At 47.6% G+C, this 125,361-nt stretch overlaps 2 protein-coding genes across 3 annotated transcripts in view; both read left to right on the forward strand.

Annotated features, from left to right (window-relative positions):
* The window catches only part of CLDN1 (claudin 1), an 11,792-nt gene extending 7,152 nt beyond the window's left edge, over positions 1-4,640 (forward strand). The window contains exons 2-4 of the mRNA XM_074912522.1: positions 1,328-1,492; positions 1,992-2,076; positions 2,563-4,640. Coding sequence (XP_074768623.1) covers positions 1,328-1,492; positions 1,992-2,076; positions 2,563-2,725 — 413 coding nt within the window. The 3' untranslated portion in view covers positions 2,726-4,640. The remainder of the gene's footprint in view (positions 1-1,327; positions 1,493-1,991; positions 2,077-2,562) is intronic.
* Positions 4,641-45,313: 40,673 nt separating this feature from the next.
* Positions 45,314-119,535, forward strand: P3H2 (prolyl 3-hydroxylase 2). 2 transcript variants are annotated; one of them, XM_074912200.1, is made up of 15 exons: positions 45,314-46,068; positions 102,787-102,933; positions 103,875-104,064; positions 106,859-106,990; positions 108,141-108,283; positions 109,323-109,412; positions 109,904-109,944; positions 110,442-110,536; positions 113,422-113,549; positions 114,150-114,245; positions 114,333-114,483; positions 115,003-115,120; positions 115,641-115,716; positions 116,622-116,762; positions 117,760-119,535. In XM_074912200.1, the coding sequence occupies exons 1-15, from the start codon at positions 45,613-45,615 to the stop codon at positions 117,850-117,852; spliced, it is 2,097 nt and encodes a 698-aa protein (XP_074768301.1). In that variant the 5' UTR covers positions 45,314-45,612; the 3' UTR covers positions 117,853-119,535. The 2 variants fall into 2 exon arrangements, with proteins under 2 accessions (XP_074768301.1, XP_074768303.1); XM_074912202.1 differs by lacking the exons at positions 115,003-115,120; positions 115,641-115,716; positions 116,622-116,762; positions 117,760-119,535 and adding an exon at positions 114,782-114,994.
* The last annotated feature ends 5,826 nt before the right edge of the window (positions 119,536-125,361 follow it).

Genomic DNA, 125,361 nt, shown 5'->3' on the forward strand with positions numbered 1-125,361 from the left:
CCTGTCTGTGTTTCAGGTTGGGCCAAAGAGCCTGTTGTTGTAGCACAGTCCCTGATGGGTTTGCCATACCAGTGCTGACTGATGGGTTTGCAGGTGCTCTGTTGTAGACTTAAATCTTGCAGCTGCAGTTGTCCAAGCTTCAGGTGCTTTGCAGAGCTCTAGCAGAATGCAGTCAGGGTGCTTTGAGGGGTGAGCCTCAGACTTGGGAACAGATTCTGGTGGTACTTTGTTAAAACTCTGCATGTGTTACTGCTACACCTTCTGTATGAAGGGACACTTACGGCTTGGTTACGACTCCTGGGAGCTTGTTCCTTTGATTAACCAGCCCTGTTTGTTCCAGGATATTAACAGGACTGTATATTAAAATCAATGCTGTTCAAACAAACCTGATTTGCTAGGCAATAAAGCTTAGGCTCTTGTTTCACTGCTATTCAGATGTTTTGTCACCAGAGATTTTTTTCAGTAATTACTTAATTTATATAATTTTCTTTCTCCTTTCATATCAAGAAAATCTGAATCAGTAGTTCATGTATGTAAGGTTAGTGTGCTTGTACCTTCAGATGAATCAAAATAAAACCAAATCTCATATAAAGTACATTGAGTCTGTCTGCTCTGAAGGCAAATACAACCCTTGCCTATGGGAGGCATTACCCCATGCTCTAATTCTTCAAAAGCACAAGAGGCTCTTAAAACTTTTGAATATTTTTGAGTCTAATAATCTAAATATTTTAGGTTGGGGAAAAAAAATCCTATTTTTCACTTGGCTGGGAAAATCCTGTTTCTGTTGCAGTTGTATTTTGTACCCTCTGGGACTCAAACTGAGAATTTAGCACAAAAAAACCCGCTTAAATTTTCACTGAGGTATTTGTATAAAAGAAGACAGGTTTTGGATGTGTTGAGCAATAAAGGGGCCTTGCTGTCTGCTGTGGGATTACTCATATGTATGGCACTATTCATATTAAAACATGTGCCTAAATGCTTTGTCAAGGTAGAGCCTAAATCTGAATACTTCTTTTGATAAACAGATATGTCCTTCCAATTGGGATTCAAATGATCAAGGAACAAAAGATGTCTGGGGGCAATTCCCAGGTCATTTCCTGCAAAAGGCTGCATGCCCTTGTTTGCCATGCATTTTAGAAGAGGCTGAGCGTCTCTGATCCTGATGCATGACAGTCTCTGGGAGCTTAAAGCTAAAAAGAAATCTCTTGCTTAGTTGTATCCTGTGTAACAGGGAGCAAAGTGTCTTGACACATGATTACTGAGCCCAGTAATTTGAATTTCTATCTTGAGCTTTCTTTGTGGTAACTCGAATCCTAATGTCTTTTAGGCAGTCTGCAGGCCACTCGGGCTTTGATGGTGGCTGCAATACTACTGGGCCTTGTTGGTGTATTTGTTGCTGTGACTGGCATGAAATGCATGAAGTGCATGGAAGATGACCAGGTGAAGAAGATGCGGATGGCTGTCTTTGGTGGGGTGATCTTCATCATTGCAGGTTGGTAACATACAGATACGTTTAGTGCTAAATGTACCATTTTCTAAACGGTATTTACCCCGTATAGGATATGACAGGACAGGGGAGGGCTTGCTGTCACTGCTTCAAGAGCGTTTTGGGCTGGGAGTTGCCCAGTGGACTTCAGCACAGTAGCTGCTGGCTGTTTGAGGCACTTGGGTCTCTTAGCACTAGCACTATACTTTCTGTAGGGACTGCATATGCCTTCTACCTCTATTAGCAGAGTTGAGTTTGACCTGTATGCCCTGCTTCAGTGAAGGGCTGTCAGTAGTCCTGCTTCTGGTGCAGTATAACTCTGTGTGACCTCAAATCCTTTCTTTAATTTTTTTTTTTCGTAACCAGCACTAAGTTAACAGCTCAAAACTTACAGGGTAGCAGCAGCTCAGCATCACTTTAGTTGCTGGTTCTGCTACACACTTGTTTTTGCAGTGATTTTGTTGATTGTTTTTTCTTAAAGTCATTGTGTTCCCTTCATATGCAGGTTTGGCAGCACTGGTGGCCACATCGTGGTATGGCAACAGAGTGGCTCGGGCCTTTTATGACCCTTTCACCCCTGTCAACACCAGGTACTGACTCATTTGATATGACACTATAGTATAGCATGACAAATGCTCCCAGGGCTTAGTTTTGAGTAGCAGTGGCTCAAAACAAAGAAGGAAATTTCCTGAGTTAGTTGGGTTGGCTTCAGACTGTGCAGAAAGAGCATTAGAACTGGATCTCATTATCCATGTGGCTTGTAAGTCCTGGCTTTGTTTTAAGGCAGCATCATTGCCAGAGACCTAACTGCTGTGACTCCGGTGTTCTTCACTAACTGCTTAAGGCCTGGTTTACACATGCTCGGCCCTGCTGCCCTTGTGTGAGATGTGCTGGCAGAGTGATTAACCCAGTGTACAAAGTGCTGGGCTTTGAGTCTCAGGCTGCTCCAAACTGCTGCCTTGTAGGAAGCCCGTCCATCTCAATTTCAGTTCCCTTCTGCTTTGTGTGAGCATGCTAACACTGTAATCCAGAGGCATTACTTGTAGTACTCACTTTCTTCCTTCTTTCTCCCCCAGGTTTGAGTTTGGATCAGCTCTCTTCATAGGCTGGGCAGCTGCTTCTCTGGCCATACTGGGGGGAGCCTTCCTCTGCTGCTCCTGTCCACGGAGAGAAACTTCATATCCACCTACCCGAGGCTATCCAAAAAATGCCCCCTCCACAGGGAAGGATTATGTATAATGAAACAAAGGAGAGGAGCCACCAGCACTGGTAGTGAAAGCATTTTGGAGAGGACACTACAATGCCACTGTCCTGAGCAGAGTTCAGACTCTAGGTTCTGCCTTCCTCTTCTCCCAAAAATGTGTATAATTTTGTAATCCTCTTTGCTACTGGACATAACTTCTCCTTTCTCTCCCAAAACGTGGAGGAAGGCTAACCTAGGTTCATAGGTATTGCCACTGGAAAGATGAAACCTCCAAACTTGGGTTAAGCTTAGTATTTGGGAGTAAAAGGGAAAAATGATACTGTTTTTTTAGATGGATGTTGGTGCTTTTTTTAGTTGTTTTTTAAAGAAAAATAGGTGGTAACAATTCAGTCCCATATCCCATTAAGTTAGAGCCCAGAGTGGTGTGTGTAGAAATTAAAGGAACATATATACAAAGTGATGAAACCAATAGCTTAAGGGGAAACATAATTTTAGGGAAAAGACTTTACATGTAGGAATGTTTGAGGAGATCTAAAATGCTCTTGTACTGTCTTACTGGTGTCATCTTCAGCACCCTTGTTTCTGTGCAGATTGGCATGACAAAGGGTCAGACACAATTCAATTGCTGTGACTTAACAAATTGAAACCTCTAACTGTCCATGCACATGCTGTTGGCCAACAGAAAATGCAGCGTAAGGTGGCTTGGCTTAACTGTATGTCATCACTCTTTTGACAAGATCTTGTATGTTGATCATGTCTGAGCAAAAGGCTGCAAAATTGTGACTAGAGGTTAGCAGACTCCCAAAGCAGCTCCAGGTTTCCCAGGTGCTGGGGAAAAGCTAAGAAGAAATGATTGCCTTCTGTTTTCACTGGGTGTCTCTGGTAGGGTGCTGCTGTTCCTTAGACACTGAGTGCTGCCAGTGATTGTCTGTGTTCCCACCCTAACACCTAACTGAGCTTGAAATTTTATCCCCTTGTGTGTGTTACAGGCCACCTTTTTTAAAAAAAAAAAACACTCTCCTCTTTCCTTGAGTCTTTCTCATTTGGGCTTTAGTTACTGATCTCACTTTGCCTTATGCAGCTAAATGTGTTAGACCAAACTGAATGCACTGCTGCTCCCTGATGTTTCCCCAAGAATACCTCACATGCTGCCATTTGATCCTGTCTTTTCTCTTGTAAACACTTTCAGTGACGATATGAAGGCAAATTCCAAGGAAACTGATCCAAAGGTTATGTATGGCATTTTCTTTCAATCCAAGCTTGCCAAAGAGGAAGAAACTAGCATTTTAAAGATAAAGCCATCCTTGCATATTAAGTCATATCTAAAAAGAATAAAATGCAGCTCAAAGGTTCCCACCCTTTCTGAAACACCCAGTCAGTCACTTGGTGTTTTGACTAACACTGGCTGAGGTTGGCTGGAGTTAAGTCTCATAATTCCTAGAAGTATGGTACCAGTTCTCCAAAGCTCAGCCTTGCTTTTCCTACAGAAGGAATCTCCTTGCTTCTGACTAGGCTTTATAATTGTATATGTGTTCAGAGGCATCAGATTTGTTGATTTCCTTCTGTAGACAGGGAGAGCCTCTGGGGCTGGGCTTATGTACAACGATGGTTGGTGGTCTGTATAAGCCTTGTACCTCTGTTTGACCTGACTCTGCAACATAAATCAAAGTTACTAAAAGAAACCAACCAGAGCATTTGCTTCAGGCTTGAGTTGATGTTGGCCTGTGCTTGGGGCTGGGTCATGTGGCTTCCACTTCTCCGTGGGGAATTGCCTGTGCACAGCAGCTGCCTCATGAGACCTCATCTTAGGAGGTGGCAGCTCAGGTCACATTAAAGAGCTGCTGAAGTTTGTGCTTTTGTATTTGCATTAACCCTGAGCCAGGGAGCAGATGCTTGTATTGGGAACTTGTATAAAGTGTTTAAACAATTTCAATAAATGGACTTTTTTAAGGAAAATCAGACTGCATTACCTCATTTCTTTGTTTTAATCAGAACTTTGACAGTGTGCATGGAAGAAAAGAGGGGCGCTTGGGCTTTTGGATGTTGCTTGCCAGTATGGAGCTTGTTTAGCTGTGTGTATCTCTAGCTGACATAGGTGGGGACAGATCTTTTGCAGTGAGTCAGACAGTTGTGGCCTCTGGCAGAAACTCACCCAGTAATCTGCTACGATTGCAGCCCTGGAACCAGAAGGTCTGCTCCTCAGCAAGGCAGGCTGCACCCTGGGTGGGGCAGGATGGGGCAGGGGGAAGGCAGATGGCTCCCTGGCAGGGGAGTGGGAGCTGCAGGAATGGGGAAGGGATGGGGTGTGGAGCCAAGGTGGTCCTGGGAGAGATGCTCTGTTTCAGCAGTGCTTTGTCTCTCTAGCTTGGTAGGGTATGTGCAGGCTGTGGCTGTCAGCATGAGATTCTCTGCCTCCAGAGCAGGAAGAGACCTGCTGATCTATGTGTCTCTTCAACTCTTATGTGTGTTTTCTTGATGCTTCTGGGTTAACAGGATTATGAAAAGATGGACCCTGGGAGGATCCATCTCACTAAAGCCCCTTTGGGGAGGGTATTGTGCTTCTCCCAGCTGTGATAGCACAACCAGTTAGGTCTATATTTTGCAGGCCAGGTAGACAATGGCTTCAGCTGAGGATGGCATCTTCTAACCTGTTTTGTCTCCCTGGGGTAGCAAGGCTTTATTCCCCCTTGTTTCTGCTTGGCCTGGAAACCTTTTTCCATTCACCAGGGATTCTGTGTTCATCCTTTTCATATTTTCAAGTACATCTGATGAGAAGCAATCTTTGCAAAACATTTTTCTTAAGATCAGTCAAGAAGCTGCCTCCTCTAGTCCTTCTCTCTTCAAGGGCTGTTTGCTTTTGTAATTACAAACAAAGGAATAGAGCTAATTAGGCCTTGTAAAGCTGGCAGAGCAAAACAGCCAGGCATGTGGCTGGCTGAGTGAGCCTGCAGTGCCTGGAGCAGACTGGTTGCCTGGCATAGTTTGGGTTCTATGGTCATTCTTATTCCAACCTGTCAATTAGTCAAGGATTTCCATTGAGATTAATTTTTTCCCATGTTTTTATGCTCTCTCCTTCTCCAAGGACTTTTACAATTTCCCCTCTGGAGTTTCCTAGGCAGAAGAACAGGGAAGGAAAGCAATCCTACCTATGAAATAGGACTTCTCACCTGCTGTCTACTGCAGGAGACACAGATCTCTGTGTGACTGGCACAGAGGAAACAGCAGAGCCTAGCTTGTTTGTTTTCTATACTTTTATTCTGGCAAAATTCACAGCCAAATTTTAATTTGGATAGGCCTTGTGCATTGCCAGCAGGCTGACTGGAAACCCAAGGGTGAAGTCTGGTGTAAAATGCCATATGACTTATGATTACAATTCCAGTCCAGTGGTGACAAGAGGCATCTCCTCTTACTATTCAGGGATGGGAATTTGGAGGGCTGATGTCCCAAGAGATAACCCTGGCCCAGTTAGGACAACTCTCCCTTCACCCTGCTTGGGAGGGAGCTTTCTAAGCCTTTTCTCCTGCCTTTTATGTGCAATCATGCAATTCCTCTTGGCTATGTTTTCTACAGCCCTTTTCCCATCTCTGCAGTAGGTTTCACAGACAAGGAGTAACATGGGTTGAAAGTTGGGGGAGAGTTTCCCACTGGATTTCAATCCTTACATGTGACTGACATTCCTGCTGTTAAAGCCATCTTGCAATGAAATGATGGCATTTGTCTGTACAGACAATGGGAACTTTGACTGCTTCTTGGCATCTTCTTCCACACCACATTTATTATTCACATGGTGCCAGAGCTGTGTATACTATGCAGGGAACTTCACTGTCAGTGGGAATTACATGCTCGTTTATATTGCTTAGATATTTCAAAAGAAATAAGAGAGCTCAAGATGTTTTTGGAATAGCATCAGCCTGTTAGATTTCTTGGCTTCTCCAACTTGATAATTTTAAGAAACTGTCTGTGCTAATGCCTTTATCAGATTCAGCTTCTGATTTATACATGAGCTTCTTATAATAAAACTGCCTTTGTTTTCTGTACTGTTCTGAGCACATATATATAGTGAAAGCTCTCTGACAATGGAGATCCTAGAAATAACCAATAGAGCTGGTGACAGCTGGTGATAAGAAATGTTTGTGAAATATTCATATAAGCTCAGAATCTTTTTAATAAAAGGCAGAATTGGAAATCATTGCATTACTGAGGGAAAGAAGTTAATGCAGTATTTCTGCTTAAAAGAAAACCCCAGAAATGTCAGTAGCTTCCTGAAGATGATCAAATGTAGCAGATTTATAAATCTAGATGAGTAACCAGACTGAAAGAACTTGAGCCTTTGTCCTAAGCATGGAGGTATATGGAGTAACTCTGAGGCAGCCAGTGAATTGACAATGATGTAAAATTGTCTCAGTGTTTTCACAAAGAACATCTAAAAAATGCCAACAGTAGCAGCATTTTCTTCCAGAGTCTTAGATCTGTGTCTACCTGAAGAGGCGTCCTGCAGAGTCAGCTCCTGACACAGTGGCAGGGTTGCAGTCAAATCTTGCCATGTAAGACCTTTCATGTGGCCAAGCAGTCCTGCCAGCAAGTAGCACCCAGGTGTACATGTATGCTACCAGGATTTCTCCTGTGACATTGTTTGCCCACCAACTGGCAGAGGAGATGGTTGACAGCAGAGCAGATGTTTGATCCACAGAGAATATGTTTGATCCACAAGAGAATAGATGGGATTGCTCATCACAGACCTGGTCCTGGTGCACTCATTTTTCAGAGAGTACTGTGGTTCAGCCCAACAACCACAGACTTGCAACAACCACGTGTTTCAGCTGAGGCTTTGCATTCAACTGGGCAACTGACCTGGACTTTCCAAACTGGCCCTTTGATTGCAACATGAACAGCATTGCAAGGATTTCCTCATTATCCCCGTTTATTAGACTTCATTCCTCCAATCCCACTGGCGCCTTAATTTGCCTTCTAGAAGCCCAGCCTGTGACAAGGAGCTTGCTCTCCTATGGCACATCACTTCTGGTCCTGTCTGCAGTTCCTGCAGAAGCCCTGCATGCTATGGCATCTGCATCTGAGCAGAAAGGGAAAAACAGTCCTTTGTTGAACCTCATGTGCTCGGCTGGAAAACATCCCAACTCCTACAGCTTTTCCAGAAAAGCCCTGCCTGGATTCCTAGCATACTGCATCAGGGACTTGGTGTTCCTAGGGTCTGCATGTCCTACAGAGACCTGCCAGAGGCACCAGGAGCCCCCAATCATGGGAACCTGTGGGGGCTTCTGCTTGGCTGCCAACAGCAGCCAGCCAGTGGCTCCTGCCTGGGCTGGGGGCTGAGCATCAGGCAAACCGTCTGGGCAACGCATCCACCGGGTTTGCCTCCAAGGCATATAATCTGCCCTCCCCTCCTGTCTGGTTCATCAGCCAGGCCTAGGAGCAAGTTTCGTGTGAGGAACCTGAATTTTGATGTTAAATTTCTCATATTCAGGTATTTTTTGTGCAGGTTTTGCCTTACTCTGAAACTGGGCTCTGCTCCCCTCCTGCCCTTCTTCTCTACAGCTGTCCAGGCTCTCCTCCTTGAGGAAGGACTTTTTCCAAAGTTCTTGCATCACCAGGTCCATCTGACCATACCAGACTGTTCCAGACTGGCGCAGCCTGGCTGGGTTAGATGAACTGGTGGTATTCTGTCTGGGACATTGCACAAGTCTCACAAAATACCATACCTGTGAAAGGTACATCACTGACTGGGGCAGGAAGGTGAAGGATGTGACTGACATCAGAATGTTTTCACATGAGGTCTGAGAACAAACCATCTCATCACTGTTGAGGGCCTCCATCTGCATTCCCAACAAGGATCCCTAGGACTGAGGGGTACAAAGACAGCCTTTGGCAATGCCCTATAGTTTGCATGTGGCTTTTAATTAAAAAAAAAAAGAGGTGAGAAGACTCTATCATGCAGGAGGTAGGGAAGGAAGGACATGGACTAGTTAGTGACAAACTTTCCTACTTCTCTGTCTCCTAGGACAGACCTAGCTATGTGAGAGCTGCCCAGTGCTAGTACTAGTGCTCTCTCCTGCCACAGATTTGCCTCCTGCTGCAGGCAAGGGCTTTGAATTTTAATTTGGAACTACACAGCAACGTTCAGCAGGCGGGAGGGGTGGGATGCTGGTACTCTCAGCCCGGCACTCCTGGCTGCCTTCAGAGCCAACTCCCACAGCAGGACAGGAGCAGGGGAGCCGTGAAAACAACCTCAGCCAAGGGGAAAAAAACAAGAAATAGCATTCTTATTACAAGGTAAACAGCATTAACTTCGTCTTGGGGGAGTAGAAACACCACGGCAGTGATAGGCTTTTCTGCCCACAAGCCATGGAAGGGCGGTGGAACGCACTCCACCCTCCCCTTGTGTAACGCTCCCCACGCAGCAGCTGTAAATAATCATTTACCTCCATGCGCTCCTGTTTTGCTGCTTTTTTTAGGGCCTTTCTTCTTAAATGCAGCTCCTGGAGGGGTGGCTACACTGAGGTGTGCATGGCACAGCCTGGGTGCCAGAGCTGGCAGAGCTCTGCCACATGCGACTGGAGCTGGAGCTGGTGCCCCAGGTTACTCCTGCAAGCAAAGCTGCCAGCTGCGCTAAGGGGGATGGGAGAGTGTGGGCTGCATTTGTTGTTTTTCCAGTGAAAAGAGCTCAATGGTTGAATTTAATTATTGTTTTTCCCAGACCTGCAATAGCATTTCTCCACACTTTGCAGTTCTCTAGAAAATGTCTGGTAAAAACACTGGCCAAAACACATCTGTCAGCGAGCCTGGTCTGCTTGTTTACCTGACTCCAAGGTTTCAAAGCAGGTGCTCTGGGGTGTCATAGGAACCTTTCCTGACTTCAGGTGCTCAGAAACTGAGGACAGAAATGGGAAGGCAGTCCTATTTTACATGCTTTTTTTTTTTTTTTTAAAATGAGTAAAAGTACCCTACCGCTGACCCAAGCCTATGGGTTGTCTCTTTTGTGAAGGTTTACTGGTGACTAGCATAGTGTATGCATGAGATGGATGCACTGGGAGAATGAGCAGAAATGTGACCATGCCCAAGCACAGTGCAAGGAGAAGTCCAAGAGGTAACAAAACCCTCTGCCACTGCTTTCCTTAAGGGAGGGCTGTGGACTTGGCCCAGCAAGCAGAGTCTGCACAAGAGGGAGTCTAATTTACAGTGCCCTGTAATTTGCTGATGCTGTAATATGTTTAGCTTGGGGAAAAGGCTGTGTTGATGTTAACGTGTTCGCTCACATTGGAGCTGTGGTATGTTCCGTCGACATGAAAAACAACACCACGCTGGGATGTGGCTGGACCATCCTTGTGAAAATAACGGGGCAGTAGCTTAGCTGGGGCTGAGATGTCAGGGCTTCAGTGAAGTGGGAGCAGCCCCCTGAACCCTCCAGACCCAGGTAGGATGTGACAGTCTGGTATCTGCTGCAGGAGTACTTGTTCTGTGTTAAGAACTACTGCTCAGGTTAATTAGACTCAAAGTGTCAGTGCTGGATCAAGCAGTATTTCCCTAAAGCTTTTGAACTGGCCCAAATCACAGATGACAGTGTCAAAAAACAAAGCTCCATCCCCCATCTACAACCTTTCGCCTAATTGATGCCTTTTGAGTCCAGACAATGATGGTGAGAATATCGTTGTTAGTAACAACAATGACAGCAGAAATAACATGAATGATCTCAAGATACAGACTGGGGCACTAGGGTGATAACCTGGCACTCCACGGACACTGGACAGACAAACTTTCACTGAGAGCAAGTAATTACTGCTCTATGATCTGGTTCTGCTTTGAGATACAACGTTGTCATAGCTCAAACGTCCCTCCCTGTTTGCCTGTAGATTTGTTATCAATAATTGCTTACACCTATGCAGCACTTCAGCTCATGGGACTGCTCCAGGCTGTCTGGTTTGGTAAGTCTGCAGGACTAATCCCCTATGCACTAGGGGAGCTCACTCTGTGCTGGCTTGGCCAGCTGTGATGGGTTATTTGGCTCTGGGTGCAGGCACAGGATAAAGATGGACTGCTTTGTCTTCAAGCTGCCCTGGAATAGGGGAGGTTTCCCTTGCTCCATCCTCACTGCTCTTGCATCCTCCTTTTTGCCATCTCTGGAGCACACTGAGCTGAGCAAATAGGTCTCTGCCAGGTTTGTCATGTGGGTGATCAGATCAGCAGAAGACAGGGAGTGGGGCTGGAACCCTTGGCTCAGAGGCAGGGCAGAAAAGCAGAGCAGTGGGGTAGGACCAGGCTTTTGGCACCAGCTAGCCCTGGGGTCTGGCAGGCCAGCAAAGGCTTTTCGCAGAATTCCTCAGAAACAGGAACATAAAATAATAAGACTCTGGTGTTCTGTGCTGCAGAGAAATGACAAAGCTTTCCTTGCACACACACCTAATTCTGCTGAACCCATGAACTAGTCCTGACGCAGAGCAGCTCTTATCACCACAAGACCATACTTTAATAGGAATTTCCTTACAATTTTTCCCCAGAACCAGGTTCAGGCCAGCTTTGAAAAATGATGACATCATGACCCAAGCTAGGAGCAGATGAAAACTGCCTTTGTAGAATCACACTTTGCACAAACATTTTTCCAAAGAAGATAGATCAGGTGTTTCAGATTGAGTTAAAAATATGAATTACAGCAATAGCAGTAGTTCAGAATGTGACCCGGCCTTTTATAACTTGTTTGTTACCGTAGATCACAATGTCAAAATCAAAAAAGTGTATTTTGTTTCCATCATAATCAAGCTGTCTAGCACTGAATAATGGACTAGTGGAGACTGCCTCTTCTTATCTTGGCATACATGGAGCTCAGCAGTGTGCGTCAACACTGAGAACACTTGAAGGATTGCATTGCTTTGTCTGCTTGGACCCAAAAACACAAGGGCTTTGGAGGGGATTCAAGCTGATTTGTAAAGTACCTGCTCTAAGCCTACCCCCTCCTAACACTGGCAAACTTGCTTATCTATGTCCTGCCTTTCAGAAGCCCTCCCTTTCCTCCTATTATTCACCTGGATAATGAAATCTGTGCTATGTGAAAGGGGTGGTGATGCACTGCACATGAACTGGCAGAGGTTTTCATCAGGGCTCTGCTAACCCCAGTTCTTTCAGTATTATATAAATGTTATCCTTCCCCAGCCCCTCTGAGCAGTGGCTTCAGTTTAGCTGTGCCAGGTGCTGTGCAAACAGTTCAGAGCTTGAAAAAATAAATAATGTACTAAGGATGGGACAGAACCAAATATATGCAGTTAAATAAATGCCCAGGCATGACCAAAGTGCAGTAAAAGCTCTGGTGAAGCAGGCAGTATTGCAGTCAGTGTCCCTGAGCCTGCACTGGGAATTGCAGCACCTGGACTCCCCTTTGGGATGCACCTTGGCTGTTCTTACTTCTTTTAAAGAAGGGATACCTATGGAAATGATAGGACAAAGAAAGCACATGGGCTCCCAAGGCTGACCACAGTCCCACCCCCGTTTTGGTCAGGCAAGCATTTCTTACAGAATAGCTGCAGATGACAGGTGAAGTGCAGGGCACACCCTGCTCCCTTCCTGCAGGAGGGGAGATGTACAAGTAAAGCAGTACCAGTATTCTCATTAAGAGATTTAGAGAAGGGCTTGTTTGGGGCTCCCCTGTGACATGGGCAATTTTGATTCACATCTCCTGGTCAAATGGGAACTAAAAGCAGTGATTACAACGTCCCTGACATCCCACGGGAGATTCTTGCAGGACATTTGTTCTTTCACTTTCCGCAGAACTGAAAGAAATTCAGAAGAAATGGTAGTAAAAGTTAAACACTCTTCCTTCTCCTCCTGGAATTAATCTGCAAAACAACTCACAATGCAGCTAATTGAGACCAGAAAGGTTCCTCTCAGAGTTACTCCTTTTCCTCTTAAGAACAGATGTTTTCCTATGAAAGGCTGTTTCCGTCAGTGTCTGTAGCAGTGTTTTTCTTCTCAGGATAGGTAGTCATACATATCTGTGGAGACCACCACTTGCTGATGGATGTTCCATAACGCCCAGCCTGGGCTGGGACAAGGTGTCCCTTGCCACAAGCACGGCACACAGGTCTGCTCCTAACACCACTAACTCAGCACCGGCTCCCTTCCTTCCCGTGCTCCTTGGAGACTGCTCAGCAGTGCAATCTACTCCATGTCACAGATCTCTCTTCTCCTGGTGGATGTTTCTCACGTGGATTTAATTATGGCAAAAGGCAGCAAACTCAATCTTGTGGAGGCTGCTGTATGCTCAGGCCAGAGGAACGGGGTGGGGGTAGTGTCAGCTTCCCACATATTATCTCTGGTTGACCAGGGCAGGTGGGGAAGGGAGGCTCTGGACTCCATCCAGCCTAAAACCTATGGGATGGCTAAGGATGGTTACTATAATGATGATATCTACTTCCAGAGAAGACCAGAAGAATGTGGTGGGTGCAATCTGGGACATATTCCCACACCCGCCTCTGTATACTTACACTCATTCAGCTTGAACATCCAATTAAGTTTGATGGTAGCAATTAAAAAAAGCAGCAGTATCTGTTCTTACTCATCTGTGAAAACCAGTTAGTGAGATTCTGTTACAGATGATCAGTCAAATTTTAAGCTGACTGGTGAAGTTAGACTCTCAGGATAATTCTGCCTTTTGGAAACGCTGCGCGTGTGTGTCAGTGTAACATAGCACAGCCCAACACAGGCAGCCTTCCAGCAGGGTGAAGTTTAACTATTTGGTACAGTGGAGAATGGGTATCCACTAGGACCTGCAGGAGTAAAAGTGTGTTTGTGCAGGTGTGCACATGTGTAGGTGATGTAAACACACACGTGTAGGTGACCTATGTATGCTGGACTAACTTTGTAAGGTCAAATGCCAGAATGTTAAAGATCCCAGCATCTGCTTGAAAAAAGCTTCTAGTGGCATCATAAGAGTAATGAAAGCTTGGGAGTGCTGCCATTCATGGGGCAATTTCTGTTATTTTTATATGGGATTCCTCCTGGGAAAAAGGCTAAGTCCGTTTGTTTGCTGTAACAACACAGGAAGGGAAGAGGTTTTCCTTTTATCCTGCTATTACAGCTACCTTTGTCATCATATCCCTTTTCTCATCTGGTTGAATTCTGTATTCAAACTAGCAAAGATCTTGTCCATAGCCTACCATTCAGTAAACAGTAACAAGTTACAGACAGCTTTTCTTTAGAGTGAATTAAACAAGCAGCAGATAAAAGATGTAACGTTTACCTTTCCTTATGCTAGTGCAGGAAGGGGTATATTGGACCCCATTAGAAAAAGGTTCTGATGATAGAAACTCATGGCTGCAGCTGATTGAATAGAAACCTCTCGAGTTCTGGGCTAAAATGTCCTAACTGTGATTGATGAGCTTCTGACAACACTAGTGGTGAGCCCCTGCTGCATTTGGGTGCTCACATCAGTTCAAATCTAGAAATGATCCCAATCTCTCCAGACTGTTACTATTTGAAAATGCCATCAGATTTTCAGATCTGGAAGTGCCCCGAGGCAATCCTCCATTACTGACTCTGTACTCTCATTAGCCACCAAAACTTCGACTAAGCTCTTTCTCCTTTCGGATAAACAAACCACCCTTTGCCTCCCTGATCCCCATCCAGCAGAACAGTCACTCCCGAAAATGAAAGCAAGCTAATTTACTGATCTAAACTGCTCATTTCCCAACATAATATTCAATGCTGTGAGTCATCCAGAAAGACTCTCCCCTTTTCCGTTAAGGTCAGAAGCAGTTTCAGCAGGGAGCAGGCAGGGCACACTGCCTGGTCACAGCGCGTGGCTGAGCTGGCACCACCGGCAGTGGAGCCCAGGTGGAGGAAGGCTTCACACATCTGCCTCTGACACAGCTCCTTGCTGGTACTGCTGGGGGAAGTATATTCTTTGCATTGCTAAATGCTTGTGAGCTCAGTTACACTGTGGCAAGGCAAGAATAACTCCACTGGAATCAAATACCAGAGGACCATAAATAAAATCCAGAATTGACCGTAATCTTAAAGGAGGTCAGGTGAACAAGATCAGTAGCATCACCTGAACCTTCTTTTTCAACTACTCTTTTCAGATGCAAATAACTCAGTTTAATAAAGGTTGGTGCTGCTGCCCCAGGACTCAACATAATTTGGGTGACAAATGAGGGATGGTTGGGAGGCAGGGAGCTTTGCCTAACTTTAGAAACAGTTTCATCTTTCTCTTAGAGCTGCAACAAAGAGAACTTTTCTTTGTGTTTCTGTCCTCAGACAAACTTCCTTTGTTCTGGTGCAGTTTCTCCTCCCCTGGAATTTGCTGTCCCAACTGCCTCTCTCAGTCATGCTCAGGCTTGCTTCAACACCAGCGACTCAGAAGTCTGATGAAACCTTAATGATCCCCGCTCCCCTCGTCGGCCTGTACCCAGCCACCCAAAAAGGAGCTGTGGAGACTTTTCCTGCAACAACATTGGCCCAGCAGCACTGCACAGGACGGGGATGGAAGGATAACACCTGCTGGAGCTGGGCCTTTGGGTACAAGTATTGAGTGACTCAGATGTCCGCAGTAGTGGTTGGCTCACCAGGAGCATGGGAGTCTTGTCTGAGTCCTGTCTTTCCAGACGAGTGTTTTCACACCCAGGTACACCTTGACCGGGGAACCACCCAGAAAAGCCACCAGCCCAAGGTTAGGGCACTCCCTTGGGAGGATGTTTGCAGCCTCAAAACTGACCAGAGCAGGAACATGAATGAAATCTTCCACCTCTTATGTGGATACCCCAACTGCCAGGACCTGCACAAGCTGCCTTTGCTCAAGCTCACCCTGTTTTCAGCTTTGAGCACTGCTGGGACAGAGGCGGGGGAAATGCCTGTGACTTGTCCTTTAGAGCGTCCAGCTTGAGCTGCTCCTTTGCAGGAACACAGCTCTTGAGTACCTTGGCACAGCTTGGTGAAAGCTTGGGATCCTGATGGGTACATGGACACCCTTAGGCAAGGAACTATGGCCTAGGAGTCCAGCCCATTCCCATCAGCTGAGACCAGTCAATCCGCAGTCTCGGTGGCTGACTCAGCCCAAGTCTCCCATTCGACTTTACTGAGGAACACCTCTTCAATCAGTGTGTGACTTCAGACTCAGGTGAATCAGACATTCTGTGAAGGAGTCACTCTAGGATTTATGGATTTGAGTGCAAGCTTAACTGCTGCCTTAGCAGGGGTCACTGTCTAAAGGACAACACCAAAATACAATGTCTAAGGCAGCAAGATGCCTGCTGCAAGAACCCTCCTTCATTTCATTGCTGCTTGAGCCGTGCAGCCATTTTTTCACATAGAATTAGAGCAGTCTGAAATTTCCTGCATCATTCTTAACCTTTAGCATGTTCATCTACACGTAGAAAGTCCTTCTGCAACACGTAGGATCGAGCCTGAAGTCAAAAAGCAGCCCTGTGGTCAGCGAGGGAATTCTCACTGCTAGTGTCAGAGCTATGTTGCTCAAAGGGCCAGTGTGAGGCCAAGTTTCACATGATACAGGAGCTGGCATTATTGGTGAGAGCAAAGTTTCACCCGGAGAGCTGGTTTCCATCAATGCTGCCTGCACCTGCCTGTGCGATACCCACTTTGAAGTCACAAGGAGGGGGGGCAGGAAGGGACTGGGCTCTGTCTCTCATCAATTCTGTATCTACACCCTTACCTTAGCTTCTTGCTTTATTCTGGTTTGCATTTGCTTCATTCTGGTTTGAATTTGCTTCTGTGCTTTGTGGGAGCAAAACTCAGGTTTCAGGAAGCGTCTCATTAAATTTTCCGTATTTTGAAACAGAGTGACTCACTCTTACCGAGCCAGCCGCTGTTTTGTCCTTGCTCTGTGTGCTGAACCGAGCACACGACTAGCCCCTGCCCCATGACTGGCCCCAGGAGTCCAGGGAGCTGGGGGTCTGGTCAGCAGCCTATGCTCATCACCTCCCCCCTCAAAAAATGTCCCTTTGTGGCTTTTAGACACAAACATGAATGTACATGAAAGGGCAGCAGGTGGGGGTTTGTGCTGAATAATAAACAGCAGCCAAACAAGTCGAGCAGGTCTGTGGGAGCAATTCAAGGCAGGCAAGCCAAAAAGATCGGTAAGGTGAGATGTAATTATAATCCCTCTAAGCTGGGGATCCACGACACAAACATCAGCCATGCAGCCCTCTTACACCAAGGGGAATTAGGCCTCAAGTAACAACATGTTTACAACTTCACGTTTGTCCCAGCCGAGCCAACCCCGTGATGACGTAACTGTGAGCGCATCGTACCTTGGCCAGGCCAAAATCTTTTAGGGTGTAAGAGAAGATGGGGAAGAAGGACACAAGGCAATTTTTATTTTACTTTCCTTTCTTGTGTCCTATCCTAAAAATATTTAACTGGAGAGCAATTTATTCAGGATTTTTCCCCTGTTTTCCATTGTGTCATGTGCTTTGCTGGTGTATCCATGATGAAGGGACTGCAGAGCAACAGCTCACATCCAGCAAAAGTTAAATGAAGGTTCAGAGCCCAAACAAATGGTCCCCAAACATCTACTGCCATGTTAGATAGCAAAGAGGCCAAAAGGTACCTTGGTTTTCACCAGAAAATAGCCTATGGAAGCATCCTACTCATTAAGCTATCCCTCACTCTCTTTCTTTAGCTGTATAAAGTTTTCAGTCTTGGCTGCCAGTGGCACAACCTGAAAAGGATGAAAGGGGACCACCATGAGCCAAGTGCCCATCCAAAAACTAAAGAAAAACCTACACTATAGCCAAAGACAAAGCTTAACCTAAATGAGCATCATCATCAGGGTAAAATAGCAAAAGCAGGACAGTTTCAAATTGTCTAGTCACTTCAGATAAGATCTGTTTCAACAGCTAAAAAAGGAAATAAAATCAAAGGGAAATAAAAAGAAGCTGGGGAAAGGCTGAAAGCTTTCAGTCTTTGTTCTTTCGTCACAAGGAAGAAAAAAAGAGGGGCATGTTTGCCCCTTTGTAAGTTGTATTTAAATAAAACTCTTAAGAGCTAGATCCTTCTTCATATCGAGCCAAGGGAATTTTTGCTTCTGAGTTTGAAAAAAGCAGAATCAGGGTCATGATTTTAAAAAAGCTTAAATCCCAGGCGTGTTTTAGAAACAGATTCAGAAGCACATGCTCACTGCAATTATCTACGCCTGCGGTGTTTTCGGACATGTGGACTTCAGGAAAACAATAGCCAGCCCTGTTATCAGCACAAAGGAGGATCAGTTTGGAATTACCGTACCTGTAACATCGGCAGCCCTCAGCTCTGAGGGTTTCCATTCCCACTGTTATTCAGCTGTGCATTTACTTACAACATTCCTGAAATGAAAAAAAAAAAAAAAAGAGAAAAAAAGCAGGGCATTCCTGACTGAACTGTGGAGCGACTGAGAGAGCTGGCACCCTCTAATCAATATTTCTTAGCACAGGTCTTGCCTAGAACCAGGGGGATATTCTGCCAGTGGAAACTGACGGCTTTTGAAGCAGAAAAAAAATCAGATGGGGTGGTATCTGGGCACTGGGGTGCTCCAGCTCGAATGCAGGCACTGCACAGGTGTAAAGAGGTGATGGATGTGTCCTGGCCGCAACATTCCCTTCTACTGGAGCCAACACTGTTTCCATCCATTTAAAACACAGGACCATGGTGAACCACTGCAGCCCCAGAAAGATGGTTTAATAGAAAGGTTTGGAGATGATGGCAAATTTCCTGATGTTACCCAGTGTGATCACTCAGAGGTGCACACATCTTGGGTAGCTGGGTTGGGCTCTTGGAAGCCCTCAGCTTGTTATTTAGGTTAACTACATGTAGACTTACGTGTTTAACGCTCCCAAGGAAAATATTGTTGAATCTCAGAAAGTTGGGTGGGACTCAGCTAGGCATGGGCAGTCAAGTCTTAAGGACTGACATGGAAAAAAAGAGGTGATGGTGGAACTTTGGTGAGTTTTAGCAGGTTCTGGGTCCCCGGAGCAGGAGCTCCAGAGGAAGCGGTCCCTCTGCACTGTCTGCACTGCAAACTACACTGGGCAGGTAGCAACACTGCTTAACTGAAGTGCCAGAAACCTCTTAAAAAACATCTTTGAGATCTTGAGTCTCTACCCCAGGGGCTGCCAATCCTCAGTGGCCTAGGCCTCTATGGTGCATCACTGTAGGGTGAAGGGTCACCCTTTGGGTGGCAGCTGCGGCAGAGCGGAGCCCACAGGAGCCAGCAGAGGGGACACACACCCCCCAGTATCTGCAGCAGCCATCTCGGCTCCTTTCATAATCGATGGGGAGAAACTGGGAGAAAGGCATGATTCACCAGACCTGTCTGACACTCCGCCCGAGCACTGCATGGGTCACAGCCCTTCTGCCCGGAAGCTGCCCTGCCAGATTCTGCCACCAGTCCCCTGCCTGCGTGGTGTCACCCGCACCGCCACGAGTGTCCCCTGCTGATGGCCCCTGAAACCCCAACCCTGGGCAGGATGCTGCAGCCTTCCTGCTGGCAGCTTGTGCTGTGAGTGCCAGGACAGGGCAGAAGCCACGATTCAGGGCAGCACCCCCAAAGCATCACCCTGCCTCTTGCATGGGTGATCCCTTGGCACCTTGAAGCAGTAACAAGTTTGTGTCACCCTTATCCTCCTGATCTCAGCTGTGCATTTCATTTCTCCATCTGCCAGAGGAGGAGCTAAGACTGACACCAGGTGTGATTCATGTGCCATTACTATGGGTAAGCCCCGTAGTGACAATTAGCAATCACTTATATAAAACACCAGGTTTCCAGGGTATTGGGTACCTGGGAACTATGATAAATTGCAGGCAGAGTGCCTGGGAGCTTCTGGATACCCCTAGTCTCTGGCAGAGGCACCCATGGGATCCCTCTGCCCTGGGCTAACCAGAACTGTGATGTTGTGTGGCAGGGGGCCAAGGTGACAGCCCTGCCAGAGGGCTTTCCCTGTGTGGGGAGTGGATGGATACTTGTACCTCCCTGGCAGGGTTATCTTGAGAGAGAACCAAACCAGTAAGAAAGGACTTGGGAGGGGGAGGAGATGGAGGGGGTGATCCTGGAAGGGAAGAGGCAGGGCAGGCTGCACTGAAGCGGGGATTTGGAGAGGGAGGAGTGCTTGGAGGCTTGGCTGGAGAGGAGAGGCTGGTGAAGGTGTAGGGTGAGAAGGTGACCACAGAATATGGGGACACTGTGAGAAACCTTGCTGGGTGATGGGACAGAGCTGGGGAAGAGCCAGTGGAGGAAGGGAAATGTGGTAAATTGTTTCCCAGCTTTCTACTACAACTGCACAGAGGTGGAAGAGGCTTTGAGGACAGATAAGGAAATTCAGCTAATCCCTATCTAACCCTTCTCTAAAGACTTGCTGAGCAGGTATCCCATCCAGGGGGTATGCAGGAACTAGCCCTGAGACCCCGTCCTTCTGGACCTGGTGGAAATGCACCGCAAACTCAGCACGCGTGAAGAGACTGAGTGAATCCAGGCTGATGGCAGTGGGCTGAGTGCCTGGTGTCAGGGCTGCTGGCAGGGACCACACTGAGCCTTGATGAAGCCCGATAACAGGCTCTGGGTGAACCGGTCCTGCAGGGAACCCGGCAGAGCCAAACAGCCATCTTATGCTCAGCTCTGCTACGCACTAGTTAAACTCAGCTCTGTTTTCAGCCAGAAAAACCCTCTGATAAATAAGTGAGCCAGCTGCATATTTACCTTCCAATGCTGGCCAGCACTGACATGCTTTGCAGAGCCAGGCCCAGCTCCAGTGAGAGGGGGAGAGCCGGGGAATGCTGCAGGGGGGAAGTGGGAGGATTTATAGCTGTTTGCAATGGGGGTCGGGTGGGTCACCTGAGCTGAGGGGGCCTCCCAGGTCCTTTTTCTCCCTTGCTAAGAAAGGCTTTCCTTGTTTGGCCTCCCGGATAGTTGGATCCTGCAACCCCCTCCCGGGGAGTGGGGTCACTTCAGAGCAGCTGATCCTGGGAAATGAACCCACGGGTAGGGCTCACATCTCATGGGGAGCAGGATCTCGCTGCTGCTGGTGAGGAAATGGGCTTGGGGGGCTGCATGGAGCTCGGCAGAGAAATGAGTCAGGCCGTGAATACGCACTATCACTGAGCATTTCTCTCTCACCAGCTATCTGTACACCCCTACCCTTCCTGGCTGCTCTCACACTAAACAACAGCAAGAAAAAGTCATTTTTCAGGTGAAATGGGGCTGATGTCTGACCCGGGAAGGGTGCATAGGGATGGGCTGTTTTCTGAGTGCAATGGCTTAGAGAGACTAAATGTTTTATTAGCCAGCAGAGCATTCTGCAGGGACTGTAGCACCCTGATGTTACCCCCCCTGGACTGACACACACGTAGCTAAAGCTGAACATTCCCCACCTCTGCTCATACCACCGTCGCCTCTGCTCACTTGCTTATTTTTTTTCTTCCCTTTGCCAAGAATGCAGGAACCTGCTGCTCCTGGACGGCTCTCAGATGAGTTTCCGCTTCAGGCGCTCCCGCTTCCAAAGTAGAGCTGAGACTGCAGCCAGCTGAGCCGCCGGAGAACTGCCCTCTGCCAGGGAGGCGCTTGGCAGGGGCTGCTGGAGCACCCCAAAGTGCCTGGGGCAGCCGGCCTTGCATCGGGAAGGGACGTGGGGCTGGGAGATGTGTGGGAAACCCTGCATCTTCCTGCCCCGGCCACTGCTCCAGGGGAGGATGTGTGGGAGGAGGGCTCATGATAACAGTTTTCCACAAAACTGGAAAACTTTGCAGTGTTTCATGGCAATAGGTGGCATTTAGGTTTTTCCCTGGAGAGAATTTCTGTGCTTTGGGAAGGATATTTTGCAGGAAAAGACAGAAATCTGAGGAGGGTCTAGCAGGGTCTCCTGCAGCCAGACCCTATGGACAGGGTCAGTCCTTCTGGGTCAGTGAATAATGAATATTTATACCAATTGAAAAGCCTGGCAAGGCAAAGGCTGCCTGTACAGGTCTGTGTGGTGGAAGTCCCACTCCCGGTTTTAAACTGCACAGAACATGAATTTCAGCCTGTTTCCTAAGCAAATGCCCCTTGGGTTAGTGGCTGTTGGTTTGGGTACTTCTGCTGTTAGCAGCGCTTTTTTTGACCCAGTCTCTGGGATTTCTTGCCCTAGCTAGGAAACCGGTTGCAGAGCATCACCAGGTTCTTCCCAACACAACTGTTACCCAGCCTGGTGAGCCCCGACCTTCCTGTGCCAAAATCTGTGGCCAGGTGAGGGTCAGTGGGCTCCCCTCCACCCCTGCCTTGCCGCCTGCCTCACGCACCCCCCACCCGGCCTTTGCAGGCAGGGGGTGCTGCCTGCAGGCAGGGGGTGCTGCCTGCAGCCTCCTGCCCGCTGCTGCTCGGGAGCCGCTCCCGCAGCTCCATCTGCAGGTGCTCAGCCCAGGCTGTGCCTGCACACCGCTCAGCTCTCCGCAGCCTGTCGGTCACGCTGGGCTTGCACAGCCCGTTGCTGCCTGGTCCTTTTTGTTGGGTTCTTGGCCTCGGCTGCGGCACCGGGGTGCCGCTCTGCCCGGCTGTCCCGCTCTCTGCCCCACCACGCTGTGCTTTCTCACGCTTTGCCCTCCAAACTCTTTGAACCAGTCTGTAATATCCTCCTTATCCTCCTTCAGATCTTTCCTGATACAGCATTTCACTGGGACACTGAGAAGAAGTTCATCATCTAGCTATGAGGAGAGGAAGAGTGCGTGGTGGTATCTTTAGTCCCCATCCCTGCTGGGACCTGGGGTCCTATTGTGATGTGAACCATTTTCTGACGTCCACTTTCTTAAACTCTCCAGTCGTTCTGCACGCTGCTGGGTTTTTCTGGAGAACAGGACCTCAAAGACATGGGAAGCAAGTCCTGAGTGGTCTGTCCCCATGACCCTCTGCTGCGTGTGACTGTCCCTGGAGAAGGCAGGAAGGTGTATTTGGCCTCAGTGCTAAGTCTAGCAACAGTTAAGCCAGAGCCTATAACAACATTTCATCACCCTGGTGTCCCTCTTCACTCAGTCCTCCAGAGGACACGCAGTCCCCAGGGGACTGTGGCAGCCTGCTCCTAGCTTCATGCAGGGCTGTGGCTGGTCATTCTGACACTGGCAGTTTCTCTTGGAGAGCTCACAGCACCCACAGACTGGAGCAGCTCTCACAGCTCCTTTGGTGGCTGCAACAGTTGTGATGGTGGCTCTTTGTATACCTTTGAAACCACAGGGTTACTGCATTGACCCAGATGGTGGACATTCAGATTAACACTCTACAAGGAAGACCTTAAACCCCCTCATCTGCAAATAAAACTGATACTCCAGGAGCAGCCATGACTGAGGAGGGGCCTTCTGGTCTTGCATTACCAATAACAGCAATGCAAAGCTCATTAACAGCAATCCTACCAAACCTAGTGTGGGGCTTACATATGTGATTTGTGTCCTGTTTGCTGTACTTTGTGAAAGGCACCTGCTCGGAGATGTCTGTGGGCAGAGCTCAGCAAACTCCACAGGTGAGAAAGTCAAGATACTGCAGCAGACTCTGGAAAAACTGCCCAGAAAGAAAGAGGCTCCTCAGCCCAGGGCTGACTCGCTGTCAAGTGGCTGCTGGCCTACAAGGCTTTTAACTTGACAATTTTCCTTGGTACATGAAAACAAAGCTGACAAAATGACCCAGAGATGGTCACCAGGCTTCTGAAGCAAAGCATTCAGGCTGGGCTGCTCATGGGATGTGTGTAGATGCCATTAACCTGAGAAAACAGGAGCATGGTCCCTCCTGTGAGCCAGGTGAGCACTTTGCACCCTGTCTCTTGTGCCTCTGTGCACAGCCCTTGCTCATCCATCCATCTGGAGAAGACAGCAGGATGGACGGTTAGACTGACCACCAGCCCAGAGTCTGAGAACTGTTGTCTGTGAAGATTAGACTTGGAGAAATTCCACCACCTGTGATATATAAAATGGGGGATAATGATGCCTCAGCAGAAGTTCCTTAGAGCTGTTATGGGGATTAACTAGTTAATCCCTGCAAAGTGCTGTAGTTATCTGAAATGTAGTATTAGTACTACTGTCTTCCATGCAGGCAAACAATGTTCACTTCGTTTAAAAACTTGAAGTAGACTACTCAGACTCTCAGATGAGTTTTTGCAACATTTTGTGTATATGACCTTGTCAGGGCTGATGTGACCAGTCCGTGTGAAATAAATGGTCGTGATTCTGTTCATTTTTTTTAGCAGTCAAGCGTGGTTCTTTTGTTGGCTCATTTTTCTGATGCAGAGACCAATGCGTGGGATCTCAGGCCCCTGGAGCAAGCCCAGTGCCTTTCCTGGCACGGCTGGGCTGCCGTTGGCCCGGCTTCACCTGCAGGTTTGCAAGCTCTCCATACTGCTGGGGAGAAGCACATAAATAGCATCAGTCCACTTACAGTTTCACACATGGTAAATCCAGGCAGTGCAGTCTGGAGCAGAGCGTGTCTTGACCGCTTCAAAACTAGGAGAGGCAATTAGGAGGAGAGCGTGTGATGGGGAAACGGCTGTTGCACGCCTCTGGGAAGGCCAGGGGAGTAAAGAGCGTTCCTGTCTCTGAGAAACCCCCGGGAAGTGGAGCTGCTCGCCAAGCCTGCGACAGCTTCGTGCGGTTGGTAGGGCGGCTCCCCTGGCATTTCCAGGGAGCCGGGAGGGTGCCTGGGCAGGGGGGCCGCTCGCCGGGCGGCTGCGCGGCGGGGAGATGCCGGTAGATGGGGGTATCGCCTCGGTGCCTCGGCCTGACGGCGCTGGTGCAGCGAGGGCGGGTCGTTACGAGGGGAGCAGAAGCTGCTGCCCGGCTCACCGGGCTCTCGGCCCCAAATCCTGCCCTGCAGAGCCCTGTGCCCCGCAGCTACCAGGAGCCCGGAGTCCCAAAAGCCCACCGTGTCCCAGAGAACCCTGGGCGTGCGCTTACAGCCCGTCTTTGTTTCGCTGGGTGCCCGGCGGTTGTTTCCCAGCCTCTAGCCGAGTGACCCTGCGGAGGAAGGAGGGAGGGATTCGCCCACGAGGCAGCTGGTTCTGAGCTCCCTCCCCTTGCCCCTTTCTGCCCCCCCTTGAGTGCAGGGGCGGCTGCTTACCCGCCTCGCAGGGAATGAAAGGCCGGCGAGTGAATCAGAAGGAGGCATTGTACCCTGCAAATCCCCTTGAGCCGACACTTGTCAATAAAAGGCGTGACTTTGTCCTCAAAGCGTGTTTTCTGCCTCCTCCGTACAGGCAGGCAGCTTTGTCCCCAGATGCTGGCTGGCCCTTCGAGAGGCTGCCAGCTATAACTTCAGACATCAAAATAGGACAATGGCTCAACCCCCCTCTGCCTCGCCTGTGCTATTGCTCCTCTTCTCCTTGGATTTTGTTTGCTTCATACAGCATCTAGCCCTGTTACGCAAGAATTACGCAAACTCAATCCTTATCCTTAGACCAAATTAATTTTCCTTTTTATATTTCCCTATTAAAGTGAGACACTTCCCAGGCGGCAAGGAGTCATCTTACTCCTCCGAGAGGGGATGGATTCAGTGCTGAGGCACCGCTGCGTTTCTGTGGGAGTGGATGAGATACCAGAGAGCAGGGGGATGCAAGGGGCAGCAGCATGTCTCCTGGACATGGTACCACTCTGGCAGGACCAGGCAGTGCTGGGTGGGACAAGTGCATGGGAAGGGAGAAGGAGGAACTTCCTTCCAGGGGCTAGTATTTTTTGATCTTGTATTTTAGAACCTTAAGTGCTCCCAGGATGGGAGCCTGGGCAAGCACCCCCAGACCTAGGAGTGGGGCGGTCTCCCTACTGCTCATCTCCTGCCTGTGACACCCTAGGTTTTCTGTGTCCCCATGGGTTTTCCTGCACCCAGCATAACTCTCACACCTTCCTCTTGGCAATCCTTGTCCCTGCTCTGCTCTGCCATCAGTTTTGAGCGATCCTCTCTTGCACTCCAGCCCCAGAGGAAGAGCTGGGAGGAGGGCATCAGGGTGGGGAGACAAGGAGTTGGGGCAGGAATTAGGGAAGAGAAAGACCAGGAAGACCATAACTTCTCTGCAGTGGTTTATTCTCCTGCCATGCCCACCACAATCGCTGCGTCTCATCTCACTGCATCCCAAATTACTTCTGAAATACAGACCTCTTGCTTGCTTGCTACCCTCCACATCCTCCAGCAATTCCCCAAATATTCTGTATATTCTCCTATACTCTCCATATAACACTCCTATACTCTCCTTACCCTACCTCCTGTAACAAGGAGAGAAGGGAAGCCATCCTCACAGCTCAGGTTTGCAGGGTATTGTATCCTCCTCCCCCCTGTACCCATTGTAGCCAAGCGGCTGAGGACACGGTGGGTGGGAAGCATTCAAACCCTCTGGGCAGCTATAGAAATTGTAACATTGAATAATACCCTCCCGTGCACCCCAAGCAAAGGGCTGATCTTTGCTCATGCAGCATGCTGAAGAACCTGGCCTTAGTTTTCAACACACTTGAGGCCAAATCCTGATTTATTTATGGCAGTTTTCCAATCAACTGGAGTAGACCAGGACTTAGACCAAGACACATAATCTTGCTAATGTTTCACATAGCTGTACTTACTCTTGCGACATGATGGTCTTGTTAATACTTGGAAGGCTTCAGAAATGTGCAGAACAGATGCAGGTAATTTGGGGTTTCCAGTCTTGGGAATATTTTGTGCCCACTGAAGTCAGTGGGAAAGCTACCACCACTTCCAGTGGGTGCTGGAATGCCTCTGAGCTATTTGGCAGAATAAATTTGACTGTCTTAATGAGTAAAGGGGGGGCTTAGGTTTTCCACCAGATAAAATAATCAGCAGCAGTGAGCTCTGGAAATGATTGTGTTACCACTTAGGTGTCTTCGTAAAAAAAAAAAAAAAAAAAAAAAAAAAAAGGAGTCCTTAATGCAAGAAAAAGAGAAAAAGGAAATTTTTTTCTTAAAAGCCCTGGGCATTCAGAGCACTGTGAATCACCTTAGAGCACTGACTGTTTTGGAAATCAGGGTGTTTCTTAACCCCAGTTTGTTATGGGAACACGCAGACTGGGTCAGACAAGGTGGTATTTCTGGTCTGAGCAAAGAGCTTATCTGGCAAATGAGCCCAGCTACCCAAAAGGCTCGTGTTTATCCCAATCCTATGGAACAACAAGGTTCAAGCCCCACTCTGCAGACACGCAGCTGTGTATGCAGCAGAGCTCATTTCAGGAGGACCTTTGAGAGGCAGATTTCCAGGAGCTCCACACTACTGCCCATGGGGTGCTTTTTTTCCCACATCATGGATGTTTCCATGGCCTCATTTCACATGTTAGACTCACATAGGCTCTGTCTCCTCCTCAACTACCTAGCGAAGGCTGGAACCTCAGAGTCAAAGGCTGAGATTCAAAACTTTGCTGAACCTTTTCTGCTTCTGGTCTGTTACACTATGCTTTCCCTTCCTCCAATAAGGAGATTACTTTTTTTCCCTCTGAATATGGGTTGGGAAGAGGGAAGAAGAGCCCTCCGTGCAAGAGCTAAACCTCTTGCATGGTGTGAGGCCAATTTGCTGCCTCCTATTACACTGATAGGTAACAAGGGTGTCACTTGTGTGATGGGGGGATGTTCCCAGGAGAGCTTAAGAATCTTGGACTAGATACAGAAGTATCTCAGTATGGAAATTTTGTTCATTCATGAGACATCAGGGGCTCTTTAAAGAAGTCATGAAAGAAACAGCCCTTTGAGCTTGCTGCTCAGAGAACTGCACATTTTCCTAATGTGGGAATAAGTGATGGAAAAGCTCCCTACCATTATCAAAACCCTATTAACTGCCCCTAGCCAGGGGGTGTTTTCCTTGTAGCATATTTTCCCTTTATATTGTGTTATTTCAACACTTTAATATCCCTTGCCTTTATTTCTTCAGTTCATAGCTACAGAAAGTAGCTTCAGCTGTAGCTATCCTGCAGCCAAACTGATGTGCTCCACGTAGGAGGCAGTATCCTGTGGGTGACCTTATGGTGACTTCACTTGGTGCCTCACAGTAACCTATAGATACTGATGCTGTAAAAATGGTTTTGAGAGAGGTATAAATACAAACACCATGAGATCACATATTCCAAACTATAACTGAATGCAGACTCTTGGAAGAAAATCGACTCAAAGCCCTCCTGGAAAAAGCTGTCAAGCACAGCACACTTCATAAATTTTTCCACAACCCCAAATGTACCATGCATCAAACAGACTTCTTTTAGAAAGTGGTGCCATGAACCCCATGATGCCTGGACATTGGCTAGATTACTTGTAATCCATCCAGGATGGGGAAGGGGAAGGGCTGTCTAAGTCCTCTGTGCTTATGGGGTCCTGAGATGTCCTTGGGGACCTCTATGGGCACTATTGTGCAAGACCATCAGGAACAAGTCAAGTGCTTGCTCTGTAAAATGAGCCTGATGGCTTCAATCTTGTGTCACATGGCAGCTCACCTTACCCAGGGAATAATAACCAACCTGGCTACTTGAGGACAGTCCCCACAGTAAAACCGGTGGCCCAACCAACCCATTGTTGACCCTGGGAAATTAAGATGCATACTGACAGGAAACTGCTGAACCTGTCTTTCTGGACTCAAATGCCATCAATGGATCTGAGATTTATACACATACTTACCCACTAGTTTACTTTTTGCTGCCTTTTCTCTATACTTCTAGGCAAGCCAGAGCAAGGACAGTCCAAGCAGGACTCCTAACAGCTTATTACCCTTGCTCTGGAGCCATCATCCTTCAGATTTCAGTGGAGAAGATTAACCGTCTTTGGCAGATGCACCTGCTTGTGTTCAGAATAGCCAACACCTGCTGTGCAAATGATTTAGTGACAGTTAACCTGGCTGTAAAAGGTACCACAGTAATGACAATTACATCATGGCCATGGGGATCTCAGAGCTCTTGACATCCCATCTCACACTTGTCTATTAGTGGCTGGTGATGTTGCACAAAAGCCTGGAGCGGGCAATCTAAAAGAATTATGTATTTAATTAAAAACCACTATGACCATTTAACTAGGCATAATGATGCTATCTGACCTGGAATTTGCCCAGCACTCAAACACTTGCTATTTCAAATGAGTTAAAAATGGCCAGAAGTTGTGTTACATTTCAGGGGAAAATGTCATGTCCAGTCCTACAGCCCCTCTAAATCCGTGCCAAGGCCTCGATCCAACACAATCTTTCGTGCATCTCCCATCATACAGTAGCTGGGCACCAGGCCACTCTGTCACAGCCCCTGCCAGGAGCAGTGGTCCTGGCTCAGCATGCTGTACACCAGCCTCTGCTACACTGCATTTTTTCTCCCTCTTTCTGGGTGTTGCTATTTCATTATTCACTGGAGCAGGAACTGGATTCTGTGACAAAAAAGTTTGTGCCACAATCCTGCAGAGTCCTTCCCACACCAGTAAATAGTTGTTGATATTGAAGATAATCCACTCGGGCTCCTGTTCAGCATCAGAGGAGGAGATTACAGACGCTGTGCAGGACCTCCACTGCCACCTCCTGCTCACGCTGCTTTTAATGAGGTTTAGGCGCCCTGGTCAAGGCTCTGTCTCAGCAAGGGGCAGCAATGTGGGAACATCTGGCTTGGGAGGAATACTGGAGTTTAGCCATGACACAGGACCCCATCCCTCAGCGGGGCGAGCCCCAGTGACTGCTGTGGCATTGCCCCTATGGGCACCGTAGGCACTGAGCACAGGCTGGGTGCCCACCTACGTTTATGGGCAGCACCTCTCAGCAGAAGACCGTCCTCTGTGACTCTGTCAAACACTCTGAGCTAAAGGTTTCCATGTGATCTGTCCGCTTCAGGTATTTCCGTGTTTTTGGAAAGCTTCAGCTATAATTGTCCTATTCTCTGTGGCTAAGATTTGGGACATGTATATAGTTTTGAGCATTCTTGCCTCTGGCTTATTGAAAAAACAAAATGCTGCCCAAGCCCAGAGGTTTGGCAGGAGGTGTCCGTCTTGAGTTGGAGGTTTGCTGCTTTCCCAAAATTGGCCAAGTTACAGGTGTTTGGAAACCTTCTGGTATCACTTCCTCAGGATGATGGTGCTTGTGGGTGCTCGCTGATGTGACTGATGTTAATAGAAATTGTGTCCTAGATATACAGATATGCTGTACCCTCAAAATTCAGCATGTTGATGCCTCAGAAGACACACTGAAATTTGGTTTATTGAATATATAGAATTGGTCTATTTCACCTTCATTTTGCATGGATTAATTTTATACAGCTAACAGGGAGCTAGTAATATTTCTTTCTTGTGCAAAGAAATTAATGAATGGCAAAGCAGCATTTAGGGACAGCATAAAACAGAGAAAAACTTGAAGTTGTGTCCTCAGAGCAATATTTAAACACTTGCACTGAATAAGACCTGAAGCTGCCTGCTCAAGAATGAAGAGAATACAAAACACAAAAATTATTTCATAAGACATGAATGTCTACTCTGCGGTCTGTGCAAACTACAATGCTGAGGGGGAAGAAGGCAGGGAGCATAAATAATGAACAATGTGCCCTGAAGGCCCCCTGTAGTGCATTCATCTCATGGGTACCACAGGAAGAAAAATAAAGCAGCCTTAGCTCTGATACCCCCTAATTTCAGAGTGTTTGGCATTTCAACCATCACATTCTCATAATACTTGCCTTTTTTTATTTAGTGAATATACAGAGTCAAAACTTTTTCTTATGCCTCCCAAAAATATTTGTTTGCTTGTCTAGAGATGTATAAAACCTGTTATTATTCCATTACTATATTCACCATAAAAATCCACTGTAGATGTGTGTCTGCAAAGTCTACATTCTGTTTCTCCTCTCCTTGTAAGATCCCTGACTAGGTCTCTCCCACAAAGAAGCCACCTTTGCACAACATTAAGCTTCTTTTCATAATAAACTACTCCCAGGCTTTTGGATTACTGTGGGATGGAGAAAAATTATCTTTCATTTTGCTGAGCCAATTTAGGAACAGGGAACTTCCTTGCATGACATGATAAAGCCATTTATTTGTGGTTTGCCTTCAATATCTCCAGCAATTCAGCCTCCCTCAGGCTTACATTAATCCCGTGGATCTCTGAGGTTCTATGCCTCTTTCAGAAAACTGTCCAGGTTCAACCTTGATGTCTCTTCAGCTTTCTGGTATACTAGATGGATGTCAAAACCACCTAATCTGTAACTTACTGTGAGGTTTGTTTCTCTCTCCTCTACCCTGAAGTGGCAGGGGAGGGAAGACAGCCGCAGGCTTCTCTAACTCAGGCCTGGGTGGGGTGATGGGAAGGGGGAGGTTTTCCTTGGTTTGTTTTTCATCATGAACCCACAACTCTGTATTGCAAACCTTTCACCCCCCTTCTCCAACGGCAGGCCAACTTTTGAGTAAATTCATATTAAGCTCCTGAAGAGCCTGAGCTGATTTATGGGTTAGTGTGGAAGTCATGCAAACCCCTATGCTTTTTGGCACAAATGCAAGCAATATTATACCTATTGGCTTCCAATTAGAAACAGCATTTAGCACATATGTAGCACCTGCAGCCTTCAAAGTGCTGCCTAAACATTACCAGAGTCCTGGGAATGTGACTCCAGAGAGGTAAGGGACTCATGCAGAGACCTGGCCCTGTGTCTGTGCTCTGTCTGCCAGCTCAGATGCACATAGCAGACTTTTCCATATAACCATGCTCTTCCTCTTCCCAGCTCTTGCTAGATTGCCTAATCACAGCAGGTGTGGCACAGAGAGCAGCAGCCTTCAGGTAGCAGCCACTAATCTAGCCAGCCCCATTGCAGCAGCTTTATTTGTCCTTAGAGAGTCTGGAAGAAATTTGTTTCCTTTTGTGGTAGAACCCTATAGAAAATCGTCTGATGACTGTACTAATAAGTTAGGTCTCATCCTAAAAACATTTTGCTCTCCACCTTTCAGTGTCCCTAGTCTGTGCATTTAAATAATGCCCAGAGGCCAGTCCCTAAACAGTGTTCTCAACCATAATACCTGCTTTCATCACCTAGCAGTCATCCTGTGAAACTAGACCTGACTGGGGACACAAGAAAATGGGTGCCAGTCAATGTGGTGACTAAATCAGATGAATGCTGGTGGGTTTTTTTAGGCATCATAAGTTTCTTTTTCATCTACTTTTCTCTGTTTAGCTGCTTTCTGCTCTTATGTTGTGAGATCCTGAGAAAGGGGACTGTTTTGTGGTTTTGTTGTTGTTTTTTTTTTTTTTAAAAATTATTCTGCATCTGTACAGCACTTTGCACAAGTCCTGAGTACTGCCACAACACATATATTCTAAAAATTCCTGTGTATATAATACATTATGTTGCTTCTTGGTCTCATAATAAGGTGCATGATTAAGCTATACATCTAATGTATATGGACCAGCTCCATAGCTGGTGTATACCAACATAGTTGCCTGGTTCTTGCCCTGTGGTAGAGGGATTACTATATTTAACCTGGCAGTCACTGAAATATTACATGTGGCTAGAGATTTCTCTCTCAGTTTTCTCACATGCACCTGTCACCGTGAGACATCATTTGGTACTACGCAGTGCTGGTTATCTCTCAACAACTCTCAGCCCTTCAGGAAGAAGTGGCTGCCCCAGGGACCCGATCTCAGCTCTGTGTTTCACTGACCTTACAGACTGTGCTGGAAATCAGTAGAAACCTCTACTGAAATAAATAGGTAGCACTGATATATGATAAAAACCTGGGTCAAAATATGTTTAGGGGAGGGATACCTTGATCTTTTCTCTCCTAGCTGTTTGGATAAAGGAGGAGAAAAAACATAGTGAAGATACATATAAGATGGACAGGATGATTGGAGTCATGGGGGTAGAAGAATGCATTCATGGGTACCTGCCCAGACACTTCCCTTTTGATACGAGGAGAGGTGGCAACTTAGTTCCCAGATGCATGAATTTATTGTCTCAGTATCAGATTGCTGAATGCCGCTGAAATGTCTCAGTCTCTAGCTTTCCTGTGTTAAATGCAGCAGAAATCTCCATGGCCAAACTACTGCAGAGATACGAAGATTTCCTGGCACCTGTAGCTGATTTCCCTTGTATTTGGGGCTGACTCTGCCCACTTCTGCATTGACCCTGCTCTGTGTCCAGGGCAGAAGGAACTCAGCCTTGACATAGCTTTTAGGCTGGACACACACAAACCTTAAATAGTGCTTTCTTGAGCACAGAAGCTCATTCTATTCACACAGAAATGTGTGTGTGTGCGTGCGCGCGACTGGGGGTGCAGCGTAGGGAAGAATGAGTTGATGCGATGTTTTGTGATGAAAAAGTGGACATGCAGTTAAAGAGGAAAGGTGCCATTTTCTCCTGGCCAAGCCTCACTGGGGAAACTCCAAAAAATCAGTGATGTTTGGCCCAGAATGTAAGCTTGTTGACATAAGCATAAAGTGAAGCATCCAAATGCTCACAGATGATTTATGAGAATTCCTAATGCCTTTACTGCCATTTCCTCCAGCTGCCCAAACTCCTTTCACACCATCCTCCTGTCTGAGAACAGGAATTGGCCTCCTTTTGGGGAAGACATGTGACTGAGAAGGCGCTCTCTGCAGATGCCCATGGGGATGGGTTCAAATATCGAAGGTTTTCTCTTAAAATAAACATGCTAGCTCAAGCCCCCTGGAAAACCAAACACCTCCCTTGGGCTCCTTTATTAGGCAGTGTTTCCCCTCATGGAAGCACAAAGTATGTGTGTAATGGATACAGCACCAATTAGGGAAAATCTAGCACCAGCAGATGGGCTCTGTGATTTGATATCTCCCCCGCTGTAATGTGGGCAGTGTTTTGCCTTGAGTTCTCTACTTGTTTGTTCATCTCTTCCTGGCAATCTGATGCTCAGTTTGTTGTGGAGCTGAAGTACGCTTTTACATAGGTCCTTCTTCAGTCTCCATCGACATCTTCTGTTCTTAGGGCAGGGAGCCTTGGGGGCCTCTGCAAAGCCATGGTTAATGCCCTGCAGAGACCTGCCACAATTTATGAGAGAGAAAGAAGGTCACAGGCCTTTGGTGTCAACCTGACCATCATGAGCTTGAAAAATCAGTGCAGCCTTTCATTTCAGGTGGGGCACTGGATTCCTGGTAGATCTTACTGACTCCTTATTCCTGGGGAGCAACATTCGAAACAGGCTTCACTCCCATGTAACCTCTGTCTGGAGATGTGCCATGCTGAGGACCGGAGCCAAAGGTGACGGCAGTTTTTAAGCAGGTGGGGAGTTGGCAGTGGCTCACTGAGGGCCACAGGCCTGGGGAGACCCTTGCTCACTGCTAGCTGGCACTGGCCCTGATGTCAATGGCAACCCTCAGCACCGTCATTGCAACTGGATTTTGCTGTCTTCTCTCCTCAGGTTCTGTCTCTACTTGCTGTGCTGTCCACGAGCCATCCCACCTGGCCTAGGGACTGACCCTTGCATCTCTACCAGGATGCCACTCTTTGGGGAGAGAGGGGCTGAAGAAAAAGCTGTGGGCACAGCCTTTCTGTGTGCCACTGATATGCAGGACTCTGATCGGCAAGCCGCTTTCATGGCGAGTCAGAGAAAATCCCCTGAAGCCCTACCTGGCAGTCACGCTCTGGCCAATGAAGCATGAGCTGTTCTGCTCAGATAGTTAGTGTAGAGGGAGAAAAGTTTTCCAGGGATGACTCATAAATTCCTGGTGATGAATGTGCTGAGGTTTGTCTGAGATGAGGTCAGCTTTCACAAAGCATGAATGCTGCAGAAGGGGTTTAGCTGTTGACTTGGTCACCATCCCATGTGTGTACAGAGGCACCAGCAACAGCCCAGAGTCCAGCACTGGCACACATCACTCTCCAAGGGCTGAGCAAACACAAGAAACTCTGCCAGCCTCTCCTTTGCCATTTCTCCCTACTGAATTAATATCTGCAGACTTGTCTGGAAGCAGAATATCAGCAATTCCTTGGGATTTGGTCAGCACTAAAACCAGCAATGTAGCGTGCTTATAGGCAGAGACAGAAGCAGAAAGAAAAACAAGGAAACACTGCAGGCAGTGCTAACATCAGACTTGCTTTTATTTTAGCTTTCAAGATGGTTTTCCAGATTTAATTGTGTTCAATAGCTAAAAAGCACATTCATTTCTTCGTTACCCACAGCATATTGGACGTCCCTGTTCTGAAGTTGTTTTGATTTCTAGGTATTTGAGAGTTTAATAAGGTTTTGTGTTTGTTTAAGGAATTATTGCCCACCCAATTGAAAGATAATGGGATGCTGTAGCCTTGCCAAGTGTTTTTATGCTTCAATAAAACAACAAGCAATTTACACAAGGCAATAAAACGGTACCCTGCATCCCCAATGAAGAAACACAAAGCAGGGTTTGAAATGATGTCTAGCTCAGAAAATAAATCCACCCTTACTCATTGCACTCCATAAAATTAACTAGGTACAAAATCCCCCATACGCTCTCCTTTTCCCAGAAGCTGAGAAAATTAGCACGAGATGCGCTTGAAAATCCTGTAACGTATCAGTATAATTTGTCCCAAGGTATGTTGCTGTCTGCAAACAGCAGACTGACTACTTAAGATTTCCAAAGAGGCATAGGTTTGATCACATACTCCATTATCCCTGATTTATTTTCTCTTTGGGCTCAGTCACTTTTAGAGCATTTCCCAATTGCGTGAAACGCTGAAGGACCCCACTCAATGTAATGATTTGCCTCTTTACCCACTCTGCTGTGGGGCTCAGGCATCTGATGGCATTTTCTACACTGGCATTCAGAAAATTTTGAAGGCTGTGCTGTCCCTCTGCCCTCTGAATGGCTCTTCTGCCACCTCTATCCAAAGGTGGAGATCATCCTTGGGCCTCAGAGTGGCCTCTCGTTGCCTTGCCTGATTCTTCCATAGTGGAAGAGGAGGATTTTCAAGTCTACCCATGTCACAGTGAGCACTTGCATCCCATGGAGACTGATGTTAGCAGGGAAGTAAGAGCCCTGTTCCCTCAGAAGCATGTTGTCATTTGTCTTTCCTCAAGTTGAGTCATGAGCTTCAAAAGCCTGCCTCTAGCTCCACCTGAAAGACCTCCTGGCCATAAGGATGATCTACCCTGCCCCTTCAGGGACATCCATAGAGAAGAGATTCCAAGTTCTGTCTTGCCTGAAGTGGCAAGAAGAGGTCTGAGTCCAACATGGGGTACAAATCCCCTCTTGTTCTCACATCCCGCTTACTCTTCACATAAAAGAGTTTCTGCTGGCTTCCTGTGGGAAATGCCACAATGAAGCCTGAACTTTATGTTTTGCACCAGATTTACACCAGAAGTGTTGCTGTTGGTAGTGTAGCAGGGGCACCATCAATGAATAAAGGCTTAGTTTTGCCATTGCAGATGTCAACTAAACTGAGGTCCTGAAGCACAGGATGGCAAAAAGTGTGGTAGAAAATCATAGCAACACTGCCCTTGATTACAGCTGTGAGCCAGGGGGACCCACACACTCTCCAAGGCTGTTTGTGCAGCCCCTTTGAAAAACCATCAAACCCAGCATTTCCAAGCATGTGTTGTTTCAAAAGCTTGTAGTCATTCATAACAGCACTAGGCCCTATTGGCACAAGGCACCCCCAGATCAGCATCCAGCTGTGGCCAAGGACCTTCTGAGATGCTTTTTAGGACTGTATCTCCACCCAACCAGCTGCTAATCCCTTGGAAATGCTCTGCTGACCTTTGCTTGGGGCGCCTGCCAGCCTCTTCAGCAGCTGCTGCTCAGAGTGACCCTCCTGGTTTATAACAACGGAGGCTGTTTAAAGAAATAAATACACAGTCCGGCCAGTTCCAAAGCCAGGTTCACAGCAATCTTTCATGACAAATAAGGTCAGAATCTCTTAAACAGAAACACACCTTGGCACAAAGATTAAAGCTTTCACATATCAATTTTGCCATTAAAATCCCACTTCTCATGAGAAATCTCCCTCCTCCTTCCGTAAAGGATACAGCCTGTTCGAGCCACCCGCTTGTCAGAGTATGATGGATTAATGCAGCTAAAGGTTGCTGAAGCTTTTAGCTCTCCTTCTCTGTGCTTATACTTCAAAAAGCACCCTTGGCCTGGCATACTGAGCAAATTTCACTCCTAGTCCCGAAGACTTGGCCAGGGGCATGCTTGTGAGACCAGATCACTGTTCTCTGCAGAAATTACAGGGGTCAAAGAAGTAACCACACTCTAATTTCTAACAGCTGAGATCTTCAATGCAAGGAGCAGATACAAAAGCAGCACTGTCTGTGGCTTACTTATTTTTCACTAGAAGCTATATTACAGAAACTAGAAAATTAAGGAAAACAGAGTCCTTGCTACCGTATTCAGAGATCTCCTCTTGGCTACCCTCCTAAATCTTTTTTTGGATAAGTCCCAAAGGTAATGCAATCTGGGAGAGAGGGAGCGAATGCACACTAGGGTCTATTTTTAGTGATTACAGTAAGGCTGAGATCTGCTCCCCCCCTCCCAATCCATCCTCAGCCAAAAAAGGCCCTGGAGAAACCACTGAAGCTGTAGAGAAGAGCCTAGGCCAGTGCCACCCTCCCTGCTGGGGTACTCGCCCTTGGTGCCTGACCTAGCAAAGGGTGTCCCCACGTGAGGTCTCAGGGAGGGGAGTCAGGAGAGCTGGTCCCATCCTGAGTGATTTCAGGCCATTCATTTCCCTGCCTGAGTGTGCAGCAGCTTGTGTGCTGGGGATCTGTTCCCTCCAAGGCCACCTTCTGCCCCCCTTGGAGAAACAGCCACTAATCACAGCAACATCAGCTTTCACAGAGCCCTACAGCACAGGGAACATAGAGGCAATTTCCCCTCCCATTCTTCAGCAGCGCTTCTGCAATTTCTCTAATTATAGAGAACACTTCAATGAGACAGGATATTTGCTCCTCTCCATTATCACCATCTGGATTTGCTGCTCTTGCCATATGTTCCCCAGCCGATGTTACAGTCACCCTCTGCAGTGCTGCTGCCGGCTGGTGTGCAGCTGGCATCCCTGGCGCTTGGCAGCCCTTGGAAGGGAAGAGGAGGGTGGCACAGGGGAGCTCAAGGCAGATACTGATCTCACAGGTTTCAGTGTTGAACTTGAGCAAACTGGAGTCACTCTGTTTCCTTACACCACTGCTCCACCATATCCCACGGTTTTGATCCCCAATTTTTCTGTAATTTAAACTGTGAAACCAGAGTAAATATGCTGCTGCAGGGGAGTTCATCCAGCTTTACTTCAGCTTTAACAAAGCCTAAAGATTAGCCATGGGGGAAGAGAAGGAAAGAGAAGAGGGAATGAGGGACCGTGTCATTGCTTGGAGTGGCAGAATTGTTCCCAAACTCAATGTTTTCCACTGGCCTGCAGCAGCTCTGCAAATAATGGTCTTATTCAGCCACCTATTACTGTCTCCTTCCTCCACTCACCCCTTCCAGCCCTCCCAGCCCTTCCTCCAGCAGGAAGGGCCATGGATAGTACCTGTGCAGCATCCAGCTTTTCCCAGTTATTGATACAGGTGCAAAGGACGGGGTGAGAGGAGGAATGATGGTGCAGTCTCCCGCCTGCCTCTGCTGGCCACAGTCTCCTGATTCCTTTTGGTTGGGCTTCTTGGTTGGGACTGATCAAGCGGTAGGAAGTTTCTCACAGGTTGAGGGCCAGGAAGTACCCCTGCTGCAGTGTGTTACCAAGCTGGTACCAACCAAAGCAGAGTAGCTATGGACCAAGTGAATCTGGGCTTGGTCTGTTGCACGCTTACAGCCCAGCTCTGAAATCTTGGCGTTTCCTCCCATTTTCACCAGGGCTACACAATTGGCTTCAGCACTCTGCCTCCAGAATTACACCTGTGAGGAGCGACCGGGACCCTCAGAGGTCTGCATATTACACAAAACGTTAAGAATTCAAGTTCTGCTTCCTTTCCTGGGGTAATTTCCCTTAAGACAGGATTTTGCTGAGATGTCTTGGGTTGGTTATTCCTTTCCCACATCTGGGTGGGAAGCAGTGTGCCAGCAACCTGTCTGCCTAGCAGCTGTAGTGAAGTGAGTTTTATGTGTATAGCATTAGCAGAGCATTTTAGGATTCTCTAGGATGAAAACTATTGCCATATAAACCTAGCACCTTGCAATAAAAATGATTCAGCCAAATGCACTTTGGAGTATAGTTTTAAGCACCTCTGGGCCTCTATCTTTGCATGCAGAGTATATCTGTGATCTGCCCTAACATCTCTTCACCCTCATGAAGATTTTTGTCTTTTAAACAGGGGTAGTCTTTGAGGAGATCAGGGAGCTACACCAATTTATACTTAACTGCACACCATTTCTTCCAGTTTCCCTTGTGTTGCAGCTGATTGGGCTGTAGATGTTGATTTATACTTCTTGGTCAGATTAGTCAAAACTGCATTAATGTACAAGAAAGATGGACTGTGAAAGGGGAGCCACAGGGAACCCGATACTTGTGAAAGAAGTGAGCTCAATGTCTTTTACAGTCTCTCAGGCCCCGCTTTTTCACTGAATCATAAAAAAATTGGGAAAGACTGGCAATATGAGAACGTCTCCCTCCGCCGTGCCGCTGGTGATGAGAGCCGCTGGTGTTTGCCGTGGCCGGGCTGGGGGATGGCAGCGCTCCCGGTTGTCAGCGCTGGCACTCAGCTGTGCCTCTTGCAAGGAGCTCCTCTCCGTGGCGTGTGTCCTACCATTGCCAAATTTGTTTTTTATTTCCTCAGTGGACTTTCTCTGCCTGTTGGGCTTCCCCTCCTCTGATTTCAGGGGCAGGATGTTGGGTTCCCCCCTGTGACAACTCTCTGTTCTCTCCCATCGGATTGCCCTCCTGGTGGGCCTCTTCCCCCTGCCTCGCGTTTCCTTCTTTCTTCCCACAATAAGTCGGGGTCTGGCTCACATGGAGAGCTCTGTGGGGAAAAGGAATATTTACTCTGGGAGGTCCAGTCTCTCACTGCTGGGCAACTCAAGGAGAAAGGTCTGTGGATAAAACCTTGTTGTTTGCTGGTTACATTTCAGAGCAGATGCAGTATCTACCTGAGCTGGCTCAGCAGCCATGTGGCTTTCACACGATCTTATTTTTAAATGTTTTCCAAATGCTGAATGATATTTTGAGGCTAGAGAAGAACTGACGAAGAGAATAACAAAACCAATAAATTCATCATGGTGACCAGATTATGAGTTAATGCATAGGAAAAATAAGCACAAGGTCATACAGAGGAAATTATGGCCATACTGGTTTTGTGGGTAGTTATATAGACTTAAATGGGGGTTCATCTGACATTTCCTAAAAGGTACAAACTGCTTCAGACAGCTCTTGAGTATTTTCCCTATTGTCCCACTTTGATTCCTACACCTCGCTTTCACAAACTGTGATTCTCCCATCGCTCAACAGCAGCTCAGTTCTCACACATTCAGCATGCCTAGAGCTGCCAGCACAAGGAAACCTGGGGATCAGATTCACCAGACCTTTACCCCAAAGGTTTTCATGGTCATGCTTTTATGGGGAGCTCTTCCCTGGAGAGGTGGTGAGTCCACAAATATCCACGCCAGCTGCATAGGAGCCTGGGCCACTCCGTCCACACACTCTCATCTCTACCAACAACCTCACTTTGGGCTGAAGAGGAGGTTTGCTACGTGTTGCATGCCTCTGCCATCCCCTGTCTTTCTTCTGCCTTCACATACCACCACAGGGTACTGTAGTCATCTCAGAGAGAAGCATCAGCTAGGGGTGGCTCTACCCCTCCTAGATTAATTTCACGTTCTTCAAATGTTACTCAAACAGGCCACTTCAATTAGTCTGTCCCACCGCCATCCATTCACCATGGGGACCTCCTAGAGCTATAGCCAGACTCCGGCTGTGTGTGCATACGCTCTGCACTTGACCCATCATTTTGGCAACATCACTGACTTCGGCCCAATTACAGCAGTCATGAATTGGACCCTGTTCACCCTCTGAAACTGAAACTGCCACAGTTTACAGCTAAAGTTCGGACTGTTACACAATGAAACCATTCACACGTCTCATTAACTCTGGACTATGCACTGAAAATAACTGTGTCATAAGAGTCTGTGATTAAATTTTCTCGGTTTATATCATTTATAGGTACCTTCCTGTTCATAACAGCAACTCTCTCTAAATACATAAAACTTTTTGTGCTGTCAGTGTAGGAAAAGTGTTATGTAGAGCGCAATATAATAATTCCTTAGAGTTATTAATTGTTGTCATCCTAAATAATATAGGCCATGGAGGTATTTTAAATCCAAGCTCAAAGATACAGGCATGTGGCCAATCCCTCCAAGACATCAGTGCGCCTGTGGTTGTGTATTTTGTACTTTTTGAACTTTATTTTTATTGGTTTTAAATTTATAATGGCAGTAGAGTCCAAGTTTCCGAGTAAGCAAAGTGTACATGCACTTGAAATTTAATAAGGTTATACTGTTGCCTACACATGGGAAGACACAAGGATCTTCTGCTTATGTGATTTATATGACTGTATTTCTCTGCTGAGTGTCAACAGCAAGCCTTGTGTTGTACTTGCCTGTGCTCTTGTATTAAGCTTTTTATAACAGATCCAGCACAGGGGTTTCTGTCTATCACAAAGCACTTCCAAACTAAAGCACATGTCCAAAGTCTTGAGAGGCACAATGGAGGGATCACTGCAGAGATGGCTTTGGGAACTTAGGTTTGGTTTGTGCTGCAGTGGAGAAGCAATGGCAAATTCTACAGCACAAAACCTTGTCCAAAACAGGCAAGGATACAGTAAGTCCCATGAAACAATGCAGGGAGACAGGCCAAACCAGGACAAAAAAAAAAAAAAAAGAATGAACTGTAGAGGCTGGTACTAATAATGAGATGTAGCAGAGAGAGATGTGGACAAGCCTGGGCCATGGCAACTTTACTGGATGCTGCAAAGCAGAATATGAGATGACCCTGACAGTGTGTGTGAGGAACAATATGCAAGTGGGTTATGTACTTAGAGCAAGATTGTAAGCAGAGCTCTCCTGGCAACCATTTTGTCCATCTGCAGAGGTAATGTCTCTGCAGATGTCAAGAGGAAATCGTAAAAATAGAGGCTGTCAGCAGCAAGATATGAGATGGACATGCTTTGGAGAAATGTCAGGATAGGGGCCTGCTAGGATGGAGGACATCCCGGGTTCCTGTGATTGTAGCTTATGGAAGAAGAACATACGGCATTTGATTGCAGGTCAGATGTCTGTTTGGAAGAAAATGATAAAGTCAGTTGCTCCCAGGTCCTGAGCCTACAGAAATACTGTTAAGAAGGAAGTAAAAGTGAAGAGGTTTAGGAAGAAAAATTAAAGATCTCCTGCTCACCTGTGCTTACCTCAAGTCATCAGCAACCTACCTGGAGCAATGCATCAGAGACAGGCTCAAATGTACAGTGGAACTGCTGTGGGGAAGCAGGTTTGTAACTCAGCAGCAAAGAAACAACAGGTACAACCGGGAACAGATGCTGTGGCATCCTCAGTATGCACCTTGTATTCTCCCCATCCATATCCTGCTCTGTTGCTATGGTTTACTATAACAAGAAAAATAATTTACAGAGAAATTCCTCCTTGGTCACACATCCTTTCACTCCTCCCAAACCTCAGCTAGTTTTATGTGACTCTGATGATGGATTTTTCTAGAAGCAGGGTCCTAAAATGTGGCGCATGTTTATTATTGCAGCACATCTATTTATTTGGTATTAATTTCCTGACATCTACTGACATTCACAATCACTCCCAGACCTTCTTGAATAAAAAAGGTATTGGGTAGATAGAGGCATTCTACAGAATTCAGGTCTGGATTCAGGTGCCAGTCATCAAGTACTTGTGTGACCAGTGAAGGTGTGTTGTACTTTTCCATCAGATTCAAAGCTCCCTCTCTCTCACTAAGGTACATGACTGAAGAGGTCATCTGTGTTTGATTTGGGAATTACAAAGTTTGTCCATGAATTAAATTCGAAGGCAAGTCTACAAACGGAACAGAGAGAGCTTGAAACTTAGGTCTGCTTGTAAAGTGCATGTTGAAAAGCCATTTTGAAAGGCATTCTAAAATTTGCTCTTATCTTGTTGCCAAATCATCAGTGGTTTGACCCACATATCAGAGTTTTCCTCAAGAAAAAAAAAAAAAGCTTCAGATGAATCTATTTACGTAGGAAAAGGTCTTTCAAAACAACTGCACAGGGGCCAGGATCAACATCTGAACACGGGCTGAGTTGTTACATTTTTAGAATTATTTCTTTCATTAGAGGCATGAGGGATATCTCAGGCATCTTGGGGCCTGATTCGGAGTTGTATCATCCTACGCTAGTAATTGCTCTGCTGGGTAAAATCCTGCCTTTATGTGTGCAAGGCTTCTAAACCCAGCTCTTCTCCAATTCTAAGAAGGCAAGCCCACCTTGCCTACCATGCTGCTGGTAGTAGCAGCTGCATTGCTGAATTGTTATGGTTCAGATCTTCCGCAAGAACAAGACCCTCCAGTCAGGGGGTCAGCAAACTTCTTTCCATCTAGTTGCTGCCTTTTCATTTAGGCAGCGAGTGGGTGTATAAAAAAAAGGGTGGTTGCTCAAGCAACTGCACTGAATGCCCTAGAGATACCCTGTATTGAATGCCTTGTATGTGCCAACTATTTTTGAGCTCTTTGCTGCAATTAGGTAGCAATGAAGCACCAAGGTGAGGGAAAGCACAAACTTTTGTGAATAAAGAAAGCATGACCCTAGGCACGAGGACTGCAAAGCAGGGGTAGTGGCAGTCTGGTCCTAAAGTGAGTGGGTGCCTACAGAGAAAATCCTGGAGGAAGTGCAGCAGAATTGGGCTGCAGGGTCTCAGAACTAAGAACCTTTTCTTTACTCTTTAAAAAAGGACTTTTAATGAAAGAAACATCTGTATCAGAAAACGTAGGAGTCTGAAATAAAAAACTTTGACTTTATTCTCTCTCCAGTCATTCATGCACTTTCTGCATTCCTTCCTACGCAGGGCCTCAATGTTATCACTTCATGCGCAGAGATGTTGCTGACTCAGAAACATTACGGAATTACATACAGCACTTCTGCAAATAGATCATCTGAGGTGCATCCTTCAGAACCTGAACCCAAGGAGCTGGGTGCTTTATCTCTCTGATTTGGGGTAGAGCTGACTCCCGCTCTAAAATTGTGCAGTCACCAGTGGCACCTCTGTGATACTTGAGAAGGTTGAAGTAGCCCTCTCATAACATCACCTCCGTTCCCCAGGAGTGCTGATAGCTTTTCCCTTGCAAAAGGCTTTATCTGGACCTGAGAACTCGTATCACATGGGCAAGTGGTTACAGCACTTCATTGTCCCACTGGAGATCATCCTTCAGGGTTCCCCTGCTGTGAGTACCCTCCCCATCGTGCCAGTCTGACAGGGCAGAAGGATGGAGGGACACCCACACCTTTAAAACATTTTGTGCCAGTTTGCACGAAAGCAACAAGGAAGATTGTTATGAAATCTGTGCCAGATGGGAAAGCTCTTCACCAAGAACTCTAGTGAATCTCTAGCCATGTGGAAAAAAACTTCCCTTATGTGAAACTGCTGTAAACCAGACTTCATAATCTGATCACTTGCCCGAAGAGAGGGTGTTGAGCCCTGTTTCTGATCCTGGACACAGCAGTATAAACAAGGCACAGTTTGATCAAAGCCACCAAAGCAGCAAGAGGGGGAAGGCCGGCATGACTGTGAGGAACATCTGGCTTGATGCAGTAACAAAATCTGGACCAAATGGGTTTTAAGCATCTCCCATTTGCAGCTATTTTAGTCTATGAAAAGATAGCCGACATTGATATATTCCTGAGATGTCTCAGATAACTAAGGCCACCATGCCTCATGAGAGACCCTACTGAGCACGGTGGTGTACGCACAGGCTTTGGAGTACTCGAGCCCAGAATTTACAGTAAAGCATCTAATGGGATCCAGGATTTGCCCATTCCCTCTCACTCAGGAACAGCTGATTTCAGCCAAATTAACTATTAATATGAAAACCTTCTTGCTGACAGGTGTTCAGCGCTGAGACTATTTAAAATGCCAACTAAGATCTTTTTTTTTTTCATGTGTTACTCGGCTGCATTGCCAAACGTCTCGTCACAAGAATGTCTTAAAATTAATGAAAAAAAAAAAAAAGAGTAACATTTTTGGCAGGGCAGGGCTTTGCAGCATTGGAAGAGAGAAACCTTGGAGGAAGCGAGACAAACAGCTGGGAGCTGAAACGGCTTCACCAGCCACTCACTGTGCCCATCCCGGATGATTGATCTGCAGAATTCCCAGCGGCGGGAGGCTGGCGGGGTAAGAGGGGCTAGGGGTGGAGAAACCCGCGAAAAATGGCTCCAAGCAACAGCCTCGCAGAGGGACAAAAAAAGAGAAGCATCCTGCGAATAACGACGCCGGCCGCGGGGATTTGGGAAGCAGAAGGAGGTGTGCGGCACGGAAGGGAACGGAGGGAGGAAAGGCAGCTGCTGCCACTGAAATCACCCCGGGGCGACTGAAATCTCACGACGTCATTTACAAATCCCTGCAAGGCCGGGGCGAGCCGCGGAGCGGGGATGCTCCCAGCGGCGCCCGGCCGGTGGCTGCGCCCCCTCCGCGCCGCCACCACCTCGGTGCGGGGGGGCCGGGGCCGGCCCGGCGGGGCGGGCGGGGCGGGCCGGCGGCGCCGGGCCCTTTAAGAGGTGCCGGCGGGGCGGGCGGGCGGCACAAGGCCGGGCGTGCGGGGAGCAGCGGAGCCCCTCGCACGGCCCGCGGACCCCGCTGCACCGAGACCCGTTGCACGGAGCCTCTCCCCGCCCGCGGGCTCCGCCGCAGCGCGCCCCGACGCTGCGCGGACCCCCGGGCCCCTCCACATCGGCGCACGGACCCCCGGACCCCACCGCGGCGGGCTCCACTGCGCGGACCCCCGCGCGCCTCCCCCGGGCGGAGCCTGTCGCGCCGAGCCCCGTGACACGGTGCCCGTACCCCGTCGCGCCGGGCCGGCCCCCTCCTCACCGCGCCGGGCCGCCGGTGCCGGCGGGGATGGCACCGGGCCGCCGGCCCTGGGGGGCCCTGCTGCTGCTGCTGCCGCTGCTGGTGCCGGCGGCGTGCCGGGCGGGCGGCGGGTGCGCGGGGGAGGGCGGCCCGCTGGAGCCCTTCGACGCGCTGTACGCCGGCGGCGTGGAGGCGTACTACGGCGGGGACTTCGCGGGCGCGGCGCGGTGCCTGGAGCGGGCGCTGCGCAGCCGGCGGGAGCTGCGCGCCGCGCGGTTGCGGTGCCGGCGCCGCTGCCGCGGGCAGGTGCGGTTGGCGGCGGCGGGACCGGGCGCCGGCGGTGACCTGCTCTTCTTCGGGTCGGTGCTGCGGCGCGCCGGCTGCGTGCGGCGCTGCGAGGAGCCGCTGCTGGGAGCCGCCTCCCGCCACCGCGCCGCCGAGGAGGTGCGCGCCGACTTCCAGCGCAGGGTGCCCTACAGCTACCTGCAGCGCGCCTACATCCAGGTAGGCACCGCCCGGCCCCCCGAGCCTCCCCGCTCCTGGGGCTGCCCTTCCGTCCTCCCTGAGCATCCCGGGTGCGGTCCCCCCAGCCGAGCTCGCCCATGGGTGCGGGCAGTGGTCGCGGCCTGCTCCCGACACGGAGCATCCCGGGCCACAGCTCGGGCTCTGTCCAGCCTTGCTTAGCCGTGCTTTTCCTGGTTTGTTTTTTGTTTTGTTTGAGTTTTTTTGGGGGGTGTGTGTGTGGTTTTATTTGTCTTTTAGAATAACACCGTGTAATTCTGAAAATGATCTGCCTTCAGTTTGCAGAGAAAAGCCCCCAGACAACCCCCCAGTAGCACCCCGGTGCCCTCTGCCAGAGACATTTCCCGTTCAGACAAACTGAACTGATGCTGTGTTCCAGGAGAGGGGAGCGTGTGTGGAGCTGGGCGGTGTATGACCTCTCCTACTGGGATCTGATGGTCTTTATCCTTTTGTGTGATACGAGTTACTTTGCATAACACCGTGCAGTCGCTACTGAGCAGCCGTGGCCATCCTGAGTATCATCCTCTTATCCCAGGCACTTCTGCCTTGTAGCTATTACCGTATCTGAGGAAAATGGTGTTATTCTTTGAACTTCCTTGCCAAAAAGAGGAAAAAACCCCCACGACAAAAAAAAATCCATGTCAGGATAGTTAATGGTACTTTTCTTTCAGTTCAAGACTTCTAGATGATCTTCAAAGTCTTTTCCAACCTTGATGATTCTGTGACTTGTGCTCTGTCAAGCCAGGTATCTGTAGTAAGTCTTCCTGTTCATGACTAGTAAGGACAGAAACTGTGGGAATTTTATTTCATGCCAAGCTGAATGTTTAAAACATTTCTGGAACATTTATCTCTGGATTTCTGCTTTATTTGAGCACATTCATAACCTTTTAGTTGCTATAGGCAACTTAATAGGTGAAGACCTGCACAGCAGAGCACAGGGAGGGTGATTCTGCTGAAACCCATTGCTAGTTGGAGAAGCAAACATCTGTCCTAGGCAGGGCCAGTACCTGTGGTGCAGTGCCGACGCAGCAGCAGATCAAGGAGGCAGATCATGAGCTGCTGCATTTTAAAACCTTCTGGGAAATTGTAGCTATGTTGCTTTTTCTGTACTTCCTTTTCTGCCGCTGCCTTAATGTCTTTTTTGCAAGTCAGGGACGAGAACTGCATTGGCTTAAACTCCAGTGTTTATGTGCTGTGTAGAGTTCCTGACAGAAATCCTGGGAGTGAACTGGGACTATAATTTGGCTTGTATGCAATTCCAGTGGAGCTGGCAGAATTTTCCTGCGGTCCTTACCTTGAAAGATGCTCTATGGAATGTCACCATCTGTGGGAAGTGACACTAAATTTGTAATGATAAAAAATTAAGTGGTTTCTTCTCCTGAATTCAAAGCTATTCCCGGAGTCACAAAGGTTTGCTCATGTCAAGCTCATAAAAAAACTTTACTCTGAATTAGGGAATGGGGGTTTTGTCTCCCATTTCAGTAAAATCAATGTACAAAAATGCAGATGACTTTGGAGTATGCTCTGTTCTTTCATTTCTGCCTCTACTGGGTCTGAGGTTTTTATTTTCCTCATTTAAAAATGTGTTCTAAACTTACCAAAGCAATGTGTTGAAAACAGTCTTTTTTCTTGCGTGTGACTCATCACAATTTGCTTTTGCAATGTCTGGAGATTTTATATTCATGCTAACACTTTGATTTTGCTGCTCTCTGATGAAGTAGCAGATGTTCTTCCTATCTGCATGGATGCCTAGATTCTGGGCACTGTAGCCGAGGGAAAGCACTCTTTGAATAGAGCTGTTTATGTTTTTAATACCTCTTTCTTTAACCCCTTCTGATGCTCTTGGGATTTAGAAGCAGCACTTTGATCACCTTTGTCCCACAGAGCAACCAGTAGTGATTTGTCCACATCCTCACCTTGATGCTGTCTGCATGAGCTCTGTTCCCAGGGTTGTTCTTTTGATCTGGCTTAACAAGTCTGTGTGCAGAAGAAAATGCCCCACATCGGATTTGCCTGCACTTGCACAGAACATGAGGTCTAATGTCTAGCACTCACATACACGCAGATGTGAACCATTCCCTGGTGCTGAGTGCCAGGGCTTTGGCATGTTCCCTGAGGGCTGGGATGCATTGGCACACGCACCCTCCAGGGACACCTCGGCTGCAGCATCTGCTCAGCCTTTTGTCTTGAGAAGGAGACCCGCAAAGTGGGGCTTGTGCAGAGCCCCGCTACCTTGCTGTGGGTGCATGGGCAGGCTGCATGGCTCCAGGGGTGGCTCTTTGACCCCCCTGGTTTGCTCCTTGAAGCTGCAGAGGAAACGAGATGAGGTTAAACATCCTGCTGCATATCCTGTCTGGTCCCTCCCCAGCCTGCGTGGGGAGGCCTGGATGCCGGGCGCTTGTGTGAGATGCTGGCTGGACAGCAGGGGTTGGTGGCATTTGTGGTTTGAGAGAGGAGGAACAGCCTGGAATGTGCTTCCCACCTCCCACTCCCGCTGATCTCGTGCTTGTTTGTTTCTCAGGAGGGGAGAAACACATCCCTTCGGGAGGGAGTGACGGAGCAAGGAACAGATAAAAAAAATCGAAGGCTTTGGCTCTTGTGCAGTGCTTTGAAAAATGGTGCTGAATAAACATGAGCTAATCCTTGTGACACTTCTGTGGGGTATGAAAAGCAAAGGCTTTTAGTCCTGCTGGACAGATGCACAGGCCAAATGTTGGCCAGCACTGTGTGTGCCTCTGATGCTTTTGAGGGAGCGGAGCCACCCCTGTGTGCTCAGGGAGTGGGCTGGGGTCTCTCACTGCAGAGCAAGCACCAGCACAGCCTCGCCCAGTCATGGTGGTGTGAATTGGTCTCTGCAGTGAATTGGTGGAAAAATGATGTTAGAATTGGAAGTTTGGGACTTTTTGCTGCCTGCTGGACCGTAGGAGCAGCTGCCCTGGGCTGTGTTGCTCCTGCTTCTGAGCAGATGCTCGAGGTGCTCCTGCATGGACCACTGTAAAAGAGAGGAAGTGATGATGTGGTTAGGTGAAATACTGATGTATCCCTCTATAAGAGGGTCCCATCAGCCTCTAAATCCATCTCATCACTTCCCTAAATTATTTCCTCATTTTATTTTTTTCTCTGTACTTTTCTGAAATGCAGTAAGATGGAATAAGATGCAACAGCCTCAAGTTGCACCAGGGAAGGTTTAGACTGGATATTAGGAAGCATTTCTTTCCAGAAGGGGTTGTTAGGTGTTGGAATGGGCTGCCCAGGGAGGTGGTGGAGTCCCCATCCCTGGAGGGGTTTAAGAGTCGGGTCGACATAGCGCTGAGGGATCTGGTGTAGTTGGGAACTGTCAGTGTGAGGTTAATGGTTGAACTGGATGATCTTCAAGGTCTTTTCCAACCTAGCTGATTCTGTGATTCTGTGAAATAGAAACTGGTCTTCTGAAAACCACTCTTCCATTTCACAGATGTGACCTGAGTGTTTTTGGTGACTCTGGCATGATGTGAGGGGAGTCTGTGCTACACCACAGGACTAGGACTGCTTGTGGATTCAGCTGGAGGTTTCTATGGACTTTGGGCTCAGGATCAGACCTTTGAGGTTGACTTGTAGTTGCTGCAGAGGCTGTAAACAAACTGCATTCCACAAGCAGACCAAGTCCAAATGTGCTCCCAAGTCATCTTTGCAGCTTTGAAATATGTATTGTGAGTAGGAAGACTCCTTTCCTTAGGACAGCTGATGTTTTCAGGTAATTTAGAAATATATTGGGTACAGCTAGCTGAGACAGTTAGAGTGGGATGGGTTTTGAGATGATGTGGAGTTGATGAGAACATGGGATTTAACTCTTGTAGTGCGCGTAGTGGGCTCTCCAACCCACAGAGAAGAGGTCCTTCAGTGGCGTTTCTGATGTCATGTTCCATGGGCAGAAGGTCAGTGTTTCTCATGATGGTGGTTTCCTGCTGTGTGATGGCTGCTTGGTCTTTGTCAGTGAAATAGCCTCTGGGCTTGACAGGTGGCTGTGGGGGGGAATCTCTGCCCTATTAAGTGTTTTATTAATAATGTCCCTCAGGCTTTGCTGCCTTAGTCATCATGGGTCTGTTAAAACCTAGCCTGCAGGCCATGATGTTTCTAACCCCCACCTTTTAGGGGGTTTTCTAGCTCTGAGAGTGAGTGGAGAAGGAGGAAACAGTGTACACCGTGAGAGCGTTTGCTGGCTGTGAGCCGTTGCCTCAGTAGCCATGTTGGAGCTTGCTGCGGATGGTCTGCCATGAACCCTGTCACAGAGCATCGCTTTCAGTCCCCGTGCTGACTCCTGCAAGTCAGCTTGGTCCAAAAATAACAAGTAACCTGGAAAAGTTGATTGTTGTGTCAATTACAAAACCAGGTCTTGCTTCTCTTCTACCCTGCTAACCCTTCCCTTGAGGTCTTTTTCCCTCATCTCATCTTGTTCCCAGCCACAGCATCCCCTGGCCTGTTTGCTGACTTGATCTCTGTAGCTCGTTTTAATTTTCCGTGTATATTGGTGTGCTGTTAGAGTGCTTGCTCCTATTTTGTACATGCTGACTTGCGATGGACTCATCTTCCCCCTTGCCTGCATGCCCTGTTGCACATCACTGAAGCATGGCAGGAATCATACATATATAGCCTGTAACCGCCAGCTTTGGATCTAGATAAGAAAAGCCTTTTAGTCTGTACTTTGGTTTAAAACAATAAATAAAACAAGTCTCCAGCATGTAGGGCATTGCTCCTCTCTTAGTAATGTCAGGTTGTAGTGGAGCAAAATGTGTGTGAGAGTCTGACTATCTGTCTTATTCTCTCTTTGTCTTGAGTTCCCCTTGCTGTGTAGGAGATGTTCTTCAGTTCTGTTATTATCATGATTTCATGTGTTACAAGCATAAACCAATAAATAATGTGTAGGTTTTCTGTGTTGTAGGACAGGCTGTTTATTTGGTTTTTAAAGTTGTTCCTTTTTTAAAAAATTTTTTTCTGGTCATACTCTACACAAGCAGCTTAATCTTTCTAGTGGTCTTGTTTGGGGAGAACTTTGTCTTTGCACTGTTATCTTCTCTGCTGGGTCTTTCACACTGCAGCTGATGGAGCAGTGCTGGAGGCACCACTGGGAGCGTGTCCTTGGATCGTGCTGTGCTCTCCTGCCCACCTGTGCCACCAAGATTTCTGAAATGCGACACAGACACAATAATGACTTGATAAAAGACTATAGGAGAAAAAAAGGAAAGAAACAAAATGGAATCCCAGACTTCAGAAACCTTGGCAACACAGATTATTGCCCTACTCCAGTTCTGCATTTAAAAACTCCCTATTTATGAGAATTCATACTCAAGGGAGGAGACATCTCTGTGCAGAACTAGACCTCTAACCGCTCCAGACTGATTGTTCTGTCTTCTGCCAGTGCTCATGTGAGCCTTACCACCAGCCACACTTGGGTGTCTATCTCTGAGTGCCCACAGCAAGCTTCTACATGGTTGTTAAGACGTTTCTACCAAATTCTTTCAACCTCAAGTAACTATTCACTGCTGCCTATCTCTGCACTGTTGTACTGGGCCAGAGTATTTTGTCTCCTTGACAGACAGGATTACCAACCTAGGGATCACGGACTAGCTCTGGATTCACACCAATGTAGTTGCTTTGGGAATTTGGTTTGTTTCCCTCAAGGGCTGATATTTTCCATGAACATTTTGTTCCCTTTTCCTTCATGCTGCAATGCTGCATGGGCTTAAGCAGATAATAGGGTCCTGTCCTGGGGTGAACCACAGCCTTTGGGGGGAAGGTGGCAATTTCACTTATGGCATCTCATGGGTAGTGACACAGAATAATGTGCAAAACCCCATTAATTAAAAGTCTCTGCAGGAGCTGCCTGCTGAGGCTATTTCTCACTACAGCTACCACCTGTGCTATGAGGTCTACCCGGTCAGTTGGTCATGTTTTCATAGGATTTATATGACACATCCCAGAGAAAGAGAGAAAGACCTGTAGTAGAACTGTCAGATAATAATAATTATTTGGGTTATTACGATTAGCAGTGTTTGTTTATCTTTAATCTTGAGAATTGGTATTACTCAGATACTGGATAAATAAATAGATCCCAGAAAGTATCTCTTGGAATGTCTTTATATTTAGGTTTTCTGAGAGCATTCCTAGTCCTCACCAGAGGGTAAATGTTAGTGCTCAGAAAGTTAAAATTATGTAGACAAAAATAAACTCAGTTTATGGGATGGAAAACTCTGTGTCTTGATGGTTGGGTCAGTGTCCCAAATAGGGGCAGGACTAAGGATATTAGAGCAGGATATTTAGTCCTGCCCTAAACCCAGGACACTGACACAACTGCCCCTGTTCTTGCTGACTTCTTCATATGAAATATTTCTGTGAAAAGTTTCATTTTGGGTTGAAAGTATTATCAGAGAGGGAAAGAGGTGACCCAGTGGTTCAATACTGCCACTAGCAAACGCAAACTAGGCACATGTTTTTGTGGTGAAAGTGAACTAGCAGTTGAAACCAATGTACCAAGACATACACTGGACTCTTGTCCCTGTCTTCACAGGAGAGTAAGTCTTGACTTTTTGGACTTGACTCTGGGCTGGTGCTGTACTAAAAGTTAGACTACATGATTGTAGTGACTTTCTGCTGGTTTGTTGAGGTTTTTTGGTGTTTTTTTTCTTTTTTAAAAATAAACCAAATCCAAAAGACAAAACTATGTTGTTTGCAGATTTCCGCATCATTTCAACTGATAGTAAATTAGCACATACCTGCTCAGCACTGCTGCAAATCATGACACAACTAGTTAGCACAAACTGGTCTTAGACCTACTAAGCTCCTTTTACACAGGCTAGTAATGAGCCATTTGATGGCCAGGGCTACTTTTTTGTCTTGCCAAGTTCCTCTTTCTCACCTCATAGCTATGCAGTCATGCCAGGGCTCCGAAATACACTGGTGGCAGGTCCCAGCCTGCAAAATGTCTCAATCTTTTGCAGCAAAAAAGGTAAGCCTGGATTCCTCTTTATTTCTCTGCAATCCCTAGTGCCGTGGCTTGGATGCTGGAGAAGACAGTGGTGTTACTCACATGGTTTCACTGTATCTTTTGAGGTCTTGATCTAAAGGCATCCCAGCACATGAGCAAGATTCACATCCCAACTCGGACAAAACTGGGCACCAGTAGTGCAGGAGAGCCCGTTGGCTTTGGAGAACAGACACCTGCTGCTGTGCTGTAACCTGGGAACCTGCCCCTTCCCTGTTCTTTTATCTCCTTCGTTTCCCATGGATTTTTGCACCTTGCTTTGCACTTGTCTCGCGATGGCTTCCTCCGCTGACTGCTCCTTGGCAGAGCCTTGCTGCTGAACTGCCCTGTCCGTGTGCTGCGTTGCGCTGGGATTTGTTAAATGGCTTTTTGTGCTGCCTATTAAATCTCATCCGTACGTCCTAGTGAGCCCTGCTCTGGCTTCTGCTGAGTCCTTTTGTTGTCCTTGGCCACAGTAATAACTAATGGCAGCTGATAATGAACTGCATGTGAATGAGCAATGCAGTTTAGCCCTGCTGAACAAACTTATGCCCAGTACTTGCTAGCTGTGCCTGAGGTTTCCACAAGGCTTGTTCCCATTTCCTCGTACAACTGGCGATTTCATCGTGGACGGCATGGGCAGTAATGAGAAACCATCGTGTCAGTAACAGAGCTGTTTGCTGCCAACCTCTTGAGCGTCGCAGGAGCTTTGCTAGCAGGGCTCTGGGCTCGAGGCACTGCTTGACATCTGGAGCAAGGGACTCGGGGGTTATTTATCTTAGCTTTTTCCTTTGGAGGTGGTATGAATTAGTCATTGTGATTGGGTTTGTTCCTGAGGAGTAGGGACCCCTGTACTCTGCACATGGCATATTTCCATGTGTGTAGTCTGGACCAAGGCCAGGGTGAGTTTGGAGAAATCGATGTGAACCCGGAGTGACCCAGATGAGGGCCATGGAGTTTCTCTGCCTATACACTGGGGAAACTGAGCTCAGGATTTGGCCTGTGCTTTTTAACAGTAAACGATGGCAGGAAGGAGGGTGCGAAGTTCCCTGGATGCTTTTGTTTCCAGCCAGTGTATCGGCACTAACATATTGACATTTTTATTTCTTGGCCATGAGCTGGTGATGACTAATGAAGGCAGGGGGTCTGCCTGTGGGTGGGTTCAGGCACCAAAGAGCTGTTCCTCGTCAGCCTGTACCTCCCAACCAGTCCTCCTCCTTTCCATGACAACTGGTCAGTTAAACAGACCCTCCAGAGCTGACGTCAAGGGTCAGGGATTTGGCCACGAAATAATTATAGCAACAAAAATAGCATCCCCTCCCCACCCCTTCCTTCCCACATGCTCCTGATGAATCCCGGCTCATAAATGTCCTTTTTTTCCTTTCTTGGATGGGAAGCAAAAGCCCACATGTATTAGCTGGAACATATGGCAGAGTTTGGCTGCAACCCATCAGTTGTGAAGGCCAAATACTCGCTTGTAGCTTCTTGTTCACTTAAAAAAAAAAAAAAGAGGAGAAAAACACGTTCTTTCAGGATTGGATGAAAGGCTGAGTCTGTGCTCGTGCTGAGATAGGAAGCAGATAGGGTGCGGGTCAGCACGCTGACCGTGCTGTCGTGCTGAGGAACATGTCCCTGTGCAGCGCGGAGGTGACGGGCTGGCCACTGAGAGGTGTTCCAGTGGCAGCTGCCACCGCCCTCCGCTCCCTGCCCTGATGCTGGTGCTCAGGTCAGGCAGAGTTTGCAGATGGGCTGCTCTGTAGAATGTCATCAACACCAGGGGCGCAGGGTAGCTGGGAAGTTTTAAACATGGAGTAGCCACAGGCAGGAGAAATTTCTGTCTTCATAGATTTAAAGGTTTTATTAAGGGTGGGAGGACCATCTGGGAGATGGCAGAGAACCCTCAAAGGAGAAGAAAAGGAAGGGATGTTGTCAGAAATGGACTGTCTGCACCAGCAAAATGTACCTCTGTCCCAGGCGTTTCACACCAAGGCACTAGCATCAGATCTGTGCAGTGAATTGTTTCCCTGAATGTGCTGAATGACAGGGGCTCCTACAGGAGATGTGTTCAGTGCTTGAAAACTGGGATTTAGGTCCAAAGCCAAACTCACATTTGCACCTTTAAAAAAATCTCATTTCCACTGTAGCAAATTGCATCCTTATGGTATGGAGTTATAATTTGGTAACAGATGAAAAGCATGGTTTGGGATGCTCTTGGCTCCAGGGAGCAGTGCAAGGTGCTCTGCTGCCTCTTTCCCATCACCACATTTGTTCAGGGCAATACCATGATGTGTGCAGTCGCCCGCTGGCCCACACGTGTCTGAGCCATCTGTAGTGTTGTGAGTGTGGGTACTGCAGCGTATATCTGGTGTAAGTGGTGTTGGACACAACAAGGCCATGGGGAATAGCTGTGGCTGCAATAAATGGCAATTGATGTTAACGTGGCTGCTTGCTGACCTGCATGAGGCTGGTGGGTTTCCGCCCTGGCAGAGCCAAACCTTTACTTGCCACCTTGCCAAGCAGCAGCATTGCTGCTTCTTTTGCATGGAGACACTCTGCTCCTGTTTTGTGCAAAGCCACCCTGGGTCTTGCTTGTGCTCCTCTCCCTCCTGGAACACTTTTTTGCAATGGAATTTAAACAAAAAAACCCAGAAAAAAAATCACAAAAATGGTTGTTAGACACCGACATGCTGCTTTTCACCATGTTTTTTTCCAAGCCAGCTGCAGTGGTGGCCTTGACCTCACATCGTGTCCCTGCAGAAAGATGAGCCTGAGACCGTCTGTGTCCTGTCAAAGTTAGAGGCAGGAGCACTTGAATTCGGAGAGCCTTCTGCCTGCAGCTTTGCTGCAAAAACAAAGAGTGGGCAAATCCTGCGTGAAAGTATTGCAGGTAGGGTGCTGCCTAAACCCACAGCTCTTTGAGGTTGGGGCTGGACTCCCAAGGGTGTGTGATGGGGAGATGTGCTGAAGTTCATAGCCCAGGGCTGTGGGTGCAAATTCTTTTGAAGATGGAGCCAGCCATATGCCTTCCCAGAAAAGACCAGTGTGGTACAGAGAGAAAGAGCTTGGAAAATACCCTTCAAAATATTTGCTGAAGGTGTTGCTGTGACTGCCCAGGGACTGAAGCAGTCTCTTGGTTCCCTTGCTTAGAAAGCTCTGTTTATAAAGTGGTTTTTACCAAGGCACTGCCTGTTCTAAGGCTTATTCTGGGGCATCCGTGTCCTGAGTTACTCTGTCTCTTTGGAAGCAGATGAGAAAGTGCAAAGTTTCACTGAAATAGTCTGAAAGGAAGAGCACTGACTTGTGGTACGTTGCACTGCACTGCTGCTGGAAAACACTTCCCCATCCAGGGCTGCCAGCCTCATCCAAGGGATCTGTGATTGAGCAAAGTATTTTAGTGATGGGGAGGAAAACATGTTGTGTCTTATCCCCTTTTTTCTTACTCACAGAGCTGTGTAATAAGTGGGTTTTTTTAATGTACTTCCTGAGGTGCTTCACTGAACAAAACATTTCATTTTGTTCTTGTGCGTCTTTCTAGGAACAATCTTGAAGATGCATAGGTAGGTGATAAGGTGATTTTTTTTAAGGACCCTATTACACCTCATTCTGTTTTAAGGGAGCTAGAATTAGTTAAAAGACATTATTTTCGAAGAGTTCACCTCACTCATGTCCCTTTCAGGTGTGTTGCGAAGCATCATACTTGCTGGGACTGCTGGTCTCTGTACAGGGGCTAAGAACTGACAGGAGTTGTCTCACATGTGGGCAGCACTGATCCCAGGGAAGTGTTTGCAGGCTGTTAAACAAGAGTTGTGAGATGCACGGATCTCCAAAGGCGGGTGAGGGAAGGCCGATTGTTTAGAGGGGACTCATGTCACTTCTGGGAAAGGCTTTATTGCCTGGCGGTGTTCCCAAGTCCTGCTGATCTCTCCTGGTGGGAGTGGGAGGTCAGGGCAGGGTTTGCTGATGCCTGAGCAAGTGGTGCTGGTGCATTTTGTGCTATGAATTACTGTGGTGCGGAGTCAGCTCACTGTGCATAGGCACTTCTGGGCGCTGCAGCAACTGCAAATCCCTGTTGTGGGCTGCTGGGGAAGCTGGCCTGCACCTCCCAGAGACTGCTCCAGAGCTCCCACCCCCGGGGCAGCAGAGGGTGCCCATTTCAGACATCTTTGTGCAGCCATGAGGCTGGTCAGCGTGGTGTGGAAGGTATTAAGCTCCCCGAGGTTGTCTCCAAATGGGCTCATCTGGAGGATGAGTGGGCTGAAATGCCATCCCAAAATAGCTGGCATTGGTGTGGACTGGGGCACCTAACAGCCAACACAGCCTCCTCAAGCAGACAGCATGGCAAGAGTTGAATTGCTCTTGTGTTTGGTCACTTCTGTTCCCCTTTGCTTTAAATACTAATGTCTTTTGGCAGCTGGTAGTTCCCCTTTTCCCTTGGTTGGCAGTCTCACTCCGTTTTCTTTAACATAAGTGTTGCATCCTGGTGCCCAGCTGCTGGTGGCTCTGCTGCTTCTCCGGAGTTGGTGCTCCGGGGTCACTTGCAGACTCCCTGGCTGTGACCACCCATTTGAGTTTGTCTCTTCCTCCTGCCAGCCACCTTGGCTTACTTGGGTACTCCTAATCAAACTCAATTTCAGACTGAATCCTTTTATAAGGCAGGCAAATATCAAATAAAACAGCAGTGTGCTGCTTTAGGAAGCAGTTTGTCCTCTCAGCAGCTGTCAACTGCCTGTCCCTTCTGTACAGCCCAGGCTGTGCTGCAAGCTTCTGGTAGCTCTCTGTGAGCATGTTCTGCGTGTTGTAAGGATGCAAAAGACATCTTCCTCAGGCTCCCACCCCTCTTTACATCAGGAGGTCAGCTTCAGCAGTGCCCATACAGCTTTGCCTGCGCCTGAGCTGCCCGGGCATCCTGCAGTCCCCTCTGCCTGGCTGCTGTGGCAGACCAACAGTGCCCTTTTTTATCCGCCTCTGCATCCACTGGGCAGTTATTCAGCTCTAGGCAGCTAACCCTGTTTGCCACAGAGCTCCTTCCCCAGGTAATCTCCCTGCCTGGTCTGTAACCTTCAGCTGGGTTACAGCTGAAGCCTGGCTCGGGCAGGCTCCATGCAGCACTTCTGCCTGCGTGGGGGAACTGAGGGCATTGCACCCCTGGCTCCCATCAGCACAATCCTCGCGCTCTCCTGCCGCTTCTCTGTGTGTTGTGCTTTCCTGGCCATCCTTCCTACTGCTCAGGTTTGCTCTCTGCCACCCAAACTGGCTGAATGTTTCTTGGTGTGACCTGAGCATCTCATCACCGTATAAAGGGGCAGCTTCTATACACACTCAGTGCTTAATGCTGGATTAGGGTCTCATTCCGGTAGCCTCAATGATTTGAGTGTAACTAAGGCACAACATGTGAAACCAGTGCCTGATTGTTCCTCAGTGCCTGGCTGTTGCCCAGTGCCTGAGTGGGTGGTTCAGGTCTGGGTGATCGGAAGGCAGCGTGAGAGGAATTGCCTAGGAGAGGCAGCTCTGCAAGGCAGTGGTTTGAAGAGGACAAGGCTCGTAGCTCCCCAGCTGCCTGGGACGTGCAGAGAAGCGTTTCAGTTTTAGCAGCTGAACTCTCCAGTGTGATAGCTGAAGCTCTGGGAGTTGAACTATTCTATGATTCTTTGAATGTTCCCAAGCTCAGGTCTGAGCTTAACAAAAGAGATTTTCCCATCCTGGGGGACTCATTCCAGCCTGATTACTGTTTGGGTTTTACATGTTCAACAAAACAGTCCCTGGAAAATTACTTTTGCACTGTAGCGCAAGGCTTCCTGCAGTGGTGTTTTTAACTCCAAATCATTGTTATTTTAATCAGTGTACTTCTGTTTTCCAAATCTATTTTTGGATCCTTGCTGTGAAATCTAGCTAGATTATAGACTCCTTAATAAACCATTTTTAGTCTCTAATGTTTTTTGAATCAAAGCAAACCAGGTAGAGAGACATGAATAATCATTTGCCTGGACTTCTTTTTTGAAAGTTACAGCACTTAAAGCTGTCACTGACCTGCCAGTAATCGGTGCATTCAGTTATCTTGGAAAACACAGTGTAGAAACCATACTGTCCTTCATGATGCTTTTTGAGAAGTATTAGATAGGAAAGGTTTGCATGCTTCAGGCTTATTGTTTACATTCCTTTTCCTTTGCTGTTATTTTGCGTGGTGGATGTTACAGTTCAGCTCTTGAGTGGAATTGTTAGTGGAGTCAGGCGATGGAGCTGTGCTCAGAAATGGCTCCAGGTCCTTAGGGATCTTCTGTGCTGCTCTTTAGGGTTGCTTTGATATTGCAGCCAGCTTCTGCTAAAGAGCAAAGTCCTGCTAAGTAGGACTGACAGTTGCGCTCTTGCATGCTCTGGGTGTGCTTCATAGGCTCTTCTCGCGTGCGCAGATGTGCATGGAGCTGGGGTGGTGAACAGGAGAACCATACTGGTGTTTGCCTGTTCTGCATGCTGGGGGCAGGAGGGAATGCTCAGGTGTAAGAGCCAGCAATACTTGGCCCTGTGGGTAAAGGATTACTTCACTGGGGTAAGAATGTACTCAAGCCTAGAGAGAAGCGTCTTTGGGAAGTGATCAGGATCACTGTGCCAAGTGAAATAGTACACTAGTGTAACAACCAGTGCTTCTAGGTGCCATGGTACAGCTGGGTCAATTAAAGCATTATCTGAACCACTTCACTGTCCATCTTATTTAAGCTACTTGATGCCAAGTTTGCAGTTATCCTCTACTACTGAGGGAGGAGAGTGAAGCCCAGAGAGCTGAGCTCTCAACCATACTTAATTTTGCTCTGTTTGCTCTTGGGGCCTGGGGTAGGAAAGGTAGAGTTTGGAGAAAGACAAGGAAGGGAGAAGCTGCTTCTCTTTTCATAGTGTTTCCTATGTGCCAGGAGGATCATCAGGCCTTTTGGAGGTTATCTTTGTAGATTCTCCCATTGCAAACCTGCAGCAGATTTAGGCTGTGCTATACTCTCCCTTTAATGTGTCAGCAAGTTTTGCCTCTGCTCTTATATACCCTTAATGCTTTAGCAGCCCTGAGCATGGAGAACTAGATCTGCTTTTACTTAGCATTAAGAGTCATAAAGCAGTGCTCAACTGTCTCTTGCTCCAGAGCCAGGATGCTGCTCAGTGCAAGCAGAGACTTTGTCCTGCCAGTGACCAGTGACAACAGGAGGATGTCAGTGCTAGGGAATTTCAGGCAGAGGTGTGTACCAAATGCTGCTGAAAACTCCCGAGTTGCACACTTTGTTCTTGGTCCATCCTGAGGACAACTGCTCTGACTGCCAGACTGCGCTGTAAATTGGTGATGGATTTACCAGAGTGTCCTCACAGGTGTCTGGATTTGAAATCTGGTGATATTAGCAATAAAACTTGCAGTTTTATACCGTGTAATGGCATGGATGTATCTGCCCATTAATGTGAAAGCACTGAGCTGGAGGTTGTTAGTATGAATGGGAGTGTGATTTAGCTTATGCAGAAAGAAAAAGAGTGAGCTGTGTTGGTACCTATACTTGCTGTGGACTTACTTATATCAGTTCTCATGGCTCAGGGTGATGCATGACGACTTACTGCAGCACAACTACTACACTGTGCATTGAACCTTGTGTTTTGAATCCCATGTGTTGGGTTTTCATTCTTCACGGCACTCAGGTGTGATCTGGCAGACCTCATGCTTATACATGGTCTCAACTGTGTTTTATTTGGGAGCGTGTGACCCAGACAAGTGCTGCTGTGTCCACCAGCAACAGTTTGTGAGGTAGGACAGAAATGGCTGGGTTCAGTCCATCCCAGCCCTCTGTGCCCTGTTTTGCCTGTCTGTGGAATGAGTTTGATGTGCCGTAATTACACACCAAGCGCTTGGCATTGTGAGATGTAACTAACATCACGTGTTCGGAGAGTGTCAGGTGCACTGCATGATGTCTGCACTGCGAGTGAGCTCCGATGGGAGTAGCAGATTAAAGGTGTCCTGTACTGTAAGAGAAAAGCCCAATTATGGAAGTGGTTTGCTCAGTCAATAGTGCTGCCTGGCTTATTAGCAGAGCATGAGCTGACCGTTCTCTCGGTGGAAACCAGTCACACAGCAGTATGAATAGGCACAACTGTCCTCCGTATGAAAGAGGAGACTTACGTGACAGCTGTGCAGGTCCAGGACAGGTCAGCTTCAGACATGACCCTTCACTAAAGCTTCACAGGGAGCAGTACAGTGTCTGAATTTCAGCAGCACAGGACTCCATAAAGCAAACATTTGTGGTTAGATATTCCTTATTAACTTTGCAGAGATCTTTTTGACTTCGGGACATTCAATATATTTTATTCCAGATGTTTTTCCCTGAGCTGCTGCTGCTGCTGTTTAAAGGGCCCTCAAAACCCGATGACATCCCTGGGATCTGGGGGAAATTGAGAATCTCAGATGAGTGGGAGCTCTAAATTATTACCAGGCTGCAGAATAATGGTTCTCCTTGTTTTGGGCCTTTAAAGCCTGATAGGATCACTGTAGGAAATGTGACCCAATAGTTTTTTTTGGAGTGGTTCCTGAGTTACAAACACTTTCTGGTTGGGACCTGGACTGAATCTGGAAAACCAGCTTCCTTGTCCAGGGGCAACAGCTTTCATTTCACAGAGCAGGATGCATCTGGCTGAGGATGAAAGGTGAAGTGGGGGTCCTCAATGTCCTGTACCTAATCCTATCACCACACCATCCCATCATCACCCCACAAATTCCCCTGGGAATCTGCTCTGCACACCTCTGTATTTTTTTCTGCTGAACCTCGTCAGGAAAACCCCTACAAACAGCACGAGCTAGTGCAAGTAGAGTCAGACTCATCTGCATAGCCCAACCAGCCATGGGGCTGAGCAGGGCTGACAACTTGTCCTGTCTGTGGCTGTGCTGCTTGAGGAGAGTTGCTGAGAGTGACTCTCACTTTGCAGCAAGACTTTATCTATTTTTCATATGGTTTTGCTTTAAAAGAAAAAAATAACTGCTGGAAAAATAATTATTTCAACATCCTTTGAGAGTTTTTTTGAAAGCTGCTCTTCTGCTTGATTTCAAATCCATGGAGTAAACTGCAGTTTCGGCTCTGGAGCATGTTTCAGTTTGTCTTCTTCCCGTGGGAGAGCCAAAAGAGAAATGTGAGAAAAGCGGGGCAGGGAACAGAAATGGCAGAGTTATCAGGGGAAACAAGTCAGTGTCAAATGTGCTTGGAGGAGGTGGTCATGGAAATGCCGTCATGTTGCCAGGCACTCACCTGTTAAAAGTTTTGAGGAGGATGAGTAGTGGTGGGTTCATTTTGTTTTGAAGGCAAGAACTTGCAAAAAAGGTTGGATTTGAACTTTTTTGTGCAGAAAGCTGTAGCAAGAGTTTGTGCTGGCACCGAGGCAGCCAGGCAGGGTCCACTGCAGCTGGGAAAGAGGGAGCTCATGGTCATATCTCACAGGGTCTCGACCCTGCACAAAGCAAACAGCTGTTGTTCATATCTTTCAATTCATCAAGTATCTTGTCTGTGTCATGGTTTTGAAGGCTCTCTTGCTTTGCTTCCACTCCGGTAAAGCCTGTGTGGCAGGTGTCTGGCAAAGCCAACGCTGTGGCATGAGGGATTAGTCCTTCTCCCCAGGTCCTCCAGGCCAGGTATCCAGGGAGGTTTAACCAGGGTTGCTGTCAGTAGTGAATGTCAGGATTTCTCATCACTGAAGCCTGTCCAGAATTTGCTGGTTTTGGGGGGTTTTGGTCTAGATCCCACTAGGAAGTTTTCATATTTATAATATAACCTTTCTTTTGTAGTTCATTGGCCTTCAGCAGCAACCATAGACACATTTCTTTTCTGAACTACCGTTACATGTATTGTTACAGAAGAAAATTTACAATGGAGCTGATTGGCCTTTTGATGGCTCCCTGGTTAGCAATTGCAAGCATCTTAACCTGTTCATAAACACGCTTTCTACTGCAAAGTGAGGATTTCCAGGAGCTTTCAGCCTTTGCTTAAGTGTGGATACACTTACCTGGCATGTGATTGAAGTACCCCAGACTCTGCTTTACCTGAGACATACGTCTTTGTATCCAGTTACGCAAGTGTTAGTATATTAAACTGCTCTGTGATGTCTTCTGCAGAGCTGTGCAGGGAGTCTTGTGGATTTGGGAGATCTCAGAGCTTGCTTGTGCATACACGCTCATGTGCACTCATGGGTGCAGAGCTTTAGGAAAGAAGATAGCTGTTCTTTTCTTTGAATCCTTCAGAGTTCCGCACTGGAAGAAAACTTGGCAAAAATACGGCATCCTGAATTTGTAAATGTTTGCTTCTTTATTCGCATTTGCTCATATCCCCGGAGAAATGAAGTCATTTATTTGATTTGCCCTGCTGCTTCACACTCCTACTTATGAATGGTAGGGGAAAAGACTGGGAGTATGAATAGCCTGGCCGCATGTGGTTTTGAAAGACGTGTTTGCTTGCACATTAGTGTCCGAATAGAGTAGCTGGCTCTGAAATCCTATCAGTAAGGCTTTTGAGTAACTTAAAACCTTTCTAGTAGATGCTTAGCATTTCTTCCACTCTGACATTGTGTAAGCCCTTGTTGAAGTTTCATTACCTCAGTAACCACAGAAAAGCAGCCAGCCTTTTCACTGAAACCTCTCCACAAAGGTCTGGATTCATGTTTTTTTTTCTTTTTCCTTGAATGCAGAGCACAGCTTATTGTAGTTTAAATACAGGGTAGAAGGCCAAGATCACATATGGATCTGAGTGGCAGTTGTGCTAAAGATGGAGGATGAATGTGTCTTGTCCCCTGGCTACCTCTGTGCAACTCTGCACTAAATATGGAAGGTGACCCGTATAATTTTCAACATAAGTAGGATATTCAGTGCTTTCTTTAGAGTGGCTTATAAAAGACCAACCCCAAACAGCTGCTGTTTCATGGGCCATTCTTGGTATTTTCCTTGCTTTAAATAACTCCAAAGCTTCATCTTGTGCTTTGGTGGGAGCTTTCCTCACTTTTTCTCTAGAAGGCTCATGTGTTGCCTCAGTGATTTGCCCCTGAGTTAGCAGGACATCGTGGCGTGGGCAGATTTCTCTATCGCTCTCTCTTCTGGGTGCAGGTTTCCTGGTGGAGGGACTTCAGCCACCCCCCGAATGACACATGTTCTTCTCGGTGTGAGCATCCCCTTCCTGCGTTCACCACCAAGCCCATCAAGCTTGCTTCCAACCTGGCTCCTGCTACTGGTAACGTAGACCAGAAAAGTTACCCAGGACCAAAAAAATGTATTTTTTTCCCCAGCATTTTGTCTCCTGTCACCAGGAGACAGTGACAGTGTATGCCACTGCTATGTAGAGAGCCTGAAATCTTCTCTTAAAAATTTTAGGCAAACCTCTGCCAGCAGCCAATACATGGAGTTGCTGAGGACTTTTTCTTGCTGTGGGATACTGCTAGGACTTGGGAAAGATTATAATTTTTTCCCTTTTTTTTTTCCCTTTTTTTTGAGTGGCATGACCCCACACAATTGAAATCAATGCTAAACTGAATGTTGAGTGAAAAAGTTTTTTATCTGAACCTTCTGAACTCTCAAGTTCAATCTGGTCAACTTGCCAACATTTGGAGAGAGGCAAAGGAAAAGATCTTTTTAGATACCAGGCAATGCATTATATGTGTCTCCACAGACGCTCTCATTTTCAGCTTTTTTTTTATTCAGACACCTATAAAATTAAGGGATTATTTTCATTGGCACAAGATCATGCCTATTTTCAGAAGCATCCAGAGCAGTTACTGCTGCTGGGGGAATTGGTGCCAGGCAGCTGCTCTTCATTTTTAGGGAATTTAAGAAAAGTTCATAGTGCTTATCTGGTGTTTTATGCTTAGTAAAGCCTCCGTTTTCTCCCTTGGAGGTTTGTTAATCACATTATTTGTTGCTTAAGCAGCAAGGTAGCAATCAGACAGAAATTATTGATATTATTTGCTCTTATCTGATACAAAGTTGTTGGAGAATGAAAAAAAAAGATGAGAAGACTTCTCAGTCCTGAGAAAGAAAAGCTGTTACTTCTGTCTGTTCTGTGGGGCATCCAAGGCAAGAAGCTTTACTTAGCTGATCAAATAAGCACACAAAATTCATCTAACAGCTTTGCTCTTTCACAGTGGTGATGCCTTTTTTTTCCTCCAGCTAATTTTTTTGTGTGTAATCTGCCACAGAGCCAGTGTGCGGTTCTGCTCTGTGCTAGCAGATGGGATGCTCAGAGCCAGCAACAGGCATACAAACTTCTGGAGATGATGGACTTTCATCTCAAAGAGCCTGCAGTGCTTGCACTGTTGTGGGAGATAAATTATCGAGAGTGTACAAGTTCAGCAGGGTGAAAGGAGGAACAAGAGTTTCCTGCTCTGGGTTTGTGCCTGTGGGCAGAATCTGCTGGGCATCAGACACCCATCACCCCAATGAAATGAAGAGATATTAAGATACTAGAAGTTTGATCATGTCCTTTGCCATAGAGCACACCATGACTTGCTAGAATTTTTCAATTTGAAAGACTAAAAGGCCTCAGTAAATTGCCTTCAACAGAAAAAAAAAAAAAAAAAGAAACAAAAAGCAATGTATGACAGAAGGTTAGCAATGGCAAGTGGACTGACAGCGCTGCTCTGTGCCCTGCTCTGACAGCACGGGTCTCTCTGATGACTGGTCCATCCCTCTTGCTTAATTTTAAATTTAATTGCAGTCATGGAGGTACAACTGTTCAAACTCATGTGCAGGTGGGAGGTTTTTCTCTACATGTTTTCATTGCAGATAACCGCAGAAGGAAGAAGGCTTCACTGCACTGTGGGGATCAGGCTGAACTCTGTGTGTTGGCAGGCAGACAAGAATTATCTGTTCCTTAGGAAGCTGTGAATGTTTGATCTGAACTTGTGGGACAACAGGTGTGAATTGCTGCCTGCAATTCATGTTGGGTTTCTTCTGTATCTCCTTCCCACACCAGATGCTATCTGGTTCATCAGCACAGCCACTTGTTTCCACCCTGTGCTTCTGCTTAGACCTAGCCAAATCCACCAGTAGGGTGTAAGGGGTAACAACTTTTGGGCTTTTGTTAATATTCCCAAGACAGAGGTTTGCCACATCTTTCAGTGGATGCTGATGTTGCCACTGGGCCCCTCTCTGGCTGTCTCAAGCGTGACATGCAGCAGACAGGGCAATGAAAACCATTTTACCATAAAATCTGTGGTGCTGAAGCTGCTTCCCTGAGACAGCTCACATTTCACACTCCCTACTGAGAAAGTCTGTAATCTGCTAGATAAGGAAAGTATTTTTATTTCACCTCCCTTTCACCTCTGAATACGCTACTTGCTAAGAATCTGGCTCTGCCACAACTGCACATTTTTGCAAGGGGGGGAGGAGGCTCTCAGTTACCACAGATGCTGGTCTTACCCCCTTACAGCTTGCTGAGTCAAGCAGATGCAGCCCAGAGATGATGTAGGTTGCATCTCAGACTTTCCAGGTTTTTCCACCCTTGCAGACCTCCCAGTTAGTCATTATGGTTTCAGCTAAAAATAGATTTAAGGGACATTATTCATCCTTGAGGGAAAGAGCAGAGGAAGGACCTGGATTTTCTTTTCCATGCAGGAGCATGGTTGATCCTATGGCTTCAGGAGCTCGTCACCTGAAGCCCTGCAACGTATGGAATCTGGGAACTGCTCTCAGCTCTTAGCCCCTCACTGAGATATGGGGATTGCTGTACTGGTACTGTGTCAACAGAAGCGACACTGAATAGGTCAGAGTAGAAATAACCAACGTGGCTTTGTCTGGAAAGTCACATAATGGATCAAACTCTCACTGAGAGCCATTTGGTTACATTTTCAAACTAGGAGCCTGCAGTTTGGTGTCTTGTCCCTGTAGGACAGCAACTAAGTAAGTTTTCAGAAGCTGGGAGTACTGACAGCTGCCATGAACCTCACACTGAAGTTTCAGAGGCAGATGTTGGCATTGCCCTCTTGCAGAGCTGATCCCCTTCATGCTTCAGCCTCAGGGATTCAGGACACTTTCTGGCTGTGGTGTTTTGGGCTCTGATGCTGGCTGCTGTGGCACCTGGAGCTGGGAAACATTGCTCGGCTGGGAAGTTTACTGTGGTGCTGATTCAGAAAGGCAGATGGAGAAGATGCTGGAAGATGCCTATATCATGACATTTGCCCGAAAGAGATTATTTCCAGGAAGAGAGTTGCTATGCTTCTTTCACAACTTTTTATAGCAACCAGCCTGGAGTGGGGCTTGGAAAATGTAGCAAGTCATGGGCTTTTTAGTTCTTGGTTGTGCACAGCTTCTTCATCTTGGCCCTTGAGAAAGAGCGGAGCTCTAGTTTATTTTCCAGCTCACAGCCAAGGCAGACTAGTCTCATGGAAACTGGATCCTTGCAGAAGAAAAATGTAGAGGGTGCTTGTTTGTTTTTGCCATTTATCTAGCTGGAGAAGAGGAGGTGAAGGACTGGAAATGAGACAGGTCTATCATCCCCTGATTAATGTGAATTGTCTAGTGTGTTTTGGGATGAATCCCAGTTTCCTTTGGTTATTTTTATCCTAAAAGGTGTGAAGTGCTAATCTGAATTTCATCAAGTGACTTGTTGATGCTTCTCACGCAATGGATGCTTCCATTGAAATGTCTCAACATGAGGAAACAATCAGAGCCTCTGTGGGTGCTCCTGGGGAGAGCAGTAAATTAGGCTGGAGCCTGAGGTACCAGCTGAGGAGAAGGCTGATGAAGGCAGTGGTGCACGCGTGGCTGCCACCCTGTGTCTGATGCACTGATCTTGCAATACAGATTGATATTCTGCTCCTGTGTTTTCAAAGATACCCATGACATCAGTCAAGCAACTTTTTTTCATCTTCCTCTTTCCCAGGTCTATACCGTAGGGTTCAATAGGGTGCCAAGAAGCAGCACGGACTCAGAGGTGACACCCTTCCTGGCCATCGCAGGGCTCCTTTGACTTCTGGTTTCAGGAGGAGGCAGAGTTGGAAGAGAAGCAGCTTCCCATCTGGAATTTCCTGTTTGGGTGCTGGGAAAGTTGTTAGAGATTCTGATCTTAATTAGGAACTTTCTGTTTCAATTAAGATCCCTTTCCGATAAACTCAAGCCCTATACCAGATGTGTCATGAACTCTTCCCTGCAATTCTGCTCCGTTGAAGCTCCACACAGTAACAGACTATGGACATGCGGTGCAGAAACCACATTTGGATTTTCTAGTGAGAAAGCCTATTTGTCCCAGTCTTTTTGTTGCTGCTGTTGTTACTGTTAGTAACATTGTGTGCACTAGAAAACAGATGATTAATGGTATGGTAGGAGGGGGAGGTTTGTTTTTGGTTTGTTTTTAGGCAACTGACACAAGAGCTGCTGCATCCAGTTAGAATAAATGTCCCTAAGAGTGGCTGGCACTGGGCTCTCAAAGAATGGCAGAAGAAAAGTGAAAATGTTGTGATACTTGCCTCAAGTGCTCACCCAGCCTCCAGAACTGGTGGCTGTGGGACAGCCTAGATCTGAGGTTGGTGTCTGTACCTGTAATAGCCTCCACTGGATTTTTCCTCTATGAATTTTTCTGGTTGCTTTTGACCGTTCATACAGGTTTGGCATCCACTACCCCTTCGAAGTGTAATGATGCTCTGCATAAAGGCTTGCCACCTTGCCTTTGGTCTGACAATGTCACCTCCTTCCTCTGGCTGTCCCTCACTGTGATGTATTTATTTATTGGTGACTTGGTCATCTCCTTCAGAAGTCTAAAAAGTTCTTGAAAAAACAATTTAAAAAAAGAAGGTAAAAAAATCACTGTGTAGGTGATGCTATATAAATTATCCTTTCATGCAGATGATTGTCATATAGATTTCTGTGCCATATTAATAATGTGTACTTGTGTGTGGGAGGGAGGCAGGATGGGGAGGTTGGTGGGGTGGAGGGGTCACAGGGCAGTATAAAAAAAATCAAAATGCCAGGAGAAGGCTCTGCAGTCCACCTGACACACCTGCAACAGGTCTGCTGGGGGCTGGAACTGGGCAAGTTCAGAACACAAATAGGGTGCTTATTTTCATATTAAGGGCTGTTGATCTTTCAGAAATCAAAATTAATTCTCAAAAATCATAAATCTGTGCAAATGTTGGGTTGGGAAGCACTTAAAACACTTACCTAGTCCAGCCATCTGCTATGAAATAGGTACATGCCAGATATTTATCAGATGTGCTTTTAAAATCCTCCTGAGAAGGAGAATCCCAGATTCCCAAAGGAAAATGTCCTTGAAGTTGGGATTTTTTTCCCTGATGCCTAGATAAACATTTTTGCATGCTACAAACTAAGCCAATGGATAGACCCTGTCTCCTTATCACCTTTCTTTTTATATATCAGCCTTTTATATATTTGAAGGCTGTTTTCAGCTCTCCTCTCAGATTTTTTAAGAATTAAGAATTAAACTTGAGAAAACCCACTACTTGCAACCCTCCCTCCTGGACCAGACCTTTTAGAGCCATATTATATCTCTCTTCTGTCTTGCTCCCACCCCAACTTTGCTGGACTCTGTTTAGCTTGTGTTCACTTTTCCCAAAGCATTGACTTTGCATTTCTTGCTGCTCATGTCCTGCAGTGGGACATGTTATTCTGAGATATGCTGTTTGCAAGAGCAGCCCACATTCTTCAAGTTATTCTAGAACTTACATTTCTGTAGAAATCAGATTATTTGCTGTGCAGGTGTACCCTTTGTGTTTGTAAGTCCAAGGCTGGGTTAAAATGAAAGAGGTACTTTTTCCTGGAGGAGAGTGCTTGTGGAAAGGGCTCTTCCTACTGAGGGACCTGTCACAGATGCAGACCAAGGGGGGGATGATGCCTACTTGAGAATGCTGACAGCATGTGCAGATGAGCAGATGTTTCAGAGGTGATAGGACGGACAAAGGCAGCATTTCCTGTTAGAGCTGATTAATTTGCTGAGCAAGTTGAATTCAGGGCCAGAAGAGCAAGAGCAGAAGACTCCTGTGGGTGGTTTCTTGTGGTATTTTTCCAGAGAAGATGCTGATTTAATACTTCCTGTTGATCAGTGTTGTAGTGGGATTCTTCAGTTCCCAGGGCAAGAGAGTTCATGGTGCTGAGCCCTTGCTTAGTGGCGGGTGTGCAGTGCAATGGCCGCACGTGCTCTGCCGTGCCAGCAGTCGTGGGAGATGCTAGATCCCTCTGTCAGTCAGATTGGAGAACACTCCTGGCTGAGAGCAGGGGCAGGGCTGCAGGGTACTGTTCTGGAAGCAGATGGCTTTCGGGGAGCCTCCTGCCTTGCTGGGAGCTGGTTGACAGGATAAGGTCATAGCACAGGGTCTGAGCCAGCTACACAGCACCATGAAGCTACAGCTAGTGTTGAAGCCAGTTAGTGCCTTAGTGTTCTACTGAGTCGCCTGTGGTCATCCTTATAAGCAAATTCCCCTCCGCTGGATAATGAATTCTCAGATCCAGACAGAGGAAGTCTCTCATCATTCTCCTCTTCTGAGGTAACTCAGATTCTTTGTAAATTAACTTACATAAACTGGAAGCACAGGATACCTCAACAGTGGTTAAGAATCTCCTCCAAGTAGTACTGAAGTGGATGGAAACTGGATATAGGTCCGACTGCTATGCCAAATTCCAGCTATTCAAACTGAGTAGCTGACTTTCTGCTTTCCTGTATCCCATGTCAGATGTAAACATCAGTAAGCAGCTCGATCCATTTGTCTCTGTTACAATCATGTCTATGGATAAGGCCATAAAGAATATGTGTTCCTTCAGGCCAAAGCTCTTAGATGAGCTCTCTTTAGAAAACTGGAGATGTGTTTTCCACCTTCCCCCCTCACTCTGTTACCTCTGACTCCAAAGAGAGCTGATAACCTGTCATCCCCTCATACTGGCTTCATACTTACCATAAACTGCTGATAGACAGTAGCAACCAGTCCATAAGTGTGCTGTCCCTCTGCAGCAGGGCCATCATCCTTCACCATTGCAAAAGAGCAAAAGTGATAGGTGTCTGATACCATGTGCTCTTAATACATATACCACCCTGTAGTATTGATTTTGAACAGCTTTACATATACCCTTTTTATTCTGTTTGCATTTGGTTTTACCAGAGTTAGAGTCTAGTTAAAACCTGTAGAATTTTAATTGCCCTTTCCTCTTCCTTTGCCTTGCCTCTTGCCTTCCCTTCCTTGTCCTGCCCTGTCCTGTCCTTAAAGTTCATTTGTTTATGGCTGATGACATTTTGTCAGCCTTCCAAGCAGCAAGTAGTGCTTGGCAGGGTGACACTGAGACTGCAAGGGCCAAAAATTCTAAGTACCTTGGAATTAAGGTTGTATGCTCCCAATTTCAGCATTTATAGGGGAAAAAGTATTGCTTCATGTTACAGAAGGAAAGTGGAAGAAGTGAAGAAAATCCAGTGCTTCAAGCAAGGTTTCATCCAAGAAAGGAATCCAAACCAGTGCTGTCAGCTTGTGGCCTCTACAGAAAGAGACAATTTTGTAAGAGGACGTGAGCTCTGCAATGTACTCCTGTGTCTGGGGACTTGGCTCTGCTACTGCTGGGGTATGGGGAGAAGGGGCCAGTGATAACCTGAAGATAACCTTTCCAAAATGAGGAAGCCTCCCCATGAAGAGGGATTAGATGATGAGGGCCCTTCACACTGATTAGGTAAAGATTTGGGGGAGGAGGTGGACAGAAATGAGTGTCTTCCATAGATGACCTCTGAGAGTGGTGACAGATCATGGAGAGGAGGGTGTATGCAGGAGGTCCGGTCTGGAAAGTGTTTTCCTGCAAATTCTGGATTGCAATGAAACCTGGGTGGGAGGAGGGCACGTGTGTGTGTGACATTTAGCCTGTGGAGTTTTGGGGCACTCCAAGGTCATTCTGGAGTGTTGACTACCTGGATTTATTCCTTCTGACCAAGTGCAAGCCTGTGCTCCACAGTGTCTCAGTGCCTCACTTATAAAACGAGGTTTGTAGCCATAGGTAAATTATGTTTGGAAAGTCTCATAATACATACATATTAAAAAAGGACAGATACAAACCCACATAAAATTCTGTGTGAGAACTGTTGGAAAGAAATTTTAGTAGGAGACGAGCAGTGATTTGGGGGAGAGATGATGGTGGGGATTATGGAAGAGTTAAACTGGTATGTTCCTACTTTTTTTTTCCCAGAATCTTTTTCCAGTTAACAAAGCGCAGTAAATTTATATCAGGAGCTGAACACCAGTATTTAGATACCCACTTTGGTTTTGCCCTGTGGTGTGAGATAGCAACCCTATTCAGCAGTGTTCTAATTAATGTGTCAGTTCTCTCCTCTGGAACACAGCGATCAAAGGTTTTCAGAAAATACTTCCTTCTCACATGGAGGGCTATTCCTAGTATTATTTTTGGAACTGGGGCTACCAGAAGTTTTCCAGGAAGAAAATTGAAAATCTCTGCTCCATGGGCCATCTGCTTAATTTCTTCTTTTTTTATATGCATGAGACATTTTGGAGCCTGTATGTAATCAGACAGTGGTGTTGACTGATTCTGGTGTGTCGCAGAACAAACACCTTGTAGCCTGGACCAGATGTGGGGAGGCTAATGAGGTGTCTGTAACCAGAATGTAACCAGAGTGTGAAAACCTGAATCTGCAGCAAAGGTTTGGAATTTGATACCTCTTGTGGTAATGGAAATTAGTGCTTTAGGCAGAAGAGAGAGTGCAGATTTGGGGAAAAATGCTATTAAAGGCAATGAAGCAGTACACGAATTAGAAATGAGGGATGTTACCTTGAGAGCTGAAGACTGACTAGAAAGTGAGGTCTCTGGAGAAGCTTTCCTGATGCTTCTTTATATTTGATTATTTTTGATTGTTGAGAAAACACAGCTTGCAAACATGTAATTTAATTCCATAGTCTGCTTTCACCTGGAGCATGATTTTGTATCTTGCACTGAGAGCCTGAGCAATGCTTGTGGGAATTGTGATCTGAGTCTCTGCACAGGGTGTGGAGCATGGGAGTGGGTGTTGGTTATGGGCCGTGAGTTGTGACACATAGCCGCTTCTCCCCACTGGTCACATGCAGATGGAAGTGGGGATGGCTAGAAAAAGAGACTCTTTTGGAAGCTACCAAGGGATGCTGGATTTTCTTCTGCCTTGGCAGGAGCAAGAAAGCTCAACTTCCCAGCTGTGTGCAGTCCCCTCAGATTGCTATCACTCATTTTGATGTGCTTTGTCCTTCAGCCCTGTAACCTTCAGAACCACCTTCAGAACTGTTGATGACCATGTTTTTTGCTTCACTTGATCTTTTCACATCTTCCTTGGAGTGTGACAGCCTGTTGGGCAGCACAAGTGGCAAGGGCAGAGCTAGCCAGTCTCAAAGCTGGAGATGTGGCTTTGCCTTGACCTCACTGATCCTTCGATCCTTGAAATGCACATGATGGGACATGTCCCACCCATCTCTGGATAGCTGGGAGTCTGCATGCCATCACCTCAGAGCTCAGGCAGGTCCTCCATGCTCCCAGTGCCCATCACCTCCTTGGGAACTGAACCCAAAGAGTGGTACCAGGTGGGGCAGATGGGACAACCTGTGGAGACATGCAGTGCATGCGGTTGCCCCCGTTGGTGGAACCAGGGCTATCCAGTGAGGTAACTTTTAATCTGGAACTTTGCTATTTGGTGTTTCCAATGATTTCAGGCTGTAAAGCCCTCCCCATTCCCCAGGGTGGGATTCCTGCCCTGGCAGCTGTGCTCCCAGTGTAATCTGAGTGTTGGGGGCTGGACTGGGGAGAAGCTGCTTGGGGCTGTCCTGCAGCTGCCAAGCACCCCTCAGATCTGAAAAACTGCATTTAATTTTGAATGCAGAATTTTTATGGTGACATTCTCCTAAAATAGCAAAGAATGTTTTATCACTCCTTAGAAATACAGGGAAAACCCACATAGCTTGGGGTGTCTTGCTAGCACCCAGGCATTGCATGTGTTACCACTATCTAGACAGATAGAATTAACTATTTTAAATCATCCTTCTTAGTTTAGGGCTTTTGCTTTCCTTTTGGACAGGACTCTTCATTTATCTTCCTTTGGGAAACTCCATATGTTTGTTTTTCTCTGGCCTGTTTGGCATGTTGTAGCAAAATGATGTGATTGACCTTTATGGTTACAGATGAAGCCGAGTTTGCAATCCTCATTAATTTAGAATAGCTGCAGAAAAATCTCAGAAGCACTATAGATATTACAGATGAAAGCGGAAGCTGAATGGCTTGAAGAGGTTCAGCACTTTGGAAATTTGTAAATACTCAGCTGAGAGAGAAGTGGAGCATGTGTGTGTCATTTACCGGGTGTCCTTGGCAACCTTTGCTCTCATAGAAGCAGAGGAGGAACAGCCATTACTTTTTTTAAAAAAAAACCACCAGGAAATCTTTTAAAATTTTGCTTGTGACTTTCCTGAACACATAGATTAGATGGCCTTGTTCTTACATACCAGTGAGGGCGGAAGGCATGGAGAGGAGAGAAAGGAGGCCCAAGGTGGCGGTGCTGCCCGTGCCGGTGTGGCTGTTGCATGTGGCTGCTTCCCGGTGGATCAGAGCCGGAGCCGTGGCGCCTCGGACGCCGTCCTCCAGGCATTGCTTACTTTGCAGCTGCTGAATGCTGTTTGTGGGAGAGTCGCTCAGCATTTTTCTCAGGGATTTTGGAACATGTTTTCAGCACCACGTGGATCCCATGAAGTTCCCAGTTCCCGCTGGAGCGAGGAGGAAGGCTGGGTTCAGTTCCCTGCCAGTGTGAGGGAGTTGTCCCCTTCCCCCTCATCTGCCAGGTTCCTCTCAAGGAGTTTCTGAGGGGGGGGCAGCAATATCTGAATTCAGCTCCAAAGGACTAGGGAAAAAAGCCTCTCTGCTATGCAATCTGCTGTAGTAAACATTAGCCCAGAGCCTGTGGGACAGGCTGGTAAATCCTCCAAGCTCGTGCTGAGAGGGACCACTCCATGTAGCTGGCTGCATTTGTACAACACTAAATATTCATTGAGGCTGTTCCTGTTACGTCTCCCGGGCTCTGGTTTAACCATCAGACAAACCCCTGCTTCTTGCAGCATCCCTGCCTGCTCACCCTGACCCTGAGGAAGCTGAGCCCCTAATGCAGTGAAGCCACGGCAGTTCACTCAAAGGTACGGGGTAATTAGTGGCATATCAAGCTCCCTCTTTCTGACCCAGTGATTTGGCACTTTGAACGCAGCTGCTGGTTTAATGCTGAAGCCAGCCTTTTCCCAAGGAACAGCAAGCTTGGCTGTAAGAGAAACACTTAAAAATGTGTTGCCTAATTGCTGCTGCTTAATTAAAGGAAAGAGCATGCCATTTCTGCATTCTGGCTGTGCTAGGGAACGGATGCAAGCAAAGCTGGGAGGGAGAAAGCTCAGAGGAAGCCTGGAGCAAAGTAGTTTTTGTGCAGGTCTTAATGGTCTGCCAAATGCTGCTGAACTTTTTCACGGAGTTGCAAAAGCTGTTACAAATTTTTCTTTTTCCTATCCCTCATTTTCTTCCCCACAGAGAGCCAGCGCTAAGGGCCAGCAGCTTGGTATGGTATAAACTGGAAGGGAAGGTGTTGGGTTTAACAAGTCCTAGAGGTTTGTTTCTAGCTATTCCCCTGGTTGCTTTGAGCATGTGGAAACTGGGTGTCCTGTGGTAGCCAGCATCGGGGCCAGCAAGTCAGCGTGGAGCAGTACAGCACCATGCCCTTGGCTGAGAGATGCTCCAGGCCGAACTTAACTTGTTTCAGCACAGCATCCTGGAAATGTGCTTATTTTGTCCCAGCTGCATTGACCTGATGTCTGGGCTGAGCAGACCCACTGCTTCCAGGTCTGTGGTTAGTGTGTGTTACGTACAGTCAAGTGTCTCTGCACCTATGGGGTAGACGTGCCTGGTGCTTCACTGCTCTGAATCTTCGGCTCTGATTTTAGAGGATTCTGGGGAGTTTTGGTAGCATTATACTACTCTGTGCTATTGGACTTTGAGGTCTAGAGGTAGGAAAGGATTGCACAGTCTTGGCCTCTTCACCACCTGCAGAGGGGTCCTCTCATGGGAAGCTGACAGCTGAGCAGTGCTGGCCTGACTACAGTCCCCTGTGGGAAGTGCAAACAGGAAGGTGTTGATGTTCAAACTCAGTAGCCAGCTCCCAGCCAGCTCGTTTATAGCATTGACTGTCTGCTGCAGTGGAAAGGCCGTGTTCAAGCAGAATATCCATATGTGGGTCTTGGATGACAGTGAAGTGAGTGGGGGTATGAATGAGTGGGTGTACTCTTTTGCTGCCTGGAGATGAGTATGTGCTGCCCCTACGCTTGTGAGTTCAGAGAGCAGTTTAGATCCATCTGCAGAAATGCACTGAGCCTCTACAGTGGTTAAATGGCTGTTGAGACTTGGAAGGAGGGACTGGAACATAAGATCAAAAGTAGTTGGATGAGACTGTGGGTCTCTGCCATCTGCTAAATGCATCACAGGTAGCAGAGTTGGCTGTGCTGCAACATTAAATTCCCAATGCCTTTTGCAGAGGAGAATTCCTGTTGCCTGCATTACGTCGCAGCCCAAATACGCAGGCTGTGCTACACCACAATAGCATTTAATTCTTCTTCCAGAACAGCTTTTAATCCACTTATTTTTCAGTAGTCATGTTTGAACATAAATGAATGTAATTAAATGTGTGTTTCCCAGTTGGATGAAGGCAAGGTAGAGGAAGGCAGCTGGCCTGGAAGGAGGCACAAAGGCTTTGAAACAAGCTGCTGTGAGGTGCTCTGATGCTCTTTTTGAAGTTAGTGTGTATCCCGTGAGGAAGATGCCAGGGAAAATGAGGCTTATACCCATGTGAATTGCCTTGATCAGAATCTTCCTGTTCGTTGTGGAAGTGTGTGGGATCAGCAGGGGAAGCAGTGAGAAAATAAATGCCTTTGGGATCTCAATTATTGCTATGTGGGGGTGTGTACATGTCATGCTATTTTTGTAGATCTGTTGCAATGGTATCATCTGATGAGGTGCTGAGCAAAGAGCTCTTAAGGTCAAGGGGTATTGATGTCATTCAGTGTTTTGCAGGATCTGACCCATGTGAGTAAGCTAATGAGATAACTCAGTGTGCGTGTGTGTGTGTGTGTTATCAGTCCAGGACATTGGTTATGAAACATGGTTACCAAACTCCTAAAGGGACACTGTCAGGTCACAAAGACACAATGAGGTGAAAAAGACAAAGTCAAAAGTCTAGGTTTCTTCTCAATTACTTCTTCACCCCATTTTTTTGCAATTCCAGTTAAACAACACCTGAGCTTTCAAATTAGAGGGTTATAGTAGAGTCGTGTTACTTGGTGCATGCAAGAATGGGTCTGCACCTGTGTCTGAGCACAAAGAAGAGGTGTAATCCCACCCTCTTTCTTTTCCAAGAACCCAGCAGTTAGCACATTTGCAGGACAGAGGAAAACCTGCCGTGGCCAAAAATAATTCCTCGTCTGTGACCAACCAGCAGTGGGTGTCTGGATGGCCACTGCATGCTTGCTTACACTGCTGTTTGACTTGAAACCTGGAAGGTGGATATGCTGTCAGATGTTTTAAGGATACTTTTGGAAACATGAGGGTACTTTCTGTGTCCTACCAGTGGGTTCAGCCTAAGCTGAACATCCCTTTACCTGCCGTCTCCTCTAGGATGTGCTGGGGAATGTCTTTTGGTAATGCAGAAGTTGCACACCATGCAAGGTCCTCATCTGCATTTCCACAGGAGTTTTCAAGGGGTGTGAGAGGGAAGGAGCTGTGCTTATTCTTTCCGAGGAAATGTGGTTTGAGTCTATTCTTAGCTGCTAGTTATAACAAAATAGTCAAATTTGCTTTTTTCCACCAAGAAAAGGAAACGTCTTGGAAGTGCTGCTTCCCAGCTGCTGCTCGCCTTCATGGCACGGGGGGGATTGAAAAATTTGTGTGTAAGGTGTGAGTTTGTTATTGATCTAGGATGCAGGAGGATCCAATCAAGATGTGAAAGGCAGCATCTAAGTATGAACACAGGTCAGTTTTAATTCTCACACAGTTATGAAGGTAGTTCTTAATTTCTTGTTGGAGTGTGGGGTAGATTGAACTGGACCGGTGGCAATTCCCTCAAGTCCTTTGACTGATATGACAGTGGAGCACAGTGCCTGCCTGATCAGATAGAAACCTGAAGCTTGCTACATGGACCTAAGAAAAGGATTCCCACATCTGTCCACGCAGCTGGAGTTGCTTGAAAATACTTCCTGGAGCTGAATCTTTGGTTTACTTGCCTATCATTTTGGGAGGTGAAAGCGGGATGCAGCTTCAGTGCCTGAGTTTAGTACTTTCAGAATAAGACTGTGAAGATTTTTTGATGAAAATTCTCTGGAAGCTTTAAAGGAAAAAAGCCAAAATTTGCCATCTTCTCCCCAGAACTAGGTTCCCCCCTACAGTGTTCTCCATCATGTTCCCGCTCAGCTTGGCACCAGATCAGTTTGACACTGGGGAAGGCTCAGGGTGCGGCTGGAGCAGGTCAGTGGCCAGCCTGCTCGTGGGGAGCATGGCATGGGCTCAGGTTCAGCTACCAGAAGGGAAGGTGTCCTGAAGGTTAAGGGATAAATAAGCTGTTGATACCCCTAGAATTGTTGACCACTGCTGGCTGGTGGAAGATGATGCCTGTGTCTTAAGCTCTAGATTTCTTTCTCTTTTCATGCAGCCAATGCTAAAATATCCATGCCCACTGAAGAAGCAGTGTAAGGGTCATTTATCAGGCTGCAGAGGACCAGTTTTGTTTCAGCTGGCCGACAGCAGCTCCTAGGGGTCTCTAGCAGCTCCCGTCAGTAGAGCTGGGAGAAGGAGCGGGAGCAATGTTTTTGGTGATGTGGGGTGTAGCTGTCTTGGTCCTTCCCTCCCCACGGCAGCTCAGTGGGGACAGAAGCTGTGTTTGAAGCAGTTTGCTCACCCCCATGGTGACAGCAGCAACATCAGCGCTGCGTGCGGAGATGGAGCACAGCTGCTCTGAGCGGGTGAAAGATGAGAAAGCTCCTGCCACGGCCCCCCCGGCCTCTCGGCACGAATCCCAGAGCCGCTGCCTCAAAGCAGCAAGGGGGAACAAGGGCAGAGGACAGGCGTGTGGGGAAGCCATGGGCCCATGAGCTGGGGCAGGGTGAGCTCAGAGCCGTCCTGTTCCCTTGGTGGGAGCAGCAGGGCAGAGAGGGGAGTCAGTATTTCCAGTCCTGGCTTTTACGCTTTATTACTGCTGCTTTCAGCAGACTTGTTTGGCAGGAGGAGCTGTAGGGGGGCTGCAAACAATGGCTGCTCACATTTTCCAGCTGTCAGATACTTAATGACATTAACTCCCCAGCCCCCTATTTTATTTATTTATTTAATTCAGTTTTTTTCTCTCTGGCACGGCCGGCTGAAGTGCTGCCAGCAGCCAGCTCAACCCAAATCCTGGCCCCGATTGCTGTCCTTCACGTCCCAGGGGACCCTGCTCTGCTGGGCTGCCCTCCAGCAGCAAAGGGGATGCTTGCTCATAGGGAGCAAAGTGCCAAGCGGCCGAGGTGCAATGGGGGGTCCCTGGTCTTTCCCTCCCCTTGAGGATCTGTAAATGTACATTAACTAGATGGATGTGTGGGAGGGAAGTGTCTCCTCCTTGAGAGCAAGGAAATAATTTGTTTTGTGTATGGAAAAGGCATCTGTTCTCTGCAAGCAGCCATCCGATCTTCGCATCCCAGAGAAGGGGAGGGCTCAGGGGTTTATCAGCTCCATCATCCTGCTCACCCACAGCCACCAGTGTCCTTACCTTTAGCCCTTTGTAGCCCCCTTCCTGCAAAAGGCTGGCAGATTTGCATGGCTCATGCACTGAGCCTTCTCCCACCATCCCAGGCCCTGTGTCAGTCACTGGGCTGCAGGTTCAGTAGAGCTCTGAGCAGGCTGAGGTTTGAGCCCCATAATCTGGGTGCTTCCAGTTGCTTTCTTTGACCTCTGTTGGTGCTGGTTTTGGGTTGAGCTTGGGAGTGTACTAAGACCTGCAGCAGCCCAGTTAGTTCAGTTATTCTTGTGAATTGGCAGACAATTTACATTCAGCTTTTCCAGGGGTTAAGAGTGATGGGGGGAGGAGAACTCAACACAGAGAGAAAATGGAAAAATACCTTTGGGCTCTACTCAGTTCTTTGAATTCTGGAGCTGAGGTGCATCGCACCACCTCTAAACTGATCCTTTCTGCCTAGCTTTGACTCCAGGCATTCAGTTTGCCCTTGTTATGATATATACATTATATGTAAGTGCATGTAGGTCTGTAAGATGTACACAGTTTGCATGCTGTTGCAACATGCCTGCTGCTGTGTTAAGAGCACGCTTGTGTGCTTAGATAAGAGCTCTAATGCTTTCAGGAAGCTGTGGCCTGGGAACAGCCTGAAGATTCACAGTGCCTTTATCCCCCACTGCAGGGTACCTGCTAGGTTTGTGCTCTCATATGCATGCTGCTTCCCTCCTATTGTGTACTCTGGGTTTTGCACAGTATATGCAGGAAAAAGAGGGGGAAAAAAAGCTATAGAGAGTTCCAATAGGTTCCTTCAATTAATTCTTTGGTGTTCCTGCTTTTATTTCTTTTTGCTGCCATAGCAGTAGGGACTCACAAAAGGCCAGTTAATCACTGTACAGGCATGTTACCAAACCCTCCCTGTCCCAGAGAGCCCAGGCTCTGTCTGGGCTGTGGGGCAAGTGGGGTGTGATGGACCCAGTGTGGGAGAGCCAAGGCATCAAAGTCTGTCAAAGTCTGAGCTGTCATTCTGTGTAGCAGTGAGGAGATGTCCTCTGCAGGTTTTGATTTTGGAGCTGATTGTCTATGGGCCAGACTCCTGAGCCATAATTCATTATTGGGATTAAATGCCAGCGAAAAGCATTTTTGCTCCTCTTTGCAGTGAAGAAAGTGCACTTTAATGGCTCTCAGAGGTAGAAAGTGAGGATGTCCTTCCCTCAGTGCTTCAGAGTGGGCGAGAGGACCATCCGGCTCGTGTTTCCCAGGGGCTTGCTGTAGCTTGGAGGAGACACTTGCCCATTTACCAGCAATGCAAAGGCAGAAGCGTGGGAGGATTCCCATGGGGTGGTGAGTAGGAGTTGATAGCTTGTACCTCACAGACCTCACAATGTGCAAGAGAAAAATTGAGTATTAAAGGGCACTTTGAAGGCTGTCGTTCCTGCAGACACCACATTATTCCAGTCCACTTCACCTGCGGCTTCTCCTTTTTGCACTGTTTCATTTTCTGCTTGACTGCCAATGAAAGCAATATGCTATTTTGATATTATTAGTGGTAGAAAGGCCTAATCAGACCTTTTCTTTCATTGACAATATCTGCCCTGCCTGTCTGGGAACTGATCCAGCCTGCCAAGCCAGTCATGCAGCGGGATTTCCCAAGAGCCATGGCACAGCATCCTCCTCCCTATCCTGATGCTTGTCCCACTTATCAGGCTTGGAGGGCTGTGGGAAAAAGAGAGCCTGACTGTCATCCTCCTTGCTCTGAACTGACCCCTCCTCAAGTTACTAACTTGGCTATCAAATCTCAGCTGTGGGCTGAAACTTGGTAAGGAAGGTTTTTGGGCGCAGTGTGTGTGTGGGACAGGATGTAATGGATTTTCCTGTAGGAAGCATCCTGGATCAGGGACGTAAGCACACAAAGAAGGGTCAAGTTTGACTTGGTTATAACTTCTGAGGGCTGTGTATCCTGCAATGAGTGTGAACCCCAAAAGCAAGGGTCTGCCTACTCCATCTGCTCAGAGCTGGTCCAGGCCCATTCTCATGGCCAAGCCCACTTTCTCCTCAGCTTGTGGACTCAACCCAAGTGACTCGTCTCCATTTCCCAGCAGTTACAATGACAGTTTTTTACCTTACAAGTTGGCTGGGAGAATTAAGAGGAGAGCTTCGGTGCTGGAAACTCTGGCTGCTGATGCTTAGAAGTGCAATTAATTGTTGTAGTTTGTTTTGCACATTAAACAAGAAGTTATAGTGGCAAATGCTGGAGTTGTAACATCTGGGTTTATGTTGGGAGTTAGGGCAGGTGAGGAGATGTGGCACTTGTCAAGCCAGGGCTCAGCTTGGTCTCCAGGCTGTCCTTGCTGGTGTTGAGCTGATGGGACCAAGTCCTGCTGGAAAAGCTCCTAGACCTTACCAGCACATATCCTGGCATCACGTGTACCACAGCTACTCTGCTGTGGGCTGGCATCATGCTTGGTGCTGACTGCAGCCATGGGCACCACTCTCAGCTCTGGCCTCACTGAGCCTGTGGACATGGCTGGGTGCGTCCTAGCACAGGGGTCTCTTGGGTCAGTGTGATGGTTCTAAGTCCAAGTTGCTGGCACTCATATTTTTTTCTAGTCTTTTTTTAGTAGTACATTATATGCTTAATCTGCCTAAGCATACATTGACCCGAGGGATCAGAAGAATGGAGTCTGCCTTAAACCAACACAGAGCAAGAATTATTTTACAAGTCTAATGCCAGCCTGAACCATCATCACTATGTCTCCAGCTTTCTTCACAGTGATGTGATCTGTGGGCAGGGGACTCAACCTAGTTTCAGATTTCTTCTGTCGTTATTTATGGGCTGTGCTTCACACTGATCTGCTGTACCTCCAACCCCTTCTTGTCAGCTAGATGCATGGTTGAGTCTTGCTAAGGTCATTCATTACTGTGGTCAAAGTACAGTAAGAGAACTAAGGATTTCTTCCTGGGAAACCTAAAAAGTTCCTGTCTCCCTACCTGCATATTTGATATAACCAGCTAAGTAAGCCCACAGAGAGCAGAAGGTGCACAGGGACCCCTGTGACCCAGACTGTGGTGATGCTCAGAGGTGGCTGTGTCTTGGGAGGGTCCTTGTAGTGAAGAAGGGAGAAGTGTGAGCTGGAGGGGAGCAGAGCCATCAGCTGAGCACCTCCTGGTCTGCTTCTGTGTGCCTGTGTCTGTGCTGCAGCAGAAATGCCAGCCTAGCTAGCACAGCAGCGAGCTATGCAGCCAGTATGTAAGAAACAGCTGGATTTAATCTGCCAAATTGAGAGAGGGCTTCGGGAGTGGCTTTGAAGGGATGGGCAAACCTGGAACATCTGGTTTTGGGGCTACTTTACCTGTGGTTGTATTTTGAGCTGTGCTTATCATTAGGAGATTTGCCATTAACCGTAGTGGTTCTAAGTCTTGATGCTTTCCTGAACCTGTATGTGGACTCAAAATCATTCAGCCTTATATGTAGTAATGGGGGAAATATTCAGGGCATGTTTTACTCTTTTAATGTTCTACAGCAGATGGTAGTGAGGGAAACCCACCCGGCAGCAGTGTGGTTGGCAGCACCCTACAGAGGATGTTGAGATGCCCATACAGTGCATCGGCTCACGTGCTGTGTGGCAAACGGCACTGTAGACACAGTCATGGCTCCACTAGAGCAGGTGGTGAAGTACTCAAAAGGGTGTTTCCCTTGGGTAGAAGAAAAGGTTCCTTGAGCAGAGCCTGTCTCTGTGTCGGTGCAGCACCACACTGTGCTCTGACACCTCTTGTGCTTTGCACACGCTTTCCCCTTTATCCTTGCTGGACCCAAGCAAGGAGAGCTGAGGAGGATTTTCTTTCATTTTGTTTCACCAGCTTTCTAATTTAAGTCTTCTTTTCGCCTCCTCACTCCAAAACTACTTCTTTGGCAGGGCTGGGAGAGTGAGTCACGGCCGTGGCCCAGGATCCTGCCTCCTGCTTTGGCCAGCAGCGCTGCAGCTGGTTAGAACAGATCTGCTGGTGGTGCTGGTGTCTGCACGCTTGCTGCAGGAAATGGAGGCACTAACCTGGAGCAGAGAGGAGGCTTTGCTGGTCTAAGTAAATGAATAGGTTAATGAGCAAAACCACTTACTCCTATGTATAAGCCCAAGCTGTTTTCTAACATGTTTCCTTCGAGGGAAAGGGTTGTGTGCACTCACTTGGTAACTCTAGCAAACTTGTCCCAAAATCAGCATCACTCTGAAAAGCAAAACCACATGAGAGATGCATCTACACAGAGGCTAACATCATGGGCTGGAAAATGGAATCAGATTGTGAATGATGTCCCTTAGGGATTGAATGGGTTTTGCAGAATTTGTGCTGAATAGGGGTAGCCTTTCCATGAGGCTCTAGGGAACATGGGTTTTGTTCTTTCTGCTGGTATCCGAGTATGTGCCCTATGCCAGACCCACAGCTGGAAGCAGAAATGCAGTTCTAGTTGGCAGCGCTATGAAATCCAAGGTTTCCTGGGGATATCCCTTCTGGTTTCCAGCATGGCAGGACCCTGTGGGCTGGTCCTCAAGGATTTGACTCCTGCATCCCACTGCAGAAAAAGTAATTATGCAGACCCTTAGAAAAACAGCCTGGTGTTTTTGTTGGTGAAAATGCCAGTGGCTGCTTCAGATAAGAGAGGGAGAGCAGCAGGAAGGAGGAATGTTTTGTTTCTCGTACCTAATGTTAAAAGCAAACAAAAAGTCCCTCTTAAGGTTAAAGGAGACTCTCAAAAGTGCTGTAGCCTGCTTGAGACATGCAGAAATTTGTCCACTACCTTGAAGACTTCCAGGCTAGCTTCAAGCATTGCATGTGCGGGCCAGACAACAATGAACCCTTTGAACACGTTTTGGGTCAGAGTACTGTTTTCTTGGAAGGGGAAAGGGAAGGGAGTCTGGTGCTTTGGTCTTGTATCAGCAGCCATCTGTGGTGAGTCCCAGATGCCTTCTGTGGATGTCAGGGCTGACTGCGGCTCCTCTACACAGGCTGAGGTCTTCTTCAGAGCCATTGCTCTGCAAGGCTTCAAGTTCCTTTGCCCTAGCTCTGCAGTTTCAAAGAAAGCTTTTAAAATAACGTGGGAGTCCGTGAAATTGTCCTGCTGTGATGTGTCAGCTGTTGACACAGCAACATGGCAGTATGTCATCACTTATTTCCTGCTTGAGGGATTGTAAAGCCTTTTTGCAGGATTTGGGCCCTTCTGCTTTCCAGAAGCTAAGCTCTGCTGTGTATCCCTCTTGTTCTTTCTGTCATCCTCTTCCAGACTTGGTCTCTGGTGCCTTCCCTTAACCTCATTCATGGGCTCTCCAGGGTGAGGGCATCTTAAAGCCCTCATTTGACTTGGGCATGGGAGAAGGAGTCATCTTCTTGCACGTGTTTGGGGCTGCACTGGCCAGCTGGCACAGAGGGTCCTGCTCTGATCTGGCTCTTCGGACCACTGTCACCAAATACGTAAGTAATAACTTTTCCATGGTAGGGCTGATAAAGAGGACTATTCTGTGCAGTTAATGGGCATGTAAGTCTGACCCCTTTCCCTGCACTTCTCCTTTCCTTGGGAACAGAAGTGCTTGCAAGCCAGCTGACCTGCTGGGCACAAGAGAAAAGCATGTGATATGGCACAGGAGCAAGATATGGCAGGTGCCTTGCAGCCCTGGTTTGAGGGATCCGGGTACAGTGGGCAGCCCCCAGCCCATGCCTGAAAAAGGATTTGCGTTTCAAGCTGCAGTGAGAAGCCCACCCTGTCCTACCCACACACCCAGGCAAACCAAGGTGGGCAGCTATTGAAAAGCCCAGCTGGAGCTCTGGCCCTTCCTGGTGCTTCACTCAAAGCAACTGTTTTTTCCAGAGGAGTTGAAAGCTGCTACTGCTGTTGCTTGTCTGGTGTAAAATCCAGCACAGGGTTGCTGGAAAATTGGAGGTTGGTGGTGTCCCTCCTGACCCATCACAAGACAGTGCTTTTTCTGCCACCAGCACCCCATAAATCAGAGCCTTTTCACCTTGCCAGTGCAAGGACAGGTCTGTGTGCGGCTGGGAATCAGACATATGGGTGGTCTCATGGTAAAACCTTTGGAGACCTGCTGAAGAAGGAGCTTGACTCGGGTCTCATGTGTCAAGTAGGATGAGGGAGGGAAACATCCCCAGCTTGTTTGTGGTCTGGCAGCCAAGAGAGCTTTCTGCTGCTGTCACTGGAAACCAGGGTTTTTTTATATTTACATCATTCCTGGGATGTTTCTGCTGCACGCGCCTGTGCCGCAGCCTGGCAGCGTGAGCTGAGTGTGCTCTGCCAGACCTCGAGGGCTTGCGGGTACAGCCCAGGGCCCTGAAACAGGCTCCAGCTGAGCCCTGCCGTGCCGCCCTGCGCTGGGCTTTGCAGTGCAACCGAGATACCTGTGCCCTGTTCCCTGCTTCGTGGTTTTGCAGAGTGGCTTCATGGGCTGGTTTCGGCACCACAACACTTCAGCTTGGTGAGCCGTGCTTCCCCATGCCGGGGGAGGCTCAGGAGCATCCTGTGCTGGGGAAGCACTCCCCAAGAGCAGGAGGAGACGGATGCTGTCATCATAGGAAGCATCTGTAAATAATAACCCAGAGGGCTGAATGCAATAGGGGTGATAGCTATCCAAGTCTGCCCATGCCTCTGCTTGCCAACCAAGTCATCGTTTAGGTCATGCAGATTTTATTCTGTGGCCGATTTATTTTGGATGGAAAGCCTCATGTTTCCAGTGAAGTTACACCTGCGGGGATTTATGTTTTGAATTAGCCTCAGCAACAACTAAAACACATTTGTCAAAAGTTCTTCATACTTGTACTTTTTAAAGCATCTTTTTTTTTTTTTTTAAATATATATTTAGAAGTATACTCTGCTTTTTAAACAGTAGTCTGGGCTGGGAGCAGATGAATGTTTTTCCGACAGCTTTTTGACATGAACAGCTGTTGTGCACTAAATCAAACAGAAGGACTTTGTGGAAATTAAGTCCAAAGTGATTCTTTTTAAAAATGTAAACAAAATTAAATGCAATATTATGATTAGGTGCCCATGGCAGGAGGCTAAGTGAGTAAATGAGACAATAGACTTGTGACTTGGTCTCCCCCCTCATATTTAATCCATTGATAGCTGGCTATAAATTCATGTTTAGAACAGAAATGTTGGAAAGTGGTGCAGCTCCTGCACTCTGCAGCACAGAATGCTCTGAGATGTTGTTAGTGGTGCACAATGATGTGTAGGGCCTGGGAAACCCAATGTTGGCCACATGGTCTGTGGAGTAAGGTTACCCGCTGCAACCAGAACATAGATTAGTTTTTCTGGGAAGCTATACCTACTGGTTAGGCTTTAGGTTTTATGGATTACTCAGGCTGAGTTAGTGTGCTTTGGATCTTTTGAGAGATGAGATATGAAGTTATAGATTATTTCTCAAGTGATGTCTTTTTAAATATTGAAATAACCCCAGAGCTATTTCTATAGGGCTGTTGTGCTGGAGATGCTGCCTTTGGACTGACATGCAAAATACAGATCCTTCTCACTGGTTGTGATGGGATTTCTCAGGGCTTGTGGTTTCCATTCTGGTGTTTGGGGTGATTCCCATAGGACGTCATTACATCCTGACTACCTGGCTGCCTTCTGTGGCTTTTATTTCAGTCTCTGACTCTCTCAGTTGTGGCCCTGGATCATCTTTAACCAGGTTAAAGGACCTTTGTGAACCAGGTGATGATCAGAATCCTTTTCACTAAGGTTTATTAATATAGTTAGTTTTAAAAATCCCTGCATTGACATATCTTTAAGCATTCTCCATGCCAGGGGAAACCAAGACTTAGTACCAGGCTGTGAGAGAATGACTGGTTTGGTTCTGCTCTGCTCCGGGCCAGGGAAATGTTAGCAGCATGAAGTCTGCTAGATGACAGAGTTCCTCTGCCTTTGTCCATGTCATGTGCTGTCATTGGAGCTGCTTGCAGGTTTTATTTAAAAAAAAATAAAAAAAAATAAATTTGGGGGTTCCTGAGCTTGCAAAGTGGGTTTTCAACAAAATGGAAACATTTGCAAAAAGCAAAAGTGAATCAACATCTGGCAGTTTCTTCAGCCACCAGATTATTTTTGTCTTTCTTGTGGATAAATGCAAAAAAAAAAATTAAGTGAAGTCTGTGTGTGCATAAAACCCTCACTGTCCAAGTGTGATTGATTAGGGATGCTTGCTGTTTTCCTAATTCTCTTACTTAATCTTGGCATCATCCGCCTTTTCCGTCTTAGCTCTTTCCACTGGAGATGAAACGTTTCTTTGCGAAGGGGCAGGAGACACCCACCCACGTTGGATGCTCCTTGGACAGACAGACTGCTGTTCCCCGCGGATCGTGGCGGGGAGTGGGAAGCCACCCCTCCCTGGCTGCAGTACAGGGCAGCAAAGTCATAGTGAGCCTGACCCTATTTGACTTCTCCTTTCTAGATCTCAGTCTCTATAAACAACCTTTTATGGTATTTGCCTTTCAAAGAGGAGCCAGGGTGTGGATGGGAACAGTGACAAAGAGCCACTTATAAGCATTGAGTTAGCTCTTACAGGAGACCAGTGCATAAGGTTTAAGATCAACAGAAAAATCTTGCAATGTCTTAAGCCCTGAAATGTCATCCGAGGTATTTAAATGCTGTCATTCAGCCTCCCAGCAGTCAGGGCCAAAAGGTTCATGCTCCTGTTTAACAGGGAAACTGAGTCATGGAGGTGCTTAGTGACTGGCAGAAGAATTCCCAGTAAGTCAGAACCAGAGCCAGGAATTAAAAGCAGAAACCCCAACTCCCCTCGTTAGTGCTTGGAAAGCACATGCTTCTGGCAGGAGCATGACTTCAGCCGCGTCCTCAGTGAGAGCAGACAGCTTCTCGTTTTTTGCATACTAGAAAACAGTTTTGCCCCAGACAGTGGGTAACGTCTCTCACCCTGCCAGGGTGACATCAGTGGTGGGGCTGCAGCCGGCAGCCGGGGTGCAGAACGTGTCAGTGCTGTGAATAATAACAGCCTGTGCTTGTGGGGGGGATCCCTGCCAGCATCCCTGTGAGAGACGCCACCGCCCATGTATGCTGCTGCGCCATATTCGTGTCCGGCTCCCCGCAGGCTCCGGGCTGCTGTTCATCCCGCAGTTGCTGGCAGGGCTCCCTCTCCGGAGGGGTGCCATCCTTCTCTGGAGCCACACCAAACAGCTGCTTTCCCCGTCTCAGGCAGGCAAAGCAAAGCAAGCAGTAATGGAATAAACACCTGCATTGTGCCTATAAGTGAAATATGCATCCTTTAGGATGTTGCTTCCTGGTGCCAGTGAGAGCTGAGAAACTGAGGAGCCAGCATGTGGACAGGAGATGAGTGAAGATCGTCCACCACTGGTGGATGCTTTTAAGCCCCTGACATAAAGAAGGTTGTGGAGGAGTGTGTCTCTACAGGGTTTCCATCAAGTAGGCCACAAGGGTGTCAGAAGCTGGAGCTGAACATTGTGTTTAAGCTTGTCCAGGTTGTGACTAGCATCCAGCCTGCCTCTATCCATATCTGCCCCCCGTACAGGAATCTGTGCAGACCAAGCGTTACCTGCTCAGAGATTGATATTAGTGTATTTGTCTGTGTGTTTGTTCCAGCAGTGAACACGTCTTCTCTCTAAAGTCCTGTTCTTCAAGCAGCTGTTGCAGGTGTCCCTGTGCCTGAGCAGCAGCCCATGTGGGACACAGTGTCAGGGCTCAGCAGCCTCCCTGTCCAAGGACTGAGCTCTTCCCCCACCACAAAGCACTGTGCTCCCAAAAGTGCCGTCTACTGGGCTGAAATGGGAAGACCTGCACTGCTGAAGGGCCACAGAAGATGCTACAAACATGGCAGAGCTTCAGGGTCAGGACTTTAATACGTGTCAGGGGAAAGGGGTGCTTTGCCACAGCACCCTGAGCCTGCAGCACTTCCCTGGTGTGCTGGATCTGCAGTCCAGTCCAGTCAGGCTTGCCAAGGAAATCCAGGCACGGGTTTGCAATCTCCAGGCCGTGTATATTGCTGTAGGTTATAAATAAACTGCAACACTGGCAATGGGTTTGTGAGAGGGACCAGGGAGGATGGTGCTACAAAAAAATTCAGCTGTTTCATTCAGGCTGTTTGGTGCTTCCCGTTTGGTGCTTGGTCACCAGTGCTGGAGAGATCAATGGGAAGTGCTGACTCTGATGCTCTGGCCTCCCTTCTGGATTATACCAGTCCTCAGGAGTCCAGTCCATGGATTGCTGTTGCCTATGGTAATAGATTGATGTCTTATTTCCAGCTTTTGGCTGGGAGGAAGAAGAAAGATGAAGGTACATACCCATGGGAGAGTAACCCCGAGTCAGAAATGTGGGATGTGCTGCTGATCAGCCCTTTGCAGAGGGCACATCTCTTGGTTGCTCTCAAGGAGAGACATGTGCCCACTTTCTCCTGAGTCACCCCTTTGGACACACGTGCACTGGCCAAACTGGGAGTCGACAAATTCCACCCATGTCGTTTGACCAACTCTTGCAGAAGTAAAACTGCAGCGCTGGGAGGACCCACAGCTCTGCTCTGCCTCACTGTAGGCTCTTTACCAAGCCAGGATAATAAAATTAGTGAGACTGCCTAGAAACCTCAGTCAGAGGAAGCGTAGAGGAAGCACAGTCCCTCAGCACAAATCCTCCTTGCCTTTCTTACCCAAGCAGGTTTGCTGTAGGTCTGTGCCACTGGATGTGGCACCCGCAGCTGCTGCTTGGCTGCCCGCCGGGATGGGCAGCAGCTCCTGGGCAGCTCGCAGGGTAAAACTGATGCTGCTGCAGCAGCAGCAGATCTTGTGATTTGGTGCTACCAGCATTATAACTCCATTACTGTGCATTTGTAGGGGTTTTTTTATACACTAATTAACCAACAGTTTGATTTGAACAGGTGATATTCTAAGCTCTATTACAAGCGGGCGATTGTAACTCAACATCCCAGCCAGCCCCGTGGCACAAAGGCGGGATTTGAAAGTGCTGCTTTGTGTGCAGCACATTTGGCAAAGGCTCCTTCATCCCACCATTGTATTGAATGTCCTGATAAAGAAATGGAGCTGAGGGGGTTTGTTTCACTCCTTCGAGGAATGCCCTTAGGAGCCAGTGACCTTGAGATCTGGTTCTGATTTGCTGTGAGACATCAGACTCCTTACCTGCAAGCCGGGGAAAATGATACCTCTTTGCAGGGGCCTCACAGGGCTCAGCTAAGATTAATAAGGGAGGGAGGGGAGGTGGAATAGCTGTGACATTTTATTGTTATTATTAATGATGTAGAGTGAAGCCAGGGCATCTCTGTGAATAATCACTGCAGTTTGCCTTTTGAGATTTGTCTGCATTTTTTTCCTCCCCTACCGTCTACTAATCAGAGCAAAGTTTGACTTTATAGGAGGAGGGCTGAGAAACCAACATTTCTCAGTGTCTGAAGAAAAAGCGGAGCATTTCCTGATGTAATTAGGTCCAGGCTCTCAGGAAATGAAGGCCGCCTAGTTGATAAGTGTCTAGTAATGATTACCAAGCTATGGCTGGGGAAAGCGAGCAGTATTTTCATTTCAGAAGCAGCAAATCCAGCTGAGACTTGTGGTGTGTGTCATGTATGGAGGCAATTGTCCAAGTGGTATGTGGCCTTGCTTGCTGAAGCATGAGCCAAATTCACCCTGGTGTAACTTCACAGGAGATGCTGGAGCTGCACCAAGAGCCTGAGCAACAGCGTACACTTGTCTGTAACATGCCCCTGGGCTGTTGGAGGTGTCATTTTCGAGACTGGTGTTACTCTTCTCTGAAAGCCAGCGTTTCCTCTCTCAAATTAGTAACAGTGCTCATCAAAGCTTGGGGAGCTGGAGTAGGGTAAGAGTCCATTTGCAAGGGTAGAATTACATCCTCTCCAAATGAAATACATGTTTCTTCAGTAGTGCTGGATAACCTGAAGGTGGAAGTGAATGAAGGTGGGTTCTTCAGCGTGCTTTCATTCCATGTGTCAACCTCAGCTGCAGCAGTCAGAAGCTCTTAAGAAAGAGGACATCTCCTCCAGAGCTTGGAGGTTCAGATTTTGCTGAGAACCTGTCTGGCAGTTGCCATACTGTGAAATCAACACAGTCCATCTCATGTCAGCATGCTCAGGATGTCCACCAAGAGACCACCCTTGAGACCAGATGTGCTCTTAGTGTCCTGGATGAGAGGGTGGGTTGCGAGCCCCCTCCCCTGCCCTGTTTCATTTCTGAAGATGCCTTTTTGTGAGAGAACCCATCCCTGGTTGCTCAGATGGGTCTGAGTTTTAGTGTAACAGAAGTTGGAGGAACCCGACAAAGTGCTGCTGCAATGTCTCTTGCCATCCAGGCGTGTAAATGTGTGTGCAGGTGTATTTTGCAGCAACCTCCACGTCTTCTGAAAACTCTAACACAGCCTAGCGGTAGGTCTTTCTCAGCCACACATCTACTCTGGTGAAAATAATATACTGATGTCTTAAAATCTCCCAAATCCCTTATTTATTGCAGCTTGTATAAATGTGTTCCAGAAAGGATTACACAGCTCCCCAGAGGATAGGTCCATCAGTGGCTTTTAAGCACATTGGTTCAGAGGCAAATCCTGATTCAGGAAGCCTGTAAGCTGCTGCTTTTGCTGATGATACCCTGCGTGTGAGGGTCACAGTGTACCTGCCATGTCAGTACACTCTGCCCACGACTGTCCATCCCTGACCACTACTGGGATACATGGTCCTTTGGCCTGAAGTAGCTTGGCACCCTGTACAGGCAGTGCCCCTTGCAAGACCTTTCCTTTGCTTTCCAGACCAACTGAAATTATATTGCAGAACTATGGATATATTTTTACTTCTCTCCTTGTTGTTTCTTCCTTTCTCTGCAAGCTTTGCCTCCTATGCAGTGCCTCAGTGCTGGCCCAGGAGTGGTGAATGTGTCAGATCAGCACAGAAGTTTCTTTTCCAAGATGGGAGTTTTCTCCAACGTCACCTAAGGCATAAGCTCCGTTTGCTTCCCCTTGGTATCAGTCAGTTTCTCTCATGGTGAGAAGAGCCCACCTCTGATTCATAGATCTTATTTAGTCTTCGCAAAATGCTTGTTGAATTGGAATGGTGATCTGATGTTTTATTTAATCAGGTCTGCAGTGCCCTAATGTCCATCACCATCACAATGGTTTCCACGCATTCAACAGTTCCTAGTTGTGATCCACTGTTTTATGACTTGAGCTCTGGAAAAGGTATTCCAGAAAAAATATGTCTGGAAAAAACATGCTAATTAAAACCATTTCTTTGAAGATTGTAGAGGGTTTTGGGTGAGGGGATGATGCATATGTTACGAGTCTGTTTTCCCCTTGGGATTTATGGTTTGTTTGCTTTTTCCTCTGCTGTCCCATTGTGACTCAGGGCAGAGGGAGATAACAACCACTTTCTCAGAGAACATGGTTCTGTTTGCAGCCCACCCTCAGGGCAGTGCACTCTGCTTTTCAAACAAAAGCTCTAGTGTTAATAAAATAAATTGACCATAATCACTGTCAGTCAGTCAGTACCTTCTTCAAGGGAAAGGTAAGGAGAAGCAGTCTTCAGACTTAGGACAGGGCTTAGATATGCCATTTGACAAAGCTTTTATGTCAGAAAAGGGCAGCAAAAAAGGAGTATCATTTTATCCCCAGATCAGTGTGGCTTTCTGGCTCCAGAATGGTCATGAGTAATCCATGCATCCTCCAGAAAAACGTTTTCTAGGGGCACGCGTAGCAGTTTGGATGATGTTGAGTAATAGCAGACAAGCATATGCATTTTCACAGGAAACTGGCTCCTGAAGGGCATTCAACAGCTCATCATGTCTGACTCTTTTAAAAGGTGCTGAGCCACTGCTAAACCCTGGAAAGGGAGGAAAGTTTCTGCTGTAAGAATTTTTCTGTTTGTCTCGGATATTTCTGTTGTGTTTTTCTTAAGTGTTTTAGTAATTATTTCTATAGAGATACCAACATGGAGACAGCTTGGAGTCTGCCCCAGAGCCTGATGTTACCAACCAGTGTGGCTTGACTAGTTGCAATGACCGTGGAGGCAGGATGCTAGAGAAAATTTACATCTAAACAGTAATGCTGCTGCTTTATGGGTCTCAGAGAGGGAAGATACATAAAAGCAGGAAAAATGCAGAATCTGGAAAACAGAATATGTGACAGTTCTACTAATTTTGGATCCAGTCTCCGGATTGCATTGTTGCATTCTTGCAAGCATACTGGAGAAATGCCATTAGTCCTTTCCAGGCAGAAGTACTGATATCCGAAAGTTTGCCAGAATAAGCTGCTTTGCCTTATTCTTGTAGACACATGGATGGCATCAGCCTGTCACACACAGCCCCCAGATTATTCACCATAGCTTCTGTAGTATTTGTTAATCAATTCAGTCACAAGAGTATAACTCTCATCCCTTCGTTGGGAGAGGAGGTCGTGTGTTGCCATTGTTTTAATTACATCCTTTACTGATGGGAAGTCTTTTGATAGAGATGTGCTGCAGCTTGCCTTGGCCTTCATCCTCCTTTGAATAGACACTGTTGTTTCTGTGTCGATGACTGCATTGTGGATTGTATTTGTGTTGGGATCTTAGACACCGTAAGACTGTCTGCAAAAGCACTGTGAAGTGATCCTCTCCCACGCATTCCCCGTTCTGTCTCTGTGTCATCACTTCGTTTCAGTTCTTTCATCATGGGTGAGTTTGCTTTGTTTCTGGCCCAAATCAAATGCCTTCAGATTCCTAAGGCTGGAATATTTTGTGGAAATGTAGAATATTGTTATGTTCCCGTGGCATCTCTGCTGCTAGAGAGAGTGCCCTGTCTGCTTCCTTCTGTGACTCACACTGACATGATGCACTCCCCAGCTCTTTTAACTGCCTGCCAAGTTTGTTTTGTTCTGTTTTTCCCTTAAAAGCATGAGATCAGTTTTAGCATTAATCAGATTGAAGCATTCCAGCCTTGACCTTCCTCCCTTCAGGGGCAAAGGTCTCCCTCACTCCTTGCCTATGGGTTTAATAAGATTCCTCTCTCTCCTCCCAGGTATTTCCAAGACACTCTGCAGGGAACCACCTGCCTCTTGGTGTATTATCAGTCGGTATATCAGATGAAAGCTCATTATTTGTCTAACAGGCTGTGGCCCACAGGACTCTTGCTGGTGGTCTGTGAGGAGGGGATAGTCATGTACTGCCTGTTCCCAACTGCTCGATTTCATTAGCTTAAAATGCACGTGCTAATCTTTGACTGATACTTTCCCAGGTGTGCAAGGACTGGGGCTGCCACAGGGATCCTGTAACGACAGGAGGAAAGACATGCTTGAGAAAACCTCCACTCCAGAAAGCCTGACTGGCTTTATGCCCCCACCTTTTATTCTCTAACACTGCTTGTTGCCATTAGTCTGTAGGTCTATTACTTCTCTTACACTGCTCATCTCTGAGTGCCACTGGCGCGTCTCTAACTGACCGAGGAAAACTCTGGAGTGTAGGAGCCTCAAGCACAGATTCCTGAGGGCTGAATACATCCCACCTTTTCCAGTGAAAATGAAAAGGGAAGCTCTTACTTGGCTTTCAGATTATGCTGGCATCCTTAAAAATAGAGAAAGAGCCCATTTCTAGCCAGACACACAGCTTTTGGAGGAGCAGCTCAGAGCCCATGGTCCAGGGTGCAGAGTGTTTCACACCACTGACTGTGGCATGGCCATCCTGTGTTGGCAGCGAGGTTTTATGCTTGTGGCTGGAGGGAAGGGGACAACTGGCATTATCAGCTGATAGAAGTGACTTCTTTTGTAGAGTAGTGTGCTGAAATCCATGGACCGCCAGCTCCTGTCTATGATCTCAGCTGTCATCTACCAGGGGTTTCTTGCTCAAGCTTCAAAAACCCAGTCCTAGGGGTTTTGGTTTTTGCCAGGAGAGCCCACACTGCATATTCTCGGAATTTTTTCTTGTTGAAAATACTGTTTCACACACAACTTAGCTGTCATCAGAGCATGTTAGACAGAACTGAGTGTTTACACAGGACAAAATCTGGCTCAGTGTTTTTCACAGTCAGATTGAAGGTTCAATAAACACAAACACATTTCCCGCTGCTTGCTCTGCAGATAAATTCTGTGATGCCTTGGTATGTTTGAGATTTATATGGGAAGGGTCCTCCTGCTGGGAAGTGGTTTTACAAGTCCCTTGCTGTGAGTAGTGCCCTGCTCCTTGTGCAGTATTTGTTACACCCCGTGTGCACTGAAGCTTATAATGCATAGCCAGAAATGTGTGAAAATCTTCACTGTTACCTGCCTGGGAACAGTTTAAGAGGATCATGTCAGAGAGGGATGGAAGGAAGTGCCTCAGTCTAACTTGCTTTCTTAATGCAAAATGGCCTTTTCAGGTGACTTTTTCATGCAGTCAGTGCACTTGGCACATACACGTGTACACTTACGTAAAATACTGCCAGCATGGCTCAAGTGAGAGATTCATTAGGAAATCTGATTTCTGTCTCAGTTAATTGAAAGAATTTATTCCATGGAGAATATTGAAGTGGTCTGTTCAGTTTGGTTTTAAATTTCCAAGTATCTGCCACTTTCTGGAGACTAATTCAATGTCTAGTCAGCTTTTTTGACCATGTACCTACCAATCCGCATATGTCTGTGTACTAAAAAATTGCTATTGGAATAACAAAAAACCCCAAACCCTTCCTAAGTTTCCTTTCTCATGAGAAGTTTTGCCCATGCCAATTCTCCAAATTTGTTCTGTTTCGGATTTGGTTCTACCGGAATGACTAGTGAGCAGCAGTACACAGTGAGGCACAATCGGGTGGTTTAAAAAGAACAGTCCAAAGCATATTGGAGATTGTCTCCACTGAAAATGAAGAAGACCTCTGAAAAGGTGCATGTGGAGCCTTCAGGAAGGCATCACTACTGGCCCCCATCACAGTAGCAGCAAGGATGGGGACCAACCCTATTTATCTTGAGTTGAAAGAGATGAAACTGGTGAACTCTTTGGAGAGCAGGGGAGTGTGCGTTAACGAACACAAAGGCTGCTTCACATCTTTGTCACTTGGTGCCTATTGCCTATACTTGACTAAGGCCCTTTTCTGCCATATGCTTGCCTTGCTCTCTAATTTTAGTGTTTCTGCAGGGACAATGGGTGCCATTGTCGGTTGCAGACAGCTCAGGCATCTTTCTGCAAATGTGCAATCCCATCAGCAGAGGGAAAATTTCCTGATTAACCTCTCTGGATAATAAAATAGTTGAGACAAGGTCACGTGCTATTTATAGCCATCTCACTGCTACTTGCTTCTACTTGCCCAGGCAGTAAGCTCTGCGTAGACACAACGAGATTAATCCTTCATGACACTGAACCTTTTATTTCACTTTTTATCTGTGCTTGCCGACTCCAGAGCCTCCCTCCTCTGCAGAGCCCAGTGTGCTAAGCCTTTGATACAACACAGCAGCAGTGGAGCTATGGAGAAGTTTAAAAAACCAGTATCTATTCAGCAAACCAGGAGTTGTTTGGGAGATTTGAGACTTTGTTTTCTAGGTCAGCCGAATGGTTTGAAAATTTTTCTCACAAGCTCCATGCCAAACTCATGCACTCAGCAATTAATCGAGGTTATGTGCAGGTAGGTCCAGTCTTGGCATGGCAAGAAACGCTGGGGTTTTGAGTGATCTGATGCATTTTCCACCGTATAAGCCTGACTTCTCTTTCCCTCCCAAAAAACAAGTTTTGATTCAAACTATGTCTTATGTGCTGAAAATACCTTCATATAGAAACAGATTGGATTATGACAGTTGCCAATATCTGGTAATATGTTCAATGCAATGGGAACTCACTGTGAAAAATTGTCTGAGGTCTAGGTTATATCATAATGAAGTGGAAGGGGCATTGTGGGTTGAGATCAAGACAGTTTAATAGGTAAAACAGAAGCCACGCACACAAGCAAAGCAAAACAAGGACTTCATTCACCACTTCCCATCGGCAGGCAGGTGTTCAGCCATCTCCTGGAAGGCAGAACTCCATCACGTATAACAGTTACTTGGGAAGACAAACACCATCACTCTGAATGTCCCCCCCCTTATTTCTTCTTCTTCCAGCTTTCTATGCTGAGCATGGCACCATGTGGTCTGGGATATCCCTGGGGTCAGTTGGGGTCAGCTGTCCTAGCTGTGCCCCCTCCCAGCTTCTTGTGCACCCCCAGCCTCCTCGCTGGTGGGGTGGGGTGAGGAGCAGAATAGGCCTGTATTGTGTAAGCTCTGCTCGGCAATAACTAAAACATCCCTGTGGTATCAACACTGTTTTCAGCACAAATCCAAAACATAGCCCCATACTAGCTACTATGAAGAAAATTAACTTGGTCCCAGCCAAAGCCAGCACAAAATAGTTTTCCCATTTTTCTGTGCAGTGAAACACTCCTAACATTTGAATAAGGATAAAATACCTTTTTCAGCATCAAAACAGAGAAGCACTAAAATGTTGTGCTTTCCTCTTCTTGGCTCTAGCTGTTGGCATGGTAAGATCAAAATGGTTGTTCCCAGGGTGTTTCTGGGGCTCCCTCAGTGCTGGTGTTCTGATTTTGTGTGTCCTTTCTGGCTGAAACACACAGGGTTTGGTGCAAAGCTGCAGCAATAGTCCAGCGATCTCATTCCAGTGGGGTGAACAAGCAGACCTTAAAGCACATACTAAGGTTGTGATTCTACAGTTGTCATTTTTTCCTTGCTGATTTTCATTCAGTGATGGTTGTACAAAGATCAAAATCCCCTTGTGTTGCATGCTTGCATATGCTTATGGTCCCAGAGTTGCTTGTCATCTAAATAAACAAAATGATTACCCCGTCGAAGAAATGCTATTATTTTTATTGTTATTCATTTAGAATAATGGAAAATCAGGCAGAAAACAAAATATTTTTTTCCGATGGTTGCACAGTGAGATTGCAACAGGGCCAGGAACTGAGTCCAGGTGTCCTGAGTCCCAGCCCAGACCTTTAAACACCAAAATATCCTGCTCCTTGTGAATTCAGAGTGTTTTGGCAAAAGTTTCCCCAGAGTGTTTCATAATTAATGTCAGTGCTAGACACTGAGCGTGTCTTACCAGTTAGGAATTTGCTTTTATACACATATATCCACTTAAAAACTCCGCAAAACTTAGCAGCTGTTGGCTTCCTTGTATTACTTGAATATTTCTAAGACAAATATGAGACATGATAAATTGGAAAGTGTTGAGTTGAAATGTTCTGCTTTGAGTCCACTTAACAAACTCCAAAGGTCATCTCTGCTGTGAAGAGCCTAGACACAGTACGAGGCTATTGCAAGGGTGGGAAAGGGATTTTTTTGATGTGTCCAGAAATCAGACTCTTCCTATCTCACAGGGATGGATTTAATCCAGGAAGAACTAAGCCCATCTTAAGTTCTGTGACAGTTTTTGACAGCTTTCTGGAAAGGAGCTAGAACCAAAGGAAAAAAGAACATCCTACAACAGACTATTGCATCTTGCATCTCGAGTCACCAGTTCCCTTGATGAGATGCATTTGGTCCTTTTTAAGTCTGTGTAGACGGAATACTGTCTGTGAATAGAAATCTGTTCTGTGGAAGAATGCAGTTCTTCTGAGCAGCTCAAATAGTGGTTTAATACAACAGCTCATAAGTCTCCAACAAACCTCTTGTCCCATCTTGACCTCTAATTACCGGCTGCAGCGGCAGTCATACCTACACTCAGAATAACATGAAAATTCCCATCGTGAGACGCTCTGGTCGGTCCTTTATCTTGTATCAGATGCTGTCCAGCTGCAGTGAGCTTTCCCAGGATGGGATTATGTTGAGACAAGGTTTTTCAGGATGGGATGTATGTTTCCGAATAGAAATGTCTCTCTTTTAAAACAAAAATTTATACAGTGAAGGGGGTGGGGGTGGGGGTGTGTGCTGTCCTGGATAAAAATTTCTTACAGTCATTTATTTTGCTTGCCTTCTGGGAAGCCAAGGGATTATTCTGGAGAGTGGTGTCCTTAGGAAAACTCCAAGCAAAGGACTGGAATAGATCTTGTTTTTGCAGTAAAAGCTGGCTTCCCTGCATATGTTGTCAGCACAGAGCTAATCCTGAAAAACTTCTGAAGTTTACACAAGGGAAATTTTTGACATTTCTGTGGGCATAGCAGCACAGCGGTGCTTTGGTGTTCAAAAGGCAGATCTGGGGAGCGGGCTGAGATGCCATCTGACTGGAGCTTTCATCTTCCTTTTGGAGGTATTCACGCGTGCTGCTTCAGCCAGCTCTGCCCCGGCCTTTCTGGGAACCACACAAGCAATTTTGGCTGTGCTGGAGCTGCAGAGCAGTGGAGGGGGTTTAGGAGAGCGCCTGCCTGGCGCGGGTCTGGACCTGTGGCAATGACTGGGCTTTTCCTTCAAAAGGTCTTCAAGTAGCCAGGCACCTGCTTTCAAAACGTCTCCATGCCCCAGCAAGCAATGTGAGAGTGTGTCTGGAACAGCTCGTCTTATATAAAAGTACCAGTTTCACAAATCCCCTGGTAGATTTGGAGGTCTGCTCCCATTCATTGTCTTCCTATCACAATCACCCAGGCATCGCTGACAAGCTCAGCCAGTGATTTCCAACAGCCGTGATGGCTCCAGTTGCCACCAGTTTGACTCATGGTATAGCCCCCTTGTTTGCTCTGTAGACTGCATTTGCACTCATCCTAATCTAAACAGCCCAGATGAATGCACCGGGTGCTTCTCTGGGGGATTCACTTCATGCTGGGAGCCTCGGTGTGTTTCCTGCTGTGCTTTGTATCTTCCCCACCTCTCTCGCCTTTAATCTGGGCTCCCAATCACTGTCCTTTTTTTAATGCAAAAATTGTTTTCGGCAGCTTGCTGCACTTCCTAATTCCGCCTTGTTTTGAGAAAAAGCCACAGGAAACCTGTTACAGTAATATTTTAATATTTGCCACTTGGAAATTGTGTTTGAGAGTGGAGATTCAAAGGGCAGTGGCTGCTTCCTTCACAGCCAAAACACACTCCCGCCACGCTGCCCTTAGAGAAGGTTACTTTGCAAAAACAATGCATGTCTTCATTCTGTATTTTCCCAAGTCTCGCCAAACTTTATGTGCAGTAGGAAAGGAGGCATCACTCTGCTAATTAAACAACTGGGGTATTTTATTAACGCTGGCAGACAGCTCTACTTTCTGAATAGGAGCAGATTTGCCGAGTGATTTGGTGTGGGCTTGGTGCTTCCAGGGGGACTCTCCTTGCGTAGCCGAATCAAACGTGTTGCTCTGCCCCACTCTAGCTAGCAGTGTTCAGTGTGAAAAAGGACTTTTTGCCATGCTACTGCTGCAGCCACATGCCCTGAGCAAATCCTTTGCATTTTTTCCCTTAGTATTTCACCACAAAGCTTTCACAAGCTGTACATGCAAATTGACCATAGGATATACATACACAGGGGCATCCCTCAAGGAGAAGGCCCCATGGTTTCACTCAGATGTCAATCCCAGTTGGTTCAGCAGGAGTTCATGTGTTATCAGATGTGTATTTGAATTTTAAAGATGGTTGCAAACACTTCTGTGGAGGTAACAAGCAACCTGCTGATGAGGTGGCTGCTCAGGCAATTGACAGTTCAGCCACATTTCTGAAGATAATTGTATGTCAGAGATGAACCTAGGTGTTAATATGCCTGGCTGGTGATGTCTGTATTCCCTCTCTGAGCCCTCAAGAAATGCAGGGTTCTGGGCAGCTCATGGAGGGTCACTGAAAGAGGTTTTGGGCGTTTCTCATGGCTTGACTGAAAGGCAAGCTACAGTTGATGCTCATAAAGTGATGCAGTGTTAAGGAGCCTCAGGGAAGCTGCTTTTGTCTCCCAGGAATGATCAGGGTCTTGAGGGCAGCCGTGGCCTCATCTCACCTCACGTGGCCTCTGCCCTGCTCCAGGTGTAGGATAACAGGGTGTGAAGCTCATGCTTCTCTGCAGGTCTCTTTTTCAGTTTTCGTCATCTGCCTGTCAGGTTGTCTGGTGGGTACGTGTGCAGGTTTCTGAAGGTGAGCTGCTGTACGTGACAGCAGCATAGCATAGACATGCCTGAGCTCACTGGCTCCAGTGCCTCAGGAGCCTAGCAGCAGTGGTGTGGGGTTCAGTGTGGGTTTCGCTCTCAAGAAGAACACTTGGACACAGCCTTGCAAGGGCTAGCATTAGCCTGGTCCTGGCTAACAAGCTTGGGTGAACCTGCTTAGACTTTACATGTATCCCAGGGGCCTGACTCTGTACCTTGCTGATACTCAGTGGTGTTGGCTTGCTTTTGGAAGCGAGTGCATTAGCCATGGAAGTGGCCACTCTCTTGCTAAGCCATGCAGAGGTTTCACCTGAACATCTGTCCTGCTCACTGAGCTCCCAGCAGCTGCTGTGGATGTGTTTAGCACTACCATTTATGTTTGTTTATGAGGCTTTCTCCAGTGTGAAACTAATGTCTGGTGTCAGTTCTGAATCTCTAAATCCAAACTAACTTGATACACCAAGATAAACTCCTCTTTATATCTCTGCCACTACCAGCAGAGTTTGGCCTTTTACAGCTATACACAGCTGAGCTTAATACATGATCCCAAGTATCCATGTACAGGCAGAAGCCCTTAGCCTGCAGATAACTCAGACTCCAAGGCTTGTAGAGAGAGGTCTCAGCAGCTGCTTTCCTCTCTTCTCTCTGTCTCATATCTCAGGAGAGCACCTGGGGCTGAGCAGAGGGTTGAAGCAGCTGAGGTGAGAGGATGTGCAGCTGGAAAATAGGCTGGACCCCATCAACAACAGACCATGTTGCAGAAAGATAACTGACCTGTCTGGCTCTCGGGAACTCCAGCTCTTCCGATTTCCCTTACACTGGGCTTTCCTCTCATCTCAGCCTCTGTGTTCAGGTTTTCCGTGGTTATCCCATCATTGCCCAGAGCAGTGGTGTCAAAAGGGTGTCAGAGGTATAGGCATCAGAGGGTGCAACATATACTATGGTGTTCACTGTCCTATATCATCAACTCACTTGGTCTTTTTTATCTTGTTACAGCTGAACAAGCTGGAGGAGGCAGCAAATGCAGCTCACACCTTCTTCATGGCAAACCCTGAGCACATGGAGATACAGCAGGACATTGAGAACTACAAGACCACAGCAGGGAAGGTCAGCTTGATTGACTGGGAGGCCAAGCAGCACATGGTGAGTCTGAGCTAAAGCGGTGCCCGGGTTAAGTGTCAGGCAGTCTGGAGAGAAGAGATTCAGGAGGCCAAGAGAGCATCATCTATGAATGGGGAGATTCCTGCCAAGGTCCATATTACAATACAGCAAAACTCCCTTTCAGCACTCTTCTTTAAGGCAAGCCAGCTCCTAATTTTTCAAGGTATTCTCTGCTCTTTGTTTGATTGCTACGGCCCCAAACTAGTCCCTCTCTTCAGGGAACTCTGGGGTCATCCCTAGCTGTGAACATGCACCAGCAGTCAGCTTTGATGGATGCCTCCATGGGCACTGACAGACAGACCTTGGCTCATGTGTGTTTCTTTTGAGCTGGGTTCTACCACCTGGGCAGGGTACATGCACATGAGTGGTTGTACTGGTGAGGGTGCAGGGTGGCAGGCAGGAGAGTGACAGCTTTTTCCACCTTCCCAAAGCAAATGCGCAATGAAAATGCCAAGGCCAACCCATCTTTCTGATTTCACAAGACAAAAGGGAGCAGGAGTGGCTGTTCGGTGTAATTAACGGAGGTGCTCATTAGGTGCCATTCTAAGACAGATCTGCTTGGGTCAAGAGCAGTCTTTTCCCTTTACATTCAGTGTTGGGTAGGAAGGTGAAAACAAAGACAAGGAATGTTTTTTCACATAATGCATAATCCAGCAGTGACCCTGAGGATTCCCTAAGTCTTGAGGAGTTCAGAAGAGCATTTAGGCAGCTTTATGAGGTTCCACTGGTCCAAAAGTCCATTGATGGCTTAAACATGGTGTGGTACAACTGCTTACGTCTGGCAGTTACCCAGGGAGGTTGTTCTGTCCCTTTCCGCTTCTACCTTGTTTTGAGAAGCCCCTGCAGTTGGCAAGGGCAGGATGCTGTGGTCTGAGCAACATAGCCTGCTCAATGGTCTTGTCTTCTGCCTACCTGCTTTGCAGGAGGACTACAGTGCCGGAGTAAGGCACTACGACAAGGAGGAGTATGAGCTGGCCATTGACTTCTTGGAGCGTGCATTGGAAGGATACTACTCTGAGGATGAAGATTGCCAGATCATGTGCGAGGGACCGCAGAGATTTGAGGAACATGAGTACCTGGAATATAAGGCTGGCCTCTACGAAGCTATTGCAGGTGAGATCTTTTTGTGTCTTTAGGGTTCTCACCCTTGATCCTGTGATGTTTTTAATTATTGAGTTTGGACCTTTGTCTGGATTTGGTGAAGTGTCTTCCTTTCCATCGCTGCTGCTGGTGAGTAACACTGCAGGAGGCACTTGCAAGGCCAGAAAATGCAAATCCAAAGGACAGGGAACTAGAACATCTCATTTTGAATAGAAGCTGGGCTAGAATAATTGCATTTCCAGATGTGTGGAGCATTTTCAGCTTTCTGTAGCAGCTGGAAGTATAGGTGCTTTAACATAAACTGCCTCGGTTTCCCCCTGTACACAGTCTCACATACCTCCCTGGAATCTAGATTTTGCTGGCCTCTGTTTATATTTTTCTGGTTTTTAGTGCATATGAAGAGAGCAGCAGAGTCGTCTTGGCCATGATCCAGATAGCCAGGAAAGTTGCCAAAAAGGCTCAGAACATAGATTTCCTCCCTGTCCAAAAGGATGGATTTGTCATTAGTGGAGACCCACCTAATTATGATCTTGACTGAAATCTCTGGAGAGAATTGAACATTGCTGTGTAATCTTCAGATTTGCATGTATGGCTCCGAGCCAGAGGGGATTAAAATGGTTCATTCTCAGTAGAAATGAGATTACATTTAATTAGTTGTAAGGGAAAGAAGAGCAATAAATTAAGGTTTGTTTGGTGACAGGAATCTTATTTATCTGCTCATGGTCTTAGAGTTGCTTCAATCTCTGGAGTTTTGCTTCTTGTGTGGAAAACCATTCAGATGCAGATTGTTTTTTGGTTTTGCATAATTCTGTTGTGTGGAGACAGGAAATCTAATTGAAATGACCAAGATGAGAAACCACCAACATACCGGATGAGAAGCCGCCTTTGTTGAGTTTATTTACCCATGAAAAAAGTATGAGAAGTGTTGTAAGGGCTGACTTAATACCAGTGTAACCAGTGTCAGCTGATCATGCCTGCTTTTAAAACCATGACCAGGACACCAAGGGCCATATCAAGCCCTCCAAGAGAGCAGCCTTCAGTGTCAAAGAAAACCCACCTTCCTTCTCACTGAAAGCTGCTGCTCATCAAACAGGATTTGGTCTCTGTTAAATCGTTTCTGTGCTGTGAAAGTTGTGTGCAGCCCCAGTGAGCAGATAAGGTGTTTCTGTGCTGGACCACGTGGAGCACAGACATGGTCATGGTGTGGTGCTCCTCAACCCAGCACATCATCTGGGAGAACAAGCCAGATGGTCTCTGCAAGTGCTGAGACTTGCCTTGGCCAGATATGCCTGAAAATAACAACTCCAAACCCCATGGCCGTTCAGGCACCCAAAGAAACAGGGTAGTGAGGGCACACGGAGGGAAATAAGCTACGTAATGCAACTTCTTTGCTATAGGGAACTAAGTAATTCCTTAGAGGACATCATAATCCAGAGTTTACCCCTGGGTCCAGGGTGCTCAGCCCCAGAGGTTTCAGCAGAGAGTGGGAACACTAATAGACCAAGAAAAGAGCATTTAAGTTACTTCAAAACTCATTTCTCTTTTCAATCCCAATCTGATCTGGTGCTGCTGCATGGGGTTGAAACACTCTCACCTTTCCACTCCAGGGACAGATGCATTTCAGTGAATTGATTCCAGTCTATATAGCCTGTTTCTAGGGTACCTTGACAGTACCAAGAAAAAGCAGTGCTTCTCAGGGATGGATTATTCCAGGTCTAGGATGCTTAAATAGTTTTAAATTACAACAAAATTATTTATGTCCTTTTCCTTCTTGTTCTCCTTAATGTAATACCCTGGATGTGTATGGTAAATCAGATAACTACTCAGACTACCTGCCCAGAGCAAATGGGGGCTGTTTTGAGTTTCCACTTGATTTCATTGCAAATTCCTCAGGCTGTTTTTTTGGCAGCTCTGAGAAATGCTATGGTAGCTGAGCACATGGTTTTTTTCAAGCCTGTGTTTGTTTCTTAAGGTTTTTAATGGTGTACAGAGACAGAGCAAGCAAAGTAGATTTGTAAGTGCATTGCAGCAAAAGGCTCCAAACTGGAATCAGATGTCAGCGTTGGCTTTGGGATTGTACAGCTGATACAACGCCTGTATTGTGGACTCCCACCAATTAAGAAACATTGCTAACGGCAGATGTTTACCACGTGCTTGCATTTCCCTGGGAGATATCTCATCTTTGAGAAGTAGCAAGCTTGGGGATTTTGCTGCCAATATTTGCACCTTAGACCTTTCAGGATTGCGGTGCAGGTGCCTCAACTCAGCTGTGCTTGAGAAGCTGCACCGACCTCTCTTATCAAAACTTCCCTGTGCCTTCGTGAGCTCTCTTGCAGCAGAAAGGAGAGGATTAAAGATGGGCTGAAGGAAGGGAGTATGGAGATGGCTTTTGTGTGGCAGCACATGTGGCCACCCTGTCTTTACATCTCCGCTTGCTTTGTGGGTGTCCTCAGCTTTGGTTTGGCTCTTGTGGTTGAAGATCTACCTGCCACCTGCACATCCCTGCACCCATCTGGCTTTCCTGGAAGAAGCAGCAGCTCCCTGTGCACAAAAGGCTCAAGCTCCCTCTACAGTTAACAGAAGGAGAAAGACATTTCTCAAGGGGGGCAGAAATGTAACTACAACTCCATTGGCTTTGGGAAGGAGCTTGGGCTCTTTCTTTAGGTGCACAGGTCTCACCTGCTGGAACAGAGTAGTGTGAGTTGCATGTCCTTCAGTTGGGGAGATTTAACCTCTCTCTGTCCTCATCTCAGCACCATCACCATCCTTCTCAGTTCAGACTGTCTTCTCCCTCTTTTCCTGGCAGATCACTACATGCAAGTCCTGGCCTGCAAACATGACTGTGTCCGGGAACTCGCCACACGTTCAGGCCGAATCTCGCCCATCGAAAATTTCCTCCCCCTCCATTACGACTACTTGCAGTTTGCCTATTACAGAGGTAAAGGCTGTCTTTCTCTTTCCTCATAGTGCTTGCTGAGTTTTATTACATTTTGTAAAAGTTTGAATTGTTCCATGTGGAAATCAGGATATTGCCTTATGGTGTTTCTGCTACAGTGATGCAGTGGCATGATCTGGGTCAGGAAGCAGCAAAGGACATCATTGGAAATTGTCTCTTCAAAAGTCAGGTTGATCAAAACGCAATTAAGTATTTTTGTCAAAGTGTTTTAAAACATCAGTTGAGTTTAAAAAGCCCATCCTTTAGCTTAAACATTATTATTCAAATAAATCATGCTTTTTTAGGGTCCTTTCATTTGCTTTTTGATATTAAAGTTCAGTTTCACATTTTCTGAAACCAACTGATACATTTTCTAAGTTACTATATATCAGATATACAAGTTAGCCCAAGCTTATCCCAAGATGCCAGTTTTCGCTAATTACCAAATATTCTAGGATTCACAGTAAAGTTGCAGAAGTTGGCAAAATATTGCAAAATATCAGGAGTTCACAGTGCTGTAAAATACTGCCAGTCGTGTAGTTCTGTATGGTATTTTTCTATGTTCCGTTTCATAACAGAAAATCTAGGCAGAATTCTGCTATCTCAGGCTTGTGCTAAGAGCTCTTTCCTGAGAAGGGCAGAATGTGTGAAGGTCAAAATTGCTACTCAAACCTAAAGCTTCTTCATTCATCAATGAAATGGGAAGAAAGCTGGAGGAGTCATCAGCATTTTGTGCGTGGTGTACAGACATTTTATTCCTCTGCTCAATTAGAGGCTTAATGTGGTGGGTAAAACTCCCCAGAGCCATGAGAGATGCTGCAGAGCAGAGAGGCATTTGCTGACAGGCTGCATCCACATCCTGCCCATCCAGTTGGATCGTTTGGATACTGTCTGACCTGTGCATGACTGCAGAGAAGTTGTGTCTCTGTGCCTCAGTTTCCCTGCCAGTGAAATGGAGAAGTTAAGACAAGGATGCATCAAAAGAGCCTTGTAAAATGCTGGGCTCACCCTTCAACAGATGGAGAGCTCAGTCAGTGCCCTCCCTCTCAGCAGGCTCCCCTCTGCCCCACTGTGCTCTCTGTGAGCCCCTGGCACTGCCAGAGGGGCTGTGACCACCTCTGCCCCCCCTGACAACTCTTGTGTTGCTTCCCAGTTGGTGACTACATAAAAGCCCTGGAGTGTGCCAAGTCCTACCTCCTCTTCCACCCAGACGATGAAGATGTCTTGGAGAACGCAGGTTATTATGAGGGCCTCTTGGAAGGTACAGTGGATCCAGGCACCATCAAACCCAGAAAGGTGAGACTGAGTGTCACCTAAGAGCCCTCGGCAGGAGGCTTTAACAAAAGCATCAACTGGAAATAAAAGCAGCTTGGCAGCTTTCCCACAGTGGAACCACTTTGAAAACATGTGGAGCTGCTGGACTAGGTGGCGATGCTAGTTGTCAGGGTGCAAGTCCAGAGTCACTGGTGTGGGGGGGAAGCATCTTTAAATGGGCACTTAGCTTAGCAAAGCCCAAGCAGGGTCAGGGAGGGCGATGACTGAGTACCTCAACAACGTAAACCCTCCTCTCGTTCAGTGCTCCAGAGGAGATGTGGAGGAGGAATGCAGTAGAGCACTGCGCAGAGGGCAACCTCTGTTAAGAGAGGGCTGAGAAATATTTTCCCAAGGGGAGGCTGGGATGTCGATGTTACTCTCAAGTCACTGAGCTTGGAGTTCAGTGCTAAGCCAGACAGTTCTGTGGGGAGTAGCTTTGCTATCAGAGGGTTAGGTTGGGGTCAAACAACGAAACAGTATGAGTTCAGTCACCCAGTGGGACAGGCTTCCTCTCCGGTCTAAGCAGCCTTTATCTGCAGCCCTGGGGCTGACTTTCTCATGATGCAGAAGAGAAGTTCCTCCTATCCCATCACAGCCCCGTTAGAGGCTCATTCCCCTTGAGCCATAAGCAGAGGGTAGGGAGGAACTGGATTTTCCATTGCCTTGGGAATTCTTTGATTTCCAGGTAAATTTGGTAAAATGCTAAAAAAGGAAAGAGAAATTATAAAGAAGAAAACAAGAACAATTATAATTTCTTCTCTCAATGCTCAGCACTCCCTGCCAGCTATGGACACGTATTTTGGGGCTTCAGGCTTCCCGAATGAGTTGCTGAGCATCTCCCTTTCTGTAACATAGCGAGTGGCTTAGCCCCATGTCCTGGCTTGCTCTAAGGCGTGACCCCTCACCCCATAGGAGCCTGTGGTGTGCATGAAAAGCAAACCCCCTCTTGAAGCAGAGGTGCACTGCAGGCGTCTTGTGGAAGCTATGTGTGCAACTACTCCCCTTTTCCTCTTCTTTTCAGGAAGCAAAAATGCTGCTGCGGCGCCATAAGCTGGAGTCTCACCTCTTGCAGGTGGCTGCGGCCGGCCTTGGATACACCTACACGGAGCCGGTAATGCCCGGGTCTGCTATGGAGAGACCCTTAGGAGTTCACAGCTTTAGGAACAGCTTTGGCCGTCCCCTCTTGTATAAACTGAATCCCATCTAGATGACTCAGAAGCTGGGTCTTGGCCTGATTTGTTCCCTAATGAAAAATGGTGATGGCAAAGCAAGGAAGGCAGCTGTTCTGGGGCAAAGGAGAAGCAGACGTAGCCTAGTCCAGCTCTCCTGCCAAGGTGTCTGGCTGCATCTCAGCCACTGTCGTGGTGGGGTGGGACAGAGGAGGCTGGGCAAACTGGTCTCCTCTGTACTCACCATACGATGCCAGTTTGGGTTGGAGCCACATTTTCAATTTGGTGACCCCAGGCAATTGCCCAGAGTTGTGTGGGGTGGATCTATACCAGAGGGGCTGGCTAATGTCCCTGGGGGCGAGGCAGAGCGGGTGCTCCCTTGCTTCAGCTCGAGCATTAAATCGAGAAGCATGACCTCTCTCTTTTCCCACAGAACTACTGGAACAGGTACGGCGCCCGCCAGGATGAGCACAGGTGAGACACCACCCGCCCCAGCTGAGCTCATGGCTTCACCAGTCCCCACAGTGGGGTGAAGGGGATGTGCCCATAATGGGGTACCAGCCTGCCACTCGGGGGTGCTGCCCATCCACCCCAGAACACTGTCATGGTTGAATTAGGGCCCTTTGCACCTTACCATTACAAACATTCCCTCAAGCACCTTGGTTTAGCTTAGTGCCTCAAAACCAACTATAGTCTAGAGGGAACTTGGTCAATGAGGCAAGTTGTGCTGTTCAGGTTTGTTGGTGTCTGTGCTTTGCTGGTACAAATTGTTGTTCCCATTACCACAAAACCACAGTTTGCCACAGGACAGGGTGAGGGCTTCTACTTGTATCAGTGTGACATTTGTACAAGGTACCAATTTGCCTGTTTTTTTCACGTATTGGTTTCCAAAGGGTACAAAACAGTGCAGTTCCCAGAACTGGACACCTGTGTTCAAAGTAGTGATGTTCCTCTTCTCTCTTGCTCCTCAGTGTCCCATCAAGTATTAGCAGTGAACCAGAGGATGGGCCTCGGCTGTCCCTGGCAAAGAAACCAATGCCAAAACCAGATCGAGAGTTGAAGGAGGGTAAGTCTGATAGAGATGTTTCAACAAAATCAGAAGGTTTTTTCCTGTTGCTAGAGACTGCAAACTGCAAAGGCTGTCTGCTGAGCAATGATTGCAAATCCTATCTAAGGGGCTTGAAGTTTTGTTTAGGAGACAGAAGTCTTATATGCTGCCACAGCATTTCTGGGTCTGTAGATCCCACCATCACTGCTCTGGTCTTGGACTTGCTTTTCCCACCTGCTGAGCTGCTCAGTACAAAGCCCTGAGGTGTGGAGGTGGGAGGCTGGGTTCTCCTCACCATGGGAAAGATGGCATCAGCAGTCTTTCCCCCAGATGCTTTTAAGATTAAAGTGTTTCCTGTCGTCCAGGCCGCAGAAGGATGGATGCTGGAGGCATTAGGTTTTGGGAACTCCAGTCCCGATGCTTTACTAAATGTGCTGGATCACACCGTATTTACAACCATTTCTGTTTGCAGACTGGCTTGTGATTTCATGTTTTGGCTTACATCAAATCACTTGGTTTTAAGGCATGTCAGCAGACATTTCAACTGATTGCAGCACATTTTCAGTGACCACAGAAAATACTATAACATCTTCTACTAAAGACAAGATTTCCCCCATAACAATTTTGAAATACTATATTGTAGCCAAATACCAAAGCATATTCCTCACTGCAAAACAACGGGATGTCAAGCCAGGAGGTGTCTTGTGTCTCCAGTGGGCCAGCTCCACAGCAGCAGGCAATTAAACCTCCCTGTAATGCAATGGATGGTTGTGCTTTTTCGGGAATTTCACAGCTTTCTATGGCCCAAGCTGCTCAGTGTCATGTTCAGAGTATTGTTATCCCTTCTCTAGCCATACATAAAATAGGCAAATACCACAGGAAGATCCTGAAGGGCTTGCTTAAGCCAAGAGCCGATTGATTTATATTTGTTGGCCTGTTTGTCTTCTATAACCAAATAATTTCAGAATGCATCTTTCTCTGCTTTTTCTTCTCTCTATGCTTTTATTCTGGTTTAGTTGCAGAATGTTTCCAAGTTTACAAAGAAAACTGAAACCATTCAAAAAGAAAATGGGATTTTTGTCCATCCAGCTGTTTTCTTTCTCTGTTGTCTTCTTTTCTTTCTCTCTTTTCACTTGGCAAAAGAAGAGAAAAGCCCAACAGAAAAAATGAAAAGTCCATTTTAATTTTGTACTCCTCATCTTGTACTCTCCTTTCCCCCTTTCTCCTTTCTGCCAATTCCTTCACCCTCAAAAGTCCAAAGAATTCCCCAGTTTCTTTGGGGTGTTTTTCACAGAGCCTACATGTGGGAAACAGGTCTCTCTCTCTGCTGGTGCTTAGAGGTGGTAGGGATGAGGAAGGTAGCCGGGAGCACACTGCTGGTGTGGGACAAGGGTTCAGTGTTCATAGCACAGGGCAGCCTCCACTAGTTCTCTGGGAGGAACAGAAGCAACTGGAGAAGTGGTGAGTGATGCCTTCCAGGTTCATCCCTCCTGCCTACGGCTGGGGATGAGCAATATCTGATCTGGAAAACTCAACCCTGAGTTGGAGTGTGCCAGGAGTTTGGATTTCAGAGTCCTGTTTCTGATCCAGCTGCATTTATAATAAATGCTATTATTGAGCAACAAGAACAGCAAAGTGAACGTGAGGAACATCCCATATTTTGTGTTCCCAGAAAACCTAACTCTTCAGAAATAAAGTTGTGGGCTAGTGGCAGGGCTCTGCCCCCAGGGTTATGTGTCCTTCACAGGCCAAGGAGACCTTCCAAAAACACACAGTGTGCCTCAACAGACAGGAAAAATAGTAATTATAAAAGCAGCGTAATAGGGAAGTTTCCTTGTGCCACATGGTGAGAGGAGCTCTCTGGCTTTGTTTCTTCTGTTTTATTGTGGCTGTGTGACAACAGATAATTTTTCCACGATTTAGATGCATTTCACCTTCCTCCTGGAGAAACATCTGATTTAAGTTTTTATTGTTGCCATGTCTTTCATTCTCTCTCTTCAAGGAGATGAGGGGAAGAGGCTGCAGAAGATTGTGATTTAGTGGCCTTGACATGTTTTTCTGATCATGTAAATTGGATGGGGATGTATCCAAACTTCTTGTAAAGAGCTAATCTCTCTCTTTTTCCTTGCCAATTAGCTTAGCATGTGGCAAGGCTTAGTTGCCCCCTACCAGGCAGGAGCCCAGGCGTGTGCAAGCCCAGCCACAGTTGTATTCCCATCCCAGGGATGCTTACCTGGGATCTCCAAAATTCAGCCAAGCCATTGGCTTCTGGCAGGCAGAGGGAGGCATCTTGGAGCCAGGGAGCAAGGGATGGCAGGGACAGCCATGGCAGCTTCTTTGCCTCTGTGGAGGAGGATTGTCCTCAAGGTCCTTCGGCTTGCTCACTCCCAGCCCTGCTTTTTGGTGGAGTACAAGCCATGCTTGCTGCAAGCTCAGCACTACATTAGGTTTTCTATGTGTGTAAAAGACAAAAAAACCTACTGATGACAATTGCAGAGAGTGGCTTTGCATACCAAGCCAGCAAGATCCACGTAGCGCAAATGCAGTGGAAACTTATGGCCTCGGCTGATGCTGGCTGCTGGGCAGGAGGGCCAAGTTAGCCGGGGTCTCTCTCTGTGTCCCACTGGATTCTGACATTTTCCGGCTGTGGTCCCTGCATTTGTAAGGCAGCTAATGAGAAGGTGGAAAATGCTGATACTCTTGCAGCAAATTGGTTTAATCTCCAGGTGTTTCCTTTGCTTCTGTTTGTTTTGTTGCTGTTGTGAGGCCAAACTCTGCTCTCTGCTGCAAAGCTCTTTCCCTGGCAGCGCACCCGGCTGGCTTCAGCTGGCCCTCAGCCATGGTACAAGATGGCAACAAGGCCAGGGCATGTTCAGCAGGGTTGTTTTGTGTCTCTCCATCAGGGGGTCCGCTTCTCTACAGCGACGTGAAGTTTGTCTACAACTCACAGCAACTGAACGGCACCCAGCGAGTGCTACTGGATAACGTCATCTCAGAGGAACAGTGTCGAGAGCTTCACAGGGTGGCCAGTGTGAGTAGGCAATGCCCCTGGAGGGGACATGACAGCCACCTGGGCTGAGTTGCCTGATGCTCTCCCCAGCGTCTGGCTTGTGAGGGCTGAGTGTGTCATTGGCCCCTGCAGAGGTTCTGGCTTCATGCCTCACTTTTGAGTGTTGCAGCTGATGTCAGAATGCCCGTGGAGAGCAGTCAGACACTTATCCCCATAACACACCCGTAACTGCAGCACAGGAGCTGCTTTTCCATCTTGGGCCATTCTTAGAAACATGCAGCAAGACAGAGCCTGTGCAGAAATAGCTCTTTGCCACATGTTATACACAATCCCAAAGAATGTTTATCCACATGCCTGGTTGAGCCTTCTCGTTCATCATCAGCTGAGCCTGGGAAGGGAGTGAGGATGCGTAAACATCCCCAGATGGGAGGTGGGTGTCTGTTTTCCAGCATCTCAGAATGGACCCTGTTCATGGGGAGCTGCAGTGCCTTCCCACCCAACTCACCTGTCCCGGTGAATGCAGCCCTGGGGGATTTGGGGAAGAGGGTGCCAGGTGCTTCCATCGCAGGTCCCCCTCTCCTGGGGAGCCAGTTCACCTTCACTCATGTTCATGTCTCTCAGGGGATCATGTTGGCTGGAGACGGTTACAGGGGTAAAACCTCCCCCCACACCCCGAATGAGAGATTTGAAGGAGCCACCGTTCTCAAGGCCCTTAAGGTACATCTTCTTCCCTCCTCCTGTCCATGTCCTCCGTCCCAGCCAGCATGCAGCACTGACCTTCTCTCACCCCTTCTCCTTGCCCAGTACGGATATGAGGGCCGCGTCCCGCTGAAGAGTGCCCGGCTCTTCTACGACATCAGTGAGAAGGCTCGCAGGATCGTCGAGTCCTACTTCATGCTGAACTCCACACTCTACTTCTCCTACACCCACCTGGTGTGCCGCACCGCCCTCTCTGGTGAGAGCTGGGGGGCTGGCGGCAGGGCAGGGCTGGGAGGACAGGAGGGGTTCAGCCCCCCACGGGGTGTTTACAAGTGGGTGACCCAAGCCTGAGAGTAGCTCTCTTTTGCTTGATGATTAAGGTGGTGGCTGAGAGCTGAGCAAAGTCACTGTCCCCACAGTAGCAAAGGGTGGGCACTGCTGTCCTGAAGAAGCTCATTTCTCGCATGTCTCTTTTTTTTCGTGTCTCCAACTCTTCCTCTTCTCCCTCTTCTCTTGCCTCCTCTCACTGTCCCTTCTCCTTTCCAACCCCCCAGCTTTCCATCTCGCTTCACTGCAGTAAGGAACAAGCAGAGCTATGCAGATCTGAGTCTTCCCATGTTCTCTTTTCTCCCCAACTCTCCCTTCCTCTCACCTGTGAACACCATCCAAAGTGGGGTTGAGGCAGGCTCCCCACTGTGATGGACCCCACAGAGCATGGCATTTCCATTTCATCCACCCCTTCTCCTTCCCCCTTCCTCCACATGGTCCTGCCTAGGTCAGCAGGAGAGGAGGAATGACCTGAGCCACCCCATCCATGCTGACAACTGCCTCTTGGACCCTGAGGCCAATGAGTGCTGGAAGGAGCCTCCTGCCTACACCTTTCGGGATTACAGGTGGGAAGGAAGTGGGGGATGCCACTGGGGACCCTCCCCAAGGCAGGGCATCCTGTTCCACAGGCGTAAGCCCTAAAGCTGGAACATCCCAGCCGTGGCAAAAGTGAGATCCAGAAGGTAGTGTCTGGTGGCAGCAAGCATCATGGCTAAGCTTCAAGCCAGAGTTTAACTCTGATTGCTTTCTGATGTTTTAGGGTTGGGAGATTCCAGCTGTGGCCCACAGGACTGTGTCTCTGTCAGGTGTTCTTGATGTAAAATGGGAGGATGGGAGCTGGTGGGACCCAGGGGACATTCTGAGAATTGTTCCCCAGCCAAGGAGAGATCTGCCAGTTCTTAGCTGTGGCTCCAAAATGAGGGCAGTTTGGGTGGCTCTGACTGGCCCACAGCAGGACCTCCCGTGCCTGGCAGCCCCTCCATCTTAGTGGAGTGTGATGCAGGATCTGCCCCGGAGGCGAGGGTCAGTCAGCCCCAAGTCTTCCCTGCTGCTCCCCTCACAGGGGTCTCCCTCTTCCTCCCCCAGTGCCCTCCTGTACATGAACGCAGATTTTGAAGGAGGCGAGTTCATTTTCACTGAGATGGATGCCAAAACTGTGACGGTAAGTCAGTGCTGTGAACCAAACACTGTTCTTCAGCAACCTGTGCTGGGGCTCTGGGCTTCCCCAGGCAGTCTGTGGCTTCTACCTTGCAAAGAGCCCGTACAAAATCTTGCTGGCAGAGGTGCACAGACCTTCTGTGCCCTCCCCAGAGGCTGCACTGAGCAGGAAACCTGCAGACCAGCGGGATGGCTGAGAGTCATCCTGCAGGACTGCTGAGCTCCCACCCCATCTTGTGGCGAAACATGAAGCAGTGCCTGTCTACACTGTGCAGCGTCTGGCCCAAAGCAGGTCACAGTGGTGGGCATGAGTCTCTGAGAGTGATGGGGCTCAGGCACAAGCCCTCACCTCTGCATGGGGCCACTGGGGAGTCTGGGCACCCCCATCCATGGTTGGGCAGAGCATCTGGACACCGTGCTGGGGCTCTGAAGTTCAGTAGTTGCTGGAGGGTAGATGGCATCTACCTAAGACCAGTGCAAGAGGGTTGATTTGGTTGGCACTTCTACCCCAGAGGTCCCACAGGATACCTGTTGTGGTCTCAGCAGAGAGAAGAAAGGCATTGGACAGCCTGTGCCAGGGTTTGCTTGTGTTTCCTTGGAGCTGTGCCATGGCCCTGTTTTGCCATTGGTGGTCACCTGCAGGCTTTGCAAGGACTCCATGCCACCGCCTCCTTTCTGTGTGATGGCTGCACAGCAGGATCAAGTCTCACACCTACCTGTTTACCCCACACATTTTTATAGCCATGCCCAGAGCTCTGCCTGTCTTCCAGAGCAGCTCACTGGGTCCTGGGGTGATGCAAAGAGATGCCCAGTAAGATCCCAGGACCTGGACCATAATGAGCCCAGGCATGGCCAGTGCATTTAGTTGTGCTGCTCGCTGCCACCTTGGTGCTGTCTGTTTTCCCACAGGCCTCCATCAAGCCCAAGTGTGGACGAATGATCAGCTTCTCGTCGGGCGGCGAGAACCCCCACGGGGTGAAGGCGGTTACCAAAGGTCAGCGGTGCGCTGTGGCTCTCTGGTTCACCTTGGACCCGCTTTACAGAGAGCTGGTGAGTCCCTCCATCACGATGTGAGGGGAGCTAGCAGGGTACTGGAGGAACCTGGGCCGCCTTCAACCTCCAGTCCCAGCACATCTGTTTTCCCCATCACACCCCCCACAGCCGTGTTCCCATCTGCTGCACCACAGGGGCATGAGCTGGTGGCCCCGGGACTGAGCAGTTTTCCCTGCCAGCCATGCTCCTGGACACCCATCACCCTGGGTCCATGGGGTGTGGGGCTGGGCTGGGGTGTTGCGCAGGGTGCGGGAGGGCTCTGTGCAGGGCTGGGCTGGCCATTTCTGACACCTAGTGGCAATAACCTGATGAACGGGCAAGTCCTCCACAGCCAGCCACAGCTCAGAGGCCAGCGATGTGCGGCTGCTGCCAGGTCCTCCAAAGCAGTTTGGTAGCCTGAAGTTCATGGGTCTGGGCACCTGGATGCCTTGGGAGATCTGGGCTGTGATGCCTTTCAACAGGTAACCTCCAAGCAAAACTAAATGCAGGGAGAGAGCAAAACCCTTGTGCCTTTGCCTTGTGAAGCAAGTGGGCTGAGAGATTTTGGAAGAAGCTTGTTTCCAAACACACACTTTACTGTCTCTCTGCTTTTCGGCACTAGCTGAAATCCCTCCGTGCTTGGTGCATGTATGGTAGGAGATCTGCCCTGCCCAGGAGCTGGAAATCCACACCAAGCAGAGGGGACGGGTACACTGTGGCAGTCACTGCTAGTGAAGTGTGATAAGGAAACAACAGTACATCAGCTCTGCATCAACCATTGCGGGCCCTGGAAGGAGGAGGGGTTTAGGTATTGAGGTGCAAAATGATTTGATTCATTATGCCCAACAAATCCCCAGCTCAAGTCCCAGTCTGTCCCTTGTCCTCTCAACTACACTCATGGTCCTTGGATGAACTGCTTGCTGTGGGGTCCTCCCAGCAGGCTGAGCTGCGCTGAATAAGCTGAAAGCAGGCACTGAAGCTCTTCTGTTACAGTTTTTTCCCTTCCCTCTTGCAGGAGCGAATCCAGGCAGATGAAGTGATTGCAATGTTGGACCAGGAGCATCTAGGACCCAGCGAAATGAACATCAACCCAAAGGATGAGCTATGAACTAGGCCAAAGACTTTTTCTATTAAATATTTATTTAATATTGTTAATCTTATTAGAACCCTTCTATTTTTGTACAGAGTGCTGTATAAATTAACAAGTTAATATGATTGTGGAGTTTCAGGAGTGCCTATCCTGTGTTTAGTACAGCTCTTGCTGGGACCCCTCAACTCTGCGCCAGCATCTCTTGCTGTGACTTTGCTTCTGGAATTCCCTGCTGCTGGTAGAACCCAAGGTTAGAAGTCATCATTTCCAGGTCCATGTTGGAAAGTAGCTGAAAGGCTCAGGGATGTTACCGTGCCATGGTATTGGGTGATCATGGTGCAACTTTGTGCTCCGGGTGTCCTGACTGCATCCTCCTGTCCTGATGGTGCAGGAGCAGCAGTGTTCATGGTGTGGTAGCATCTATTTCCTCAGAGTATTTCTGATCCAGGCTGAGGGTGTTGCAGTGAAAGCACATGCTGCTTATCACAAGGAATTTACTATGCCAGTAACTGCTGATAAGCTAGTAAACCATCCCTGTCCCACCATTAAATTAACTCCTGTGTGTGGGATCAGAGCAGCCCCTACCACAGTCAGAACGAACACTGAAATCACAGAACTGCCCACATCCCAGACATACGGACAGATTGTATTTTGACCCAACAGCTACTTCTGCTGCTAGAAAGCAGTTTCTAAAAGGCAGGTTGCAGCAGTCTTTGCTGTTGAATTTACTGCAAGGCTGCTGTCTCAAGAAAGCACTGCAGGGATCTTGGCTGGAGTTAGCATCCCTGAGCAGGTTTGCTCAGCTCCCTGCTGCATTGGCACTTTCTCAGGCCTTTTCTGATCCCCTCTGCCAGCTTTGGCATTTCCAGGATTTAACATCTGTAATAGGGAATTGTCATTTCTCTTTGTTCATACAGCTTGTGCCTATCCAAATCTTTCAGGCTCAGCAGCATCCTCTTCTCATCCAGTCACTAGCTCCAAAGCCGTAGACAAGGATGGTCCTTCTGCAGAGACCTCAAAGCTGGTCCTGGGCAAGATAAAGGGGAGCTCGGTGCATCTGGAAAAACAAATGCCCAGACTGTGAAGATGCCACCATTAATGTCTAGAAAATGTCATTTGCTGCACCTCCTCCAATGTGGAATTTGCAGGGACAAAAGTACTGACTGTTTCTGAGCCACCAGTGTAGCTTGTTTCTTGGAGGTTATATCTCCCTTCCTCATAGACTGTTGAAAAGATTCATTGCATTGGCTCCCAAAAGAACTGCCCAGAGGTCTCTGCTTTCAGAGACCCTTCCCTGCTTAAGTGCTTCCCCTGTAAATGCTTAGCCAACCTTTTTTAAAATAGCTGGAAGAAAAGCTGGAGGGAAGAAGGGGAGGGCAGCTGGGGAGCTGAAACAGTGCTTGTGTTGTCTCCCATCTGCAGTACGCTATTACATCCAAGGCTTGACTCCTACATGCTGCACTTTCAGCATGAGTTTGAGCTTGTCATCCCCCAACACCCACATCTGCCTGAGTGCATCCTGCAGAGCTGCCCCCTCCAAGCAGCTCGGTGCAGCCCCTGCGCTGCCGGGGGCTGCTGGGATCCCACCAGCTGGCCCTCCTGCGGGGACGTGGAGGGGCATCACAGGTCATGGTTTGTTTGCTGCTGTGGTGGTTAGCCAGAGCTGTGTCTAAATCCAGGGGAAATAAACTAAACACAACATCTGGGCCTGTCTTTGTCTTTCTTTAGACAAATATTAGAAGGGGAGTCTGGGGGTTATGTGGTTTGTCTCACGATGGTGCCTCTTCCTTTGGGGTTTCCTGCTCCAGTCCCTATAGCACACACATGCATCCCCATCCTGGAGGAAAGACTGAGGCACCGATGTGGCCAAGATTAAGGAAAGCTCTGTGTGTGCATTTGCCTGCCTGTCCATCTCCTTTGCTGTGCATCCAGCCACCTAATAACTTGTGCACCATTGGCACACTTCAGGCAATTTGGAGAGCAGGAGGAGGGTGTCACAGCCCCTGTGCACTGCTGGGGTGTGCTGCAGGCTTGGAGTGAAGCTTTGGTAGAGAACAGAGGAGCAGCCTCAGAAGGATGTAACTTTTTGGGACTCAATTGCAAACACGAACCCTAAATCCTGGGCCATGCCGTGCACCGTGCTGCTCTGCTGCTGAGACCTGCCTTCGGCCCGTGCCAGGGTGAAGCCAGGAAACAGGAATGCGGTGAGTCAAAGGCACTTTCCTGTTTGTTTTTCCAGCTCTCTGCTCTGGCAAAGTCTAGCTGAGAAGTGGATTTGTATTTCTGCTGCAACAGCAGAGGTGGTTGCCAAATTTACTGGCACACTGTAGCCTCATAGGAGCAAGTTACAGAGCTCTTTGGGATGTGCACCAAAATAGGCTTTTGGGTCTCTGCGGGAGAGCTGAGCACGCACACGACCAATGTGATCAGGCAATGCCCGTTTATTACAACTAAGAAAGCCCTTTTGTAATGTTCTCCCACACACGTGAGTAACATGCAGTACAAGTCCTCAAGATTGCACAGTTAACTTAGCCCGCGCTTTAAACCTTCTTATGATTGGATAAAAAGTGCCACATCAGCCTTGCCAGGCTTCCTGCCTTGTGGAACTTCCTCTTCCATCCCAACCCCTTCCAGGAGTTGTTTGTCTTGTCGAGTTTCTCCCCCCTCATTCAGGGTCACATCCTTATCGCATTCTTGCTCGGCTGAGGCTCTTATCACTCTTGTTCTCATGCAGGATTGCTCACATGTCCATTCTCTCACAGAAAGTCCTCCTCTTGAATCCCAACAGGTCTCTTTTGTATCTGAGTGGGATGGGTTGCTACCAGGGTGGCTTGGCCTCTGAGAAACTAATTCTAACTCAGATATGATGCAGGGGCCTGGCATCTGCCCGAGCTCTCAGGGTCACATCCAGACTGCCCACGGGGCACTCACATCCCTGGAAAAAGAAAGCTAACAACAATACCAAAAGTATGCACTCCTCTTTGGTCAAATACTCCCCAGGGACAACCTGGTGCATTAACATTTTTGCTTCCTGCTACAATGGCTCACGTTGGTTATTCCTCTCTTGCCCTGCCAGTCTGATAATTGCTGCTTCCTAAACCCCCTCCATGAAGCAGCTCCTGAAGGAGGCAGTGCCTGAGATCACACCACTCTGACAAAGCTAATGCACATTTCAGACCAAGGCTCCTGGGTCAGCTCTGAGCTCCTCTAGCCAAGGCTTGGCCACGTAAGGGAGCCACAACATACTTAATGTGATGGCCATTTGTTATACATGTCCCGGTTCTATCATGGGTAATAGGAGCGGTTTGGTGATGGAGATGGTTGAACCGTGTCTTAGTTCCTTGTTAACTCTGCCATGCCCCTCCTAATACTAATAATATATGCAGAGTGGGATTAGCAGGGTTGATTTATGACAGTCAACTAGAAAAAAAACAACTCATAAAGGAAACTTAATAGAATTAAAAACTATTTAACCCAACAACTGAATCGGCTCTGTGTGTTTGTGTATGCGTGGGTGCAGCCGTTGGTCTGAAAGCAAAGCTCTGTGCAGTGTTACTCAATGCCAGAGGATTTTACTAGCAAGGAGCCTTGCATTTGATTTGAGCGCCACGTTTGGTCGCCCCTTGCCCAAGGCTGCTGCTAGGAATTGGGTGGAGGGCTGGAGGAGCCCAGTCTGTACCACAGGCACAGGGAGTCATTAATTTTTCAGGAAAAAGTACAGCTGAAATGGATGCTTTCATCAGGGAGATGAATCATTGCACTTCACAGTCAGGGATGTGGCAGCAGAGACTGCGATAGCGAGGGCACAGAGGCATTGGGAACAGCAGCTAGCAGGGGCCATAGTAGCCCAAGGCACCTGACGCCTTGTACAGAGGGTAGGAACATGGAAAACACCTTGTACAAGCAAAGAACCACCAATGAAGGCCAGCCGAAAGTCTGAATTTAAGCTCCTTTAGGCTGTAAATGTCTTACTGCAAGTGGCTGATGAAAGTTTCCCTCCAGCCAATATTCACCCCTGAAACCTCACCTGAAAATAAGACTTACAGGTATTTACAAATCCCTGAATCCACAGTCAAGACTGAAATACCTAAAGCTTCTTATGTCCAGTGACTACAGAGTCCAATAAAACCTGGGCACGCCTATAGGCATTAGCCTGTGATACTTTTTGAGGTGTTAATTTTAAGCAACTGAACCTCACCAGTATTGCTGTGGAGGCTTAGGGACATGTGGACAAGTTGGTCTCCAGCAGCTCCACTGAGTGATGACTAATCCCTATTGATTCCAAGCTGGGAGATGATCAACTTATAAAATATGGTGTATTCGGACCTCTTGTGTGTCCCCTTTATTTTCTAGGAGTTAAGACTGGCAGTCTAAAATACAGCAGCTCTGATGACTTTGGAGACCGAGCAATTAAACCCTGCAAGAGGCCAGTCCAGCTGAAGACCCTCTTCTGCTGCCATTCCATCCCACCCTGCATTTGCATCCCTCCTGCTGTCTCCCCACCCTGCTGCTTCATCTCTGCCTTGGTGATGGACAGTTTGGGTGACACCACCCCTGCCAGCTGCTTCACCTAAGGTTGGCCAGTCCCTGTGCAAGGGTCTCCCCACCTTGGAGGCACTGTGGCGGTGGGTGGGAGCAGAGCCTGGACTGGTTTGTCACCATTGCATTACAGCTGCTAGCTGCCTGTGAGCTGCAGTGACTTGGCCAGGGGAAAGATGTGAGCAGAGGCAGGAGATGGAGTTTGCACTAGGCACTGCTCATCCCTCCTGGTTAAACCTGGGCAGAGACAACCTGAGAGCTCACAGGCAGCCAAACATTTTCCAGTGGAAAACTTGTCATAAAAAAAAAAAAAAAACAACCCAAAAAAAAACCCAAACGTTGTTTCCTCCTGTCCACACCCTTGCCCAGCCTGGGGAAAAACCCCAAAACAAGACAGCTGGCTCTAACAGTGCTGGCAGTGAGATAAAAATGGGCTAGTCCTGCTTTGGGGAAGAACTATATTAAAAAAGGAAAGAAGCATGCATGTCTTGTTTCCACAACTGCTCCTACGCCCACACTCCAACAGAAGAGCCACCTTTTCCTGCGGGAAATGTTGCTGCTTGTCTGTGTATTGAGCTATGACCCTGGCTGGACCCCACAACGTTGTGCTCTTCCCAGGTGTGGATGGGTGCATGTGTACATGTGCTTTTCCTTCCGCCACCCCATTTCCACAGCAGGCACCCAGTCTAAGATGTTTTGGTGCCAGCGACAGCACCAGACCCAACAGTGCGCAGCCACGCATGAGGCCAGTTTCTGCACCACTGGTCACCCCAGGTACTGTTCTGCCTTTGGGCCTGAGGGGCCCTCATGTACAGGTGCAGTAGATGCCATCGAGAACAACAGGGCCCGCCACGTCTTCCTGGAGATGGCTAGTGGGTGTGGGTCACTCATCTGCCCTCAGAGCACACACTGCACCAGCAAACTGCTGTCTCCACAAGTCTGGTGGATGCCGTGGCCAGCCTAGCATTACTTTTATCTTGTTTCAAACACATGGTGAAGGCTGGCACCGTTTGTTTCCTTCTCATTTAAGAAAACATTATTATGCAAAAAAAAAATAAAAAAAAAATTCATAAATGTCAACATGTCCCAACTCCTTGGACACCATCCAACCCTGCCAAAAATAAGTCCCAGCACACTACAGGAACTTGAGAAAGCAAAACAGGCAACTCAGAGAGCTGCCTGGCCACTCTCACCTTGTTCTGGGGCAAGGCAGAGCGCCGTTGAGCCTCAGGGAAGTGGGGTTCAGCCTCGGTCCAGCTGGGCGGCAGGAGAGCACTGGTGCAGCAACCGCAGTGCGTGCTGTGGCAGGAGCAGGCAACGCGAGGGCCCCGTGGGCAAACGGAGCTGGGCTGGCGAGTGGACACACTTGGCAAAGGAGCAAGTCAGCTAATGATCGTTTCCAGGGGTGGTTTGGATAACAAGAATGGCAGTTCTAGTAGGTATTTCCTGAGGTTGAGCAGGGCAGGGCAGGGGGAATTAGTATGAGCTCAGTTTAGCTTCTACCCCTCCTTTATTTGTAATGAGATTAACAGCAGAGATGGCAGCAGCAGCATCAGTCTGCTGCCGCGATGGGGTGAGCTGATAAGCAGCTCCTGCGCTGCCTTGCATGCGAGCCCAACAGCTCCGGCCCACGGGCAAAAACAACGGAAAGAACACCCTTTTATCATACATGGCTTTTCTGCAATGGCCTTAGAGTGGCTTCACTCCCAAGTTCGGGGGAAACACATTGCATTGGACTGGCCTGGCTGCCCCTGGCAGTGCCAAGAGTGTGGCTGCCCTCCCAGCACATCCCAGCGTCACCAGCCCCTCCTTACAGCACTCCTGCACTCAACGTCAGATGAAAGCACCAGGCTAAAGGTTGGTCCCTGCTTTGTTGGTGAGAAATGAGGCCACCACCTGCCGTCAGTGTGCTTTGGGCAGCTCCAGTGCAAGAAATGAAACCAGTTGGTTTGACTGCAATGAAGCAGAAGCTAGACAGAAGTGTGAATGCCCTGAAAGGCACCTCCCAACTGCTCATGGTGCTTTAACTGGACTGCAGCAAAGGTGCAGAAGAAACTCTCTCATGACGCTTCCTCCTAGAGACGAGAATGTGGACCCTCTGGTAAATTTTGCAAAGATCTTCATTGCACCTGTGACAAGATCTGTTAATGGCAAACCTAGAGCCACCTCCAAATGTACATAGCTCTAGTAGAGGAGTTTTGGCTGGAAAACCACTGAAACAAAAGCCCTGTATATTAAAAGCCTGATATTAGTCACAGTCATGAGACACACATAGGCCAAGCGTGCCCATCCAGGGCAGGGGCCCCAGCTGCTGTGGGGCACATTGGCACCGGACTCATCTCTGCAGGGGTCTCTGCAGCAGCTGGGCACAGCCAAGGTGATGCCTGAACCTGACATCCCCTTCAGCACATTGTCAGTCACTCGTCACATCACCCTTTGCCAGGATGCCCACAAACACCATCTGTGGTGACTTGCATTTCTGCATGAAGACCTTTCTGTAGAGCCCCATCAATATGTGCTCATGGCCCAGGGGTGGCCAAGTGCTGGGGGGGGCAGCTGCCTGCTGTTGGGAGGATTGCAGGGTGCTGCTCCCACCACCACACAGGAAAAAAAAAACCCACCAGCATCTTAAAACCAGTTTGCTGGCCCCAGGCACCTGGGGGTTGTTTGTTCATCTCCTTTCGTTTCGACACCTCGTGTGAGAGGCTGGGAGCTGGCATTCACCACTCCTGTGGTGCCAGCTCTGAGATTGTTTTATTTGATTTGCCGGCCAAATTGGGTGGATGGGTGGAGACTGAATTTTCCCCTTTATTTTTGTTTTCAAAAAACCCTTCTGGCCCTGGGTGAGGCAGAAGGAGCTGGGTAGTTTCACCTCTGTCTTCTCTGTGACAGTTACCTGCCTACAGCATTGGGGCCAGAGCCTGTCTCCTCCAAGCAGAGGAGCTGGGTGTCAGGGGGACAAGCTTGCTGGCCAGGTGGGGAAGGCCC

Source organism: Athene noctua, chromosome 8 (genome assembly GCF_965140245.1).
Source record: "Athene noctua chromosome 8, bAthNoc1.hap1.1, whole genome shotgun sequence".
NCBI classification, from domain to species: Eukaryota; Metazoa; Chordata; class Aves; order Strigiformes; family Strigidae; genus Athene; species Athene noctua.

Bases quoted from the DNA above. Each gene is read 5' to 3' on its own strand.
- P3H2 (XM_074912200.1), top strand. From the start codon at position 45,613: ATGGCACCGGGCCGCCGGCCCTGGGGGGCCCTGCTGCTGCTGCTGCCG. The intron at 46,069-102,786 runs GTAGGCACCGCC...ATCTTGTTACAG, and splicing joins TGCAGCGCGCCTACATCCAG to CTGAACAAGCTGGAGGAGGC. The intron at 102,934-103,874 runs GTGAGTCTGAGC...CCTGCTTTGCAG, and splicing joins GGGAGGCCAAGCAGCACATG to GAGGACTACAGTGCCGGAGT.